We start from the raw sequence: 144179 nt of genomic DNA on the forward strand, positions 1-144179 counted from the left end.
AGTTTGAATATGTGCCGTGCTCTTTAGGGAGTTCGGCCTCCGTCCATTCTGCGACGAAGTCAGCCAAAACTTGCGACTTGATAGCTCACCGTGGCCTATAAGTTATGTTGAACGGGAGGAGCTCGATGGCCCATTTTGCAATCCGGCCCGTTGCGTCACGGTTGTTTATAATATCGTTGAGTGGTACTTCCGATGCTACTGTGATTGAACACTCTTGAAAGTAGTGTCGTAGCTTCCGGGATGCCATGAATACCGCATATGCAATCTTTTGATAATGTGGGTACCGTGATTTGCATGGGGTGAGGACAGTGGACACATAGTAAACCGGCTTTTGAAGGGGGAATTTGTGTCCGTCCGTTTCCCGCTCGACGACGAGTACTGCGCTGACAACTTGATGGGTTGCTGCAATGTACAATAGCATTGGTTCGCCGATGTTTGGCGCGACCAGGACAGGGTTTGTTGCCAATATGGCTTTTATTTCCTCGAGTCCGGCCGTGGCGGCATCCGTCCACTCGAAGTGTTCGGTGCGCCGAAGGAGGCGATAGAGGGGTAGCGCCTTTTCTCCCAAACGGGAGATAAAGTGGCTTAGAGCCGCCACGCATCCAGTTAATTTTTGTATTTGTTTGAGGTCCTTTGGGATATCCAATTGTGACAAAGCTCGGATCTTGGCTGGATTTTCTTCGATTCCTCTACCGGATACAATGAAGCCCAAGAGCTTTCCGGCTGGAACGCCGAAAACGCATTTTTCCGGATTTAGCTTGATGTCATATGCTCGGAGGTTGTCAAATGTAAGCCTCAAGTCGTCTACTAGAGATTTGACATGTCTTGTTTTTACGACCACATCATCCACGTATGCCTCTACTGTTTTGCCGATCTGGTTTGCCAGACATGTCTAAATCATGCGCTGATATGTTGCACCGGCGTTTTTGAGCCTGAAAGGCATTGTGTTGAAGCAGAATGGGCCGTATGGGGTGATGAATGCCGTTGCGGCTTGGTCTGACTCGGTCATCTTGGTTTGATGGTAACCGGAGTATGCGTCGAGGAAGCACAACGAATCGTGTCCTGCAGTGGCGTCGATAATTTGATCGATGTGGGGGAGGGGGAAGGGATCCTTTGGGCAAGCCTTGTTAAGGTCTTTGAAGTCAACGCACAGGCGCCAGGATTTGTCCTTCTTTGGTACCATCACCAAGTTTGCTAGCCAGTCCGGATGTTTTATATCTCTGATGAATCTGGCCTCCAATAGTTTGGCTAGCTCCTCTCCCATTGCCTGTCTCTTGGGCCCAGAGAAATGCCGAAGGGCTTGTTTGATAGGTTTGAATCCTTTTAGGATATTTAAGCTGTGTTCGGCCAGCCTGCGTGGGATTCCTGGCATGTCTGAAGGGTGCCAGGAAAAAATGTCCCAGTTCTCCCATAGGAATTCTCGTAGTGCGGCGTCTACATCGGGGTTTAATCGTGCCCCGATGGAAGCTGTTTTATTGGGGTCCGTTGGATGGACCTGGAATTTGACTATTTCATCTGCTGGTTTAAAGGAGGTGGACTTGGATCTTTTGTCGAGTATCACATCGTCCCTGTTTACTGTGGAGCGCAGCGTAGTCAGTTCCTCAACCGCCAGGGCTTCGTACAGTGCCTCAAGGGCTAATGCGGCTGTCTTGTTTTCGGCGCGGAGTGCTATGTCCGGATCACTAGCGAGAGTGATGATTTTGTTCAGCCCGGGCATCTTGAGCTTCATGTACCCGTAATGGGGTATTGCTTGGAAGATTGTAAACGCTTCCCGCCCCAGCAGAGCGTGGTATCCGCTACTGAACGGGGCCAATTGGAATGTGACCTCTTCGGACCTATAATTATCCAGCGTGCCAAACACCACATCTAGTGTGATTTTTCCTGCACAGCGCGCTTCCCGACTGGGGATTATTCCTCTAAAGGTTGTGCTGCTTCGCTCAATGCGGTTCCAGTCTATTTCCATTTTTTGAAGGGTTTCCTCATAAATGAGGTTCAATCCGCTGCCTCCGTCCATGAGTACCTTGGTGAGGCGAAAGCCGTCCACTATAGGACTGAGTACCAATGCGGCTGGTGCTCGAGCTGTTCGGAATTTAGGTTCATCACTGGCATTAAAAGTAATAGCCATGTCACTCCATGGTTTTATTGTTGCTACTTGATAGACTTCGGCGAGGCTGCGGAGTGTTCTTTTTCGCATATTATTTGATGCGAAAGTCTCGAAGACTGTTAAGACTGTAATGGAGTCCCTGAGGTGGCTTTCTGCGGCCTCCGGAATTAGGAGATTTTCGCCCCTTTTGGCCACCTGCCAGAGTATCCAACATGCTCTAAGGCTATGAGTTGGTGTGGCGTCCTCTGTACTATGAATTTTACAGGGTCCATTAAGCCATCCCTCCAGTACGGTTCCATGCCCTGTAGAGGGTTTTGGTTTTTTGGTTTTTAACCCGGGTGTCTGATGATGATGCACCCTTTTATTTCGGACGAGGTTTCTATTCAGGGCCGGATTGTCCCAAAATTTAGTTTCGGTTTTCTGGGCGCTTTCCATCGCACAGTACTTTTGTACTATGGACGCCAAGTCAGCGAAGCGTGTAAGATCACGACGACCTGTGGCGTTGAGGATTCCCTTGTCCGTGCAATTATTGCAAAGGATTGAGATTGCGTCTTCCTCGCGGCAGTCCTTTATCCTGTTCATAACCAGGAGGAACCTTGCCCAGTAATGATGTACTGTTTCTTCAGGCTTTTGCCTAATTTGGGATAGATCGCTTATGTTCGGGTGGGTGGGTGGAATTAAATCCGGAACTTCACCCAATCTAAGACTCAGAGGCCAAGGAGTTTCCGAACTCTGAATTTTGGATTCTTGGATGTTGTCCAGTGAATCTAGCCCGTTGCCTGATTCTAAGTTCAGGTCTTGAGTTACATCCTCCCCTCCGCGGGTATCCGGCTTGGAGGGATCGGGAATACGGACGTAGCTAGTCCTTAAGATAGATGAAGAGTCGCCGCACTGTGCCTCTGAAGGAAATATGCCCTAGAGGCAATAATAAAGTTATTATTTATTTCCTTATTTCATGATAAATGTTTATTATTCATGCTAGAATTGTATTAACCGGAAACATAATACATGTGTGAATACATAGACAAACAGAGTGTCACTAGTATGCCTCTACTTGACTAGCTCGTTAATCAAAGATGGTTATGTTTCCTAACCATGAACAAAGTGTTGTTATTTGATTAACAAGGTCACATCATTAGTTGAATGATCTGATTGACATGACCCATTCCATTAGCTTAGCACCCGATCGTTTAGTATGTTGCTATTGCTTTCTTCATGACTTATACATGTTCCTATGACTATGAGATTATGCAACTCCCGTTTACCGGAGGAACACTTTGTGTGCTACCAAACGTCACAACGTAACTGGGTGATTATAAAGGAGCTCTACAGGTGTCTCCAAAGGTAGATGTTGGGTTGGCGTATTTCGAGATTAGGATTTGTCACTCCGATTGTCGGAGAGGTATCTCTGGGCCCTCTCGGTAATGCACATCACATAAGCCTTGCAAGCATTGCAGCCAATGAGTTAGTTGCGAGATGATGTATTACGGAACGAGTAAAGAGACTTGCCGGTAACGAGATTGAACTAGGTATTGGATACCGACGATCGAATCTCGGGCAAGTAACATACCGATGACAAAGGGAACAACGTATGTTGTTATGCGGTCTGACCGATAAAGATCTTCGTAGAATATGTAGGAGCCAATATGGGCATCCAGGTCCCGCTATTGGTTATTGACCGGAGACGTGTCTCGGTCATGTCTACATTGTTCTCGAACCGTAGGGTCCGCACGCTTAACGTTACGATGACAGTTATTATGAGTTTATGCATTTTGATGTACCGAAGTTAGTTCGGAGTCCCGGATGTGATCACGTACATGACGAGGAGTCTCGAAATGGTCGAGACATAAAGATTGATATATTGGAAGCCTATGTTTGGATATCGGAAGTGTTCCGGGTGAAATCGGTATTTTACCGGAGTACCGGGAGGTTACCGGAACCCCCCAGGAGCTGTATGGGCCTTAGTGGGCTTTAGTGGAAAGGAGAAGGGCCAGCCGAAGATGGGCCGCGCGCCTCCCCCCTCCCCTAGTCCTATTAGGACTAGGAGAGGTGGCCGACCCCCCTCTCTCTCTTTCCGCCTCAGCGAATCCTATTCCAACTAGGATTGGGGGGAGGAATCCTACACCCAGAGGGAGTAGGAATCCCTTGGCGCGCCCTCCTTGGCCGGCCGCCCCCTCCCCCTTGGCTCCTTTATATACGGAGGCAAGGGGGCACCCTAGGACACACAAGTTGATCATTGAGATCGTTCCTTAGCCGTGTGTGGTGCCCCCTGCCACCATATTCCACCTCGATCATATTGTAGCGGTGCTTAGGCGAAGCCCTGCAACGGTAGAACATCAAGATCGTCACCACGCCGTCGTGCTGACAGAACTCCTCCCCGACGCTTTGCTGGATCGGAGCCCGGGGATCGTCATCGAGCTGTACGTGTGCTAAGAACTCGGAGGTGCCGGAGTAACGGTGCTTGGATCGGTCGGATCGGGAAGACGTACGACTACTTCCTCTACGTTGTGTCAACGCTTCCGCAGTCGGTCTGCGTGGGTACATAGACAACACTTTCCCCTCTCATTGCTGTGCATCACCATGATCTTGCGTGTGCGTAGGAATTTTTTTGAAATTACTACGTTCCCCAACAGTGGTATCAGAGCCTAGGTTTTATGGTTTGATGTTATATGCACGAGTAGAACACAAGTGAGTTGTGGGCGATATAAGTCATACTGCCTACCAGCATGTCATACTTTGGTTCGGCGGTATTGTTGGATGAAGCGGCCCGGACTGACATTACGCGTACGCTTACGCGAGACCGGTTTCCCCGACGTGCTTTGCACATAGGTGACTTGCGGGTGACAGTTTCTCCAACTTTAGTTGAACCGAGTGTGGCTACGCCCGGTCCTTGCGAAGGTTAAAACAGAGTCAAATTGACAAACTATCGTTGTGGTTTTGATGCGTAGGTAAGATTGGTTCTTGCTTAAGCCCGTAGCAGCCACGTAAAACTTGCAACAACAAAGTAGAGGACGTCTAACTTGTTTTTGCAGGGCATGTTGTGATGTGATATGGTCAAGACATGATGCTAAATTGTATGAGATGATCATGTTTTGTAACCGAGTTATCGGCAACCGGCAGGAGCCATATGGTTGTCGATTTATTGTATGCAATGCAATCGCGATGTAATGCTTTACTTTATCACTAAGCGGTAGCGATAGTCGTGGAAGCATAAGATTGGCGAGACGACAACGATGCTACAATGGAGATCAAGGTGTCGCGCCGGTGACGATGGTGATCATGACAGGTGCTTCGGAGATGGAGATCACAGGCACAAGATGATGATGGCCATATCATATCACTTATATTGATTGCATGTGATGTTTATCTTTTTATGCTTCTTATCTTGCTTTGATTGACGGTAGCATTATAAGATGATCTCTCACTAAATTATCAAGAAGTGTTCTCCCTGAGTATGCACCGTTGCCAAAGTTTGTCGTGCCCAGACACCACGTGATGATCGGGTGTGATAAGCTCTACGTCCATCTACAACGGGTGCAAGCCAGTTTTGCACAAGCAGAATACTCAGGTTAAACTTGACGAGCCTAGCATATGCAGATATGGCCTCGGAACACGGAGACCGAAAGGTCGAGCGTGAATCATATAGTAGATATGATCAACATAACGATGTTCACCATTGAAAACTACTCCATCTCACATGATGATTGGTTATGGTTTAGTTGATTTGGATCACATGATCACTTAGAGGATTAGAGGGATGTCTATCTAAGTGGGAGTTCTTAAGTAATTTGATTAATTGAACTTAAATTTATCATGAACTTAGTCCTGGTAGTATTTTGCAAATTATGTTGTAGATCAATAGCTCGCGTTGTTGCTTCCCTGTGTTTATTTTGACATGTTCCTAGAGAAAATTGTTTTGAAAGATGTTAGTAGCAATGATGCGGATTGGATCCGTGATCTGAGGTTTATCCTCATTGTTGCACAGAAGAATTATGTCCTTGATGCACCGCTAGGTGACGGACCTATTGCAGGAGCAGATGCAGATGTTATGAACGTTTGGATAGCTCAATATGATGACTACTTGATAGTTTAGTGCACCATGCTTAATGGCTTGGAATCGGGACTTCAAAGACGTTTTTGAACGTCATGGAACATATGAGATGTTCCAGGAGTTGAAGTTAATATTTCAAGCAAATACCCGAGTTGAGAGATATGAAGTCTCCAACAAGTTCTATAGCTAAAAGATGGAGGAGAATCGCTCAACTTGTGAGCATGTGCCGAGATTGTCTGAGTACTACAATCGCTTGAATCAAGTGGGAGTTAATCTTCCAGATAAGATAGTGATTGACAGAATTCTCTAGTCACCATCACCAAGTTAGTAGAACTTCGTGATGAACTATAATATGCAAGGGATAACGGAAACAACTCCCAAGCTCTTCGTGATGCTGAAATCAACGAATGTAGAAATCAAGAAAAACATCAAGTGTTGATGGTTGATAAGACCACTAGTTTCAAGAAAAGGGCAAAGGGAAGAAGGGGAACTTCAAGAAGAACGGCAAGCAAGTTGCTGCTCAAGTGAAGAAGTCCAAGTCTGATCCTAAGCCTGAGACTAAGTGCTTTTACTGCAAAGGGACTGGTCACTGGAAGTGGAACTGCCCCAAGTATTTGGCGGATAAGAAGGATGGCAAGGTAAGCAAAGGTATATTGGATATACTGTTATTGATGTGTACTTTACTAGTGTTTATAGAAACCCCTCGGCATTTGATACTGGTTCAGTTGCTAAGATTAGTAACTCGAAACAGGAGTTGCAGAATAAACAGAGACTAGTTAAGGGTGAAGTGACGATGTGTGTTGGAAGTGGTTCCAAGATTGATATGATCATCATCGCACACTCCCTATACTTTCGGGATTAGTGTTGAACCTGAATAAGTGTTATTTGGTGTTTGCGTTGAGCATGAATATGATTTGATCATGTTTATTGTAATACGGTTATTCATTTAAGTAAGACAATAAATTGTTGTTCTGTTTACATGAATAAAACCTTATATGGTTACACACCCAATGAAAACAGTTCGTTGGATCTCGATCGTAGTGATACACATAATCATAATATTGAAACCAAAAGATGCAAAGTTAATAATGATAGTGCAACTTATTTGTGGCACTGCCGTTTAGGTCATATTGGTGTAAAGCGCATGAAGAAACTCCATGATGATGGGATTTTGGAATCACTTGATTATGAATCACTTGATGCTTGCGAACCATGCCTCATGGGCAAGATGACTAAGACTCCGTTCTCCGGAGCAAGCAACTGACTTATTGGAAATAATACATACTGATGTATGCGGTCCGATGAGTGTTAAGGCTCACGGCAAGTATCGTTATTTTCTGAACTTCACAGATGATTTGAGCAGATATGGTTAGATCTACTTGATGAGACATAAGTCTGAAACATTTGAAAAGTTCAAAGAATTTCAGAGTGAAGTGGAAAATCATCGTGATAAGAAAATAAAGTTTCTACGATCTGATCGCGGAGACAAATATTTGAGTTACGAGTTTGGTCTTCAATTAAAACAATGTGGAATAGTTTCACAAACTCATGCCACCTAGAACACCACAGCATAATGGTGTGTCTGAATGTCATAACCGTACTTTATTAGATATGGTGCGATCTATGATGTCTCTTACCGATCTACCACTATCGTTTTGGGGATATGCATTAGAGACAGCTGCATTCACGTAAAATAGGGCACCATCTAAGTCCGTTGAGACGACACCGTGTGAACTATGGTTTGGCAAGAAACCTAAGCTGTCGTTTCTTAAAGTTTGGGGTTGTGATGCTTATATGAAAAAGTTTCATCCTAATAAGCTCAAACCCAAATCGGAGAAATATGTCTTCATAGGATATCCAAAGGAGACTGTTGGGTACACCTTCTATCACAAATCCGAAGGCAAGACTTTTGTTGCTAAATTCGGAGTTTTTCTAGAGAAGGAGTTTCTCTCGAAAGAAGTGAGTGGGAGGAAAGTAGAAAACTTGATAAGGTAATTGTACCTTCTCCCTTATTGGAAAGTAGTTCATCACAAAATCTGTTCTTGTGACTACTACACCAATTAGTGAGGAAGCTAATGATGATGATCATGTAACTTCAGATCAAGTTACTACCGAATCTCATAGGTAAACCAGAGTGAGATCCGCACCAGAGTGGTACGGTAATCCTGTTCTGGAGGTCATGTTACTTGACCATGATGAACCTACGAACTATGAGGAAGCGATGATGAGCCCAGATTCCGCGAAATGGTTTGAGGCCATGAAATCTGAGATATGATCCATGTATGAGAACAAAGTTTGGACTTTGATTGACTTGCCCGATGATCGGCAAGCAATTGAGAATAAATGGATCTTCAAGAGGAAGACGGACGCTGATAGTAGTATTACTATCTACAAAGCTAGAATTGTCGCAAAAGGTTTTCGACAAGTTCAAGGTGTTGACTACGATGAGAGCTTCTCACTCGTATCTATGCTTGAGTCTGTCCGAATCATGTTAGTAATTGCCGCATTTTATGAAATCTGGCAAATGGATAAACAAAACTGCATTCCTTAATGGATTTATTAAAGAAGAGTTGTATATGATGCAACTAGAAGGTTTTCTCAATCCGAAAGGTGCTAACAAAATGTGCAAGCTCCAGCGATCCATCTATGGACTGGTGCAAGCATCTCGGAGTTGGAATATACGCTTTGATGAGTTGATCAAAGCATATAGTTTTATACAGACTTGCGGTGAAGCCTGTATTTACAAGAAAGTGAGTGGGAGCACTACAGCATATCTGATAAGTATATTTGAATGACATATTGTTGATCAGAAATAATGTAGAATTATTCTGTAAAGCATAAAAGGAGTGTTTGAAAGGAGTTTTTCAAAGAAAGACTTCGGTGAAGCTGCTTACATATTGAGCTCCAAGATCTATAGAAATAGATCAAGACGCTTGATAAGTTTTTTCAATGAGTACATACCTTGACAAGATTTTGAAGTAGTTCAAAATGGAGCAGTAAAAGAAAGAGTTCTTGCCTGTATTACAAGGTGTGAAGTTGAGTAAGACTCAAAGCCCGACCACGGTAGAAGATAGAAAGAGAATGAAAGTCATTCCCTATGCCTTGGCCATAGGTTCTATAAAGTATGTCATGCTGTATACCAGATCTATTGTATACCCTGCACTGATTTGGCAAGGGAGTATAATAGTGATCTAGGAGTAGATCACTGGACAGCGGTCAGAATTATCCTTAGTGAAATAAGGATATGTTTCTCGATTATGGACGTGACAAAAAGGTTCGTCGTAAAGGGTTACGTCGATGCAAGTTTTTGACACTAATCCAGATGATTCTAAGTCTCAATCTGGATACATATTGAAAGTGGGAGCAATTAGCTAGAGTAGCTCCGTGCAGAGCATTGTAGACATAGAATTTTGCAAAATACATACAGATCTGAATTTGGCAGGCCCGTTGACTAAATTTCTCTCACAAGCAAAACATGATCACTCTTTGGGTGTTAATCACATAGCGATGTGAACTAGATTATTGAATCTAGTAAACCCTTTGGGTGTTAGTCACATGGAGATGTGAACCAATCACATAAAGATGTGAACTATTGGTGTTAATCACATAGCGATGTGAACTAGATTATTGACTCTAGTGCAAGTGGGAGACTGAAGGAAATATGCCCTAGAGGCAATAATAAAGTTATTATTTATTTCCTTATTTCATGATAAATGTTTATTATTCATGCTAGAATTGTATTAACCGGAAACATAATACATGTGTGAATACATAGACAAACAGAGTGTCACTAGTATGCCTCTACTTGACTAGCTCGTTAATCAAAGATGGTTATGTTTCCTAACCATGAACAAAGTGTTGTTATTTGATTAACAAGGTCACATCATTAGTTGAATGATCTGATTGACATGACCCATTCCATTAGCTTAGCACCCGATCGTTTAGTATGTTGCTATTGCTTTCTTCATGACTTATACATGTTCCTATGACTATGAGATTATGCAACTCCCGTTTACCGGAGGAACACTTTGTGTGCTACCAAACGTCACAACGTAACTGGGTGATTATAAAGGAGCTCTACAGGTGTCTCCAAAGGTAGATGTTGGGTTGGCGTATTTCGAGATTAGGATTTGTCACTCCGATTGTCGGAGAGGTATCTCTGGGCCCTCTCGGTAATGCACATCACATAAGCCTTGCAAGCATTGCAGCCAATGAGTTAGTTGCGAGATGATGTATTACGGAACGAGTAAAGAGACTTGCCGGTAATGAGATTGAACTAGGTATTTGATACCGACCATCGAATCTCGGGCAAGTAACATACCGATGACAAAGGGAACAACGTATGTTGTTATGCGGTCTGACCGATAAAGATCTTCGTAGAATATGTAGGAGCCAATATGGGCATCCAGGTCCCGCTATTGGTTATTGACCGGAGACGTGTCTTGGTCATGTCTACATTGTTCTCGAACCGTAGGGTCCGCACGCTTAAAGTTACGATGACAGTTATTATGAGTTTATGCATTTTGATGTACCGAAGTTAGTTCGGAGTCCCGGATGTGGTCACGGCCATGACGAGGAGTCTCGAAATGGTCGAGACATAAATATTGATATATTCAAAGCCTATGTTTGGATATCGGAAGTGTTCCGGGTGAAATCGGTATTTTACCGGAGTACCGGGAGGTTACCGGACCCCCCCGGGAGCTGTATGGGCCTTAGTGGGCTTTAGTGGAAAGGAGAAGGGCCAGCCGAAGATGGGCCGCGCGCCTCCCCCCTCCCCTAGTCCTATTAGGACTAGGAGAGGTGGCCGGCCCCCCCTCTCTCTTTCCCCCTCAGCGAATCGTATTCCAACTAGGATTGGGGGGAGGAATCCTACTCCCAGAGGGAGTAGGAATCCCTTGGCGCGCCCTCCTTGGCCGGCCGCCCCCTCCCCCTTGGCTCCTTTATATACAGAGGCAAGGGGGCACCCTAGGACACACAAGTTGATCATTGAGATCGTTCCTTAGCCGTGTGCGGTGCCCCTGCCACCATATTCCACCTCGATCATATTGTAGCGGTGCTTAGGCGAAGCCCTGCAACGGTAGAACATCAAGATCGTCACCACGCCGTCGTGTTGACAGAACTCCTCCCCGACGCTTTGCTGGATCGGAGCCCGGGGATCGTCATCGAGCTGTACGTGTGCTAAGAACTCGGAGGTGCCGGAGTAACGGTGCTTGGATCGGTCGGATCGGGAAGACGTATGACTACTTCCTCTACGTTGTGTCAACGCTTCCGCAGTCGGTCTGCGTGGGTACGTAGACAACACTTTCCCCTCTCGTTGCTGTGCATCACCATGATCTTGCGTGTGCGTAGGAATTTTTTTGAAATTACTACGTTCCCCAACAGCCTCTACCACGGCAACGTGATGGGTGACTTGGGGAGAATTAATTTCTCTTAGATCGGGTTTAAGCCCAACCTGGTCATAATCTGTAGTGACCCCCAAGGCGGCGATGCGATCCAAGAGCTCGTTTATGGAAGAGAGCTCCATTGGATCTACCTGCTCGACGGGCTCCGAGTTGACGTGAAGATTGCTTTTGATGACCCGAGAGGTCACCGTCGGCGCAACGGCCGAACAGGCGGTCATGAGAAAACCACCTAGCCGGAGAGTTTGGCCGACAGCCAAGGCTCCCTTAGTAACGGCGCCGTCTTTAAAGACGGGAAGAGGCATCCTTCCTGATTGTGACGGCACAGAGGAACTCTCAATGAAAGCACCAATGTCAGTGTCAAAACCGGAGGATCTCGGGTAGGGGGTCCCGAACTGTGCGTCTAGGCGGATGGTAAGAGGAGACAAGGGACACAATGTTTTACCTAGGTTTGGGCCCTCTTGATGGAGGTAAACCCTACGTCCTGCTCGATTAGTATTGATGATATAGGTAGTACAAGAGTAGATCTACCACGAGATCAAGGAGGCTAAACCCTAGAAGCTAGCCTATGGTATGATTGTTGTATGATGAAGTTGTCCTACGGACTAAAATCCTCCGGTTTATATAGACACCGGGGAGGATTAGGTTTACACAAAGTCGGTTACAATGGTAGGAGATCTTGAATATCCGCATCGCCAAGCTTGCCTTCCACGCCAAGGAAAGTCCCATCCGGACACGGGACGAAGTCTTGAATCTTGTATCTTCATAGTCCTGGAGTCCGGCTGAAGGTATAGTCCGGCTACCCGAACACCCCCTAATCCAGGACTCCCTCAATGAGATATACAGAAAAATGTCCGAATTACTGACGGGCATATCTTGTGTATTATCTATGATTTTCCCATTGTGGAAATTTATTAGCGACGGAGGGTTGACCATCACATCAATGCCTACGTGATGATCCGAGGGGGTCATTATTTTCGTTTGTGTATTTTCGTACACATGTGAAAATTATCTTGAAGGTTGCAAGGAGGAACAAGGGGACAAACTGTTGATCAAGCATCGCCGTGAAAGATCGGGCCATCTACATGCGCGAATTAGCATCTCGCTTGTTCGTGCTTTATCAAGCGGTATTCAGAGCAAAGGTTAGTCACGGCGATTCAGTTTCCAATATCGTCTGTGGAGGCGAGCATCAACATGCTGAGAAAAACATATTGATGAAGGAGGAAGGCATCGGCGAGGTCGTTCTTTTTCACTCTCGTTGTGTTGTGAAAGAGAGGTGTGTCAATTTCACGATCGATGAAGGTTCTGCGGTCAACATGATGAGCATCGAGGTGGTGAAAAAGTTGGGGCTGAATATGGCGCCTCTTGAAAGACCGTACACACTGAAGTGGTTAAAAGGTGAAATCAAAATTACGCATCAGATTTTGCTAATTTTTTATTTGGGAAAATACTGTTGTGTGGAATTTTTTTATGTTTGTCGTGTGTCCATGGTGCCATGCCATCTGCTACTTGGGAATCCATGGTGCAAACGTGTTGGGGCTGTTCGGAATTGCGAGAAAAATAGTTACTCGCTATCACGGAAGGGCTAACAAATCTATTTTGTTCCCATGCCAACGGATGTGTTTAGGGCAGATTGGAAAAATCGTTTGCTAAAAAGAGAAGAACAACAGGAAGAAAGAAAGGAAGAAGTTGATGCACCGATAGAGGGGCTGAATCTTTTGGTGAAGAAGGTAAAAAATGACGGTGGTGCAAAGGGACAGTGGTGGAGTGTTTTTAAGACACAATGCAAGATCAAGGACCGTGCATGCAAAATGATAGTTGATGGTGGCAATTTTACCAATGCCATTAGCAAAGATCTTGTGCAAGAATTGGGTTTGTCTATGTGGCGACACCCGCAACCGCACCATGTGGAGTGGCTATACAACTCCGGAAAAATTAAAGATCACACATAAGGTACGTGTGAAGTTTGTAGTTGGAGATTATTTTGATAAGGTGGATTGTGATGTTGGGTCGATGGACGTGTGTCAGTTGCTATTGGGAAGACCATTACAGTTTGATCATGATGCAGTTCATGCAGGAGGATCTAACACATACATGTTTATGCATCGCGGAAGGAAGCACGTGCTAAAACCAATGGCAGATAGTGCAATCACAACAGAGATGCAAATTCTAGAGAGGAAGGTTGTACAAAAATTAGACTCGAAACCGAGGACGGATTCATATAAAGGAAGGGAGGATGATACGACCATGAAACCATTGATTGTTGATGTTATTGATGATGATCCAGTTAAGGAGTCAAACCATGAAAAGGCTGTGAAAAATAATGCCATGCATAAGGCTCGATTTCATGAGGGAAATGATGGTCATATGCGCCAATTATGTGGACTGAGAATCAGTTATGTAATGAACGGACCAAAGAACAGTTATATGACACGTTTATTGAATTCAAGTAAGATTGGCACGTGGGTTCATGGTCCTGTACACCTGACGACATATAGAGGTGTGCGATCAAGTTCAAGCAAAGAAGTGATACAAGGAAAGTCAGGCACACATGAGATAGCAAGAAATCAAGGTAGATTTCAAAACAAAAGGAAAAGGAAATTGCATGGGCCGGATTACAAGAAAATACTGCAGATCAAGGAGGAGCCAGCGCTAGCTTCAGTAGATCCCAATTTTCGCACGCCTCCGTTTCAACTTATAATAGGAAGAATCCTAATGAATATTTGTTAGTAGTCCTACTTTGTTTGTTAGCTAATAACTATCATGGTACGTGAGCCGTTTTATTTTTCTAGTTAGGATCCTTTTATTAGTTACCATTAGCACATGACGTGAGAGAATAGGAGTGCGCCATATAAAAAGGCAGAGGCTTCGGCCATGTACGGAACAATTTTGAGTTTTATTTCGAGTGTGAGATATACAGAAAAATATCTGAGTTACCAACGGCCATATTTTATGTATTATCTGGGATTTTTTCATCGTGAAAAATTTACTAGTGACGGAGGGTTGATCATCACATCAACGCCTGCGTGCTGATCCGATGGGGTTATTATTTTCATTTGTGTATTTTCGTACACAGGTGAAAATTATCTTGAAGGTTGCAAGGAGAAACAAGGGGACGAACTGTTGATCAAGCATCGCCGAAAGATCGGGCCATCTACATGCGCGAATTAGCATCTCGCTTGTTCGTGCTTCATCAAGAAATAATGGCAAAGAAAATCGCATGAAAGGCGAAGACACTGATATGAAGGGATCATTGGACGCCATCATGAATGCAAGAAAAGACATGTCTGATGTACCGCCTGATGACCACAAGTATAGGGGATCTATCGTATTCCTTTTGATAAGTAAGAGTGTCGAACCCAACAAGGAGCAGAAGGAAATGACAAGCGGTTTTCAGCAAGGTATTCTCTGCAAAGCACTGAAATTATCGGTAACAGATAGTTGTGTGATAAGATAATTCGTAACAGATAACAAGTAATAAAAGTAAACAAGGTGCCCCAATCCATTTTGTAGCAAAGGGCAAGCCTGGACGAACTCTTATATAAAGCAAAGCGCTCCCGAGGACACATGGGAATTGTTGTCAAGTTAGTTTTCATCATGCTCATATGATTCGTGTTCGTTACTTTGATAATTTGATATGTGGGTGGACTGGTGCTTGGGTGTTGCCCTTCCTTGGAAAAGCCTCCCACTTATGATTAACCCCTCTTGCAAGCATCCGCAACTACGAAAAAAGAACTAAGGTAAATCTAACCATAGCATGAAACATATGGATCCAAATCAGCCCCTTAGGAAGCAACACATAAACTATGGTTTAAACTTCTGTCACTCTAGCAACCCATCATCTACTTATTACTTCCCAATGCTTTCCCCTAGGCCCAAATAATGGTGAACTGTCATGTAGTCGACGTTCACATAACACCACTAGAGGAGAGACAATATACATCTCATCAAAATATCGAACGAATACCAAATTCACATGATTACTTATAACAAGACTTCTCCCATGTCCTCAGGAACAAACGTAACTACTCACAGAGCATATTCATGATCAAGATCAGAGGAGTATTGATTATTGTTAAGGATATGGAAATATAATCTTCCACCGAATAAACCAACTAGCATCAACTACAAGGAGTAATCAACACTACTAGCAACCCACAAGTACCAATCTGAGGTTTTGAGATAAAGATAGGATACAAGAAATGAACTAGGGTTTGAGAGGAGATGGTGCTGGTGAAGATGTTGATGGAGATTGACCCCCTCTTAATGAGAGGATCGTTGGTGATGACGATGGCTTTGATTTCCCCCTCCCGGAGGGATGTTTCCCCGGCAAAACAACTCCGTCAGAGCCCTAAATTGGTTCTGCCAAGGTTTCGCCTCGAGACAACGGCACTTTGTCCCGAAAGCTTCGTCTTGATTTTTTCCAGGTCAAAACACACCATATAGCAGAAGATGGGCGTCGGAGGCCTACCTGAGGGCCCACAAGGACGGGGGGGGGGGGGGGGGGGGGCGATAGGGCGCGCCCTCCACCCTCGTGGCTGGCTGGTGGCCCCCCTCTGGTACTTTCTTCGCTCAATATTTTTTATATATTCCAAAAATATTCTCCGTGAAGTTTCAGGATATTTGGAGTTGTGCAGAATAGGTCTCTAATATTTGCTCCTTTTTCAGTCCAGAATTCTAGCTTCCGACATTCCCCCTCTTAATGTAAACCTTATAAAATAAATAAGAGAGAAAAGGCATAAGTATTGTGATATAATGTGTAATAATTGCCAATAATGCAATAAATATCAATATAAAAGCATGATGCAAAATGGACGCATCACCACCCCGGACACATGCATCGGTTACTGGTCGTTACTCCTGTCGGGATTTAGACTAGCCTCAAAGATCAACACTAATCTTTCCTACACACTTTGTCCTCACTCATGCACACATGGGACCAACTTCCCAGTCGGGCACCCATCCTGAAATTGCTCCAAGTTGAGCACGCTTAACTTTGGAGTTATTTTTGAATGAGCTCCCCAAAAGAAGGAATTTCATTATTGATATGAGTAGTCTATCATCCTGCTATCTCTTGAGCACTGCGTTGGTTTTCCCTTGAAGAGGAAAGGGTGATGCAGTAAAGCAGCGTGAATATTTCCCTCAGTTTTTGAGTACTAAGGTATCAATCCAGTAGGAGACCACGCGTGAGTCACCTCGTACCTACACACACAAATAAGAACCTCGCAACCAACACGATAAAGGGGTTGTCAATCCCTTCACAGCCACTTGCAAGAGTGAGATCTGATAGAGATGATAATAATAAGATAAATATTTTTGGTATTTTTATGATATAGATTGAAAGTAAAGATTGCAAAATAAAGTAGATGGGAAACTTGTACGATGGAGAATAGACCCCCGGGCCATAGGTTTCACTAGTGACTTCTCTCAAGATAGCATAAGTATTACGGTGGGTGAACAAATTACCGTCGCGCAATTGATAGAAAAGCGAATAATTATGAGAATATCTAGGCATGATCATATATATAGGCATCACGTTCGTGACAAGTAGACCGAAACGATTCTGCATCTACTACTATTACTCCACACATCGACCGCTATCCAGCATGCATCTAGAGTATTAAGTTCATAAGAACAGAGTAACACCTTAAATAAGATGACATGATGTAGAGGGATAAACTCATGCAATATGATGTAAACCCCATCTTTTTATCCTCGATGACAACAATACAATACGTGTCGTTTCCCTTTCTGTCATCGGGATCGAGCACCGCAAGATTGAACCCAAAGCTAAGCACTTCTCCCATTGCAAGAAAGATCAATCTAGTAGGCCAAACCAAACTGACAATTCGAAGAGACTTGCAAAGATAAACCAATCATACATAAAAGAATTCAGAGAAGATTCAAATATTGTTCATAGATAAACTTGATAATAAACCCACAATTCATCGGATCTCGACAAATATACCGCAAAAGAAGATTACATCGAATAGATCTCCAAGAGAATCGAGGAGAACTTTGTATTGAGATCCAAAGAGAGAGAAGAAGCCATCTAGCTACTAGCTATGGACCCGAAGGTCTGAAGTAAACTACTCACATATCATCGGAGGGGCCATGGAGTTGATGTTGAGGCCCTCCGTGATCAATGCCCCCTCTGGCGGAGCTCCGGAAAAGGCCCCAAGATGGGATCTCTTGGGTACAAAAGGTTGCAGCGGTGGAAATAGGGTTTCATGGTGCTCCTGGATGTTTGCGGGGTACGTAGATATATATAGGAGGAAGAAGTAGGTCGGTGGAGCAATGAGGGCCCACGAGGGTGGAGGGCGCACCCCCTGCCTCGTGGACTCCTCGATTGTTTCTTGACGTCCACTCCAAGTCTCCTAGATCATGTTTGTTTAAAAAATAACGCTCCCGAAGGTTTCATTCCGTTTGGACTCCATTTGATATTCCTTTTCGGCGAAACACTAAAATAGGCAAAAAACAACAATTTGGGCTGGGCCTCCGGTTAATAGGTTAGTCCCAAAAATAATATAAAAGTGTAAAATAAGCCCATTAACATCCAAAATAGATAATATAATAGCATGGAACAATCAAAAATTATAGATACATTGGAGACGTATCAAGCATCCCCAAGCTTAATTCCTGCTTATCCTCGAGTAGGTAAATGATAAAAAACAGAATTTTTGATGTGGAATGCTTCCCAACATATTTATCAATGTATTTTTTCTTTATTGTGGCATGGATGTTCAGATTCAAAAGATTAAAGATAAAAGTCTAGTATTGACATAGAAATAATAATACTTCAAGCATACTAACTAAGCAATCATGTCTTCTCAAAATAACATGGCCAAAGAAAGTTATCCCTACAAAATCATATAGTCTGGCTATGCTCTATCTTCACCACACAAAATATTTAAATCATGCACAACCCCGATGACAAGCCAAGCACTTGTTTCATACTTTTGATGTTCTCAAACTTTTTCAATCTTCACGCAATATATGAGCGTGAGCCATGGATATAGCACTATGGTGGAATAGAATGGTGGTTGTGGAGAAGAAAAAAAGGAGAAGATAGTCTCACATCAACTAGGCATCTCAACGGGCTATGGGGATGCCCATTAATATATATCAATGTGAGTGAGTAGGGATTGCCATGCAACGGATGCACTAGAGCTATAAGTGTATGAAAGCTCAACAAAAAACTAAGTGGGTGTGCATCCAACTTGCTTGATCATGAATACCTAGGGCAATTTGAGGAAGCCCATCATTGGAATGTACAAGCCAAGTTCTATAATGTAAAATTCCCACTAGTTTATGAAAGTGACAACATAGGAGACTCTCTATCATGAAGATCATGGTGCTACTTTGAAGCACAAGTGTGGAAAACGGATAGTAACATTGTCCCTTCTCTCTTTTTCTCTCATTTTTTTATTTGGGCCTTCCTTTTTCTTTTGGCCTCTTTTCTTTTTTTTTATCTTTTTTTTATTTTTCGTCGTCTCATCCCGACTTGTGGGGAAATCATAGTATCCATCATCCTTTCCTCACTGGGACAATGCTCTAATAATGATGATCATCACACTTATTTTTACTTACAACTCAAGAATTACAACTCAATACTTAGAACAAAATATGACTCTATGTGAATGCCTCCGGCGGTGTACCGGGATATGGAATGAATCAAGAGTGACATGTATGAAAGAATTATGAATGGTGGCTTTGTCACAAATACAATGTCAACTACATGATCATGCAAAGCAATATGACAATGATGAAGCGTGTCATAACAATGGAACGGTGGAAAGTTGCATGGCCATATATCTCGAAATGGCTATGGAAATTCCATAATAGGTAGGTATGGTGGCTCTTTTGAGGAAGGTAGATGGTGGGTTTATGGTACCGGTGAAAGTTGTGCGGTACTAGAGAGGCTAGCAATGGTGGAAGGGTGAGGGTGCGTATAATCCATGGACTCAACATTAGTCATAAAGAACTCACATACTTATTGCAAAAATCTATTAGTTATCGAAACAAAGTACTACGCGCATGCTCCTAGGGGGATAGATTGGTAGGAAAAGGCCATCGCTCGTCCCCGACCGCCACTCATAAGGAAGGCAATCCATAAATAAATCATGCTCCGACTTCATCACATAATGGTTCACCATACGTGCATGCTACGGGAATCACAAACTTCAACACAAGTATTTCTCAAATTCACAACTACTCAACTAGCATGACTCTAATATCACCATATCCATATCTCAAAACAATCATCAAGTATCAAATTTCTCTTAGTATTTAATGCACTTATATGAAAGTTTTTATAATGCCTAAAAGAAAATTGCCATGTTGTTCTAAAGGACTCTCAAAATAATATAAGTGAAGCATGAGAGATAAATTATTTCTATAAAATAGAACCACCGCCGTGCTCTAAAAGATATAAGTGAAGCACTAGAGCAAAAACTATATAGCTCAAAAGATATAAGTGAAGCACATAGAGTATTCTAATAAATTACAATTCATGTGTGTCTCTCTCAAAAGGTGTGTACAGGAAGGATGATTGTGGAAAACTAAAAACAAAGACTCAAATCATATAAGACGCTCCAAGCGAAACACATATCATGTGGCGAATAAAAATATAGCTCCAACTAAAGTTACCGATGAATGAAGACAAAAGAGGGGATGCCTTCCGGGGCATCCCCAAGCTTAGGCTTTTTGGTGTCCTTGGATTTACCTTGGGGTGCCATGGGAATCCCCAAGCTTAGGCTCTTACCACTCCTTGTTCCATAATCCATCAAATCTTTACCCAAAACTTGAAAACTTCACAACACAAAACTTAAAAGAAAATCTCCGTGAGCTCCGTTAGCGAAAGAAAACAAAACACCACTCAAGGTACTGTAATGAACTCATTCTTTATTTATATTGGTGTTAATACTACTGTATTCCAACTTCTCTATGGTTTATAAACTCTATTGCTAGCCATAGATTCATCAAAATAAGCAAACAACACACGAAAAACAGAATCTGTCAAAAACAGAACAATCTGTAGTAATCTGTAACTAACGCAAACTTTTGGGACCCCAAAAATTCTAAAATAAATTTCTGGACGTGATTAATTTATGTATTAATCATCTGCAAAAAAATTAACTAAATATCACTCTCCAATAAAAAATGGCAGCAATTCTCGTGAGCGCTAAAGTTTCCGTTTTTTACAGCAAGATCAAAAAGACTTTCCCCAAATCTTCCCAACGGTTCTACTTGGCACAAACACTAATTAAACACAAAAAACACAACCAAAACAGAGGCTAGATAAATTATTTATTACTAAACAGGAGCAAAAGGCAAGGAATAAAAATAAAATTGGGTTGCCTCCCAACAAGCGCTATCGTTTAACACCCCTAGCTAGGCATAAAAGCAAAGATAGATCTAGATATTGCCATCTTTGGTAGGCAATCCATAAGTGGCTCTCATAATAGATTCATATGGTAATTTAATTTTCTTTCTAGGGAAGTGTTCCATACCTTTCCTTAACGGAAATTGGAACCTAATATTCCCTTCCTTCATATCAATAATTGCACCAATCGTTCTAAGGAAAGGTCTGCCAAGAATAATAGGACATGAAGGATTGCAATCTATATCAAGAACAGTGAAATCTATGGGCAGATAATTCCTATCTGCAACAATAAGAACATCATAAAATTTTCCCATAGGTTTCTTAATAGTGGAATCCGCAATGTGCAAGTTTAAAGAACAATCATCAAATTCACGGAAACCTAGCAAATCACACAAAGTTTTTGGGATCGGGAAACACTAGCACCCAAATCACAAAAGCATAGCATTCATGATCTTTAATTTTAATTTTAATTGTAGGTTCCCACTCATCATAAAGTTTTCTAGGGATAGAAACTTCCAACTCAAGTTTTTCTTCATAAGATTGCATCAAAGCATCAATGATATGTTTAGTAAAAGCTTTATTTTGACTATAAGCATGAGGAGAATTTAGCACGGATTGCAACAAGGGAATACAATCTATCAAAGAGCAATTATCATAATTAAATTCCTTGAAATCCAAGATAGTGGGTTCATTGCTATTTAAAGTTTTAACCTCTTCAATCCCACTTTTAACAATTTTTGCATCAAGATCTAAAAACTCTGAATCATTGGGACGCCTCCTAACTAAAGTTGACTCATCTCCAGTCCCATCATTATCAAGATTGATATTGCAAAACAAGGATTTAATAGGGGACACATCAATCACTTTTAGATCTTCATCCTTATTATCATGAAAAATAGAAGAACACGCTTTCACAAAGCAATCTTTCTTAGCACGCATCCTAGCAGTTCTTTCTTTGCACTCATCAATGGAAATTCTCATGGCTTTGAGAGACTCATTGATATCATGCTTAGGTGGAATAGATCTATGTTTTCAAAGAATCAACATCAAGAGAAATTCTATCCACGTTCCTAGCCAACTCATCAATCTTAAGCAATTTTTCTTCAATCAAAGCATTGACACTCTTTTGCGAGCTAATAAATTATTTAATACTAGATTCAAAATCAGAGGGCATCTATTATAATTTTCATAAGAATTGTTGTAGGAATTACCATAATTATTAGAGGAATTACTAGAAAACGGCCTAGAATTAAAATTACATCTATACGCGTTGTTACCAAAATTGTTCCTACCAACAAAATTCACATCCATAGATTCATTATTATTCTCAATCAAGGTAGACAAAGGCATATCCTTAGGATCAGTAGGAGCACTCTTATTAGCAAACAATTTCATAAGTTCATCCATCTTTCCACTCAAAACATTAATCTCTTTGATTGCATGCACATTTTTACTAGTAGATCTTTCAGTGTGCCATTGATAATAATCAACCATAATATTATCTAGGAGTTTAGTAGCCTCTCCTAAACTGATTTCCATAAAAGTGTCTCCCGCGTCTGAATCTAAAAGATTTCTAGAAGCAAAACTCAATCCGGCATAAATTTTTTGTGTAATCATCCATAAATTTAATCCATGTGTAGGTCAATTACGTATCATTAATTTCATCCTCTCCCAAGCTTGTGCAACATGTTCATGATCAAGTTGCTTAAAATTCATAATATTGTTTCTAAGAGAGATGATCTTAGCGGGAGGAAAATACTTAGAGATAAAAGCATCTTTGCACTTATTCCATGAATCAATACTATTTTTAGGCAAAGACGTAAACCAAGCTTTAGCACGATCTCTAAGCAAAAATGGAAATAGCTTTAGTTTAACAATATCATTACCCACATCTTTCTTCTTTTGCATATCACACAAATCAACAAAGTTGTTTAGATGGGTAGTGGCATCTTCACTAGGAAGGCCAGAAAACAGATCTTTCATGTCAAGATTCAGCAAAGAAGTATTAATTTCACAAGATTCAGCATCAGTAAGAGGAGCAATCAGAGTGCTAATAAAATCATTATTGTTGGTATTGGCAAAGTCACACAATTTAGTATTATCTTGAGCCATCGTGACAAGCAAGCAATCCAACACACAAGCAAACAAGAAACAAGCAAAAGAGACAAATTGAAAAAGAGAAGGGGAACGAAAAAAGAGGATGAATAAAACGGCAAGGGTGAAGTGGGGGAGAGGAAAACGAGAGGCAAATAGCAAATATGTAATGCGAAGGATAAGAGTTGTGATGGCTACTTGGTATGTCTTGACTTGGCGTAGATCTCCTCGGCAACGGCGCTAGAAATCCTTCTTGCTACCTCTTGAGCAGTATGTTGGTTTTCCCTTGAAGAGGAAAGGGTGATGCAGTAAAGCAGCGTGAGTATTTCCCTTAGTTTTTGAGAACCAAGGTATCAATCCAGTAGGAGACCACACGTGAGTCACCTCGTACCTACACACACAAATAAGAACCTCGCAACCAACACGATAAAGGGGTTGTCAATCCCTTCACGGCCACTTGCAAGAGTGAGATCTGATAGAGATGATAATAATAAGATATTTTTTTTGGTATTTTTATGATATAGATTGAAAGTAAAGATTGCAAAATAAATTAGATGGGAAACTTGTATGATGGAGAATAGACCCGGGGGCCATAGGTTTCACTAGTGGCTTCTCTCAAGATAGCATAAGTATTACGGTGGGTGAACAAATTACTCTTGAGCAATTGATAAAAAAGCGAATAATTATGAGAATATCTAGGCATGATCATGTATATAGGCATCATGTCCGTGACAAGTAGACCGAAACGATTCTGCATCTACCACTATTACTCCACACATCAACCGCTATCCAGCATGCAGCTAGAGTATTAAGTTCATAAGAACAGAGTAACGCCTTAAACAAGATGACATGATGTAGAGGGATAAACTCATGCAATATGATGTAAACCCCATCTTTTTATCCTCGATGGCAACAATACAATACGTGTCATTTCCCTTTCTGTCACTGGGATCGAGCACCGCAAGATTGAACCCAAAGCTAAGCACTTCTCCCATTGCAAGAAAGATCAATCTAGTAGGCCAAACCAAACTGATAATCCAAAGAGACTTGCAAAGATAAACCAATCGTGCATAAAAGAATTCAGAGAAGATTCAAATATTGTTCATAGATAAACTTGATCATAAACCCACAATTCATCAGATCTCGACAAACACACCGCAAAAGAAGATTACATCGAATAGACCTCCAAGAGAATTGAGGATAACTTTGTATTGAGATCCAAAGAGAGAGAAGAAGCCATCTAGCTACTAGCTATGGACCCGAAGGTCTGAAGTAAATTACTGACACATCATCGGAGGGGCCATGCAGTTGATGTAGAGGCCCTCCGTGATCAATGCCCCCTCCGGCAGAGCTCCGGAAAAGGCCCCAAGATGGGATCTCTTGGGTACAGAAGGTTGTGGCGGTGGAAATAGGGTTTCGTGGTGCTCCTGGATGTTTGCGGGGTATGTAGATACATATATATATAGGAGGAAGAAGTAGGTCGGTGGAGCAACGAGGGCCCACGAGGGTGGAGGGCGCGCCCAGGAGGGTGGGCGCCCCCCTGCCTCGTGGCCTCCTCGATTGTTTCTTGACATCCACTCCAAGTCTCCTGGATCACGTTTGTTCCAAAAATAACGCTCCCGAAGGTTTCATTCCATTTGGACTCCGTTTGATATTCATTTTCGGTGAAACATTAAAATAGGGGAAAAACAACAATTTGGTATGGGCCTCCGGTTAATAGGTTAGTCCCAAAAATAATATAGACGTGTAAAAATAAGCCCATTAACATCCAAAATAGATAATATAATAGCATGGAATAATCAAAAATTATAGATACGTTGGAGACGTATCACATCCTTATTAGGCCAGGCTATCACATACACCCCCACTCAAAGGAACCGACATCCTCGTCGGCCCACAAGAATGTTCCCTCTTGGCACATGTCTTTGTGTCCAGTCCGACATATGTGTCATGTCGTGTGCCACGATGGGCCACAAACATCATGCACAACATGACCGCACACCTGAGTCGCAAACATCTGTGTATCCGCGAGGGTCGGCTTTGATACCAACTTGTAACGCCCCAGACACACCAACTGGTTATTGGTTGTTACTCCTGACAAGATCTAGACTAGCCCCATAGATCAACACTAGTCTTTCCTACGCATGTTGTCCTCACTCATGCGCACCTAGGATCAACTTCCCAGCCGGTCACCCATTCTGAAAGTGCTTCAAGTTGAGCACACATAACTTTGGAGTCTTTCCGAATGGGCTCCAGGAGAAGAAGGAATTCCTTATTTTTATGAGTAGTCTATCATTCCCATCAAGTCAGGCTATCACCTCCAAAGAAAGAAAATTTATGAAGATAAAAGAAATGGAGGAGAGGACGATGGTCGGGCAGCAAACGGCAACAACCAAGGAGAGGTTGGCGACGACCGAGGAGTTGAAGATTGTGGCCGAGGATAGGAAAGTGGCGGAGGAGGAGAGGAAGGTGGCCATGGAAGAAAGAGTCCAAGCAATGGAACAAGAGCAGAAGTTAATGTTCATGGATGCATGTGGTCTTGATGATAAGCAAAAAAGCACACATTAATATTTGTCACTACCAAGTGTTGGATATTAGTTCAATGGCTGTTGGGGATATAACTATTAGGTATGACCCGCCCAGGAGGGGCCGGGTCATCCCTATGAAAATTCATCACAATGAAGGCCAAGATCATATGGCGGTTCATAGATAGGACTAGTAGAGGGCCCAGACCCGAAGGCGGCTTAAGGCCCATAGATATAAACTGCCATGTATGTAAACTTCTATTGTAAGGTATATAAGAAAGGTCACCGAGCCGGATACGTTGTGTAAACCGGCCGGGACTCTGTAGCCCGCAGGACGTCAACCCGTGTATATAAGGGGATGACCTAGTGGCGGCTTAGGACAAGAGACAACAAATCGAGAGCCGTGTCAAGCGTATCCGCCCCCCGCTCATTGAAACCCTAGCAATACCACATACAACTAGACTAGGCTTTTACCTTCATCGTAAGGGGCCGAACCAGTATAAACTCCTCGTGTCCTTTGTCCTGATTAACCCCTTTAAGCTAACCTCATCGTGATGGCTCCACGACTAAGTCCTCACACTAGGACATCTGCCGTGACAATTCCACGACAGTTGGCACCCACCGTGAGGCTATCGCACGATGGTTTCGAGTTCTTAAAGGGCAACTTTGAAGGGATCAAGGGATACGCAGTGGGCCAGATGACCAAGAGTCGTCGCGGCAAGCTCTACATCGACAACGCAGGCTGGGGCCCCGAGGCCGGCTCAATTGAGTACGGGTACCGGGTCCCCTTCGGCGGAATCCACATCTTCATCAGCAAGATCAGCGAACCGGGCCCTGAGCCGGACATCTGCACTAACATCGTTGAGACGGCTTAGCATGCGAGACCCGCCCGGGTTCGGCCTGCCATGAATCGTGCCTTCGTGGGATTTATCCATGGAGTGGAGTCTGAGGACAGACCAACATCTGGTGATGAGACCGTCGTCTACTCTGATGGCGAGTCATCCACCGGTGAGATAGTGTCATTGTATCAACTGCCAGACGACCGGATTGGGGGCTGTTCCGGTGGCGACAGTATTCCGGACCCCTGTGGGTCGCCGAGTCGGGTTGCAATCTTCATGGCCGGTACACAGCCCGCGCAACATTCATAAACAGTAGTAGAGTTGATTCCCAGTTCAGCAACGACAGCGGCTGCCGGGGCAGGAGGCCCTAAGCACCCGCCGACTCAAGCTTTAACTGACTTGCTGGACAAATTGGTAGCACTGTTAACAATAGTGGTTAACCCACTGGATCAAGATCAGCATAATGCGGCAATCACAAAGCTGCGTGATGAGATAGCGCATGCCAAGGAGGAGCTAAATGCAGAAAACGCCAAGATGGCCGAGGAGCGGACCGCTTTGGATGCTCAGGCCCAGCGGATTCAGTCACAATCTTTTCGGCTCATGTTAGATCACAACGCTTCCAATGAAGTCATGAGGAGGAGGCATCAGACTCGTCTGCCTTCGGTTTATGAGGCAAGGAATCTCTTTAACACCCCAGGAGCAGGAACTAGTAAACCGGCAGCAAACTGGGTCAAAGCACCTGGGACTGGTACGCCGGTTCAGCAGCGCACAATGGACCCGCCTCGTCAGAACACCAACCTGCCGCAGCATGTACCGACGCCACCAGGTCATTATTCTAACCCTTTGGATAACATGATCGCTGCGGCGTCACGATTGGCGGCGATCCCGGTTGATGGTGAGTTGCCGACGACGGTTGAGACACGGAGGGCCAGAGAGCTTCTCCAGATGGCATTAAGCCAGCAGCAGGTTTATTCTTACAGTCGTGATAGGATTGATTCCACCCCTCGCCCGAGCCGAAGTTACAACAGACATCTTGATGAGCCGACGGTGTCAAGCAGTGGACGGAACCATAACCCGCCGCGCGGGCATAACCCGGCGGGCGGTGGTGCTGATGCTCAGAATGTGGTGGATCAAGGAAGAGCCCGTCGAGAGGCCGAGTTAGCGGCACAGTATGCGGCCCGTCAACCCACTCCGGTTCGTCCAACTACTTTCGTGGAGCCAGGTGTGACCTTTAGAAATTTGGGCGTGATGTGCTTAGTGCCAGATCTGCGTAATGAGTGCCTACCCAAGGATTTCAAAGGTCCTCACAAAGTGCCTAATTATATAGCCGATTTAAGTCCTGAGGCATCGATTGAGAGTTATGAGATGGCTATGGAGTTGCTGGATGTCAGCGAGGTGGCATGTGCTAAATATTCCCCCCTGATGTTAGAAGGGATGGCCCGCACCTGGTTGAAGGGGCTCCCTGCCAATTCCATCGGGTCATGGGCCGAGTTAAAGGCCCGGTTCATTCAGAACTTCAAGGATACATGTAAACAACCCATGTCAATTATGGATTTGGCCTCCTGTGTTCAAGAGGAAGGTGAGTCAACAACCCATTGGGTGCACCGGGTCTCAACAATCTTGCACTCGTCGGATCGCATCAATGCCGACTCAGCGATGTTAATGTTGAACAATTGTCGTTTCATGCCTTTGAAGCAGAAGCTAGGGCGGCTCAAGCGCCACTACAATGACATGGGGACGCTCATGGCGGCTCTCATTAAGTATGTTGACTCTGATAGTACCAAGGACCCCGAGTCTGATGATGACAAGCCGGGGAAGGGAAGGAAGAGCAGCAACGCCAAGGGGCAATAGTATAACCCGGGAGGCAATGGTAAGCGCAAGGCTGGCAATAGTTTTGACTTTGTGGCTAAGACCAATGCACAGAATAATGGTCAGCATCGCAAGGGTAAACCGCCTCCACGAGCCGGAGGATCCGGCATAAATCTGGAACATATGTTAAACCAGTCCTGCCCAAAACATGGTATGAAAGAAAGACCGTCTGGGCACCTATGGAAGGATTGTCACATTATGAAGGAGTACAAGAATTCCAATCTTTTTCATGACAGCCATGGGCCAGGTGGCGGTTCTGGGCCCGGCTCTCATGGTCCGGGTTATGGCGGTGGCGGTTCTAACTCTGGATTCTAAGGAAACCAAGGTAATTACAACAACCAGGGTGGTTACAACCAGCAGAGTAATCAGGGGGGTCAGCAGCAGCAACAGTCTGGTTATTATAGCAACCCAAAGCAGTTGAATAGTGGGCAATACCATGTGTTCACCACTAGCTTATGTAAGCGTGACTAGAAGCTTCATAAGAGACCAGTCAATGACGTTGAGCCGACAGTTCCTCGTTATCAACGTTGGTCTGAGCAGCCCATCGTGTGGAATCAGGAAGATCACCCGCCCCGGGTTGATAATCCGGGTCATTTAGCTTTGGTGGTCGCACCTCAGGTCGGAGGATATAAATTTACCAAAGTACTCATGGACGGAGGGAGCAACATCAATATCCTTTATTATGAAACTTTCTGCCGCATGGGGTTAACTGATAAAAATCTTAAGCCGTCAAACACTGTTTTCCATGGCGTGGTGCCTGGTAAGTCGGCATATCCAGTTGGTAAGATATCCCTGGAAGTTGTTTTTGGAGACGATCATGACTCTAGGTCAGAAACGTTGACCTTTGAAGTGGTCAAGATCCACAACCTCTATCACGCTCTATTTGGACGGCCGGCTTATGCCAAATTTATGGCACGGTCTTGTTATGTGTATCTGCATCTCAAGATGCCGGGTCACAAGGGAACCATCATGGTGCATGGGAGCCGCAGGATAGCCCTGGAATGTGAAGAAGGAGATGCGGCTTATTCTGAGTCGGTTTGTGCAACGGAGGAGTTAAAATTTTACAAAGACATTGTTGATCCGGCAGATATGACGTCTTTGAAAAATCCAACCACATCGCATGATCCGGTTCTCAAGTTTAAGTCAACAGACGATACCAAGATGGTTGATTTTGTTCCTGGCGACTCATCCAAGCAGTTCAGCATCAACGCTAATCTGGATCCGAAATAGGAAAGCACACTCATCGAGTTCATCCGTGAGAACCGTGACATCTTCACATGGAAGCCCTCAGACATGCCGGGTGTACCAGAGAACTCGCTGAGCACACTCTTAATATTGACCCAAAGTTTAAGCCGGTCAAGCAGTTTCTTCACCGTTTTAATGAGGAGAGACGGAAGGCCATCGGAGAAGAAGTAGCCCGGCTCTTGGCAGTTAGGTTTATCATTGAAGTTTTCCATCTTGAGTGGTTGGCTAACCCGGTGCTGGTACTTAAGAAGAACGGCACTTGGCGTATGTGTGTGGATTACACGGATTTAAACAAGGCTTGTCTGACTGATCCTTTTGCTCTCCCTCGTATTGATCAGATTATTGATGCTACGGCGGGTTGTGAGCGTTTGAGTTTTTTGGATGCTTATTCTGGTTATCATCAGATCAAGATGGCAGTTAAGGACCAGGAGAAGACAACTTTCATAACTCCCTTTGGAGCCTTCTGCTATGTGTCTATGCCTTTTGGGCTCAAGAGTGCCCAGGCGAATTATCAGAGATGTGTGCAAAATTGCCTTCGTAACCAAATTGGGCGTAATGTTCATGCTTATGTGGATGATATTGTGGTGAAATCCAGAGAGAAGGAGACATTGATAGATGATTTGAAGGAAACCTTTGATAATCTCCAGGTTTACAGGATGATGCTTAATCCGGTCAAGTGTGTCTTTGGTGTGCCGGCAGGCAAACTCTTGAGTTTTTTGGTGTCCAACAGAGGCATTGAAGCTAATCCGGGGAAGGTCAAAGCCATCACTTCACTGGCTAAGCCAGCGTGTATCAATGATATGCAACGCCTGGTGGGTCGTATTGCAGCGTTGAGCCGGTTCATAAGCTGGTTGGGAGAGAAGGCTATCCCTCTGTATCAGATGATGAAAAAGACAGATAACTTCGTCTAGAGTGATGCTGCTAATACAACGTTTGAGGATTTAAAGAAGCATCTGGTTGAGCCGCCCGTGCTTGCTGCCCCTATTGATAAGGATCCTTTGTTGTTATATGTGGCTACTAATAGCCGGGCTGTCAGTGTTGCCATTGTGTTAGAAAGAAAGGAGGAAGGCAAGGAGTACCCGGTTCAAAGGCCATTTTACTATATCAATGAGGTTCTTATTGAGTCCAAGTAGAGATATCCGCACTGGCAGAAGCTTGTATATGGGGTGTTCTTGGCCAGCCGAAAGCTTAAACATTATTTTCTGGGTCATCCCATCACTGTGGTTAGTTCTGCTCCTTTGGGAGATATCATCCAAAACAGAGAAGCAACTGGCCGGGTTGCTAAGTGGGCTATTGAGCTTGGACCTCACGGGTTAAAATATGTGCCTCGCACGGCCATCAAGTCTCAGGCGCTGGTGGACTTCATCAATGATTGGACAGAGCTGCAGATGCCCGAGGAAAAGCCAGATAACACATATTGGACTATTCACTTTGATGGGTCCAGGCAATTGGAGGGCTCAGGGGCTGGAGTTATTCTTGCTTCCCCTCAAGGTGATAAATTCTGTTATGTTCTCCGTTTGATGTTTCCTTGTACTAACAATGCAGTTGAGTATGAGGCCTTACTTCACGGTCTTCGGATGGCTAAGGAAATGAATTTAAGCCGGGTTAGGTGCTTCGGTGACTCAGACTTGGTGGCTCAGCAAGTCTCTGGTACTTGGGATTCTAAGGATCCGCTCATGGCGGCTTATCAGTGAGAGGTGGACGTTATTGCTGGTCACTTTAAAGATTATCAAGTTGAGCACGTGGATCGGAGGAAAAATGAAGCGGCGGACGCTTTAAGCCGGTTGGGTTCTCAACGTAAACCAGTGCCGCCTAATATTTTTCTTGACGTTTTGCATAACCCGTTCGTCAAGTTGCCTACAGAGGAGGATTTGGATATTCCTGACCCGGAGGCTCAGTTGGTGGCGGCTCTTCATGTAATCCCAGATTGGACAGTACCTTACTTGGCTTACATGACCCGGGGCGAGTTACATGAGGATGAAATCTTAGCCAGGCAGATAACCGGGCGGTCTAAGTCAATGACAATTGTTAATGGAGAGCTACATCATCACAGTGTCACAGGGGCGTTTCAATGTTGTGTTTCTCTAGAAGAGGGCTATGAGATCTTACGAGAAATTCATGAAGGAGATTGTGGTCATCATGCCGGTTCAAAATCCCTCGTGACCAAAGCTTTCCGTCATGGGTTTTATTGGTTAACAGCTCATGCTGATGCAGAGGACCTCGTCAGCAGGTGTGACGGATGTCAGAAATTTGCACGACGAGCCCATGTGCTGGCTCAAGAATTGAGGATGATTCCAATTACTTGGCCGTTTGTAGTTTGGGGGCTTGATATGGTTGGACCTTTCAAAAGATCCAAGGACAAGAAGACCCACCTTTTGGTGGCGGTTGATAAGTTCACTAAATGGGTAGAGGCAGAGCCGGTCAGTAAGTGTGATGCAACAATGACGGTTCAATTCATGAAAAAGGTGATCTTCCGTTTTGACTTTCCACACAACATCATAACAGACAATGGCACTAATCTATCTAAAGGTTCTATGGAAGAATTTTGTCAACGTGAGCACATCCGGCTTGATGTGTCGTCAATGGCTCACCCTCAATCTAATGGTCAGGCGGAGAGAGCCAATCAAGAAATCTTGAAAGGCATCAAGCCCCGGCTTATGGTTCCCCTGCAAAGAATGCCGGGTTGTTGGGTAGAGGAGCTGCCTTCCGTGTTATGGAGCATCAATACCACCCCAAACAGATCTACGGGATACACACCTTTCTTCATGGTTTATGGAGCAGAGGCAGTTCTCCCTAGTGACATCCATCATGACTCGCCTCGTGTGGCGGCTTATGTTGAAGCTGACAATGAAAGAGCACGTCAAGAAGCACTTGACCTATTGGATGAGGAGCGGGACATCGCAGCGGCTCGTTCGGCGATTTACCAGCAAGATCTGCGCCGTTATCACAGCCGCTGGGTTAAAACCAGAACTTTTCAAGAAGGTGACCTGGTGCTTCGGCTTATCCAGGATCAGACGGATATGCACAGGTTATCCCCACCTTGGGAAGGACCTTTTGTGGTCAGCAAGAATCTGAACAACGGGTCATATTACCTTATCGATGTTCGAGACCATAAGGACTCACGGACGTCGGAGGAGGAGACCCGTCGGCCGTGGAACATAGCTCATCTTCGGCCTTACTACACTTAAGCCAGTGGCTCTTCCAATGTACAGATTTTGACAATATATATTATGATCAATATAATAAAGCCGGCATCCCTGTTAAAGCAGGGCCTCTATCGTTGTTTCTCTTTTAAATAATGAGTTCTTTGGTCACATGGGGGCTTCTGCTTTATACAGCAAAGTTATTATTACCCTTTGATCCGGCTTATAGGCCACACATAAAAAAACTTGGGGGCTTCCTGTTCAAACATAGGTGTATTCATCAAAGAGAACATAGCATTACTACCCAGGTTAAAGGGACCAAAGAGAGTCTGTTGCAAAAGCACAACTCAAACATAGGTACCCATTGAGCACAACTCAAAATATTGCTTGGGGGCGCTTTTGTTATAAAGAACAAAGAGTTCATAACCTTGTAATAGGTTATAAAAGCCAGGCTTGGAAGCCAGGTGTATTCACCTAAAACCCCGGGTTATCCTGCCTGTATGCCAGATGCTTCTCCATCAGGTAATCCTGATTGACCCTCGAACTCTTAACAGTCAATCTTTTAAACAAGACCCTGAACTCGTTAAGGTTAAAATGCCGGTTTGTCATGAGAGGGCACGGTTAACGGAAAGCAAGGAGAAGCTCAGGCTGATACAGCCGCCTTCCTTGAAACTTGGATAAATTGGCCTGTGATGCACGATACTACTCTGACCTTGCGTACTCCTGATAAGTCTATCTTCAAATAAGAACTGAACTTATCTAGGGTTGAAATGTCGATTGGGCAATCTGAGAGCCGGCTCACGGAAAGCGCGTACCTTCCAGTGGCTAATGCTAGTTTCATTGAAGAAGATATTTTTGCTTGGTGGCCTATGAAAGCCTTGGATTTTCTGTTGTTTGTTGCTTTGCACGTATTTTTGAGATTTTTTCTTTTGTGACATGGTAATATATGGTGGAAAACCAATAAGGCTTATAATGCCTTCTGAGTCATATATGACATTAAACCGGTGTTTATTGACTCGGTCTGGTTTTGGCTATAAGTCGCCAATATGAAATAAAAATCATATCCAGTGTTTATTGACCCGTCCCGGCTTTGTTAATAAGCCGGCAATATCTAATAATTACCAGTGCTCGGAGCTTAGGGCTATCACCCTTACCGCACTGGCTTGATAAACCAACAAGTGTGATTAAGCATCACAGGTATGATATATTTTTAATCATATATGATTATTACTTCGACCGGCCTTGGTTATCAATCATGATAAGTTCATGTTGGGGCAGTATAACCCGTCCAGCGGTAAACCGCCGGGACACTTTTTATCTGTTGTATGAAGGAACAAATTCAAGATTGATAATATCATCAGGCATATATAGCATATATCTTCGCATGACGGATAAAGAAGTATCATAAATAGCGCAATATGCACGATGGCATAGCAGAACAAGAAGTTTGAAGCTAGCCTATTACAAGGCGTTTGGAGCCCAAAAGGATAACTGTTTTTTCAATCTCACATATAGCAGATGATAAACCGACCCCGGTTCATGAATCTTGACCCGGCTGAATTGAAGATTGCGGCTCATCCCTTGCCGGTTCGTCCTCCTCCTCCATCGTCTGGAAGTTGGGTTGGACCAGTCAAAGCCATGAAGGGCGACAAATTCAGCCTCGTCATCAATCAGACCGGCCGGATTGATATCAGGGGTGAAAGTGTGCTTACGGATCGGCGGGATTAAGTCCATCACTTTATATGACGGAGTTGCCATCTTCTGATTATCTGTGTCATAACCCGACTGATACTTGGTAAGGTTCGTCTCTTCGGCAATGATTGTAGCATGAGGGTGAATTTCCTTGACACAAGCAGCAAAGTCTTCTTGGTCGAAAGGAGTTCCATCTTCTTTGAGGCTGGGATATCCACTGGCTACGTCCGCCGGGTCTAATTCCGGTACCCAGGCTTTCGCACGGCTTAAAGTTGTTACAGCTCCAGCTCTAGCACAAGATCGCTTGATTTCTTGGAACCGAGCGGGCAAGATGGACAACTTCTTCAAGACATCACTTAATAGAGTCGGCCCTTGATTCACGGGGGAGATAGTGGCAAGAGTTCGCTGAGCTTCGGTGTACAATTGTTCAACCAGTTTGTAAACCGCCTTGAGCTTTACCATGGTATGTCGGCTCAGGTTGCTGCTCCTGGGACCTGTAAAGTTTACACAATTGGTTAAGTGGCGTCTTACATTCTGATGACAAATAGTTACTTTGAGTAAGTAACAAGATGACTTACCGAAGATTGCAGAAACATCTAAGACACACGGTTTTTTAAACTGGCGAGTTCAGTGGTGACCTCTTCCAGAGCCGCCTCATCTTTCTCCGCATGCTGCATCAAGGCAGTCTTCTCATTGGCCCAAGCCTCTTTCTCCGCATTGAAGCCGGTTTTCAGTTTCTCTACCTCAGGCACACTCAAATGGAATTTAGATCCAGCCTTTTTTGTCTCAATCTCCTGAGCCGCCAGCCGAGTCTTGGCCTCAAACAATTGAGTTTCTAGTTCTGTGGTTGCAGCCTGCATACATCATGAGTTTGTTCAGTATCATGGCGGATTACAAAATACAAGTCCCAAAGTGCTTTGCAAGCAACAACACTTGGCACTTGGGGGCTAATGTCTATCCGTGAAATTTTTCAAAGGAACTGGTTCTTTCCAAAAAGTCCCAAGTGCTTTGCACGCAATAACACTTGGCACTTGGGGGCTAATGCATATTGCTTGTTTTCTTATTAAAGATGAGCCGGGTGTGATAGTTCTAGCCGACTCATGAAGGATATGCAGTTAAATTTTGGTCTTCTACATAATGACTAGTAGGACCGGCTCATTCCTACTGATTAAACCGGCCCTTGGGGACTACACATGCAAATTGAAATACTATAAGCATCCGATTTAGTTGCAAACTGGACTTGGAGGGAGTCTAAGACAGAGGCTTCTAAGTATTCTAAGTCTACAGATCATTCAATCTTATCATAATCAGAAGACTTGGAGGCTGGCAGGGTATATAACTTATATAGTGGGAGAACGTACCTCATATTATTTGTGCATCTTTTTGACTATCTCAATTTCTGAATCACGACTGGAGTGCACTTGACTGAGATAACCAGATAGCACTTCGCTAATACTCAGGTGAGCATAGTGGGAGACGTCAAACCTCACCTTCTGCCTTTCCATAACTTCTTGTTTGGCAGAGTGTCTTGCCAGAACAGTTGGGTTCCCCGGTTCAACGAATCTGGTACCAGTGATTAAAACGTCATCACCGTGCTTCTCCGGCGGGTTAGCTGAGCTTGACGGCTCAATACTTGATGGGTCAATAGCAGTTTCATCCGCAGATGGCTCAGGTAAATCCGGTTGAATGTTGAAAGAAGGGTCCTCTGGCTGTTCAGCATGTTCTGGCACAAAGGTTGACTGCTCCGGTTCTTTAGGATGTTTTGGTACGAGGGTTGGCTGCTCCGGTTCAGCGGTTTTCGGATCCTCAGCTGTCATTGTCACCTTTGCTTTTTTGGGCTTTGCTTGACCGCCAAAAAGGATTTAGACAAGTTAGTACAATGATAAAGGTATAAAGGTACAGAAGAAAGTCATTTATTATTACCCAGGGACAGTCTTGAAAGCCGGCAGTTGAGTTTGCGATGAGTCGCCAGATGAGGAATGGGGAAATCTCCTGCAAGGATGAAGTTAAAAGTGAGTAAGTAGTGAAAGTAACTCGCTGGTAAAAAAAAGAGTTAAGGTTAAAAGAACCTCATTTTGCCGTTTCCGAGGAGTGTTTGGTAAACCAGAGGTTAAATCTTCATCTCCTTCGGTCCGGGTCTTGCGGCGGCTCTCATGTTGCTGTCGTTTCAAAAGAAAATGAGGATCTAAATAAGCCAAGGGGTGTGAAAACCTTACTTTTTGGGTTACCCACCGAAGTTTCTGCCTTGGTAAAGGTTCTGAGTCGGAGGAAATAATAGTTACCTCTTCTTCGATTGCCTGGCTGGGCCCCGTGTCATCCTGGCAGTCAGTGTCAATAAGGTTGTTAAAAATAGGCCAAGAGAGTCAAGGGCTACCTCCGACTTAGAGGTATCGTCCAACTTAAGTAATTCAGAGGCAGTGGGTTTCTTCTTAGACTTCCCGATGGTCTTTTTGGCGGCTCTCGCAGCAGCCCTAGCCTTTTTGGCGGCCTCATGGTCATATTTGGCCTTCCAGAAGTCAGATTTAGCCTGTGGAAGAATAGCATGTTCAAGTTCATGCAATAATTAACTGCTGAGGAAAAAGAAGTCAAAAGATTTACCTCTGGCGCCGGGTTAAGCTTGTAGAAAGGGTTCAAACCCACTAGGCTGCAGTCTTCATATTTGCTATTGACAAGTGTGGTTGTTATCTCAACGATGGCCTCTTTAGTCAAACGCAAAGAGCTATGACGTAAAGGATCATCAGTTCCTCTGGTGTATGAACACATCAAGCCAGGTCAGCGGCTTAAAGGTATGATCCGCCATGCGACCCAGCAGCGGATCAAGTCAATTCCGGTCAAGCCATTTCCTAACAAGGCTTGAACTTTTCTGATCTTGGGGACAAGCTCCTTGCGTTCGACAGGGGTGAGTATATCAGGAAGTGGGTGTTTTGCGTCAAGATGATCAGCACAATAACCCGGCATCGGATTTTCATCAGACGGTGAGATGTATTTACAGTAGAACCATGTTTGATTCCAGTCCTTGGGATGGCTTGGCAGGACTACTTGAGGGAAGATGGCATCTCGTCTACGTTGAATTGAAATCTCGCCAAGTTCCAAGCTGGGACCGTTGGTGTATTCATTCTGGCGGTTCAGGTAGAAGTATTCTCTGAAAAGTTCGACAGTTGGTTCTTCCTGAAGGTATACTTCACAAAAAACTTGGAAGTTACAGATATTTGATATGGAATTGGGTCCAATATCTTGCGAATTGAGTTTGAAAAAGTTTAGAACATCCCTGAAGAATTTTGAGTTGGGCGGTGAGAAGCCCCGGGTCATGTGATCAGTAAAGACAATGATTTCACCATCTTTTGGCTGAGGTCTTTCTTCAGCAGGATCAGGAGCACGATAATGCATGACATTTTTCTTTGGTAAAAATCCGACAGTGACAAAATCTTTTAAAGTGCTTTCGGTGACTGTGGAAGGAACCCAGTTGCAAGTTGTGTTAGGGAATGTAGTAATTTCAAAAAAATTCCTACGCACACGCAGGATCATGGTGATGCATAGCAATGAGAGGGGAGAGTGTTGTCTACGTACCCTTGTAGACCGTTCGCGGAAGCGTTATATCAATGCAGTTGATGTAGTCGTACGTCTTCACGATCCGACCGATCCAAGTACCGAAAGCACGGCACCTCTGAGTTCTACACATGTTCGACTCGGTGACGTCCTCGCCTTCTCAATCCAGCAAGAGGGGTGAAGTAGTAGATGAGTTCTGGCAGGACGACGGCGTGGTGACAGTGTTGGTGAATAACAATCTCCGCAGGGCTTCGTCTAAGCACTACGAAAACTATGACAGAGGATAAACTAGAGGGGACGGGGTAGCCGGCACACGGCTTGGTGTTTCTTGATGTGTCTTGGGTGCTAGCCCTACCCCTCTATTTATATGTTGAGCCTTGGGGTCGAAACTTGGAGTAAAAGCCTCCATAAAGTCGGTTTCAACCAAAAGGCAAGAGTCCTTCTTGGACTCCAGGGCCAGACACCAGGGTTCCCGGCGTCTGGACCCAGACGCTGGGGACCCTGGCGTCTGGCCCCTGGACTCCGCAAAACTTCCTTTAGCGCTTTCCAAAAACCTTGTGGGCTTTCCCTTTTGGCTCAAATAAAGTGTTCTCGTACCCAAACATTTCGAGAAACATCCAGAACCCCTTCCGGTGAATTTCGGAACCCTTCCGGAGTCCAAACACTATTATCCCATATATCAATCTTTATCTCCAGACCATTCCGGAGTTCCTCGTCATGTCCGTGATCTTATCCGAAACTCCGAACAACATTAAGTCACCAACATACATAACTCATAGTACTATATCGTCAACGAACGTTAAGCGTGCGGACCCTACGGGTTCGAGAACTATGTAGACATGACCGAGACACCTCTCTGGTCAATAACCAATAGCGCGACCTGGATGCCCATATTGGCTCCTACATATTCTACGAAGATATTTATCGGCCAGACCGCATAACAACATACGTTGTTCCCTTTGTCATCGGTATGTTACTTGCCCGAGATTCGATTGTCGGTATATCAATACCTAGTTCAATCTCATTACTGGCAAGTCTCTTTACTCGTTCTGTAATACATCATCCCGCAACTAACTCATTAGTTGCAATGCTTGCAAGGCTTATAGTGATGTGCATTACCGAGTGGGCCCAGAGATACCTCTCCGACAATCGGAGTGACAAATCCTAATCTCGAAATACGCCAACCCAACAAGTACCTTCGGAGACACCTGTAGAGGACCTTTATAATCACCCAGTTACGTTGTGACGTTTGGTGGCACACAAAGTGTTCCTCCGGTAAACGGGAGTTGCATAATCTCATAGTCATAGGAACATGTATAAGTCATGAAGAAAGCAATAGCAACAAATTAATGATCAAGTGCTAAGCTAACGGAATGGGTCAAGTCAATCACATCATTCTCCTAATGATGTGATCCCGTTAATCAAATGACAACTCATGTCTATGGTTAGGAAACTTAACCATCTTTGATCAACGAGCTAGTCAAGTAGAGGCATACTAGTGACACTCTGTTTGTCTATGTATTCACACATGTATTATGTTTCCGGTTAATACAATTCTAGCATGAATAATAAACATTTATCATGAAATAAGGAAATAAATAATAACTTTATTATTGCCTCTAGGGCATATTTCCTTCAGTCTCCCACTTGCACTAGAGTCAATAATCTAGATCACATCGCCAAGTGATTTAACATCAATAGTTCACATCACCATGTGATTAACACCCATAGTTCACATCGTCATGTGACCAACACCCAAAGGGTTTACTAGAGTCAATAATCTAGTTCACATCGCGATGTGATTAACACCCAAAGAGTACTAAGGTGTGATCTTGTTTTGCTTGTGAGAGAAGTTTAGTCAACGGGTCTACAACATTCAGATCCGTATGTATTTTGCAAATTTCTATGTCAACAATGCTCTGCATGGAGCTACTCTAGCTAATTGCTCCCACTTTCAATATGTATCTAGATTGAGACTTAGAGTCATCTGGATCAGTGTCAAAATTTGCATCGATGTAACCTTTTACGACGAACCTTTTTGTCACTTCCATAATCGAGAAACATATCATTATTTCACTAAGGATAATTTTGACCGCTGCCTAGTGATCTACTCCTAGATCACTATTGTACTCCCTTGCCAAAATTAGTGTAGGGTATACAATAGATCTGGTACACAACATGGCATATTTTATAGAACCTATGACCAAGGCATAGGGAATGACTTTCATTCTCTTTCTATCTTCTGCCGTGGTCGGGCTTTGAGTCTTACTCAGTTTCACACCTTGTAACACAGGCAAGAACTCTTTCTTTGACTGTTCCATTTTGAACTACTTCAAAATCTTGTCAAGGTATGTACTCATTGAAAAACTTATCAAGCGTCTTGATCTATCTCTATAGATCTTGATGCTCAATATGTAAGCAGCTTCACCGAGGTCTTTCTTTGAAAAACTCCTTTCAAACATTCCTTTTTGCTTTGCAGAATAATTCTACATTATCTCCGATCAACAATATGTCATTCACATATACTTATCAGAAATGTTGTAGTGCTCCCACTCACTTTCTTGTAAATACAGGCTTCACCGCAAGTCTGTATAAAACTATATGCTTTGATCAACTTATCAAAGCGTATATTCCAACTCCGAGATGGTTGTACCAGTCCATAGATGGATTGCCGGAGCTTGCATATTTTGTTAGCACCTTTAGGATTGACAAAACCTTCTGGTTGCATCATATACAACTCTTCTTTAGTAAATCCATTAAGGAATGTAGTTTTGTTTATCCATTTGCCAGATTTCATAAAATGTGGCAATTGCTAACATGATTCAGATAGACTTAAGCATAGATACGAGTGAGAAACTCTCATCGTAGTCAACACCTTGAACTTGTCGAAAACCTTTTTGCGACAATTCTAGCTTTGTAGATAGTAACACTACTATCAGCGTCTGTCTTCCTCTTGAAGATCCATTTAATCTCAATGGCTCTCTGATCATTGGGCAAGTCAAAGTCCATATTTGTTCTCATACATGGATCTCATCTTAGATTTCATGGCCTCAAGCTATTTCGTGGAATCTGGGCTCATCATCGCTTCCTCATAGTTCGTAGGTTCGTCATGGTCAAGTAACATGACCTCCAGAACAGGATTACCGTACCACTCTGGTTCGGATCTCACTCTGGTTTACCTACGAGGTTCGGTAGTAACTTGCTCTGAAGTTACATGATCATCATTAGCTTCCTCACTAATTGGCGTAGTAGTCACAGGAACAGATTTCTGTGATGAACTACTTTCCAATAAGGGAGCAGGTACAGTTACCTCATCACGTTCTACTTTCCTCCCACTCACTTCTTTCGAGAGAAACTCCTTCTCTAGAAAGGATCCATTCTCAGCAATGAATATCTTGCCTTTGGATCTGTGATAGAAGGTGTACCCAACATTTTCTTTTGGGTATCCTATGAAGACGCACTTCTCCGATTTGGGTCTGAGCTTATCAGGTTGAAACTTTTTCACATAAGCATTGCAACCTCAAACTTTAAGAAACGACAGCTTAGGTTTCTTGCCAAACCATAGTTCATACGGTGTCGTCTCAACAGATTTAGATGGTGCCCTATTTAACGTGAATGTAGCTGTCTCTAATGCATAACCCCAAAACGGTAGTGGTAAATCGGTAAGAGACATCATAGATCACACCATATCTAATAAAGTATGGTTACGATGTTTGGACACACCATTACACTATGGTGTTCCAGGTGGCGTGAGTAGTGAAACTATTTCACATTGTTTTAACTGAAGGCCAAACTTGTAACTCAAATATTTTACTTCTGCGATCATATCGTAGAAAGTTTTATTTTTGTTACGATGATTCTCCACTTCACTCTGAAATTCTTTGAACTTTTCAAATGTTTCAGATTTGTGTTTCATCAAGTAGATATACTCATATCTGCTCAAATCATCTGTGAAGATCAGAAAATAATGATACCTGCCGCGAGCCTCAATATTCATCGGACCACATACAATAGTATGTATGATTTCCGGCAAATCTGTTGCTCGCTCCATTGTTCCGGAGAACGGAGTCTTAGTCATCTTGCCCATGAGGCATGGTTCGTAAGCATCAACTGATTCATAATCAAGTGATTCCAAAAGCCCATCAACATGGATTTTCTTCATGCGCTTTACACCAATATGACCTAAACGGTAGTGCCACAAAAAAGTTGCACTATCATAATTAACTTTGCATCTTTTGGCTTCAATATTATGAAAATGTGTATCACCACGTCGAGATCCAACAAACCATTTTCATTGGGTGTATGACCACAGGAGGTTTTATTCATGTAAACAGAACAACAATTATTCTCTAACTTACATGAATAACCGTATTGCAATAAACATGATCCAATCATATTCATGCTCAACACAAACACTAAATAACACTTATTTAGGTTCAACACTAATCCTGAAAGTATAGGGAGTGTACGATGATGATCATATCAATCTTGGAACCACTTCCAACACACATCGCCACTTCACCCTTAACTAGTCTCTGTTCATTCTGCAAATCCCGTTTCGAGTTACTACTCTTAGCAACTGAACTAGTATCAAATACTGAGGGGTTGCTATAAACACTAGTAAAGTACACACCAATAACATGTATATCAAATATACCTTTGTTCACATTGCCATCCTTCTTATCCGCCAAATACTTGGGGCAGTTCCGCTTCCAGTGACCAGTCCCTTTGCAGTAGAAGCACTTAGTCTCAGGCTTAGGTCCATACTTGGGCTTCTTCACTTGAGCATCAACTTGCTTGCCGTTCTTCTTGAAGTTCCCCTTCTTCCCTTTACCCTTTTCTTGAAACTAGTGGTCTTGTCAACCATCAACACTTGATGCTTTTCTTGATTTCTACCTTTGTCGATTTTAGCATGACGAAGAGCTTGGGAATCGTTTCCGTTATCCCTCGCATATTATAGTTCATCACGAAGTTCTAGTAACTTGGTGATAGACTAGAGAATTCTGTCAATCACTATCTTATCTGGAAGATTAACTCCCACTTGATTCAAGTGATTGTAGTACCCAGACAATCTGAGCACATGCTCACTGGTTGAGCTATTCTCCTCCATCTTGTAGCTATAGAACTTGTTGGAGACTTCATATCTCTCAACTCGGGTATTTGCTTGAAATATTAACTTCAACTCCTGGAACATCTCATATGGACCATGACGTTCAAAACGTCTTTGAAGTCCCGATTCTAAGCCGTTTAAGCATGGTGCACTAAACTATCAAGTAGTCATCATATTAAGCTAGCCAAACGTTCATAACATCTGCATCCGCTCCTGCAATAGGTTTGTCACCTAGCGGTGCATCAAGGACATAATTCTTCTGTGCAGCAATGAGGATAAACCTCATATCACGGATCCAATCCGCATCATTGCTACTAACATCTTTCAACTTAGTTTTCTCTAGGAACATATCAAAAATAAAACAGGGGAGCTAAACGCGAGCTATTGATCTACAACATAGATATGCTAATACTACCAGGACTAAGTTCATGATAAATTTAAGTTCAACTAATCATATTACTTAAGAACTCCCACTTAGATAGACATCCCTCTAATCCTCTAAGTGATCACGTGATCCATATCTACTAAACCATGCCCGATCATCACGTGAGATGGAGTAGTGTCAATGGTGAACATCACTATGTTGATCATATCTACTATATGATTCACGCTCGACCTTTCGGTCTCAGTGTTCAGAGGCCATATCTGTTATATGCTAGGCTCGTCAAGTTTAACCTGAGTATTCCGCGTGTGCAACTATTTTGCACCCGTTGTATTTGAACGTAGAGCCTATCACACCCGATCATCACGTGGTGTCTCAGCACGAAGAACTTTCGCAACGGTGCATACTTAGGGAGAACACTTGTACCTTGATAATTAGTGAGAGATCATCTTATAAAGCTATCGTCGAACTAAGCAAAATAAGATGTATATAAGATAAACATCACATGCAATCAAAATATGCGACATGATATGGCCATCATCATCTTGTGCCTTTGATCTCCATCTCCTAAGCATCGTCATGATTTCCATCGTTACCGGCATGACACCATGATCTCCATCATCTTGATCTATATCAATGTGTCGTCACATGGTCGTCTCGCCAACTATTTCTCTTGCAACTATTGCCATCACATAGCAATAAAGTAAAGCAATTATTTGGCGCTTGCATCTTATGCAATAAAGAGACAACCATAAGGCTTCTGCCAGTTGCCGATAACTTCAACAAAACATGATCATCTTATACAACAACTTATATCTCATCACGTCTTGACCATATCACATCACAACATGCCCTGCAAAAACAAGTTAGACGTCCTCTACTTTGTTGTTGCGAGTTTTACATGGCTGCTACGGGCTGAGCAAGAACCGTTCTTACCTACGCATCAAAACCACAATGATAGTTTGTCAAGTTAGTGTTGTTTTAACCTTCTCAAGGACCGGGCGTAGCCACACTCGGTTCAACTAAAGTTGGAGAAACTGACACCCGCTAGTCACCTATGTGCATAGCACGGCGGTAAAACCAATCTCGTGTAAGCGTACGCGTAATGTCAGTCCGGGCCGCTTCATCCAACAATACCGCCGAACCAAAGTGTGACATGCTGGTAAGCAGTATGACTTGTATCGCCCACAAGTCACTTGTGTTCTACTCACGCATATGACATCTACGCATAAAACCAGGCTCGGATGCCACTGTCAGGGAACGTAGTAATTTCAAAAAAATTCCTACGCACACGCAGGATCATGGTGATGCATAGCAACGAGAGGGGAGAGTGTTGTCTACGTACCCTCGTAGACCGTTCGTGGAAGCGTTATATCAACGCGGTTGATGTAGTCGTACGTCTTCACGATCCGACCGATCCAAGTACCGAAAGCACGACACCTCCGAGTTCTACACATGTTCGGCTCGGTGACGTCCTCTCCTTCTCGATCCAGCAAGAGGGGCGAAGTAGTAGATGAGTTCCGGCAGGACGACGGCGTGGTGACGGTGTTGGTGAATAACAATCTCCGCAGGGCTTCGCCTAAGCACTACGAAAACTATGACGGAGGATAAACTAGAGGGGATGGGGTAGCCGGCACACGGCTTGGTGTTTCTTGATGTGTCTTGGGTGCTAGCCCTACCCCTCTATTTATTTGTTGAGCCTTGGGGCCGAAACTTGGAGTAAAAGCCTCCACAAAGTCGGTTTCAACCAAAAGGCAAGAGTCCTTCTCGGACTCCAGGGCCAGACGCCAGGGTTCCCGGCGTCTGGACCCAGACGCCGGGGACCCTGGCGTCTGGCCCCTGGACTCCGCAAAACTTCCTTTAGCGCTTTCCAAAAACCTTGTGGGCTTTCCCTTTTGGCTCAAATAAAGTGTTCTCGTACCCAAACATTTCGAGAAACATCCAGAACCCCTTCCGGTGAATTTCGGAACCCTTCCGGAGTCCAAACACTATTATCCCATATATCAATCTTTATCTCCGGACCATTCCGGAGTTCCTCGTCATGTCCGTGATCTTATCCGGAACTCCGAACAACATTCAATCACCAACATACATAACTCATAGTACTATATCGTCAACGAATGTTAAGCGTGCGGACCCTACGGGTTCGAGAACTATGTAGACATGACCGAGACACCTCTCTGGTCAATAACCAATAGCGTGACCTGGATGCCCATATTGGCTCCTACATATTCTACGAAGATCTTTATCGGCCAGACCGCATAATAACATACGTTGTTCCCTTTGTCATCGGTATTTTACTTGCCCGAGATTCGATTGTCGGTATATCAATACCTAGTTCAATCTCATTACTGGCAAGTCTCTTTACTCGTTCTGTAATACATCATCCCGCAACTAACTCATTAGTTGCAATGCTTGCAAGGCTTATAGTGATGTGCATTACCAAGTGGGCCTAGAGATACCTCTCTGACAATCGGTGTGACAAATCCTAATCTCGAAATACGCCAACCCAACAAGTACCTTCGGAGACACCTGTAGAGGACCTTTATAATCACCCAGTTACGTTGTGACGTTTGGTGGCACACAAAGTGTTCCTCCGGTAAACGGGAGTTGCATAATCTCATAGTCATAGGAACATGTATAAGTCATGAAGAAAGCAATAGCAACAAACTAAACGATCAAGTGCTAAGCTAACGGAATGGGTCAAGTCAATCACATCATTCTCCTAATGATGTGATCTCATTAATCAAATGACAACTCATGTCTATGGTTAGGAAACTTAACCATCTTTGATCAGCGAGCTAGTCAAGTAGAGGCATACTAGTGACACTCTGTTTGTCTATGTATTCACACATGTATTATGTTTCCGGTTAATACAATTCTAGCATGAATAATAAACATTTATCATGAAATAAGGAAATAAATAATAACTTTATTATTGCCTCTAGGGAATATTTTCTTCAAGTTGTCATCGTCTTTGGTGGCATGGTGAAAGGGCAATCTAAAAGGAAATAATTTGCCAGCTCAAGATTAGTTGGTGGGATTGCAAGTTCACAATTATAGTACATGCTTATAAATGGCGGCTTAAGCAAGGGCTAATGATATATGAAATAAAGATAAGCCGACAGAGTAAGCCACCATGACGAAAGATATTCAAGAGTTGCCGAAAGCAAAATTTGCTAAGTATTGGGACAAACAGATTCCGCAGATAGAGGTTAAAATTTGGATCTACCACTGTTCAGAAAAAAGTAAATAAATTCATGACAGTGGAAAAGCTCAGGTGCCCTAAAAGAGATCTGTTGCGGTGGGGATATATATATATATGTATTAAAACAAGTGCTAAAACTACTACCGCGCAAGTTTCCTATGGTTTTTAGATCTAACCTATGGATCTAAATAAAGAGAAGGAAGGACAACGACGAACACTGATGAACACTGACGAACACTGACAAACCCTAATGATGGATCCATGATGAGGGACAGAAGGATCACTGATGCTGTTAGGACAGTGGAGTGGCGCCGCAGTTTTCTGGTCCACTCAGGGTGACGCAGCGGCTGGAGTTGAGGTCGAGGACGGAGGTCGACGGTGGCGAGGTTCGTACGGGCGACACGTTGCAAGGAAGAAGAAAGGAGAAGGAGAAGAATGGAAAGAGGGCCCTATGGTCCTATTTATAAGGAGACAGAGAATCAGGAAGGCGCAAAAAATGAGGAGGCCAAATGATGGTTATCCAGCTAATTGGACGCCTCGATATTCAGAAAGGCATTAAGATAAAGATCCGTTAAGATGACGTCGTGGAGGGTTTCTGAAATTGTTGGAGATGATGTCATGGCGGGTTATAAGGTTTTCACAATAGACGTGGAAGGATTTTTCTAAGTGTTGAAGATTGACGTGAACAAGTTCAAATCAACCTGGGACCTAATGTTGGGGATATAACTATTAGGTATGACCCGCCTAGGAGGGGCCGGGTCATCCCTATGAAGATTCATCACAATGAAGCCAAGATCATATGGCGGTTCATAGATAGGCTTAGTAGAGGGCCCAGACCCTAAGGCGGCTTAAGGCCCATAGATATAAATCGCCATGTATGTAAACTTCTATTGTAAGGTATATAAGAAAGGTCACCGAGCTGGATATGTTGTATAAACAGGCTGGGACTCTATAGCCCGCAGGATGTCAACCCATGTATATAAGGAGACGACCTAGTGGCGGCTTAGGACAAGAGACAACAAATCGAGAGCCGGGTCAAGCGTATTCGCCCCCCGCTCATCAAAACCCTAGCAATACCACATACAACTGGACTAGGTTTTTACCTTCATCGTAAGGGGTCGAACCAGTATAAACTCCTCATGTCCTTTGTCCTGATTAACCCCTTTAAGCTAACCTCATCGCGATGGCTCCACGACTAAGTCCTCACACTAGGACATCTGCTTTAACAATTCCATGACAATGGTCGTGGCGGGAGGATTCATGGGAGGAGGCCTAGGTGACATGGTGATACGTCCATTTTGCATCATGTTTTCTTGATGTTATTTTAATGTTTTATCCATAATAATGCTTTTTGGAGTAATTCTAATGCCTTTTCTCTCATAATTTGCATGGAACAAACCAAGAGGGAGAATTCTGGCAGTTGGGAATCTGGACCTGGAAAAGCTACATCAGGCCACCTATTCTGCACAACTCCAAATGAGCTGAAACTTTACGGAGATTTTTTATGGATTATTTGAGAAATACTGGGGCCAATAAACACCAAAGGGGGGCCACCAGGTGGGCACAACCCACCTGGGCGCACCAGGCCCTCCAGGCGCGCCCAGCTGGGTTGTGGCCTCCTCGTCCCACCTCTGGTGCCCATCTTCTGCTATATAAGTCATTTTAACCTAGAAAAATAAGAGGAGGACTTTCGGGGTGAAGCGCCATTGCTTCGAGCCGGAACTTGGGCAGGAGCACTTTTGCCCTCCGGCGGAGCGATTCCGCCGGGGGAACTTCCCTCCCGGAGGGGAAATCATCGTCATCATCATCACCAACAACTCTCCCATCTTGGGGAGGGCAATCTCCATCAACATCTTCATCAGCACCATCTCCTCTCAAACCCTAGTTCATCTCTTGTGTTCAATCTTGTTACCGGAACTATAGATTGGTACTTGTGGGTGACTAGCAGTGTTGATTACATCTTGTAGTTGATTACTATATGGTTTATTTGGTGGAAGATTATATGTTCAGATCCATTATTCTATTTAATACTCCTCTGATCATGAACATGTTTATCATTTTTTGTAGTTACTTTTGTTCTTGAGGTCACGGGAGAAATCATGTTGCAAGTAATCATGTGAACTTGATATGTTTTTGATATTTTGATAGTATGTATGTTGTTATTCCCTTAGTGGTGTCATGTGAACATCAACTACATGACACTTCACCATATTTGGGCCTAAGGGAATGCATTTTGGAGTAGCAATTAGATGGTGGGTTGCGAGAGTGACAGAAGCTTAAACCCCAGTTTATGCGCTATTTCGTAAGGGACCGATTGGATCCAAAAGTTTAAAGCTATGGTTAGAATTTATTCTTAATACTTTTCTCGTAGTTGCGGATGCTTACGGGAGGCTTAATCATAAGTAGAAGGTTTTTTCAAGTAAGAACATCACCTAAGCACTGGTCCACCCACATATCAAATTATCAAAGTTGCGAACACAAATCAAACCAACATGATGAAAGTGACTAGATGATATTCCCGTGTACCCTCAAGAACGCTATGCTTATCATAAGAGACCGCTTTGGCCTGTCCTTTGCCTCAAAAGGATTGGTCTACCTTGCTGCACTTTTTTTACTATTATCGCTACTTGCTTGTTAAAAATTATCTTGCTATCAAACTACTCGCTACTTACAATTTCAGCACTTGCAGACAATACCTTACCGGAAACTACTTATCATTTGCTTATGCTCCTCGTTGGGTTCGACACTCTTACTTATCGAAAAGAGCTACAATTGATCCCCTATACTTGTGGGTCATCAAGGGTATTTTCTGGCACCGTTGCCGGGGAGTGAAGCACCTTTGGTAAGGAAACATTTATATGGTGTGCTGAAGTTTATTGTCACTTGTTACTCTGGAAAACAATCCTTTGAGGACTTTGTTCGGGGTATCTTCACCTCGTCCAGAACCAAAATTAGCTACCCCCTCAACTTATTGCACCTACTGAAAATATTGAATATGAAATTCCTTCGGGTATGATAGAACAAATGCTAGCTAATCCTTATGTAGGAGATGGAACTGAACATCCTGTTATGCACTTGATATATGTCGAACAAATTTGGATTGTTTAAGCTTGCAGGTTTACCCGAAGATGAAGTTATGAGAAAGATTTTCCCTTTATCTTTGAAGGGAAAAGCATTGGCATGGTATAGGATATGTGATGATATTGGATCATGGAATTGGAATAGTTTGAAATTGGAGTTCCACCAAAAAAATTCAAGAATAAGACTATTGAATTCCGGTGGGATATTTTGGAAAGAATTAAACGCAACTCTGAAGATTGGAACTCGACGAAGGTAAAGAGTCAGGTATTAAACTTAAGTATGATTGTGTTAAATCTTTTATGGACACTGATTGTTTTCAAAAGTTTAGCACTAAATATGGACTTGACTCTAAGATAGTAGCCTCCTTTTGTGAATCATTTGCTACTCATGTTGAACTCCCTAAGGAGAAGTGGTTTAAATATCACCCACCTATTAAAGAAGAAATTAAAGAACCAGTACCAGTTAAGGAGGAAACTATACTTTATAATGTTGATCCAGTTGTTCCTTCTGCTTATATTGAGAAACCACCTTTCCCTGTTAGGATTAAGGAACATGCTAAAGTTTCAACTGTGGTCAACAAAAGCTATATTAGAACACCTAAACCTGATGAACAAATTAAAGTTGAACCTAGTATTGCTATGGTTAAAGATCTCCTGGAAGAAGATATGGATGGGCATGTTATTTACTTCCGTGAAGAAGCTGCTAAAATTGCCAAACCAGATAAAAGAGATAAACATATACCTATTGTTGGCATGCCTGTTATTTCAGTTAAAATAGGAGATCACTGTTATCATGGTTTATGTGACATGGGTGCTGGTGTGAGTGCTATTCCTTACACTTTATATGAAGAAATCATGAAAGACATGGCACCTACTAAGATAGAAGAAATAGATGTTACTATTAAACTTGCCAATAGAGACACCATATCACCAATTGGGATTATTAGAGATGTTGAAGTCTTGTGTGGGAAAATTAAATACCCTACTGATTTTCTTGTTCTTGGTTCCCCACAAGATTACTTTTGTCCCATTATCTTTGGTAGACCTTTCTTGAATACAGTTAATGCTAAGATAGATTCTAAGAAACAAACTGTTGGTGTTAGCGTTGGTGATGGGTCTCATGAGTTTAATTTTTCCAAGTTTAGTAGAAATCATCATGAAAAAGAATTGCCTAGTAAGGATGAATTAATTGATCTTGCTTCTATTGGTGTTCCACCTACTGATCCTTTAGAACCATATTTGCTAGACCATGAAAATGATTTACATATGCATGAAAGAAATGAAATAGATAAGGTTTTCTTTGAACAACGTCCTCTGCTTAAACACAATTTTCCTATTGAAACTGTGGGAGGTCCTCCTCCACCTAAAGGTGATCCTATGTTTGAATTAAAACAATTTCCTGACACTTTGAAATATGCTTATCTCGATGAAAAGAAGATATATCGTGTTATTATTAGTGCTAACCTTTCAGAACATGAAGAAGAAAGATTATGGAAAGTTCTAAGGAAGCACCGGGATGCTATTGGATATACTCTTGATGATTTAAAGGGCATTATTCCCACTTTATGTCAGCACAAAATTAATATGGAACCTGATGCTAAACCCGTTGTTGATCACCAACGTCGGTTGAATCCAAAAATGAAGGAAGTGGTAAGAATAGAAATGTTAAAACTTCTGGAAGCAGGTATAATCTATCCTATAGATGATAGTAGATGGGTAAGTCCTGTTCATTGTGTCCCTAAGAAAAGAGGTATTACTGTTGTTCCTAATGATAAAAATGAACTTATTCCACAAAGAATTGATACAGGTTATAGAATGGTAATTGATTATAGAAAATTAAACAAAGCAACTAGAAAATATCATTACCCCTTGCCTTTTTATTGATCAAATGCTTGAAATATTATCTAAGCACACACACTTTTGCTTCCTAGATGGATACTCTGGCTTTTCACAAATACCTGTCTCTCAACCTAATCAAGAAATGACTACTTTTACTTGTCCTTTGGAACTTATGCTTATAGACGTATGCCTTTTGGTTTATGTAACGCACCTGGTACCTTACAAACATGTATGACCGCTATATTCTTTGACTTTTGTGAAAAGATTGTTGAGGTTTTCATGGATGACTTTTCTGTTTATGGGAAGTCTTTTGATGATTGTTTAAGCAATCTTGAATTTGTTTTGCAGAGATGTGAACAAACAAACCTTGTCTTAAATTGAGAGAAGTGCCACTTTATGGTTAACGAAGGCATTGTCTCGGGTCATAAAATTTCTGAAAGAGGTATTGAAGTGGACCAAGCTAAGGTTGATGCAATTAAGAAAATGCCATGTCCTAAGGACATCAAAGGTATTCGTAGTTTCCTAGGTCATGCTGGTTTCTATAGGAGATTTATCAAAGACTTGTCTAAAATTTCTAGGCCTCTCACTAATCTTTTGCAAAAGGATATTCCTTTTGTTTTTGATGATGATTGTTTAGAAGCCTTTGAAACACTCAAGAAAGCCTTAATATTTGCACATACTATTCAACCACCCGATTGGAACTTGCCTTTTGAAATTATCTGTGATGCTAGTGATTATGCTGTTGGTGCTTGATACGTCTCCAACATATCTATATTTTTTGATTATTCCATGCTATTATATTACCTATTTTGGATGTTTAATGGGCTTTAATATGCTCTTTTATATTATTTTTGGGACTAACCTATTAACTGGAGGCCCAGTTCCAGTTTCTGTTTTTTTGCCTATTTTAGTGTTTCGCAGAAAAGGAATATCAAACGGAATCCAAACGGAACGAAACCTTCGCGAGGATCTTTCTTGGAACAAACGCAATCTAGGAGACTTGGAGTGGAATTTAGAGACGCAACGAGGCGGCCACGAGGTAGGAGGGCGCGCCCCCACCCTCGTGGGCCCCTCCTAGCTCCACCGATGTACTTCTTTCGCCCATACATACTCTTATACCCTAAAAACATCCAGGGGAGCCATGAAACCACTTTTCCATCGCCGTAACCTTCTGTACCCGTGAGATCCCATCTGGGGCCTTTTCCGGTGATCTATCGTAGGGGGATTCGATCACGAAGGGCTTCTACATCAACACCATAGCCTCTTCGATGATGTGTGAGTAGTTTACCATAGACCTTCGGGTCCATAGTTATTAGCTAGATGGCCTCTTCTCTCTCTTTGGTTCTCAATACAAAGTTCTCCTCGATGTTCTTGGAGATCTATTCGATGTAATATTCTTTTGCGGTGTGTTTGCCGAGATCCGATGAATTGTGGATTTATGATCAAGTTTATCTATGAACAATATTTGGTTCTTCTCTGACTTCTTTTATGCATGATTTGATATCTTTGCAAGTCTCTTCGAATTATCGGTTTAGTTTGGCCTACTAGATTGATCTTTCTTGCAATGGGAGAAGTGCTTAGCTTTGGGTTCAATCTTGCGGTGTTCTTTCCCAGTGACAGTAGGGGCAGCAAGGCACATATTGTATAGTTGCAATCGAGGATAAAAAGATGGGATTTATATCATATTTCTTGAGTTTATCCCTCTACAACATGTCATCTTGCCTAAAGCATTACTTTGTTCTTCACTTCTTAGCTTTCAATTTGCCTCTGACCATCAAATTAAATGTGAATAACCCGTCCTCCTCTCTTTGAAACAAGGGGCGCTTCCGGTTCTGTGCGTGCTTCAAACAATTTTGTCTTTGTTTTAAGTATATTTATTACCTTGTTTATAGATACATTATGTAAATTGATCAACTTTAAATAGAAAAAATAAAGTAAAGAGTAAATAAGAAAACAAAATATTCTGTCTCATAGTTCTGAAATAGAGTTCTTTACTTGCTCCTACGGAACCAAGGTCGAAAGGATTGAAAAAGTTAGTCATTCACAACCACTGATGAGGGATTCCTCGAAAAGTTAAGGATTAGTAGTTCTTTTTCGAAATCATGAACTTAATACTCTAGATGCATGCTGGATAGCGGTCGATGTGTGGAGTAATAGTAGTAGATGTAGAATTGTTTTGGTCTACTTAACACGGACATGATGCCTATATTTCATAATCATGCCTAGATATTCTCATAACTATGCGCTTTTCTATCAATTGCTCGGTAGTAATTTGTTCACCCATCGTAATACATGCTATCATGAGAGAAGCCACTAGTGAAACCTATGGCCCCCGGGTATATTCCTTATTATATTGCATCTCTTTTATTATCGCATCTCGTTTACTATTTTGCAATCTTTACTTTTCAATCTATACAACAAAAATACCAAAAATATTTATCTTATTATTTTTATCAGATCTCACTTTTGCAAGCGGTCGTGAAGGGATTGACAAACCTTTATCGTGTTGGTTGCAAGGTTCTTGATTGTTTGTGCAGGTACTAGGCGACTTGCGTGTAATCTCCTACTGGATTGATACCTTGGTTCTCAAAAACTGAGGGAAATACTTACACTACTTTGCTGCATCACCCTTTCCTCTTCAAGGGAAAACCAACGCATGCTCAAGAGGTAGCAAGAAGGATTTCTGGCGCCATTGTCGGGGAGATCTACGGTCAAGTGAAGACATACCAAGTACCCATCACAAACTCTTCTCCCTCACATTACATTATTTGCCATTTGCCTCTCGTTTTCCTCTCCCCCACTTCACCTTTGTCATTTTATTCGCCCCTTTTCTGTTCGCCTCTTTTTGCTCGTCTCTTGTGTGTTTGTGTGTTAGATCATTTGTTTCATCTTCATGGCGAGCCCTTCATCTCTTCCTTTGTCTCCCGATTTTGAAGTTCTTCACTTCAAACAAAGACAATGAGAAAACTTAAAAGATGCTTGGTATAGGATGATAGAGTCCTATCGTAATTGCACTATAGAGGGAGATTTCGAGATTTTACTTCGCAATTTTTATGTTGGGCTAACCATGTCCCATAGACAACTCTTGGATTTTGCCGCTAAAGGGAGTTTTATTGAAATTGATCCCAGTATTGCGTATGAGATTATAGAGGGAATAGTAGGAGTACTACCCCCACAAAAGGGACTCCCTCATACTCAATAAGGAACCCAAGTTTTTGAGAAAATATGCGAAGTAACTAAATTTTTGCAAAAATCTCTTGAACCTCTTAAAAATGTTAGTGGGAACCTTCACCACATGAATATGTTGATCACTCTTTGCAATAAGCGGTTGGATGCTCTAGATTTAAAGATCTCTGAGTATGAAGGGAAACATAAGGAACCTCCTGGATCTGAGCATAACCCTATTAAAAAGATAAATACCAAAGATGACAATACTTAGATCTATTCTTGCTTTTATGCCTTGCTAGGGGCGCTAAACGATAGCTATCGGTGTCAAAACCGGTGGATCTCGGGTAGGGGGTCCTGAACTGTGCGTCTAGGCGGATGGTAACAGGAGACAAGGGACACGATGTTTTTACCCAGGTTCGGGCCCTCTCGATGGAGGTAAAACCCTACTCCTGCTTGATTAATATTGATGATATGGGTAGTACAAGAGTAGATCTACCACGAGATCAAGGAGGCTAAACCCTAGAAGCTAGCCTATGGTATGATTGTTCTTCGTCCTACGGACTAAAACCCTCCGATTTATATAGACACCGGAGAGGGCTAGGGTTATACAGAGTCGGTTACAATGGTAGGAGATCTACATATCCGTATCGCCAAGCTTGCCTTCCACACCAAGGAAAGTCCCTTCCGGACACGGGACGAAGTCTTCAATATTGTATCTTCATAGTCCAGGAGTCCGGCCGAAGGTATAGTCCGGCTATCCGGACACCCCCTAATCCAGGACTTCCTCAGTAGCCCCTGAACCAGGCTTTAATGACGACGAGTCCGACGCGCAGATTGTCTTCGGCATTGCAAGGCGGGTTCCTCCTCCAAGTACTTCATAGAAGATTTTGAACACAAAGGTAGTGTCCGGCTCTGCAAAATAAGTTTCCACATATTGCCATAGAGAGAATAATTTACACAAATCTAATCTGCTGACGTATTCCGTAGCGTGACATCACACCACGACCAAGTCTTTATTCGAATCGTTTTACTGTCCCACCTCAGCGCGTTTAGCGAGGCGCTTTCCTTGGCACGTCTTGTCAAAGCAGAGATCGTGTCCCCTTATTCCGGGATTCTCATCAATACGGGCGTGGGTAACCCAGTCGTACCCATTGGTATGTTTTCTTGATCAAAGGCGAGTCCCAAACGGTCATGGGGAGGGCCCTTAGTATTCAACCTCTTATAAAGAGACCAAGGCCTTACTCCTTTCTTTCAATCTCAAACGAGTTCGCCCTTCGCCTCAAGTTCCAACACCCAAGGCTCCAGATTTCAGGCGCTTCGGACCTTCGACAATGTCTGGTTCCGACCTTCGAGGCTGATGGATGCCCTCCTCCGTCACGGAGGAGGACGTGTTGAAGTTGAGAGAGGCCAGGTTCTTGACCGACGAAATCTGGCATAGGCTGCCTGCTCAAGGGCAGGTCATTCCCACTCCCAAGCCTGGTGAGATTGTGGTGTTCATGTCTCACTTCCTTCGGGGGCTTGGCTTCCCGACGGATCCCTTCGTGAGGGGGCTCATGTTTTATTATGGGCTGGAATTTCACGACTTAGCTCCGGAGTCCATCCTCCATATTTCCTCATTCATCGTCGTGTGTGAAGCCTTCCTCCGTATTACTCCTCACTTCGGACTATGGCTCAAGACCTTCAAAGTAGAGCCGAAGATGATCGAGGGATGGCACGCGAAGTGCGGAGGTGCTTTTATAAGCAAGAATGCTGGTGCTCCATGGCCCGAGGGCTCTTTTCAAGAGGAGTCCAGCTTATGGCAACGAGAGTGGTTTTACATCACCGTTCCCAGGGGCACCAAGTGGGTGGCGCCACTTGCCTTTCGCTCGGGTCCCCCACCATAGCTAGTGTCATGGGTCAATAAAGGACTGGACTGGGGGCCATCCAAGGACGCGCCCTTGTTGCAGGGCCGCATTCGAGATCTCTTAGAAAGAGACATTAGCCTGGTCGTGGTGATGCAGGTCATGTTGATCCGCTGAGCCTTGCCCAGCAAACGTCGCCCCCTTCGCCTGTGGGAGTTCAATCCGGAGGGACCACGAGCTCTCCAGCATTTCATGGGTGCAACACCCGTGGAGATGTACAAATTGTTCTTCGGAACACAAGCAATGTGTCCGGACTTGACCGAGGACGCATGCCTGAGCTGCAATCGCCCGAATACTCAAGTAAGTAGCCTTGTGCCCGGACTCGCTATCCGTATATTTATCATAAAATTGCCCCTAAAAGAGTTGTCCTTTAAACAAGAGTGGATAGCGAAAGCAAAGCTAATCAGGTGTCCGGCCCCCCTCCCCGAGACCACGCCGAATCCCGTGCTAGTCAGGATGTTGGAGGTTGTGCCTTCGGAGGAAAGCGAGGGAGGGGACAAGGAAGCTACAGCCTCCTCGAAGAAGGTTGTACGGAAGGGAGGAATCGAAAATTCCTCTCCTCAGGGGAAGAAGAGGACCGCCTCTGACGACCCGAAGACCATGGCCTCAAAGCGGGGGAAGAAATCTTCGTCAGAGGATCCTGCGCCGGGGGATACTTTGGCCGAATTATGCCCTCAAGGGGATCAGCCCTCCACCAAGCCATAAGTAGAGAGGAGTTTTTCTTTTTAAGAAATGAGAGAAATCCTTGCGTTATGAGAAGAGTAATCGAAAATTTACCTTGTAGCTCGGACCTTAGCCCTTCTCAGTAGAGCTCGTCTTTGGGGGGATCTTCTTCCGAAGATGATGGAGAGCGGAACGCCTCCCCCTGCCGTACCGCCTTGCGAGGCGGGCGACCCTGAGGTATCGTTGCGGAGGGTTTCTCCGAATCCGGCAGGGCCGGAAGGTAGTCATATGGCCCCCCAAAGCCCTCCGCGTCCGGCCTTCGAAAAGGGCCATCGGACGAGTCCGGCACCGTCTGGTGCGCGGTCGGAGGAGCTGAAGGATCTGCTAGGGTGAGCATCTATCTCAGAGGAGCACAGTGCATTGATGGGTACGGTGATTGAGAGGATTTCATCCGCGGAGAGTGGATTGCACGAGGCCGTCAGGAGTTTACTGATAGGTTTTGAGGTACGTGAAATAATGTACCCTTTTTGGACATTTGCGCATAAATAAGATGCGCCCTGTGTAGATAGTAGCCCCTGAGACTCTGTGCGTTGTCAAAAGTGACGGCGCGCAGAGGATCATAATCCCAGGTCTAATATGTCGCCTTCATACGTAGGTGGCGAAGTGTCGGGTGGCCAGCCGGACTAATGAATTTGCCGAGCTAAAGCGGCAACTTGACGTGGCAGATGCTGACATCGCGCTTGTCAACAAGCGGCTTGACGAGGCACAAGGTATGTAATTACTCCGGCGGCACCTGGTAAGAGGAGCTTTATGCCAGTATCTTACAATGTGTGCGCTTGATGCAGATGGTGCTGCTGCCATGGAGAATCTTTGGGCGGAACTTGCCCGAGCCAAGGAGCAAGCCAAGAAAAGTGATGCGGCTGCCAGAAAGGCAATTGAAGAGCTGAAAGCCGAACAGGCTGCTCACTGCCGAAGCAAGAAGGAAATGGCTGAGATGGCTGTGAAGCTGAAGAGCGCTGCTGACCGTTGCAAGCTTCTTGAAAAAGAAGATCGAGCGGAACAGACGGACCTGGAGAAGGCCGTTGCTGATGCCAAGGATGCTCGCTCTACGATGAGAGCTATGAAGGAGGAGCTGTGTCAGGCCGGAGAGATCGCGGCTAGAAAGCCCTTTATGTTGCGGAGGAAGTTCTGTGATCCTAAACATGCTCCGTTAGACCGGCTGTGGAGTACGGTGGACACCTATCTGGATTTGGCAGCGAGTGCCGCAGATGCGGTCGAACACTTCCGAGATCAAGAAGATCGCGAAGTGGAAAAGCTCTTTTGGTCGCAGTTCCACAATCCGGAGCGTCCACTGTCATTAGCCGATCGTTTGGCCGAATGGGCCGAGCTAAATAGGTTCTCCGGACTCGCCATGAAGTATGTCATGAGTCATCTGTGGCCAGAGAGGCCAGAGCCGAAAAGTTATTTCAACTTGGTGCAGCAGTTCCTTGGTGCGGCGCCGCATATCAATGCGATGAAGAGGTCAGCGTGCATAGAGGGTGCGCGGATGGCTCTTGCCCGTGTCAATACATACTGGGCGGAAATGGAGGCCACCGCTGTTGCATCCCCAGACTCGGATGGAAGCCGAGTACCTGCCGAGCACTATTTTCAGGAAGTTCTGCAAGGCGCTCGTTTAATAGAGACGCAGTGCTCGAAGGATACTATATTCGAATAGCATATATTATTGTAAAACAATATTTTGATAAATTGTAGAAGCTTTTTATATGTGTGCCTGCAAGTATTATAATACCTCCTGTGCGACCGTTTAACATATATGTATATATAATCTGAAAGATGGCAGTCGTCGGCTTCAGCCCCCACGCACATAATGCGGGGGTGTTCGCAGAAGGCGCATTTTCACACTTGATCCAATGTCTTGGTCCTACAAAGGAGGTGATAGCGCAGCGAACTAGGCAATCGGACTATGATGCTTTATCACTTTCACTTAGCCATAGGAGTTTGACAGTGAGCCCACTTATATAGCCCCTGGTGGCGCCTGCGCTCGCCTGAACTCAGGGCGCGTATGTGCCTGGCCGGGAAGCGGCCCTTCGTTAATGCGGAGGAATCCTAAAGATTCCGGTAAGTCATCGAGTGGTTGACCAGTCTCACGCTATATCATGATCGTCAGTTTTCGGCTTTCTCTACTGAGGTGCTCGCCTGGCCGAACCGGGGCACAATCGCAATAGTTCTCCTGGTGCCGCCTTAGCCGATAGAGTGGAACGTAAGGTAGCAAAACACAGGAGCCGGGCAAACCCAACATTTGACCAAAGACATGATTCGGAGCTGATGCATATAAGGCCAAACTCGCGACGCCGAACACTCCCTAAGGTATTCGGTCTTTATGAGGGCAGGCGAGATAACGCCCTTAGTAATAAGCCCCTAGTGTCCAGGTACGTGCAAAACTCTGACGTGGCCACATGCCAAAACGCCAGCCTCCTCCTTGGTTATACCAAGAAACCGGGGGATGTGTATCAACAAGAGACAGTAAAAAAGGTTTACGTAGGGTCTTAATCTGAAAAGAATCCTTGGAACGGGTCCCTGTTGCACGTCTGCGCATGTGTCTCCGTTGTGCCGTATCCTGGACGGGCGTAGCATGGTGTTTATCTGTAAAAGAGAGGAACTTAGTTGAAGGAAGATCGTGCTGAACATGAGTTATACTAAATAAACAAAGTATAAATCGAAATGGGTAAAATTGAGCTTTATTGTCTCTTGTTTTATATGCGCGGAGCCCCTAGTACAGGGGTATACGACTATTAAGCCTTTATCAATTGTATGTTTATGCCGGACTCGTCTAGCCGTGTCCTTGGTCTTGACGACCTGTTTAGGTGCTTTGGCTAGTGAAGCCGCTTTATTGTGGGGCTGTCAAGGCAGCCGCACTGTCTTCTGCGCGGGAGGAACACTCAATGTTTTCCCTTTAATGAGATGATGCCTCGTGGACCGGGCATCTTAAGCGTAAGAGATGCATAATGCGGTATTGCGTTAAAGCAGGCGAAAGCTTCGCGTCCCAGCAGTGCTTGATAGCTACTTGAGAATGGGGCGATGTGGAAAGTTAGCTGTTCGCGACGGAAGTTATCGGGGGAGCCGAACATAACTTCTAGCCGGAGAGAACCCATGCAACGGGCATCCGGGCCTGGCGTTACCCCTTGAAAGGAGGTTTTGCTATGGTGAATTTTTGTTGGGTCTATCCCCATGTTGCGGATTGTGTCCTGGTATAACAGGTTTAGACCACTGCCGCCGTCCATCAGGACATTTGTAAAGTGGAGTCCACCGATTATTGGGTCTAATACCAAGGCAATCCAGCCTGCGTTTCGGATACTTCTAGAGTAATCCTGATGGTCGAAGGTGATCGGTTTTAACAACCATTGGCGAGACTCCTTTGGGATAGGCCGTATGGCGCGTATCTCTATTGGCGCCATTCTGTTCGTCACGTGAAGTAAGTTTACTGTTTTGACTTCTTGTGGGAAATCCTTTTGTTTCCTTGTGCTCTGCTTGTGGGGTTCGTCGTCGTCCTTACTTGGTGTGTCGATCCCCTTGTGTTTGGCATTGAGTTTTCCGGATTGCTTGAAAACCCAACAATCTCTATGGGTATGGTTCGCAGGCTTCCCGGGAGTACTGTGTATTTGACATATCTTGTCCAAGATTTTGTTTAAGTTGGATAGCTCGTCCCTGTTGTCCTTGAGGGGCAGCTTTCTCTAATTCTGCCGCGAGCTTTTGAATCCGGCGTTGACCGCCGTGCTCTTTGGGCTGTTTCCCTTATTCTGGCACTGGTCCTTGCCGTGTTGGGGTTTTCCGTTTCCATCCCTAACTTCGGATGTACTTGGGTCGCTGGTGCTACATCTTGCCAACCAGCTGTCCTCTCCTGCGCAAAAGCGGGTCATGAGGCTTGTTAATGCGGCCATTGTTCTTGGCTTTTCTTGGCCGAGGTGTCTGGCAAGCCATTCGTCTTGAACGTTATGCTTAAAAGATGCTAGGGCTTCGTCGTCCGGACAGTCGACTATCTGATTCTTTTTAGTAAGAAATCTGTTCCAGAATTTCTGGGCTGACTCTCCGGGCTGTTGAGTTATGTGACTGAGATCGCCTGCATCCGGAGGGCGGACATAGGTCCCTTGAAAATTTGCCCGGAAAGCATCCTCAAGCTCTTCCCAACTTCCAATGGTGTTTTCGGGAAGGCTTTTGAGCCAATGTGGGGCTGGCCCTTTAAGCTTGAGGGGTAAGTATTTTATGGCGTGGAGGTCATCTCCTCTGGCCATGTGTATGTGGAGGATATAATCCTTGATCCAGACCCTAGGGTCTGTTGTTTCGTCGTACGCCTCTATGTTTACGGGCTTGAATCCCGCTGGGAATTCATGGTCCAGCACCTCATCGGTGAAACATAGGGGGTCTGCGGCACCCCTGTATTTGGGTGTGCCATAATGTTCGGATATTTGTTGTGTTGCATTGCTTACTAGAGCTTGCTTTCTTGGCCCGTAGATAGATCTGGCTGGGCCGTCTTTTTGATGCGGATCCTTTGGTGGATCGCGTGCCGGCTTGTGTGCGGCGTCGCTTGCCGCTCCATGCTGGCCATGCGGTCGTCTATCCGACCGGGTGGCTTTCCTTTTTTTGACTGCGGGGGCTCTAAGGCCCCCTCGTCAAATTCAGGCAGTAGCTTTCGCTTTGGATAGCTTTTTGTGCGGCGACTATCGCCATATTTGTCTGCGGTGTTGCGTACTTTGCTCCATCTGGTTCTGAGTGCATCTTCCGCGGTTTTGAGCTTCCGCTTCTGCTTTTTCAGGCTACGCGCAGTGGCGACGAGCCTTTTGTGGAGGTTCTTCTACTCCATGAGCCTATCCGGCGTAAGGTCGTCCGGACTGTTGTTTTCGCCGGGGACGGGGTGTTCGGTTTGTTTATCCAAGTTGCCCTGTTCGGACGGTTGCTCGAAGGCATGTTCGTCATCCGCCGGCTCATCCTGCTCTATGGCTGGTTCTGTATGGCTGCTGTCTCTGCTGAGGCGGGGCTTGGAGCGGTGCTTACGTCGCCGCTTTGATTGCTTTTCGAGTGAACGATCCCTCGTTGCATCCCTGTGTTCCTCGTCGTCGCTTCCTTTGGGTGTGTCCACCATGTATACATCATGAGATGAGGTGGCTGTCCGGTGCCTTATATGCATTGGTTCATGCTCATCTCCTACATCATCGTCCATACCGTCGATGTCTTCGGAGTCGAAGTCGAGCACGTCGTTTAAATTATCGACAGTGGCTACGAAGTGGGTGGTGGGTGGGCATCGAATTTCTTCGTCATCCACATCCCAATCCTGCCGGTCATAGTCCGGCCAGGACTCTCCTGACAAAGAGAGAGACCTGAGTGAATTCAGAATGTCGCCGAAGGGCGAGTGCTGAAAGATGTCTGCGGCGGTGAACTCCATGATCGGCGCCCAATCGGATTCGATCGGTAGGGGCGCGGAGGGCTCGGAGTCCGGAGAGGAGTCTGGCATCTTGGAGTCACGGGTTTCGCAGAGGACAAGGCTGGTGTTCGGCTTGATCGCCATAGAGATTGCAGCCCCCGAGGCAGTGTCTAACCACCCATCCTCGATTGGTGTGGTCGGCTCCGGGCCAAGGGTCAGAGCGGACACAGGTGCGGCCTCCAGGGCACTGTTCGGCGGCAGAGCTAGATCATGCCCACGGGGACAGTGCGGCGCGCTCGGCTGCGGCTCAGATCCGTCGAAGATCAAGTCTCCGCGGTCGTCCGCTGTGTAGTTTAAACTTACAAATCTGACCTGACGACCAGGGGCGTAGCTTTCGATCTTCTCCAGATGGCCAAGCGAATTGGCCCGCAGTGCAAAGCCCCCATATATGAAGATCTGTCCGGGGAGAAAAGTCTCACCCTGGATCGCACCGTCGTTGATGATCGGAGGAGCCATCGGGCCTAAAAGTGACGACACATAGGAACTCTCAATGAAAGCACCAATGTCGGTGTCAAAACCGGCGGATCTCGGGTAGGGGGTCCCGAACTGTGCGTCTAGGCGGATGGTAACAGGAGACAAGGGACACAATGTTTTTACCCAGGTTCGGGCCCTCTCGATGGAGGTAAAACCCTACTCCTGCTTGATTAATATTGATGATATGGGTAGTACAAGAGTAGATCTACCACTAGATCGAGGACGCTAAACCCTAGAAGCTAGCCTATGGTATGATTGTTCTTCATCCTATGGACTAAAACTCTCCGGTTTATATAGACACCGGAGAGGGCTAGGGTTACACAAAGTCGGTTACAATGGTAGGAGATCTACATATCCGTATCGCCAAGCTTGCCTTCCACGCCAAGGAAAGTCCCTTCCGGACATGGGACGAAGTCTTCAATTTTGTATCTTCATAGCCCAGGAGTCCGGCCGAAGGTATAGTCCGGCTATCCGGACACCCCCTAATCCAGGACTCCCTCGATAGCGCTTGTTGGGAGGCAACCCAATTTTATTTTTGTTCCTTGCTTTCTGTTCCTGTTTAGTAATAAATAAATCATCTACCCTCTGTTATGATTTTGTTTTTTATGTTTTGATTAGTGTTTGTGCCAAGTAAATCCTTTAGGACCTTCTTGGGTGATTGTTGCTTGATCTTGCTGGAAAAAAACAGAAAGTATGCGTTCAAGAGAATAATTTTCATTTTTTTACCAGAAAGCGATAAAATACTAATTCCAACTGCAGTAGATCAATATACAAATTACTTAGGCCGTCCTAATTTTTTCAGAATTTTTGGAGTTACATAAGTATTTGAACTATCCAGATTGCTACAGACTATTCTGTTTTTGACAGATTCTGTTTTTCGCGTGTTTTTTGCTTATTTTGATGAATCTATGGCTAGTATCTGGGGGTATGAACCATAGAGAAGTTGGAATATAGTAGGTTTAACACCAATATAAATAAATAATTAGTTCATTACAGTACCTTTAAATGGTGGTTTGTTTTCTTATACTAACGGAGCTCATGAGATTTTCTGTTGAGTCTTGTGTTGTGAAGTTTTCAAGTTTTTGGGTAAAGATTTGGTGGATTTTGGAACAAGGAGTGACAAGAGCCTAAGCTTGGGGATGCCCAAGGCACCCCAAAGTAAAATTCAAGGACAACCGAAAGCCTAAGCTTGGGGATGCCCCAGAAGGCATCCCCTCTTTCGTCTTCGTCTATCGATAACTTTACTTGAGGCTATATTTTTATTCACCACGTGATATGTGTTTTTCTTGGAGCATCTTGTATGATTTGAGTCTTTTATTTTTAGTTTAACACAATCATCCTTGCTGTACACACCTTTTGGGAGAGACACACATGAGTCGGAAATTATTAGAATACTCTATGTGCTTCACTTATATCTTTTGAGCTATACAATTATGCTCTAGTGCTTCACTTATATCTTTTTAGAGCACAGTGGTGGTTTTATTTTATAGAAATTATTGATCTCTCATGCTCCACTTATATTAGTTTGAGAGTCTTTTAGAACAGCATGGTAGAAGCTATTCCAACCAGTAGTGTTGATCACAACACCTCTATTGAAATGCTTAAGGAAGTTATTTTCCCAAGGTTTGGAGTCCCTAGATATTTAATGACTGATGGTGGTTCACACTTTATTCATGGTGCTTTCCTTAAGATGCTTTCTAAGTGTGATGTTAACCATAGAATTGCATCACACTATCATCCTCAGTCTAGTGGTCAAGTTGAACCTAGCAATAGAGAAATAAAATTAATTTTGCAAAAGACTGTTAATAGGTCTAGGAAGAATTGGTCTAATAAATTAGATGATGCACTTTGGTCTTATAGAACAACATATAAAAAATCCTATGCGTATGTCTCCTTATAAAATGGTTTATGGAAAAGCTTGTCATTTGCCTCTTGAGTTAGAACATAGAGCATATTGGGCAGTTAAAGAACTCAACTATGATTTCAAACTTTCTGGTGAAAAGAGGTTATTTGATATAAGCTCCTTAGATGAATGGAGAACCCAAGCATATGAAAATGCAAAGTTATTCAAAGAAAAAGTTAAAAGATGGCATGACAAAAGAATTCAAAATCATGAGTTTAAAGTTGGATAAAATATGTTCTTTTGTACAACTCTTGTTTTAGATTTTTTGCAGGAAAGCTCCTCTCAAAATGGGAAGGCCCATACATCATCGAGGAGGTTTACCGGTCTGGAGCCATCAAAATAAATAACTCCAAAGGTACTAACCCGAAGGTTGTCAATGGGCAATGAATAAATCATTATATCTCAGGTACACCTATCAATGTTGAAAGTAATATTATCCAAACTTTGACACCGAAAGAACACATAAAAGAGTCCTTCCGGAACACTCCAGAATCGTGAAAATAAAGAGGTACGTGATACGGTAAGTAAACAGACTCCGAAAAATCCGCAATTTTTTTACTAGTTTTGGAATATTTTAAAATTTTAGAAATAAAGAAACTTCCAGGAAGCGTCCCCTGGTGGGCACAAGACAACAGTGCCCACTTGGGACACCTTCCGTACTCCGTATTTCTTCCATATGCTTGTCCTCCAAGATAAAAAATCTATATATACTTCCCGAACCTGTTGATCACCGTATGGGGAAGAAATCCTCTATTCTCTTTCCTTGCAGTTTCTGGTCAGATTTATCAAACCAGACATCATGTCTTCTTGCTCCTCCAACAACATGGAAGAAGATGCTTGGCTGATGAAGATCGAGATGAAGCAGGAGGATCCTACGAACGCCCTCAAGGGAGACAAGGGCAAGAAAGCTACCTTGGATCCGCTCCCGGTGGCAGCACGAGAGCTGCTGGCCGAGGAGGAGGAAGTGGATATCATTAAACCCTACCTTCCACATCTTACTCTCGCTGAGATTGAGGCTTTTCGCGTCATTGAAATAGTTCTGCATCAAGAGCATATCATCCATCTCTAGAGCGTCTTACTCGCAAAAATATTCTGCATCAAGAGCATATCATCCATCTCCAGAGCGCCATCCGACGGCTGGAGAACCTCTTGATCCTTAAGGATAGGATCGCTTCATCACCACCATCATCTTCTTCACCACCAAAAGAGAATTGAGTATCGGGTATGGGCACTCCCCTTGGCTTCTGCCAAGCTTGGGGGAGGTGCCCCGGTATCATATCATCCCACTATCTTTTTGCTTTTACTTATTTTAGTTTGATCATTTGCTTTTAGATGAAATAAAGTTTAGTTCGATCCTTTGTTCTTTGAGAGTTTGCTTAGTGATCTATCCTTGTAATCGTTGAAGGACATATGCCCTAGAGGCAATAATAAATTTGTTATTTATATTTCCTTATATCATGATAAATGTTTATTATTCATGCTAGAATTGTATTAACCGGAAACTTAGTACATGTGTGAATAAATAGACAAAGTGTCACTAGTATGCCTCTACTTGACTAGCTTGTTGAATCAAAGATGGTTAAGTTTCCTAGCCATGGACATGAGTTTTCATTTGATTAACGGGATCACATCATTAGAGAATGATGTGATTGACTTGACCCATTCTGTTAGCTTAGCATTTGATCGTTTAGTATATTGCTATTGCTTTCTTCATGACTTATACATGTTCCTATGACTATGAGATTATGCAACTCCCGAATACCGGAGGAACACTTTGTGTGCTACCAAACATCACAACGTAACTGGGTGATTATAAAGGTGCTCTACAGGTGTCTCCGATGGTGTTTGTTGAGTTGGCATAGATCGAGATTAGTATTTGTCACTCTGATTGTCGGAGAGGTATCTTTGGGCCCTCTCGGTAATGCTCATCACTATAAGCCTTGCAAGCAATGTGACTAATGAGTTAGTTGCGGGATGAAGTATTACGGAACGAGTAAGGAGACTTACCGGTAACGAGATTGAACTAGGTATGATGATACCGACAATCGAATCTCGGGCAAGTAACATACCGATGACAAAGGGAACAACGTATATAGTTATGCGGTTTGACCGATAAAGATATTCATAGAATATGTGGGAGCCAATATGAACATCCAGGTTCCGCTATTGATTATTGACCGGAGACGTGTCTCGGTCATGTCTACATAGTTCTCGAACCCGTAGGGTCCGCACGCTTAACGCTCGGTGACGATCGGTATTATGAGTTTATGTGTTTTGATGTACCGAAGGTAGTTCGGAGTCTCAGATGTGATCACGGACATGACGAGGAGTCTCGAAATGGTCGAGACATAAAGATTGATATATTGGTGACTATATTCAGACACCGGATGAGTTCCGGGGGTCAACGAATAATTATCGGAGTGCCGAGGGGTTATTGGAACCCCCGGGGGGACTAATGGGCCAACATGGGCCTTAGTGGAGAGAGGGAGGGCCGGACAAGGCAGGGCCACGCGCCCCTCCCCCTCTAGTCCTAATTGGACCAGGGAAGGGGGGCGACACCCCCTTTCCTTCTCTTCTCTCATTCTCCTTCCTTCCCCCTTCCTCCTCCTAGTAGGACTAGGAAAGGGGAGTCCTACTCCTACTAGGAGGAGGACTCCTCCCCTCCTTGGCATGCCTCCAAGGGTGAAAGTGCAACTATCCCTAGGTGGTTTTGGTAATTCCTAACAACATATAGCTCATTGAGCTAATGCTATTTCAAGATTAATATCTCAGGAAAGCTCAATGATTGGCATGGCATGGATGAGAAAAGTGGACCCCTCAAAATGCTAAGGACAAAGGATTGGCTCAAGCTCAAAACTCAAGACTCTACATTTTCTATTTTAGTGATCCAAGATCACATTGAGTCTATAAGAAAAGCCAATACTATCAAGGAGGTATGAGGTGTTGCTTAATGAGGTTCTTGCTCAAAATGCTTAGTGATATGCTCCAAAACCCTCAACTACTTTCTCACATCCACATATGACCTAAACCAAAAGTCAAACTTGGCCCCACCGATTTTTCCTATCCGGCGCCACAGAGTTTCAAATGTCTTAGCCACTGCCACAACCCCTAGGCAAATCGGTCTCACCGATAGGGATCTCGGTCTCACCGAGATGGGGTTGTAATCTCTCGGTTTCCCTTCGTAACATATCGGTCTCACCGAGATGAGCGATCAGTCCCACCGAGATTGCAATGTAAACTCTCTGTTTTCCCTTCGTAACATTTCGGTCTCACCGAAATGAGCGATCGGTCTCAACGAGTTTACATGACCAACTCTCTGGTTAGCTTATTACCAAAATCGGTCATACCGAGTTTGTGTGGTCGGTCTCACTGAGATTACGTTATGCCCTAACCCTAATCATATCGGTCCTACCGAGTTGCATGTCGGTCCCATCGAAAACCCTAACGGTCACTAGCTTTGCTAAATCGGTCAGACCGAGTTTAACCATTCGGTCCCATCGAGTTTGGGAAGTTATGTGTAACGGTTAGATTTTGTGTGGAGGCTATAAATACCCCCCACCTCCTCTTCGTTCGTGGAGAGAGCCATCAGAACAAACCTACACTTCCAACCTATATTTTCTGAGAGAGAACCACCTACACTTGTGTTGAGACCAAGATATTCCATTCCTACCATATGAATCTTGATCTCTAGCCTTCCCCAAGTTGCTTTCCACTCAAATCTTCTTTCCACCAAATCCAAATCCTGTGAGAGAGAGTTGAGTGTTGGGGAGACTATCATTTGAAGCACAAGAGCAAGGAGTTCATCATCAACACACCATTTGTTACTTCTTGGAGAGTGGTGTCTCCTAGATTGGCTGGGTGTCACTTGGGAGCCTCCGACAAGATTTTGGAGTTGAACCAAGGAGTTTGTAAGGGCAAGGAGATCGCCTACTTCGTGAAGATATACCGCTAGTGAGGCAAGTCCTTCGTGGGCGATAGCATGGTGGGATAGACAAGGTTGCTTCTTCGTGAACCCTTCATGGGTGGAGCCCTCCGTGGATTCGCGCAACCGTTACCCTTCGTGGGTTAAAGTCTCCATCAACGTGGATGTACGATAGCACCACCTATCGGAACCACGACAAAAACATCCGTGTCTCAAATTGCCTTTGAATCCTCCAAACCCTTCCCTTTACATTCTTGCAAGTTACATGCTTTACTTTCTGCTGCTCATATACTATATGCATGCTTGCTTGAATTGTGTTAAGATTGCTTGACTTGTCCAAAGTTGCTAAAATCTGCCAAGAACTAAAATTTGGAAAAGGCTAGATTTTTATTTGGTCAAGTAGTCTAATCACCCCCTCTAGACATACTTTCGATCCTACAAGTGGTATCAGAGCTTTGGTCTCCATTTGCTTTGATTTTCATAGCTTTTGGAAGTCATAGCCTTGGTTTCACAACCTAGGAGAGTATGGCGTCTAGCGAGGGAAATTACCACCGTAGAGGTCCTTACTTTGATGGCACTAATTTTGCTAGTTGGAAGCATAAGATGAAAATGCATATTCTTGGACATAATCCCGCCATTTGGGCTATTATGTGTGTTGGCTTGCAAGGTGAATTCTTTGATGGGAGAGAACCGAACCGTGAAGCTACCGCAGAAGAGTTGAAGATGCTACAATACAATGCTCAAGCTTGTGATATCCTCTTCAACGGATTGTGCCCCGAAGAATTCAACAAAATCAGCCGTCTTGAGAATGCAAAGGAAATTTGGGATACTTTGATTGATATGCACGAAGGTACCGACTCCGTCAAGGAATCCAAGTTGGATGTGCTTCAAAGTCAACTTGACAAGTTCAAAATGAAGGATGGTGAAGGTGTCACTGAAATGTAATCTAGGCTTGCTCTTATCACAAATGAGATTGCCAACTTAGGAAGTGAAGAGATGACCGACAAATTCATCATCAAGAAGATCCTAAGAGCCTTGGATGGAAAATATGATACCGTATGCACATTGATCCGAATGATGCCAAATTACAAAGATCTCAAGCCAACGGAAGTCATTGGAAGAATTGTTGCTCATGAGATGTCACTCAAGGATAAGGAGGAGCTCCATAACAAGTGAAGTGGTGCTTACAAAGCCTCATGTGAAGCTCCCACATCATCAAGTGAGAAACAAACCTTCAATGAAGAATTGAGCCTAATGGTGAAGAACTTCAACAAGTTCTACAAAAGTAGAAGCAAAGAGAGAAGTTCCAAGTCAAGGTCCTACAATGACAAATGATCTTCTAGTCGAGAGCGAAACTGCTACAATTGTGAAAAACCTAGACACTATTCCAATGAGTGTACGACACCCTACAAGAGAAGAGAAGATTCACCAAAATGAAGAAGTAGAAGAGAAGAATCACTGTCAAGAGAGAGAAGGAGCAGAGATGATCGTTATGAACAAAGAACAGCCCGGAGAAGCAAAGATTCGGAAAGGAAGGACAAGTCATCAAGGAGCTACACAAAACAAAGACATCAAGCTCATGTTGGTGAATGGGTATCCGGCTCCGACTCCGACAATGACTCCGAGAGAAGCTATCACTCCGACTCCGAATATACTCAAGATGAAGGTGTTGCCGGTCTAGCACTTGTGTCCACCAACTCCTACGACATATTTGATTCACCAAATGAAGGAATTGGAAGGTGCTTCATGGCTAAAGGCCCAAAGGTATCACACTCCGAGTATGTTGATTTCAATAGTAATGAAGATCACTTGTTAGGCGATGATGATTTACTTGTTGACAACTCTAGTGATGAATACTATGATGAAACATCAATTAATCATGCTAATCAAGATGAAACGAATGACAATGATAAGGAGAAGATTGAGTCTCTAACTAAAGAACTAAACACTCTTAAGTTAGCTCATTGTAACATCCCAAATTTTCAATTTGGAATGTTATACACTAGATCATCATGCATATCATATTTTCTTGCATTTTGGTCGATCCTAGAAATTTCACGCAACTCAAGGACCCTCGGAGAGAGTTGGAGATTTCGTTATTTTCATATTTGAGTTTTCTCAAATTTTGAAAAGAGGATCATTTGATTTATTTATTTTATCTTCAATTATTTTTCCGGTGTCAAAATTTATGAGACAGGGAATAATATGACTTTCCCAAATTTAGGAAAAATGAAGATTTAATAAATAGATCAATTTTGTTTGCCGGTGTTTGTTTGCATTTTATTTGGATAAGGAAAATGCGTGTTTTCAAAAATTGCATTCTAGGCCCGGAGAAAAGTTCATTTTGTTCGGCTCATTTTTAGGAGTCGGGGAAAATTTACTTTAGTATTTTTGGAGCTAGTTTAGATTTTCTTTTCTGTGTTTTTCTGCGCGCGAAACCGTTTTTTTTAAAAGGAGCAGCGCCCCGCCCGGGCCAAGGCCCAGCCGGCCGGCCAGCCCCAGCCGCGCGCCGCGCGCGCCAGGCGCAGGAAGCCGCCGCCGCTGCCCTTTTGGAGTCCAAGTAGGACTTTAGTCCTACTCCGTTTCCTCTTTTTTTTCCTAGTCTATTTATTGTCCCCTACCCCAAGTCTCCCTCCCCTCCCCAATATAAATACCCCCACACCCCCCTCCAACACATCAAATCAACCCCAAGCCCTCTCCTCCCAAGCTGCAGCCACCGCCGCCTCCCGCCCCGAGCCGCCCGCCAGCCCCGCCGCCGCGCCACCCCACACCCGCGCCGCCGCCCTTGTGCATCGCCGCTGCCGCCCTACGCCACGCCGCCGGAGCCCCTCGCCGGAGGTTGCCCCGCGTCTCTTTTCCTCGGATCCTTTTCTTCTAATCGTTCCGATTCTTTTCTTCTCTTCCGATTCGTTTTCTTTCCGGTTCTTTTCTAAACCGTTCCGGTTTCTAGATCGGTTTTTCGTTTCGGTCTTTTTCTCCGAAAACCCTAGATCGGTTTTCGTTCTTCTTTCGGACCGTTCGTCTCAACGAACGTGATCACCGATTTTCCCGGTTAACGAACGTCCGTTCGTTTAATCGTTCTACTTTTTCTTTTCGTCGGATTTATTCCGCGATCGTGATCTCAGATCCGATCTTCGTTTTAGTCTTTCTTCCCGCTCGTTTATCGGAATCAGGTGATTCAAGCGCCTAGAGTTTCGTTGCGAAACCACCGTTCCGTCTAATCAACTTAAACAAGTTTTTGCCTCGGTAAAATTTGACCTAGTTTCAACTTGCTAGAACCGAGTTGTTTTCTTCCGCCGTTTGTTTTTCCGTCGTCTGTTTGGTTCTTTCTTTCTTTGCAACCGGAGTTCTTAAGTTGAACTTTCTGGTTCGTTTTCCTGTTCGAGTTTTACCTGTGCATTAGATGAGTACTTATTGTATGCTTGTTGTTTGTCTGTGATAGATCACCCGGATTGCGCCGCTTGTTACTTCGAAACCCTAGGTCTCGCGGATCATCAGCAAGGCAAGTAACACTTTGATCATACCTTTTCTACAACCCATGTTTTATTGCATTAGATCAATCCTCTCACATTGCATGATTAGGATCTAATTAAATTGTGGGATGGGAAGTAGATGAGGTAGTACCTATTACCTGTATTATTATGAAACCTTTGGGAGTTACTTCTACGTTTTCTTACTATTCCATGCTATGCTAGTAGACGTGGATTGGGTGAGTGATATCCATGATAGATGTGAGTTGATAATTTTAATGGTTTATCTAAGGTGGCAACTTAAACACACATCTGGGTGGATTGAGGCACCTGATGTCTATCAGGACTTGCCTGTTTTATTTTGGACCGCCACCCAGGCTCAAAGGGATCATAAGATCTTTCATGCTAGAAACTTCCGTGTGCAGCCACATGCTACTATGGGCTCTGGCGTAGTTGACTAAGTTGTGCGAACTCTTACGGGGTGGACTAGCAGATGTAGGGGTTGTAGGTGGTACGGTCTACCCCACAAGTAAGGTGCTAGCGCTTCTGAAAGACTATGTCTCGGTCATCCGTTTCTCAAACACCATGTAGTGCGAGAAAACAAACGGAGGCGATCGAGTCATGTGGGAAAAGTGCGCAAACCTCTGCAGAGTGTACAAACTAATCATGATTAGCCGTGTCCCCGGTTATGGACAACTTGAGTATCTAGTACTTGAATATCATGTGAATCTCAACATGTTACTTCTAATTAATGTTGTTGGGTTTTAATTATTTTAATTGGGATTGAGAATGCTGTCAACCATTCTCAATGTTTCACAACCACCATGATAGTTAAATAAATTTATTCCTTTGCAGTAGGGAAAAACTGGCTTTACGCAAAACTGTAACCATAGAGCTTTCCACCAGCCATATATGCATATAGTATAGCTGTTTCATTCCATTATTCTCTATGTGTTACATTGCCAGCATATTCCATGTGCTGACCCGTTTTCGGGCTGCAACTTCTCATGTTGCAGACTTTTCAGACGACGAGTAAGGTGCTTTTAGGTCGTGGCCCTATACTCAGTGATGCCGTTGGAGTTGATGGACCCATTTACCTTCCAAGTCTTCTGCTGTTAACGTCACTAGATGGCCTTAAGCCATATTTATTGTAATAAGTTCTCTTTTGAGACAACGATGTAATAAGTGTGTGATTGCCACTCTGCTATAAATCCTTCGATGTACTGTGTGGTGTCAGCATTACTGATCCAGGGATGACACCTGAGCACAGAGCACTTGATCCATTCAGATCGGGTCGCTACAAAGAATGGTATCAGAGCACACGCTGACTGTAGGACACGACCACTAAGTTAAAGCCATAGAACACCGCTCTCTTCTCATTTTCTAACTCCTCATCTTTTCTACTCTTTTAGGATGACGAACGCGAAGATTAAGTACGCCCAACCGGCTGAAGGCACACCTTTTGGATTTCACTTGAAGGAAGTCACCAAGTACCTGAACATTGGATTACCAAGCTTCACGGGAACCTTCAACGCCACTCTGCCTGAAGAGGAGCGCTGGAAGATTCAAGCTCACGTTCCGGGAAGGACATTCGCGCCAACCACGAAGCCCATAGATAGTGTTTTCAATGCACCAACCTGGAGTCTGGGAAGGAGCATGGCAGCTCATATCACCATAGGACGCATTGGAGAAGTTTATCAAGAAGACCTCAAGGACACTATCTACCAGATTTGCGGACGCCGAGACGAACAATGGGAGTTAGTCAGCACCAACAAGGATAGATCCATTGCATCTTTCATCCAGGAGTTAAACCAGCACATTCGACGCCACAAGAACCAGATGTGCAATGATATGATAGAGTTGAAGAATGCAAAGGCAAGGATCATCGAGCTAGAAGGAGAACTGAAGTCTACACGCAAGGACTACATGGACGAGATAGTAGCTCTAGCAAGACACAATGGCGAACTTAAGCAGGAGATTGAAGAACTCAAGAGGAAGTTAGCTTCCCAGGAGGAAGACGAGTACGTCGCATGTCCGGACAACTACATCATCATTGACGACACCGATTCGGATCCAAGTGAACCCGACTTTGAAGACGAAGCTGGAGCAGATATCATGGAGTCTTCCATCGGTTCAAATTTCTAGATGACCACCAGATAGTAGTAGTATTCCCCCATGTAAACACAATAGTTCGAGCATTTTTGCGATAGTTAGACCGTTTGTAAGCCCTTGTTTGATTGAATGAAGTGATTTTGTGTGCTTTTGCTCATGAGCATTGGGGTAGTGTTTTCCCTTTAGACCTCACTCTATTCTTAATTCTCATCTCTTCTAAACCCTCAGATGCCTCCGAGACGTGACAATGGATTCCCACCGGAGCTCACTCAATTGATCCAGCAGCAGAATCAATTGATGCAGATGTTAGTCCAGAACCAGCAAAACAACAACGAGAACCCACCACCACCACCACCTGTTGACCACTTAGCTCGTTTCCTTAGGCTAAATCCGCCGGTGTTTTCCAGTAGCACCGAGCCGATAGTAGCAGACGATTGGCTCCGCAATATAGGAAGGGAGTTGACCACTGCAGGATGCACAGATGGTGAGAAAGTGAAGTTTGCCGCACATCAGCTTGACGGACCCGCGGCAGCATGGTGGGAGAATTTCACAGCCACTTACCCAGTTGACACTGTCACATGGGATCAGTTTCAGCAAGATTTCCGCACTGCCCATGTTTCAGCAGGAGCTATGGCCCTGAAGAAGCGTGAGTTTCACAACTTACGCCAAGGAGGAAGGACAGTTGGCCAGTACATTGACGATTTCAGCAAGTTAGCACGTTACGCCCCAGATGACGTTGCTACGGATGCAGCTAAGCAGGAGAAGTTTCTGGAAGGACTGAATGATGAGCTAAGCATGAAGTTGATGGTAGCGAGTTTCAACAACTACCAGGAGTTGGTAGATCGTGCCATCATGATTGAAGGGAAGCAGCAGCAAATTGAGAACCGTAAGAGGAAGTATGGATAGGGGAAGTATAACTCTGGAGCCCAGCAGAAGCCCCGTTTTACCCCTAAACCGGGATTTCAGTTTCAGCATACCCATGGAGGAGGTAGCTCGCACAACCATAATGGCCACAAGAATGGTAATGGGTATGGAGGAAACATCGATTGCGCCAGTAAGACAATTTTGCTTACCACACCAGAAGGAAGAAGGATCAAGTATGTATCCCGGCATAGGCCAAACAGGACACAAGTAAATTGCCTAACAGGAGTTGTGCAAGAGGAAGTACCAGTGGTGAAGGATTTTCCTGATGTATTTCCTGAGGAATTGCCAGGCATGCCACCGGATAGAGACATTGAGTTTTTGATTGAGTTATTGCCAGGTACAGGCCCAATATCGAAGCGACCGTACCGGATGCCAGCAAAGGATTTGGTGGAAATTAAGAATCAGATTAAGGAGTTATTGGATAAAGGTTATATTCGCCCAAGTTCTTCGCCTTGGGGATCACCCGTACTTCTAGTGGAAAAGAAGGATGGATCATTAAGGATGGTTGTAGATTATCGAGGATTGAATGAAGTAACCATCAAGAATAAGTACCCACTGCCAATGATCAACGATCTGTTTGATCGGTTGCTAGGAGATAAAGTGTTTTCCAAGATCGATTTGCAATCAGGGTACCATCAATTGAAGATTCGAGAGCAGGACATACCTAAGACAACATTCACCACAAGATATGGACTGTATGAGTATACCGTTATGTCATTTGGATTGACTAACACACCTGCCTATTTTATGAACCTGATGAATAAAGTGTTTATGGAGTTTTTGGATAAGTTCGTCGTAGTGTTCATTGATGACATCCTGGTTTATTCAAAGAATGAAGAGGAGCATAAGGAACATTTGCGTTTGGTTTTGGAGAAACTAAGGGAACATCAGTTGTACGCCAAATTCAGCAAATGTGAGTTTTGGTTGAAGGAAGTTGGATTCCTCGGACACGTTATATCCGGAGAAGGTATAGCAGTTGGCCCCACAAAAGTTGAGACCGTAACCGAATGGGAAGCACCAACAACAGTTGGAGAGATCCGGAGTTTTCTTGGACTCGCAGGATACTACCGGAGATACATTGAGAACTTTTCAAAGATTGCAAAGCCTATGACTGAATTGTTGAAGAAGGATACCAAGTTCAAATGGACTGAGGAGTGTGAGGCTAGTTTCCAGGAGTTGAAGAAACGCTTGGTTACCTCACCAGTGTTGATTTTGCCAGATCAGACCAAGGATTATGAGGTGTATTGCGACGCTTCACGTCGAGGAATTGGAGCAGTGCTTATGCAGGAAGGAAGAGTTGTTTCGTATGCTTCACGACAACTGAAGCCTCATGAGTTAAATTATGCCACGCATGATTTAGAGTTAGCAGCCGTAGTGCATGCATTGAAAACGTGGAGACATTTCCTCATTGGAAATCATTGTGAGGTGTACACGGATCACAAGAGTTTGAAGTACATTTTCACTCAGAAGGAGTTGAACCTCAGACAGAGGAGATGGTTGGAGCTCATCAAGGATTATGACATGAGATTGCATTACCATCCCGGAAAAGCTAATGTAGTAGCTGATGCAATAAGCTGCAAGAGCCATGTCAATAGGTTAATGACGGGAGAAATACCCAAGGAGTTAGCAGAAAACCTTCGTGAGCTATGTTTGGAAATAGTTCCGAGAGGCTATGTAGCAGCATTGGAGATTCAGTCAACATTGATGGATAAAATCAGAGAAGCTCAGAAATCTGACAAGGAGATTGCTTCTATAAAAGAGAGAATGAGCAAAGGAAAAGCAAAGGGATTTTGTGAGGATGAGCATGATACCTTATGGTTTAAGGACCGTGTTTATGTGCCCAATGACCCGGAGATCAGGAAGTTGATTTTGCACGAGGCACATGAATCACCGTATTCGATTCACCCAGGGAATACCAAGATGTATTTGGATTTGAAGGAAACATTCTGGTGGACCGGAATGAAGAAGGATATTGCAGCATATGTAGCAGTTTGTGACGTATGTCAGAGAGTAAAGGCAGAGCATCAGAAGCCAGCAGGATTGCTACAACCATTGCCGATACCCGAATGGAAGTGGGATAAGATAGGCATGGATTTTATCACAGGACTACCCAGGACGAAAGCAGGCTATGATTCGATATGGGTAGTAGTTGATCGTTTGACAAAGGTAGCACATTTTAACCTAGTTAAGACCACTTACACCAGTGCTAAGTTGGCAAAGATATACATGACTAGGATCATTTGTTTGCATGGAGTTCCGAGGAGTATCGTATCGGATAGAGGAACCCAATTTACCTCAAAGTTTTGGAATCAGTTGCATGAAACTTTAGGAACCAGACTAGAGTTCAGCACAGCTTTTCATCCGCAGACAGATGGACAGACCGAGAGAGTCAATCAGATTTTGGAAGATATGCTGAGAGCTTGTGCACTAGATTATGGATCTAGTTGGGACGATAACTTGCCGTATGCGGAGTTTTCTTATAATAATAGTTACCAAACCAGTTTGAAGATGGCACCTTTCGAAGCTTTATACGGAAGGAGGTGCAGGACACCGTTGTCATGGGACGAAGTTGGAGACCGTCAATTCTTTGGACCAGATTTGATTAAGGAGTCTGAACGGAAAGTTAAGTTGATTCGTGATAGGCTCAAGGTAGCCCAGTCCAGGCAGAATAGCTACGCAGATTCTAAACGCAAGGAGACAGTTTACGAAGTCGGAGACAGAGTTTATCTTTGAGTATCCCCACTTCGAGGAGTTAAGCGCTTTGGAGTTAAGGGAAAGTTAGCACCGCGTTTCGTTGGACCGTATAAGATCTTGCAACGTATGGGAGAAGTCGCTTATAAGTTGGAATTACCAGAGGGACTGTCAGGAGTTCATGATGTATTCCATGTTTCTCAGCTGAAGAAATGTCACGCCGAGATGGCAGAAGTACCGCTAAGAGATACCGTGCCACTCGAAGCGATTCAGTTGAAGGATGACCTAACATATGAGGAGAAGCCAGTCAAGATTCTCGATTATGCCAGCAGAGTTACCCGCAGCAAGGTTATCAAGTTTTGCAAAGTTCAGTGGAACCACCACTCAGAGGATGAAGCCACCTGTGAAAGAGAAGAAGATTTGCTCAAGGACCACCCTCACCTATTTTCTAGCCAACCCGAATCTTGAGGGCGAGATTCATCTTAAGGGGGGTAGGTTTGTAACATCCCAAATTTTCAATTTGGAATGTTATACACTAGATCATCATGCATATCATATTTTCTTGCATTTTGGTTGATCCTAGAAGTTTAACGCAACTCAAGGACCCTCGGAGAGAGTTGGAGATTTCGTTATTTTCATATTTGAGTTTTCTCAAATTTTGAAAAGAGGATCATTTGATTTATTTATTTTATCTTCAATTATTTTTCCGGTGTCAAAATTTATGAGAGAGGGAATAATATGACTTCCCCAAATTTAGGAAAAATGAAGATTTAATAAATAGATCAATTTTGTTTGCCGGTGTTTGTTTGCATTTTATTTGGATAGGGAAAAATGCGTGTTTTCAAAAATTGCATTCTAGGCCCGGAGAAAAGTTCATTTTGTTCGGCTCATTTTTAGGAGTCGGGGAAAATTTACTTTAGTATTTTTGGAGCTCGTTTAGATTTTCTTTTCTGTGTTTTTCTGCGCGCGAAACCGTTTTAAAAAAAAAGGAGCAGCGCCCCGCCCGGGCCAAGGCCCAGCCGGCCGGCCAGCCCCAGCCGCGCGCCGCGCGCGCCAGGCGCAGGAAGCCGCCGCCGCTACCCTTTTGGAGTCCAAGTAGGACTTTAGTCCTACTCCGTTTCCTCTTTTTTCTTTCCTAGTCTATTTCTTGTCCCCTACCCCAAGTCTCCCTCCCCTCCCCAATATAAATACCCCCACACCCCCCCTCCAACACATCAAATCAACCCCAAGCCCTCTCCTCCCAAGCCGCAGCCACCGCCGCCTCCCGCCCCGAGCCGCGCGCCAGCGCCGCCGCGCCACCCCACACCCGCGCCGCCGCCCTTGTGCATCGCCGCTGCCGCCCTACGCCACGCCGCCGGAGCCCCTCACCGGAGACCTCGCCGGAGGTTGCCCCGCGTCTCTTTTCCTCGGATCGTTTTCTTCTAATCGTTCCGATTCTTTTCTTCTCTTCCGATTCGTTTTCTTTCCGATTCTTTTCTAAACCGTTCCGGTTTCTAGATCGGTTTTTTGTTTCGGTCTTTTTCTCCGAAAACCCTAGATCGGTTTTCGTTCTTCTTTCGGACCGTTCGTCTCAACGAACGTGATCACCGATTTTCCCGGTTACCGAACGTCCGTTCGTTTAATCGTTCTTCTTTTTCTTTTCGTCGGATTTATTCCGCGATCGTGATCTCAGATCCGATCTTCGTTTTAGTCTTTCTTCCCGCTCGTTTATCGGAATCAGGTGATTCAAGCGCCTGGAGTTTCGTTGCGAAACCACCGTTCCGTCTAATCAACTTAAACAAGTTTTTGCCCCGGTAAAATTTGACCTAGTTTCAACTTGCTAGAACCGAGTTGTTTTCTTCCGCCATTTGTTTTTCCGTCGTCTGTTCGGTTCTTTCTTTCTGTGCAACCGGAGTTCTTAAGTTGAACTTTCTGGTTTGTTTTCCTGTTCGAGTTTTACCTGTGCATTAGATGAGTACTTATTGTATGCTTGTTGTTTGTCTGTGATAGATCACCCGGATTGCGCCGCTTGTTACTTCGAAACCCTAGGTCTCGCGGATCATCAGCAAGGCAAGTAACACTTTGATCATACCTTTTCTGCAACCCATGTTTTATTGCATTAGATCAATCCTCTCACATTGCATGATTAGGATCTAATTAAATTGTGGGATGGGAAGTAGATGAGGTAGTACCTATTACCTGTATTATTATGAAACCTTTGGGAGTTACTTCTATGTTTGCTTATTATGCCATGCTATGCTAGTAGACGTGGATTGGGTGAGTGATATCCATGACAGATGTGAGTTGATAATTTTAATGGTTTATCTAAGGTGGCAACTTAAACACACATCTGGGTGGATTGAGGCACCTGATGTCTATCAGGACTTGCCTGTTTTATTTTGGACCGCCACCCAGGCTCAAAGGGATCATAAGATCTTTCATGCTAGAAACTTCCGTGTGCAGCCACATGCTACTATGGGCTCTGGCATATTTGACTAAGTTGTGCGAACTCTTACGGGGTGGACTAGCAGATGTAGGGGTTGTAGGTGGTACGGTCTACCCCACAAGTAAGGTGCTAGCGCTTCTACAAGACTATGTCTCGGTCATCCGTTTCTCAAACACCATGTAGTGCGAGAAAACAAACGGAGGCGATCGAGTCATGTGGGAAAAGTGCGCAAACCTCTGCAGAGTGTACAAACTAATCATGATTAGCCGTGTCCTCGGTTATGGACAACTTGAGTATCTAGTACTTGAATATCATGTGAATCTCAACATGTTACTTCTAATTAATGTTGTTGGGTTTTAATTATTTTTAATTGGGATTGAGAATGCTGTCAACCATTCTCAATGTTTCACAACCACCATGATAGTTAAATAAATTTATTCCTTTGCAGTAGGGAAAAACTGGCTTTACGCAAAACTGTAACCATAGAGCTTTCCACCAGCCATATATGCATATAGTATAGCTGTTTCATTCCATTATTCTCTATGTGTTACATTGCCAGCATATTCCATGTGCTGACCCGTTTTTGGGCTGCAACTTCTCATGTTGCAGACTTTTCAGACGACGAGTAAGGTGCTTTTAGGTCGTGGCCCTATACTCAGTGATGCCGTTGGAGTTGATGGACCCATTTACCTTCCAAGTCTTCCGCTGTTAACGTCACTAGATGGCCTTAAGCCATATTTATTGTAATAAGTTCTCTTTTGAGACAACGATGTAATAAGTGTGTGATTGCCACTCTGCTATAAATCCTTCGATGACACCTGAGCACAGAGCACTTGATCCATTCGGATCGGGTCGCTACACTCATGAAACTATCTTAGGAGATCATCGAGAACTTTTAAGGACTCATGGGAAATTACGTTTTGGGAAGCTCAATCTTGAGCAAGAGCATGCGTTCTTAAAGGCAATCAATGATGATCTTCGCAAGAAAAATTCTTCTTACATTGCCAAGCATTTACTCTTATCCACTTACATGCCTCAAGTCAAGTCTAGTAACAAGAACAAGAAGGATTCTTCCTCTAGTAGTAACAATAATCATGCTAAATCCAATGTTGTTGCTTCTAGTAGTTCTCTTGATTCCACTAATGATTCTCTTAGCCAAGTTACACTTGAGCAAGAAAATAGCTTATTGAAGGGAATCATAGAGAAAGGTGTTTACAAGAGCCTTGTTGGGAGTAAGCAATTCGAGGAAATTGTACGCAAGCAAGGAAGGCACCGGAAGAACCAAGGTATTGGTTTTGAACGTAAGTTCAATGCCAATGGAGTTGAGTGGGAAGACGATCAATACCCCAAGACGAAGTTTGTTCCTCAACAAGAGAAGTATGATCCTACGTCTTTCAAAGGGACACAAGCTCAAGACGATCTTCCACCACAAGACCACAAGGAAAAAGGCAAGGACAAGCTTCAAGAGGAAATTGATGCATTTGAAGAAGCTCCTAAGGCCTTGGTCAAGTGGGTTCCCAAGACTACTTCAAGTTCCACTTCATCAAGTACAACTACAACTCCGAGGATTCCCATCAAGATGGTGTGGATCCCGAAGAAGAAGAACTAGAGAGTTCTTGAGGGTGACTCCGCCAACATACTTCACTCTTATCATTTTGGCAAGAACAAGTGCAATCAACTTCCACATCTTGCACTAGTTCAAGGAGTCACAAACCCTCTTGTTGGTAAGACAAGGGACAAGGTAACCTAATGCTTTCATGGTCATTATCTTGTGTGTGCATCACTCTATGTCTATGGATATCCCTGTTTGTTCCTTGTGGGACTAACCCGTGTAGGTATTGAAAGTGCAACTCACTCCAAAGGATATCTCCGAATGATCTACATTAACTTAGAGCACCCACATCTTCAACACCAACATGAAGTCATCATCAACAAAACCCAAGGTTAGTTCATCCCTCTTAGGGGGGATCTCACATCTAGGGGGAGCTTTACTCTAAAAATTGAGCTAAAGCAACTCTAATAGTGTGAGCACAACAACACTTTATGTAAAAGTGGTAACCCCACTTGTGCTTAAATGATGAGTATGACCTATGATCAAATGTTCTCATTTGACTCCTAAGTCAATATACTCATATATAGATGACCTAGTCATCGCCAATTGCTTGATAGATGCTAGAATTGTTTGTGCATGCTTTGCCACATATTTCGTTTGTCATTTTATTGTGTGAGCATGTTGGTTGCATAATTTACTCATTCGAGGACATCCACTTGTTATTTTGATTGATTGGTTTCTTTTTATTTTGCCAAGTGGATGGACAAGAATGCCTAAGAACCTTCTCTAGCTATCTATGCTTTTCTCGTCTCAAACTCTATTCATGTTGCATCACAAAGTTTGATCAAGTTAGATCCGATCCACTCTGTGTGAGGAGCAATCGGAGTCCCCGATTCGTCATAGACTTAAAAATCCATAACTTCTTTGTGCGTTTCGGTCTGACCAATTCATCCATTTCGGTCATACCGAGATCACTAAGTCGATCTAGGTTTTCAATCTCGGTGCAACCGATTTGAACTTTTCGTTCACACCGAGTTTCAGTAACTGCTTGCAGTTGTGAATCTCGGTGCCACCGAGTTGTTCCACTCGGTCACACCAACAGAGTCAGGCTATATATATCCGCGGCCCAAATTTTGGAAAACTTTCCGAACCTCTTTGCCCACGCTTAGCCTGCTCTGCCTCCCTGGGTCTCCGAATCATCCTCCTCGTCGCCAGCCGCCTCCTGTCGCTGGTCTCCACCGCCGTTAATGGGATCGTCTCCGCCGTTGCCACCGTAGCAAGTTCATCGCCGAACTAGGGTATGGACTTGATCTTCATGCTGTTCTCACTCCGATTCCCCAGCACATTGCTTTGCCATGTATCTTTCCACGATTGAGATCATTCTATCCATCGAAAACACTCCATAGTTTAGTCGTGAATTGAAAATTTAGGGTTAGGTTTCCGCCGAAACCATCTCGGACCGACCGAGTTGATGAAATCGGTTCCACCGATTTGGCTAAGGCCATTGCACATGTGATTCTCGGTCTGACCGAGAATTGCAAATCGGTGTGACCGAGTTCAGCACTTTGTGAAACCCTAGCAGTCTCGGTGCCACCGAACTGTGACTCGGTCTAACCGAGTTCACTAGTTTAGGTTCCAAAAGCTGCTTCGGTATCACCGAGTTTGCAAATCGGTAGATTCGAAATGCTTTCTGTGGAAAACTAAAACTAAGTTTTTGATTCATTCTTTTGCAAAAACCTCTGTAGTTTGTGATGCTCATCCACTCTACCTCATCTATTATCTATTCACAGGGTCTGCTGTCAGTGTTTGCATCATGTCAGATCAGAGTGACAGTCAGAACAAGTCAGAGGAACAGGTTCACTTGAGTGAGGGCACTAGTCCCTCTAGCAGCTCAGATGATGGCATCAGGAGCACACCAAGCAATCTGCCAAAGGCTGCCACCAGGGCTAGCAAGAAAATAACCTCAGATTCAGAGGATGAGGAGGAAGAAGCCACCTCAAAGAGGAAAGTCCTGAAAAAGGAATATGGCACAGCTGCTGCCATTAAGCCAGGGATGAAGCAAAAGGTTCATGCCAAGAGAGCTCCAATGTCAAAAGCCAGAACATCCACTCAAGAGACTTTGGGATCTGCACCCAAAGAGCAGGTTGTGGCAGAAAAGAAAAGAAAGGAAAGGGTCAAGAACACCACTGCCAGAGTGCTTGGGAGATCTTCAATAATGAAAGACTCTGAAGAAGAGGAAGAGGAAGAGGACGCAGCACCAGAACCCAAAGCTCAGATCTTATGGGAGATGCCATAAGATCAGGGGCTGCTCCATCTAAGCCCAAAGGAACTCTTAAGCCAGCTGCTCCAAAACCCAAAACTGCACCCAAAAGGAGCACCAGGAATATCCCAGCAGCAGAGAAGAACAAGGCCCCAGTGCCTGAAGCTGCAACTGAAGAAGATGATTCCGTCGTGTTAAAGAAGTTGAAGCCAAAAAATTCCATATCACAATGATGCTCATCCAGTAGCTGAAAACATGAAGATAAGGAAGGATTTTGGTCTAAGGCTATGGAGAGAGTCCGATCCATATGCCACTAGGAGAAGGACTGCTGTGGACTACAGGTTCCATACAAAGGAACAACAAGACTTCTATGAGACTATCCTACTTGACAAGAAGCCCATGGTGTGTGACATGAGATGGGTTGATTGGACATTCATTGAGGAGAATGAGGATCACTTCCCTGGTGTATATGACAGCTTCAAGGCTTGTGGAGTTGATGAGTTTGTGGCTCAGAAGCTCACAAAATGGAATGATGAGCTCATCATGTAGTTCTACTCCACAGCTCACTTCTATTCAAATGGAAGGATTGTCTGGATGTCTGAAGGTACTAGGTACCAGTCAACAGTTGCAGAATGGGCTAAGTTGATCAATGCCCCAGAAGAGAGTGAAGATGACTTGGATGTCTATGCCAAGAAGAAGAAGGATCACAACACGATGGCACACATGTACAAGGAGATCCCAGATGCTGCTCTTGAGACACACAAGTTTGGATCAGTACATTACCTTCTGTCAGGCTTGCCAACAATCAACTGGATCCTCATGCACACTCTCTTGCCAAAGTCAGGTGATCACAAGATGATCAGAGGCCATGCAATTAACTTGCTTCACATCTTTGATGTCCCACAGAAGTTCAAAGTCATGAGCCTAATTGTGGAAACCATAAAGAGGACAGCTACAGATCAGAAGAGGAGTTGTGGATATGCCCCACAGGTCCAGGAGCTGATTAACTCCAAGATGGGCACTGGCACATATCTACTGGACAAGGAGCACCTGCCCATCTACCCAGACTTTGAGGACAACACTGTGGTGAAGGATGAAAGTGAACCATCTTCTGTGCACGCACAAGCCAAGAAGGAGAAGGCAAGGGCTGAAAAGGCTGCAAAGATGCCAACCACTGAAGAGGCATCTCAGTATCTTCTGAAGAGCACGCATGAACAACTTGGCTACTTGATTGCCTCCACTTTGAGGATTGAGAAGGGATTGGCTACCCTGACTCAAAACCAGGAGAGCTTGGAGAGGATCGTGGAGCAGAAGTTCTATGACCTAGATGTGAAGGTCACTGAGATCCAGTCAGTCATTGAGCAACTTCAGGATGAAGTGCAGGAGAAGAAGGGCAAGACAACCACTTATGCTTTTGCTAGAGTGCCCAGAGGTCAGAGGTCTGCTGTAGTGCCTGTTCCAGACACCAGAGCAACTTCATCTGCACCAGCTACAGCTTTAGTGCCACCAGCTCCAGCACCTACTACACCCGCTCCATCTACATCAACTGATGCCTTCGTCCTTGGAGTTCTGTCTACACCACCACCTGAAGACCAAGCCTGAGAGTCGATTTAGCACTATGCATTTTTATGAACTTTTTGGTAACTTGTTGCCAAAGGGGGAGAAAATGTATAGATCATAGGCTTCGAGAGAGAGCGTTGCTTTTTATTCTCTCTTTTTTCGTTTGGTGGTTAAACTCCATTTATTTTCTTGGTTGAGATACTTTATGCCTTTGTGATACTTGGATGATCATGTGTTTGATCATATGCTACCTTAATGCTTGTTGGATGACATTATCCTTTTTATCTGATCACTCAGTTTGCTTGGTGATGAGTGCATGTATTTTAATTATTACCATTTTGAGCGCTCCACCAAGATGTATGTGACATGGAAGAGTAACCCATGATCCTAACTCTTTGTGCATTTGCAGTCCAAAGCAAATCTTAAACTATGCACAAACTTAGGGGGAGCTCTTGCTTTTCACACACTTCTCAAAGCGACAATGTTTTTCACTCTTATTATCATTTGTCGAAGCTTTGATCTATATGTTGCCATCAATTACCAAAAAGGGGGAGATTGTAAGTGCAACTATCCCTAGGTGGTTTTGGTAATTCCTAACAACATATAGCTCATTGAGCTAATGCTATTTCAAGATTAATATCTTAGGAAAGCTAAATGATTGGCATGGCATGGATGAGAAAAGTGGACCCCTCAAAATGCTAAGGACAAAGGATTGGCTCAAGCTCAAAGCTCAAGACTATACATTTTCTATTTTAGGCATCCAAGATCACATTGAGTCTATAGGAAAAGCCAATACTATCAAGGAGGGATGAGGTGTTGCTTAATGAGGTTCTTGCTCAAAATGCTTAGTGATATGCTCCAAAACCCTCAACTACTTTCTCACATCCACATATGACCTAAACCAAAAGTCAAACTCGGCTCCACCGATTTTTCCTATCCGGCGCCACCGAGTTTCAAATGTCTTAGCCACTGCCACAAACCCTAGGCAAATCGGTCTCACCGATAGGGATCTCGGTCTCACCGAGATGGGGCTGTAATCTCTCTGTTTCCCTTCGTAACATTTCGGTCTCACCGAGATTGCAATGTAAACTCTCTGTTTTCCCTTCGTAATGTTTTGGTCTCACCGAAATGAGCGATCGGTATCACCGAGTTTACCTGACCAACTCTCTGGTTAGCTTATTACCAAAATCAGTCTCACCGAGTTTGTGTAATCGGTCTCACCGAGATTACGTTATGCCCTAACCCTAATCATATCGGTCCTACCGAGTTGCATGTCGGTCCCATCGAAAACCCTAACGGTCACTAGCTTTGCTGAATCGGTCAGACCGAGTTTAACCATTCGGTCCCACCGAGTTTGGGAAGTTATGTGTAACGGTTAGATTTTGTGTGGAGGCTATAAATACCCCTCCACCTCCTCTTCATTCGTGGAGAGAGCCATCAGAACAAACCTACACTTCCAACCTATATTTTCTGAGAGAGAACCACCTACACTTGTGTTGAGACCAAGATATTCCATTCCTACCATATGAATCTTGATCTCTAGCCTTCCCCAAGTTGCTTTCCACTCAAATCTTATTTCCACCAAATCCAAATCCTATGAGAGAGAGTTGAGTGTTGGGGAGACTATCATTTGAAGCACAAGAGCAAGGAGTTCATCATCAACACACCATTTGTTACTTCTTGGAGAGTGGTGTCTCCTAGATTGGCTAGGTGTCACTTGGGAGCCTCCGACAAGATTGTGGAGTTGAACCAAGGAGTTTTTAAGGGCAAGGAGATTGCCTACTTCGTGAAGATCTACCGCTAGTGATGCAAGTCCTTCATGGGCGATGGCCATGGTGGGATAGACAAGGTTGCTTCTTCATGGACGCATCGTGGGTGGAGCCCTCCGTGCACTCGCGCAACCATTACCCTTCATGGGTTGAAGTCTCCATCAACGTGGATGTACGATAGCACCACCTATCGGAACCACGACAAAAACATCCGTGTCTCAAATTGCGTTTGAATCCTCCAAACCCTTCCCTTTACATTCTTGCAAGTTACATGCTTTACTTTCCGCTGCTCATATACTCTATGCATGCTTGCTTGAATTGTGTTAAGATTGCTTAACTTGTCCAAAGTTGCTAAAATCTACCAAGAACTAAAATTGGGAAAAGGCTAGATTTTTATTTGGTCAAGTAGTCTAATCACCCCCCCTCTAGACATGCTTTCGATCCTACAAAGGTCCGGCCGGCCTCCCCCTTGCTCCTTTATATGCGGGGGCAGGGGGCACCCCACAGACACACACATTGATCATTGATCCCTTAGCCGTGTGCGGTGCCCTCCTCCACCATAATCCACCTTGGTCATATCATCATAGTGCTTAGGGGAAGCCCTACGATGGTAGCTTCATCATCACTGTCATCACGCCGTCGTGCTGACAAAGCACTCCCTCGACACTCAGCTAGATCGAGAGTTCGTGGGACATCACCGAGCCGAACGTGTGCAGATCGCGAAGGTGCCATACTTTCGGTACTAGGATCGGTCGGATCGTGAAGACGTATGACTACATCAACCGCGTTGTCATAACGCTTCTGCTTACGGTCTACGAGGCTACGTGGACAACAATCTTCCCCTCTTGTTGCTATGCATCACCATGATAGATCTTCCGGTGTGTAGGAATTTTTTTGAAATTACTGCGTTCCCCAATAGTGGTATCCGAGACAGGTCTATGCGTAGATGTTATATGCACGAGTAGAACACTAAGGAGTTGTGGGCGTGGGTATTTTCATATTGCTTGTTGTCACTAGTTGATTCTTGATTCAGCGGCATTGTTGGATGAAGCGGCTCAGACCGACATTACGCGTATGCTTACGCGAGACTGGTTCTACCGATGTGCTTCGCACACAGGTGGCTAGTGGGTGTCTGTTTCTCCAACTTTAGTTGAATCGAATTCAATGAATAGGGTTCTTTCTGAAGATCAAAAAGCAATCACTATACCGCGTTGTGGTTTTTGATGCGTAGGTAAGAACGTTTTTTGCTCAGCCCATAGCAGCCACGTAAAACTTGCAACAACAAAGTAGAGGACGTCTAACTTGTTTTTGCAGGGCATGTTGTGATGTGATATGGCCAAGACGTGATGAGATATAAATTGTTGTATGAGATGATCATGTTTTGTTAAAGTTATCGGCAACTGGAAGAAGCCTTATGGTTGTCTCTTTATTGCACAAGATGCAAGCGCCATATAATTGCTTTACTTTATCGCTATGCGATAGCAATAGCTGCAAAAGCAATAGTTGGCGAGACAACCGTATGAAGACACATTGATAGAGATCAAGATGATGGAGATCATGGTGTCATGCCGGTGACGATGGAGATCATGACAGTACTTTGGAGATGGAGATCAAAGACACAAGATGATAATGGCCATATCATGTCACATATTTTGATTGCATGTGATGTTTATCTTTTATGCATCCTATTTTGCTTAGTACGATGGTAGCATTATAAGATGAACCCTCACTAAATTTCAAGGTACAAGTGTTCTCCCTGAGTATGCACCGTTGCGACAGTTCGTCGTGCCGATACACCACGTGATGATCGGGTGTGATAAGCTCTACGTTCACATACAACGGGTGCAAGCCAGTTTTGCACACGCAGAATACTCAGGTTAAACTTGACGAGCCTAGCATATGCAGATATGGCCTCGGAACACTGAGACCGAAAGGTCGAGCGTGAATCATATTGTATATATGATCAACATAGTGATGTTCACCATTGAAAACTACTCCATCTCACGTGATGATCGGACATGGTTTAGTTGATATGGATCACGTGATCACTTAGATGATTAGAGGGATGTAACACCCACGATGCGGCTATATCTTCCACGTGTCGGAGCACGACTTAGAGGCATAACCGCATAGTAGGCATGTCGCAAGAGGGGTAATCTTTACACATCCCATGTACTGAATAAGAAAGGGATAAAGAGTTGGCTTAAAATCGCCACTTCACACAATACATAAATATAGCATTACATCATCCAGAATACAATCAAGGTCCGACTACGGAACCAAAATAAAAGAAGACCACCCCTAATGCTTAGATCCCCGATCGTCCCGACTGGGCTCCACTACTGATCAACTGGAAACGAAACAACACAACGAACACGATCTTCATCGAGCCCCTCCTTGAGCTCGGTTGCGTCATCTGCACAGTATCATCGGCACCTGCAAACTGGTTTTGGAAGTAATCTGTGAGTCATGGGGACTCAGCAATCTCACACCCTCGCGATCAAGACTATTTAAGCTTACGGGTAGGAAAAGGTAGTGAGGTGGAGCTGCAACAAGCACTAGCATATATGGTGGCTAACTTACGCAAATGAGAGCGAGAAGAGAAGCAAAGCACGGTTGTGAACTAGAAGTGATCAAGAAGTGATCCTGAAACTACTTACGTTCAAGCATAACTCCAACGTCGTGTTCACTTCCCGGACTCCGCCGGAAAGAGACCATCATGGCTACACACGCGGTTGATGCATTTTAATTAAGTTAAGTGTCAAATTCTCTACAACCAGACATTAACAAATTCCCATCTGCCCATAACCGCGGGCATGACTTTCGAAAGTTCAAAACCCTGCAGGGGTGTCCCAACTTAGCCCATCACAAGCTCTCACGGTCAACGAAGGATATTCCTTCTAGCGGGAAGACCCGATCAGCCTCGGGATCCCGGTTACAAGACATTTCGACAATGGTAAAACAAGACCAGCAAAGCCACCCGATGTGCTGACAAATCCCGATAGGAGTTGCACGTATCTCGTTCTCAGGGCAACACCGGATGAGACTAGCTACGAGTAAAACCAACCCTCAAGTTTTCCCGAGGTGGCCCCGCACGCAGCTCAGTTCGGACCAACACTCAGAGGAGCACTGGCCCGGGGGGAGGGTGGTTTAAAATAAGATGACCCTTGAGTCTGTAGAACCCAAGGGAAGGTATATGGTGGTAGGTAGGCAAATGGTAAAACCAAGGTCGGGCCTTGCTGGAGGAGTTTTATTCAAAGCGAACTGTCAAGGGGTTCCCATAACACCCAACCGCATAAGGAACACAAAATCAAGGAACATAACACCGGTATGACGGAAACTAGGGTGGCAAGAGTGGAACAAAACACCAGGCATAAGGCCGAGCCTTCCACCCTTTACCAAGTATATAGATGCATTAATTAAATAAGAGATATTGTGATATCCCAACAAAATATCCATGTTCCAAACATGGAACAAGATCCAATCTTCACCTACAACTAGCAACGCTATAAGAGGGGTTGAGCAAAGCGGTAACATAGCCAAACAACGGTTTGCTAGGACAAGGTGGATTAGAGGCTTGACATGGCAATATGGGAGGCATGATATAGCAAGTGGTAGGTATCGCAGCAAAGCAAAAGAGCGAGCTACTAGCAAGCAAATATAGAAGTGATTTCGAGGGTATGGTCATCTTGCCTGCAAAGTTCTCGGAGTAGACGAAAGCTTGATCCTCGTAAGCGTACTCAATGGGTACCTCGAACACGAACTCGTCTCCCGGCTCTACCCAAGGCAAGAACACCAACAAAGGAAACAACAATCAACCACGGTGCAATGCGCAAGCAACATGATGCAAAACATGGCATGCCATGCGGGGTGTGATATGCAATGCATATGCGTGCTTCGGAAGGGAAAGATTGGGCCAGGCCTCAACTTGACAAACCAAGAGCGCCGCTCGAAAGATGAGTTGATTTCGGTCGGAATCGATATAAAGATCACCGGAAACGGATGCACGGTTTGCAAATGGCAAGCAAAACAAGAATGGCACAACTCTGCGATTAACAACACGATGCCATCTAGAATGCAACAAGAAACTAAGCTACTGCACTCCAAAATAGCAACAAAGAACATAGCAGTGATCTACTCAAGATGCTTGACAAAATATGAACACTGAGCTACGGCTAAAACACACAATAGCAGGTTCAAACAAGCATGGCAAAAGTGCAAAAGATAACAGCATCACAGACTTAGTGAAAACAACATGTCAGGATTTAACATCAGGAAGCAATGTTTAGAGTAAGATAAAAACGTGCTACAGGATCAGATCATGGCAAAGCAAGGCATGGCAGGACTCTACTCAAAGCATATAACAAAAGACCCTTACTGACCATGAGTCAAAAAGGATCAGAAGATATGATGGCACCCATGTAAACATAGCAAGTTTCGTTAACAGATTTAGACTTAGCAAAAAACTGGACATGGCATAAACAGAATTATGAAGGCATGTTTGCGAGCTCGATGCACTCAACACAAGGCATTGCATGACAAACTAAGCATACTACCAGAAATAAGACATGATCAAGAAGATAAACATGGCAAGAACAATCTCATAGCATGCATGGATCAACTACAACAACCTTGGAAAAATTGATTAACATGTAAACAATCTGCCAGGAACATTTTATAGAAAAAGTAGAGCAAGATTGAGTCATGCTAGGTTACTCCATAAATGCAAACAGGGACATGGATGGATAGAGCATAACAATATCTCAAAATCATCCTTACTGAACATACTCAAAAGAGGCATGGATCACTCTGTAGCAACATGAATACATGGCATTAAAATAACAGCAGGGAAAAGACTTAGTGGAATTCTAAGTCTCTGAAATCAGCAACATCACGAGAGCTACTTTGCATGCTTGTGCTAGTCACCACATTGATCACAAGAATACATGGCATACACCCCTGTAAAGATGGCATGGCATAGCCCAAAACACATGTAGGGCTCAAGCTCATATGCAGCACACAATAATCATGGCAAAAATGACAAATGCTCATAAACTGATAAGATATAGCACCTAACATTATGAAGCACTCTTGCAACAGTCATTAGGGCATCAAGATGGACTCAAACAAGCATGGCACAATGGAACAAAATGAAGAGGGCATCCTGATGAACATTTCGATATATCATGCATGCAAAATGGAGCTACGGTGACAGAGTTATGGCATGATGAAGTATGCATGAAAATTACACAGATCTGGGACTTAGTCGTTTTCAGGAAAAACAAGACCAAGCGTCAAATAATAAAATAACGCATGGGCGGGATTTAGAGGATGGCTCACCACACGGGCTTCGGCCCAGGAAGGAAGGAGGGAGCTGGGCCGGATCTGGGCCTCGGTGAGGTCGGGGCTTGCGAGGCCCACGCGGAGGGTCGACAAGGCCGTCGTCATCTCCCCTGATCCCGATCGGGACCGGGGAGACCGGGGCGGCGGCGCCCGATGGCGATGTCGGTGAGGGACGGCGGGGACCGGCCAGATCCAGGCGCGGGGAGCTGATCCCGGCGATGGCGAGGTCAGGCGGCGATGGGGGAACTTCGGGCGGCGGCGGTTCCTGCGGGGTGTGGCGAGGCGGCGGCGACAGGGAAGGCGAGGTCGCGGCTCCGGCGATGCTGAGAGGCGGCGGCGCGATGAGGCTCGCCGGCGGGAGGAGCGAGTGGCCCTCGGGAGGCGCAAGGAGACGCCGGGAGCGGGAGATGCCCAGGCGGCGACTTGCGCTGGTTCGGGCCCGACAGGCCAAATCTGGGCCTACGGGCCCGGCGGCTGCGGGGGAGCCGGCGAGGCGACATGGCGCCCGCGGAGTGGAGGGAAGCGGCGGCAGGGTGACGTGGAGGCCCCTGGTTGGCCGGAGCGAGGTGGCCGGCTGGACATGTCCGGCGAGGGTGGACATGTCCGGCGGCGCGGTGGAGAAGGGCTAGGGTTTGTACTGCGCGAAATTTCGGGGAGGCACACGTATAAATAGGTAGAGGGAGCTAGGAGACTCCAAATGATGTGTAGTTTTCGGCCACGCGATCGTGATCGAACGACCAAGAGGATGGAGGGGGTTTGGATGGGTTTTGGTCCACTTTGGAGGGGTGTTGGGCTGCAACACACACGAGGCCTTAACGGTTCCTCGGTTAACCGTTGGAGTATCAAACAAACTCCAAATGGCACGAAACTTGACAGGCGGTCTACCAGTGGTATACCAAGGCCGCTTGGAAAATCTCGATCCAATCCGAGAACGTTTAACACCTGCACATGAAAAGAGACGAAAGGGGACGCCGGAGGACATAGGAGTGCCAGATTGCAAAACGGACAACGGGGAAAATGCTCGGATGCATGAGACGAACATGTATGCAAATGCGATGCACATGATGACATGATATGAAATTCATGACACGCAAACAAATGACAAGGCAACAACAGCGAATAACTGGTAGACACCTGTCGCAACGGTCTCGGGGTGTTACAAGGGATGTCTATCTAAGTGGGAGTTCTTAAGTAATATGATTAATTGAACTTTAATTTATCATGAACTTAGTCCTGGTGGTATTTGCATAACTATGTTATAGATCAATAGCTTGCGATGTAGCTCCCCGTTTATTTTTGATATGTTCCTAGAGAAAAACTATGTTGAAAGATGATAGTAGCAATGATCTGGACTGGGTCCGTGATCTGAGGATTATCCTCATTGCTACATAGAAGAATTATGTCCTTGATGCACCGCTAGGTGACGGACCTATTGCAGGAGCATATGCAGACGTTATGAATGTTTGGCAAAGCTCGGTATGATGACTACTTGATAGTTTAGTGCGCCATGCTTTACGGCTTAGAACCAGGACTTCAAAAACGTTTTGAACGCCATAAAGCATATAAGATGCTCCAAGAGTTGAAATTAGTATTTTAGACTCATGCCCGTGTCGAGAGGTATGAGACCTCTGACAATATTTTGCCTACAAGGTGGAGGAGAATAGCTCAACCAGTGAGAATGTGCTCAGATTGTTTGGGTACTACAATTGCTTGAATCAAGTGGGAGTTAATCTTCGAGATAAAATAGTGATTGACAGAGTTCTCTAGTCACTATCGCCAAGTTACTGGAACTTCATGATGAACTATAATATGCAAGGGATGACGAAAGTAATTCCCAAGCTCTTCGCGATGCTGAAATCGGTGAAGACAGAAATCAAGAAAAGCATCAAGTGTTGATGGTTGACAAGGCCACTAGTTTCAAGTAAAAGGGCAAGGGAAAGAAAGGGAACTTCAAGAAGAATGGCAAGCAAGTTTCCACTCCCATGAAGAAGCCCAAAGCTAGATCCAAGCCTGAAAGTGAGTGCTTATACTGCAAAGGAAACGGTCACTAGAAGTGGAACTGCCCTAGATACTTGGCGGATAAGAAGGATGGCATACTGAAGAAAGATATATTGGATATACATGTTATTGATGTGTACTTTACTAGTGTTTATAGCAACCCCTCGGTATTTGATACTGGTTCAGTTGCTAAGAGTAGTAACTCAAAATGGGGGTTGCAAAATCAACAGAGACTAGTTAAGGGCGAGGTGATGATGTGTGTTGGAAGTGATTCCAAGGTTGATAAGATCACCATCGCACACTCCCTTTACCTTCGGGATTAGTGTTGAACCTAAAATAAATGTTATTTGGTGTTTGCGTTGAGCATGAATATGATTGGATCATGTTTATTGCAATATGGTTATTCATTTAAGTCAAAGAATAATTGTTGTTCTATTTACATGAATAAAACCTTCTATGGTCATACACTCAATATAAATGTTTTATTGAATCTTGATGATAGTGATACACATATTCATAATATTGAAGCCAAAAGATGCAAAATTAATAATGATAGTGCAACTTATTTGTGGCACTGCCGTTTAGGTCATATTGGTGCAAAGCGCATAAAGAAACTCCATGCTGATGGGCTTTTGGAATCACTTGATTATGAATCACTTGATGCTTGCGAACCATGCCTCATGGGCAAGATGACTGAGACTACATTCTCCGGAACAATGGAGCGAGCAACTGACTTATTGGAAATAATACATACTGATGTATGCGGTCCGATGAGTGTTGAGGCTCGCGGCGGGTATCGTTATTTTCTAACCTTCACAGATGATTTGAGAAGATATGGTTAGATCTACTTGATGAAACGTAAGTCTGAAACATTTGAAAAGTTCAAAGAATTTCAGAGTGAAGTGGAAAATCATTGTAACAAGAAAACATAAGTTTCTACGATCTGATCACGGAGATGAATATTTGAGTTACGAGTTTGGTCTTCAACTAAAACAATGTGGAATAGTTTCACAAATTCATGCCACCTGGAACACCACAGCATAATGGTGTGTCCGAACGTCATAACCATACTTTATTGGATATAGTGCAATCTATGATGTCTCTTACCGATTTACCACTATCGCTTTGGGGTTATGCATTAGAGATAGCTACATTCACGTTAAATAGGGCACCGTCTAATCCGTTGAGACGACACTGTATGAACTATGGTTTGTCTAGAAACCTAAGCTGTTGTTTCTTAAAATTTGGGGTTGTGATGCTTATGTGAAAAAGTTTCAGCCTGATAAGCTCAAACCCAAATCGAAAAAGTGCGTCTTCATAGGATACCCAAAAGAAACTATTGTGTACACCTTCTATCATAGATCCGAAAGGCAAAATCTTCATTGCTAAGAGTGGATCTGAGGGAGTCCTGGATTAGGGGGTGTCCGGATGGCCAGACTATACCTTCAGCCGGACTCCTGGACTATTAAGATACAAGATTGAAGACTTCGTCCCGTGTCCGGAAGGGACTTTCCTTGGCGTGGAAGGCAAGCTTGGCGATACAAATATGTAGATCTCCTACCATTGTAACCGACTTTGTGTAACCCTAACCCTCTCCGGTGTCTATATAAAGCGAAGGGTTTTAGTCCATAGGACAACATACAGAACAATCATACCATAGGTTAGCTTCTAGGGTTTAGCCTCTCCGATCTCGTGGTAGATCTACTCTTGTACCACCCATATCATCAATATTAATCAAGCAGGACGTAGGGTTTTACCTCCATCAAGAGGGCCCGAACCTGGGTAAAACTTCGTGTCCCTTGCCTCCTGTTACCATCCGGCCTAGACGCACAGTTCGGGACCCCCTACGCTAAGTGAGAGTGTTCACGCATTATAGTATGATTTCCTTATTCGTTGTGCTGAGCGCCTCCCTCGAAGGACCCAAACATGGGAAAAAGAGCGCTCAGGTTTATCCCCGAACACCCCAGCACTAGCGGCACGGGGGCAGAAGCCGACGACTCGCCATTTCTCAGAATTGATAAATAGCCGCACAGAAGGTAATATTTTAAATTCCAAAAGCATTGCTTAGCGCATATGAACAAGTTTTCAGCGCACAGGACAAAACGGGCGAGTTTTACTCAAAAATTACATCCCTGGAACATTCATCCGCCACAAGGCGGGTACCCTTCAGAACATCCGTATAATAATTCTCGGGCTTGCGATGCTCTTTCCCTGGCGGTGGCCCATCCTTCACAAGCTTCTCAGCATCCAGCTTGCCCCAATGCACCTTAGCACGGGCAAGGGCCCTACGGGCACCTTCAATGCAGACGGAGCGCTTGATGACTTCGAGCCTTGGACAGGCCCCCACCAGCCGATGCACCAGCCCGAAATAGCTCCCAGGCAGAGCCTCTCCAGGCCACAGCCGAACTATGAGGCCCTTCATGGCCTGTTCGGCCGCCTTGTGGTGCTCGACCAGTTGCTTCAGCTGGTCGCTCAGGGGCACGGGGTGTCCGGCCTTAGCATACTGAGACCAGAACACCTTCTCTGTCGAGCTGCCCTCCTCGGCTCGATAGAATGCGGCGACATCGAACACGCTACGGGGAAGATCTGCGAATGCTCTTGGAGAGCTTCGGATTCGGGTAAGTAACAAGTAACTCACGTTTATGTGTTTGCTTTGCATAAAGAATGCCTTACCCGCCGCTATCTTTTTCACCGCATCCAACTCCTGGAGGGTCTTCTGGGATTCGGCCTTGGCAGACTTGGCATTTTTAATAGCCACCGCGAGCTCGGACGCTCGCGTCTTTGAGTCAAGCTCCAAACTCTTATGTTTTTTCATGAGAACCTGGAGCTCTTGCCACACCTTGCCAACCTGGGCCTCATACTTCTCCCGCTCGGTGCGCTCTGTGGCCACCCTCTTCTCGGCCTCGAGCAGCGCTTACTTAAGGGTCGCCACCTCAGACATGGCCCCTACAATAGCCACGATAATCCTGTCATTTTTTGCAATTGCACCTTTTTTATGTATATTTAAATAAGGTATTTCTTACCTTCCTTGTCCTCGAGCTGCTTCTTAGCACGCCCGAGCTCTTGCTCGGACTGCTCGAGGTTCTGCTTTAGCGTGTCCACTTCCGCAGTCAGTGCGGCGGACGCCAGCAGAGAAGCCTGCATACGCATATTGACTCCTTTTTGTTAGACTCCTGTGAATTTTATTTGATCCTCTATTCGGCTTTTCTTCCCGAACGCCAAACAGAGCATCAGGGGCTACTGTCTATGCGGTAATATTATTTACACATTCTTTACTTACCTCAAAGCCTGTTAAAAGGCTAGCACAAGCTTCAGTCAGTCCGCTCTTGGCGGACTGAACCTTCTGGACCACCGCACTCATAATGGTGCAATGCTCCTCGTTGATGGAGGTGCCTTTGAGCACCTCCAACAGATTGTCCGGTGCCTCCGGTTAGACGGGGGTCACCGACACGGTGGGCTTGCTCCTCTTGGAAGGAGGTCGCCCGCCGGACTCTGGAACCTTTGAAGGTTCCGGAGCGGTGTCCGGCCTAGAGCCGGACTTGGAGCCCTGGGGGGTTTTATCCCCTTTACTCCTGGAGTCCGGGAGGTTGCCTTGCGGCGCCTCCAGGACCACCTCCTCCTGGCTTGGAACCTGTTGGGACAACACTTCAGCGTCGTCCGTAGGGCGGGGGCGAGGAAGCCGTCGGAAGCGAATTCACATCCGACGAGTCCAGTGAACCGCTCGACGACGCATCGAGCCAGTCTTTGGGTGGGCTGCATAATCATATTGGACATAAGGGAAAGCTGTGCAATAAAGGAATACTATGAATTACTCTGGTATCCGGATACTTACGATTTCGCCAGGGGCTTGGCCCTGAGCGGCCACTCCTCTCCGCCGTCATCGGTGTCGGTGGAGTAGTCCGGGGGAAGGGTTTTCCCCTTCTTGGACCCTTCGGCCTCCCCAGTGAGGGCAGCCTTCCTTTTCTTCTCTCCCCCCGCTGGAGGGGGAGAGGTCTCTTCTTCCTCCTCCTCGTCTTCACGGGAGGAATGCGCCTTGGAGCCGTCGGATGATGAACCCGACACCTCCTGGCGTCGGGCACTTTTCGAGTCCCCTTGGCCTTCTTCGTGGCCTTCTTCTCTGGCACCACATGGGGTGCCGGAACCAGCAGCTTCGCCAAGCGGGCATCGGCTGGGTCTTCGGGCAAAGGTGCCGGACAGTTGATCTGTCCGGACTTCGCCTGCCAAACCTGTCAAAGGTAAGGGAGCTTAGATCCTGCATAGAGTTAAACTATGAAAAACTAATACCCTGTAAAAGGTACAAACAACTTACCGCGCTAGCGTGACGCTGCGCGCTGAATCCGCGATCCTCGGTAGCGGATGCGGGAGCCTCGGCGCCCTTCAAAAGCACCTTCCAGGCATCTTCGTACGTCATGTCGAAGAGCCTACTCAGAGTTCGGTGCTGCGCCGGGTTGAACTCCCACAGATTGAAGGCCCGCTATTGACACAGGAGGATCCGGCGGATGAGCATAACCTGGACTACGTTAACAAGCCTAAGCTGCTTGTCCACCAGGGTTTGGATGCATGTTTGCAGTCCAGTCACCTCTCCTTTGCTGCCCCACGACAGGCCCATCTCTTTCCAGGACGTGAGCCGCGTTGGGGGTCCAGACCGGAACTAGGGGGCTGCGACCCACTCAGGGTCGCGCAGCTCGGTGATGTAAAACCACCCCGATTGCCACCCCTTCAGGCTCTCCACAAAGGAGCCCTCGAGCCATAAGACATTGGGCATCTTGCCCACCATGGCGCCTCCGCACTCCGCCTGGTTGCCACGCACCACCTTCGACTTGACATTGAAAGTCTTGAGCCATAGGCCGAAATGGGGGCGGATGCAGAGGAAAGCCTCGCACACGACGATAAACGCCGAGATGTTGATGATGAAGTTCGGGGGCAGATCATCGAAATCCAGGCCGTAGTAGAACATGAGTCCCCGGACGAATGGGTGGATAGGAAAGCCCAGTCCACGGAGGAAGTGGGGAAGGAACACTACCCTCTCATGTGGCCTTGGGGTGGGGAGGAGCTGCCCCTCTTCGGGAAGCCGGTACGCGATGTCGTTAGACAAGTATCCGACCTTCCTCAGTTTTTTGATGTGTCCCTCCGTGACGGAGGAGACCATCCACTTGCCTCCCGCTCCGGACATGGCTGGAGAAGGTTGAGGTGGGAAGTGCGGACTTGGGCGCTGGAGCTCGAGTGCGCGAAAATGGATAGACAAAGGAGGAAGAAGGCGTAGGTGAAAAGGTGGATCCTTATCCCCTTATATGGGTGGACGCAACTACGTGTCCCCACCAGCCTGGTAAAAGTCGCTTATCTCGAAGCGCCGTAATCAATGGCGCAGTTGGGTTACCCATGCCTGTATTAATGAGAATCCCAGAATAAGGGGACACGATCTCTACTTCGACGAGACGTGCCAAGGAAACCGCCTCGCATGACACGCTGAGGTGGGACAATAAAACGAATAAGGCTTGGCCGTGGTGCGATGTCACACTACGGAATACGTAAGCAGATTAGATTTGTGTAAATATTATTCTCTCTATGGCAATATGTGGAAACTTATTTTGCAGAGCCGGACATTATCTTTGTGTTCAAAATCTTCTATGAAGTACTTGGAGGAGGAACCCGCCTTGCAATGCCAAAGACAATCTGCGCGCCGGACTCATCGTCATTGAAGCCTGGTTCAGGGGCTACTGGGGGAGTCCTGGATTAGGGGGTGTCCGGATGGCCGGACTATACCTTCAGCCGGACTCCTGGACTATGAAGATACAAGATTGAAGACTTCGTCCCGTGTCCGGAAGGGACTTTCCTTCGCGTGGAAGGCAAGCTTGGCGATACGGATATGTAGATCTCCTACCATTGTAACCGACTTTGTGTAACCCTAACCCTCTCCGGTGTCTATATAAACCGGAGGGTTTTAGTCTGTAGGACAACATAAAGAACAATCATACCATAGGTTAGCTTCTAGGGTTTAGCCTCTCCGATCTCGTGGTAGATCTACTCTTGTACCACCCATATCATCAATATTAATCAAGCAGGACGTAGGGTTTTACCTCCATCAAGAGGGCCCGAACCTGGGTAAAACTTTGTGTCCCTTGCCTCCTGTTACCATCCGGCCTAGACGCACAGTTCGGGACCCCCTACCCGAGATCCACCGGTTTTGACACCGACAGGATCCTTTCTAGAGAAGAAGTTTCTCTCGAAAGAAGTGAGTGGGAGGAATGTAGAACTTGATGAGGTAATTGTACCTTCTCCCGAATTGGAAAGTAGTTCATCACAGAAATCAGTTCTAGTGATTTCTACCCCAATTAGTGAGGAAGCTAATGATGATGATCATGAAACTTCAGATCAAGTTACTACCGAACCTCGTAGGACAACCAGAGTATGGTCCGCACCAGAGTGGTATGGTAATCCTTTCTAGAAGTCATGTTACTAGACCATGACGAACCTACAAACTATGAGGAAGAGATGATGAGCCCAGATTCCGCGAAATGGCTTGAAGCCATGAAATCTGAGATGAGATCCATGTATTAGAACAAAGTATGGACTTTGATTGACTTGCTCGTTGATCGGTGAGCCATTAAGAATAAATGGATTTCCAAGAGGAAGACGGACACTGATAGTAGTGTTACTATCTACAAAGCTCGTATTGTCGCAAAATGTCTGTCCGAATGAGATTTTGTCATTCGTAGCGATGCTTAAGTCTGTCCGAATCATGTTAGAAATTGCCACATTTTATGAAATCTGGCAAATGAATGTCACAACTGCATTCCTTAATGGATTTCTTAAAGAAGAGTTGTATATGATACAACAAGAAAGTTTTGTCAATCCTAAAGGTGCTAACAAAGTGTGCAAGCTCCAGCGATCCATCTATGGACTGGTGCAAGCATCTCGGAGTTGGAATATACGCTTTGATGAGTTGATCAAAGCATATAGTTTTATACAGACTTTTGGAGAATCCAGTATTTACAAGAAAGTGAGTGGGAGCTCTATAGCATTTCTGATAATATATGTGGATGGCATATTGTTGATCGGAAATGATACTGAATTTCTGGATAGCATAAAAGGATACTTGAATAAGAATTTTTCATAGAAAGACCTTGGTAAAGATGCTTACATATTGGGCATCAAGATCTATAGAGATAGATCAAGAAGCTTGACAAAATTTTGAATGAGTACATACCTTGACAAGTTTTTGAAGTCGTTCAAAATGAAACAGTCAAAGAAGGAGTTCTTGACTGTGTTGCAAGGTGTGAAGTTGAGTAAAGACTCAAAACCCGACCACGGCAGAAAATAGAAATAGAATGAAAAGGTCATTCCCTATGCCTCAGTCATAGGTTCTATAAAGTATGTTATGCTATGTACCAGACCTGTTGTATATCTTAGCATGATTTTGTCAAGGGAGTACAATAGTGATCTAGGAGTAGATCACTGTACAGCGGCCAAAATTATCCTTAGAGGACTAAGGAAATATTTCTCGGTTATGGAGATGACAAAAGAGTTCGCCGTAAAGAGTTACGTCGATGCAAGCTTTTGACACCGATCTAGATGACTATAAGTCCCAATATAGATACATATTGAAAGTGGGAGCAATTAGCTAGAGTAGCTCCGTGCAGAGTATTGTAGACATATAATGTAGCGACCTGACCCGAATGGATCACGTCTACTGTGCTACGGTGTCATCCCTGGATCAGTAATGCTGACACCACACAGTACATCAAGGTTTTATAGCAGAGTTGCAATCACACACTTATTACATCGATGGCTGAAAAAGAACTTATTACAATAAATATGGTTGAAGGCCATCTAATATCGACAACAGCGGAAGACTCGGAAGATAAATGGGTCCATCAACTCCAGCGGCATCACTGATATAGGGCCACGACCTAAACACCTCAATCGTCGTCTGAAAAGTCTGCAACATTAACGTTGCAGCCCGAAAACGGGTCAGCACATGGAATATGCTGGCAAAGTAACACATAGAGAGTAATGGAATGAAACAGCTATACTATATGCATATATGGCTGGTGGAAAGCTCTATGGTTACAGTTTGCGTAAAGCCAGTTTTTCCCTACTGCAAAGGAATAAATTTATTTAACTATCATGGTGGTTGTGAAACATTGAGAATGGTTGACAGCATTCTCAATCCCAATTAAAAATAATTAAAACCCCATAACATTAATTAGAGGTAACATGTTGAGATTCACTCGATATTCAAGTACTAGATACTCAAGTTGTCCATAACCGGGGACACGGCTAATCATGATTAGTTTGTAAACTCTGCAGAGGTTTGCGCACTTTTCCCCACAAGACTCGATCGCCTCCGTTTGGTTTCTCGCACTACATGGTGTTTGAGAAGACGGATGACCGAGACATAGTCTTTCAGAAGCGCTAGCACCTTACATGTGGGGTAGACCGGTACACCTACATCCCCTACATCTGCTAGTCCAACCCATAAGAGTTCGCACTACTTAGTCAACTATGCCAGAGCCCATAATGGCTTGTGGCTGCACACGGAAGTTTCTAGCATGAAAGATCTTATGATCCCTTTGAGCCTGGGTGGCGGTCCAAAAAAAACAGGCAAGTCCTGATAGACATCAGGTGCCTCAATCCACCCAGATGTGTGTTTAAGTTGCCACCTTAAATAAACCATTAAAATTATCATCTCACATCTGTCATGGATATCACTCACCCAATCCACGTCTACTAGCATAGCATGGCATAATAAGCAAACATAGAAGTAACTCCCAAAGGTTTCATAATAATACAGGTAATAGGTACTACCTCATCTACTTCCCATCCCACAATTTAATTAGATCCTACTCATGCAGTGTGAGAGGATTGATCTAATGCAATAAAACATGGGTTGTAGAAAAGGTATGATCAAAGTGTTACTTGCCTTGCTGATGATCCGCGAGTCCTAGGGTTTCGAAGTAACAAGCGGCGCAATCCGGGTAATCTATCGCAGAAAAACAACAAGCATACAATAAGTACTCATCTAATGCACAGGTAAAACTCGAACAAGAGATCGAACCAAGTAGTTCAACTTAAGAACTCCGGTTGCAAAGAAAGAACGAAAAACAAACGGCGGAAGAAAACAACTCGGTTCTAGCAAGTTGAATCTAGGTCAAAATTTTACTGTAGCAAAAGCTTGTTCAAGTTGATTAGACGGCACGGCGGTTTCGAGACGAAACTCCAGGCGCTTGAATCACCTGATTCCAATAAACGAGCGAAAAGAAAGACTAGAAAGAAGATCGGATCTGAGATCGCGATCGGGGAATAAATCCGACGAAAACAAAAGAAGAACGGTTAAACGAACGGACGTCGTTAACCTAGAAGAATCCGGTGATCACATTCGTTAGGACGAACGGTCCAAAGGCAACTAAATCGGAGAAGAAAACGAATCCGATCTAGGGTTTCGGAGAAGAAAACCGATCGAAAAACCGATCTAGAAAACCGGAACGGTTTAGAGAAGAAAAGAATCGGAACGATTAGAAGAAAACGATCCGAGAAAAAGAATAGATGTAGCGCGGGGCTACCTCGGCGAGGTCTCCGGTGAGGGGCTCCGGCAGCGTCGGCGTAGGGCGGCGGCGTGGGCAAGGTGCGGCGGCGGCGCGGGTGTGGGGCGGCGGCGGTAAGGTGCGGCGGCGGCGCGGGGTGTGGGGCGGCGGCGGCAAGGTGCGGCGGCGGCGCGGGGTGTGGGGCGGCGGCGGCAAGGTGCGGCGGCGGCGCGGGGTGTGGGGCGGCGGCGGCAAGGTGCGGCGGCGGCGCGGGGTGTGGGGCGGCGGCGCGGCGCGGGTGTGGTGGAGCTCTAGGCTTTGGGTTTGATGATTTAGAGGGGGGGTGCTTGGGTATTTATATGGGTGAGGGGAGACAAAACTTGGGGTAGGGGGCAAGAATTAGACTAGGAATAGGAAAAGATCTAGAAATAGAAAAGGAATATACGAAAGTAGGACAAAAGTCCTACTAGGATTTGGTTTAGAGCAAGAGGCGAGGCGGCGGCCTCCTGCGCCAGAGCTAGGCGCGCGCGGCTCCCTGGGGCGGTGGCCTTGGCCGTAGCCTTGGCCGGCTGGGCCTTTGGCCCAAGGCGCTGGACTTTGATTTTTTTTAACTGGTTCTCGCGCAGAAAAAAAAAACAAAAAGAGATCTAAACGAACTCCGAAAAATCTAAAGTAAATTTTCCCCGACTCCTAAAAATGAGCCGAACAAAATGAACTTTTCTCCGAACCTAAAATGCAATTTTCGAAAACGCGCATTTTTCCCTATCCAAATAAACTGCAAATAAACACCGGAAAACAAACTTTGATGTATTTATTAAATCTTCATTTTTTTCCTAAATTTGGGAAAGTCATATTATTCCCTCTCTCATATATTTTGACACCGGAAAAATTATTGAAGATAAAATAAATAAATCAAATGATTCTATTTTCAAAATTCGAGAAAACTCTCAAATATGAAAATAACGAAATCTCCAACTCTCTCCGAGGGTCCTTGAGTTGCGTGAAATTTCTAGGATCAACCAAAATGCAAGAAAAATATGATATGCATGATGATCTAGTGTATAACATTCCAAATTGAAAATTTGGGATGTTACAAACCTACCCCCCTTAAGATGAATCTCGCCCTCGAGATTCGGGTTGGCTAGAAAATAGGTGAGGGTGGTCCTTGAGCAAATCTTCTTCTCTCTCCCAGGTGGCTTCATCCTCTGAGTGGTGGTTCCACTGAACTTTGCAAAACTTGATAACCTTGCTGCGAGTAACTCTACTGGCAAACTCGAGAATCTTGACTGGCTTCTCCTCATATGTTAAATCGTCCTTCAACTGAATCGCTTCAAGCGGTACGGTATCTCTTAGCGGTATCTCTGCCATCTCGGCATGACATTTCTTCAGCTGAGAAACATGGAATACATCATGAACTCCTGACAGTCCTTCTGGTAATTCCAACTTATAAGCGACTTCTCCCATACGTTTCAAGATCTTAAATGGTCCAACGAAACACGGTGCTAACTTTCCCTTAACTCCAAAGCGCTTAACTCCTCGAAGTGGGGATACTCGGAGATAAACTCTGTCTCCGGTTTCGTAAACTATCTCCTTGCGTTTTGCTTCTGCGTAGCTCTTCTGCCTGGACTGGGCTACCTTGAGCCTATCGCGAATCAACTTAACTTTCCGTTCAGACTCCTTAATCAAATCTGGTCCAAAGAATTTTCGGTCTCCAACTTCGTAACTGTTGTCATGGAACGAAACTGGTATCTGATACGATACTCCTCGGGACTCCATGCAAACAAATGATTCTAGTCATGTATATCTTTGCCAACTTAACACTGGTGTAAGTGGTCTTAACTGGAATGAAATGTGCTACCTTCGTCAAATGATCAACTACTACCCATATCGAGTCATATCCTGCTTTCGTCCTGGGTAGTCCTGTGATAAAATCCATGCCTATCTTATCCCACTTCCATTCGGGTATCGGCAATGGTTGTAACAATCCTGCTGGCTTCTGATGCTCTGCCTTTACTCTCTGACATACATCACAAACTGCTACATGTGCTGCAATATCCTTCTTCATTCCGGTCCACCAGAATGTTTCCTTTAAATCCAAATACATCTTGGTATTCCCTGGGTGAATCGAATATGGTGAATCATGTGCCTCTTGCAAAATCAACTTCCTGATCTCCGGGTCATTGGGCACATAAACATGGTCCTCAAACCATAAGGTATCGTGCTCATCCTCACGAAATCCATTTGCTTTTCCTTTGCTAAGTTTCTCCTTTATAGCAGCAATCTCCTTGTCAGATTTCTGAGCTTCTCTGATTTTATCCATCAATGTTGACTGAATCTCCAATGCTGCTACATAGCCTCTCGGAACTATTTCCAAACATAGCTCACGAAGGTTTTCTGCTAATTCCTTTGGTATTTTCCCCGTCACTAGGGTATTGACATGGCTCTTACGGCTCAATGCGTCAGCTACTACATTAGCCTTTCCAGGATGGTAATGCAATCTCATGTCATAATCCTTGATGAGCTCCAACCATCTCCTTTGTCGGAGGTTCAACTCCTTCTGAGTGAAAATGTACTTCAAACTCTTGTGATCCGTGTACACCTCACAATGATTTCCAATGAGGAAATGTCTCCACGTTTTCAACGCATGCACTACGGCTGCTAACTCCAAATCATGCTTGGCATAATTCAACTCATGAGGCTTCAGTTGTCATGAGGCATACGAAACAACTCTCCCTTCCTGCATAAGCACTGCTCCAAGTCCTCGACGTGACGCGTCGCAATACACCTCATAATCCTTGGTCTGATCTGGCAAAATCAATACCGGTGAGGTAACCAATCGTTTCTTCAACTCCTGGAAACTAGCCTCACACTCCTCAGTCCATTTGAACTTAGTATCCTTCTTCAACAATTCAGTCATAGGCTTCGCAATCTTTGAAAAGTTCTCAATGAATCTCCGGTAGTATCCTGCGAGTCCAAGAAAACTCCGGATCTCTCCAACTGTTGTTGGTGCTTCCCATTCGGTTACGGTCTCAACCTTTGTGGGGTCAACTGCTATACCTTCTCCAGATATAACGTGTCCGAGGAATCCAACTTCCTTCAACCAAAACTCACATTTGCTGAATTTGGCGTATAACTGATGTTCCCTTAGTTTCTCCAAAACCAAACGCAAATGTTCCTTATGCTCCTCTTCATTCTTCGAATAAACTAGGATGTCATCAGTGAACACTACGACAAACTTATCCAAGAACTCCATAAACACTTTGTTCATCAGGTTCATAAAATAGGCAGTTGCGTTAGTCAATCCAAATGACATAACGGTATACTCATACAGTCCATATCTTGTGGTGAATGCTGTCTTAGGTATGTCCTGCTCTCGAATCTTTAACTGATGGTACCCTGATCGCAAATCGATCTTGGAAAACACTTTAGCTCCTTGCAACCGATCAAACAGATCGTTGATCATTGGCAGTGGGTACTTGTTCTTGATGGTTACTTCATTCAATCCACGATAATCAACAACCATCCTTAATGATCCATCCTTCTTTTCCACTAGAAGTACGGGTGATCCCCAAGGCAAAGAACTTGGGCGAATGTAACCTTTATCCAATAACTCCTTAATCTGATTCTTAATTTCCACCAAATCCTTTGCTGGCATCCGGTACGGTCGCTTCAATATTGGGCATGTACCTGGCAATAACTCAATCAAAAACTCAATGTCTCTATCCGGTGGCATGCCTGGTAATTCCTCAGGAAATACATCAGGAAAATCCTTTACCACTGGTACTTCCTCCTGCACAACTCCTGTTAGGCAATTTACTTGTGTCCTGTTTGGCACATGCCGGGATACATACTTGATCCTTCTTCCTTCTGGTGTGGTAAGCAATATTGTCTTACTGGCGCAATCGATGTTTCCTCCATACATCGACAGCCAATCCATACCAAGAATCACATCCAATCCTTGGGATTCCAGAATAATTAAATCCGTTGGGAATACATGCCTTCCTATACTCAATGGTACTTGGAAACATCCTTGTCTGGCCATGTATTCTGCTCCTGGCGAGCTTACTAGCATAGGTGTTTTAAGAATCCTAGTGGGCAGGCTATACTTTTCCACAAATCCCCTTGATATGTATGAATGCGATGCACCATTATCAAAAAGAACGAGTGCAGTAAATGACTTAACCAAAAACTTACCTATTACTGCATCGGGCTGATCTTCAATCTCCTCCACATTAACGTGGTTCACCAGTCCCCTATTGAAAGGGTTCGACTTCTTCCCAGAGCTTCCATTGCCATTTCCATTCTGGCCTTCGGGACATTCATTGGCATAATGCCCGGTCTTCGAACACTTGAAACAGGTGACTTGACTCAGGTCTCACTTGGTTGGGGTCGATGGGGTGGTCCGGTTCTGGCCGTTGCTTCCTCCATTCCCATTACCATTCTTGTGGCCATTATGATTGTGCGAACTACCTCCTCCATGGGTATGCTGAAACTGAAATCCCGGTTTAGGGGTAAAACGGGGCTTCTGCTGGGCTCCAGAGTTATACTTCCCCTATCCATACTTCCTCTTACGGTTCTCAATCTGCTGTTGCTTCCCTTCTATCATGATGGCACGATCTACCAACTCCTGGTAGTTGTTGAAATTCGCTACCATCAACTGCATGCTTAGCTCATCATTTAGTCCTTCCAGAACTTCTCCTGCTTAGCTGCATCCGTAGCAACGTCATCTGGGGCATAACGTGCTAACTTGCTGAAGTCGTCAACGTACTGACCAACTGTCCTTCCTCCTTGGCGTAAGTTGCGAAACTCACGCTTCTTTATGGCCATAGCTCCTGCTGAAACATGGGCAGTGCGGAAGGCTTGCTGAAACTAATCCCATGTGACAGTGTCAACTGGGTAAGTGGCTGTGAAATTCTCCCACCATGCTGCCGCGGGTCCGTCAAGCTGGTGTGCGGCAAACTTCACTTTCTCACCATCCGTGCATCCTGCAGTGGTCAACTCCCTTCCTATCTTATGGAGCCAGTCGTCTGCTACTATTGGCTCGGTGCTACTGGAAAACACCGGTGGATTCAGCCTAAGGAAACGGGCTAAGTGGTCAACAGGTGGTGGTGGTGGTGGGTTGTTGTTGTTGTTCTGCTGGTTCTGGACTAACATCTGCATCAATTGATTCTGCTGCTGGATCAACTGAGTGAGCTCCGGTGGAAATCCATTGTCACGTCTCGGAGGAATCTGAGGGTTTAGAAAAGACGAGACTTAAGAATAGAGGGGTCTAAAGGGAAAACACTACCCATATGCACATGAGCAAATGCACACAAAATCACTTCAATCAATCAAACAAGTGCTTAAAAACTATCGCAAAAGTGCTCGACTATATTGTGTTTACATGGGGGAATACTACTACTATCTGGTGGTCATCTAGAAATTTGAACCGGTGGAAGACTCCATGATATCTGCTCCAGCTTCGTCTTCAAAGTCGGGTTCACTTGGATCCGAATCGGTGTCGTCGATGATGATGTAGTTGTCCGGACATGCGACGTACTCGTCTTCTTCCTTGGTTGCTAACTTCCTCTCGAGTTCTTCAATCTCCTGCTTCAGATCGCCATTGTGTCTTGCTAGAGCTACGATCTCGTCCATGTAGTCCTTGCGTGTAGACTTCAGTTCTCCTTCTAGCTCGATGATCCTTGCCTTCGCATTCTTCAACTCTATCATATCATTGCACATCTGGTTCTCGTGGCGTCGTATGTGCTGGTTTAACTCCTGGATGAAAGATGCAATGGATCTATCCTTCTTGGTGCTGACTAACTCCCATTGTTCATCTCGGCGTCCGCAAATCTGGTAGATAGTGTCCTTGAGGTCTTCTTGATAAACTTCTCCAATGCGTCCTATGGTGATATGAGCGGCCATGCTCCTTCCCAGACTCCAGGTTGGTGCATTGAAAACACTATCTATGGGTTTCGTGATTGGCACGAATGTTCTTCCCGGAACGTGAGCTTGAATCTTCCAGCGCTCCTCTTCAGGCAGAGTGGCGTTGAAGGTTCCCGTGAAGCTTGGTAACCCAATGTTCAGGTACTTGGTGACTTCCTTCAGGTGCAATCCAAAAGGTGTGCCTTCATCTGGTTGAGCGTACTTAATCTTCGCGTGCGTCATCCTAATAGAGTAGAAAAGATGAGGAGTTAGAAAATGAGAAGAGAAGGGTGATCTATGGCTTTAACTTAGTGGTCGTGTCCTACAGTCAGCGTGTGCTCTGATACCATCTCTGTAGCAACCTGACCCGAATGGATCACGTCTACTGTGCTACGGTGTCATCCCTGGATCAGTAATGCTGACACCACACAGTACATCGAGGTTTTATAGCAGAGTTGCAATCACACACTTATTACATCGATGGCTGAAAAAGAACTTATTACAATAAATATGGTTGAAGGCCATCTAATATCGACAACAGCGGAAGACTCGGAAGATAAATGGGTCCATCAACTCCAGCGGCATCACTGATATAGGGCCACGACCTAAACACCTCAATCGTCGTCTGAAAAGTCTGCAACATTAACGTTGCAGCCCGAAAACGGGTCAGCACATGGAATTTGCTGGCAAAGTAACACATAGAGAGTAATGGAATGAAACAGCTATACTATATGCATATATGGCTGGTGGAAAGCTCTATGGTTATAGTTTGCGTAAAGCCAGTTTTTCCCTACTGCAAAGGAATAAATTTATTTAACTATCATGGTGGTTGTGAAACATTGAGAATGGTTGACAGCATTCTCAATCCCAATTAAAAATAATTAAAACCCCATAACATTAATTAGAGGTAACATGTTGAGATTCACTCGATATTCAAGTACTAGATACTCAAGTTGTCCATAACCGGGGACACGGCTAATCATGATTAGTTTGTAAACTCTGCAGAGGTTTGCGCACTTTTCCCCACAAGACTCGATCGCCTCCGTTTGGTTTCTCGCACTACATGGTGTTTGAGAAGACGGATGACTGAGACATAGTCTTTCAGAAGCGCTAGCACCTTACATGTGGGGTAGACCGGTACACCTACATCCCCTACATCTGCTAGTCCACCCCGTAAGAGTTCGCACTACTTAGTCAACTATGCCAGAGCCCATAATGGCTTGTGGCTGCACACGGAAGTTTCTAGCATGAAAGATCTTATGATCCCTTTGAGCCTGGGTGGCGGTCCAAAAAAAACAGGCAAGTCCTGATAGACATCAGGTGGCTCAATCCACCCAGATGTGTGTTTAAGTTGCCACCTTAAATAAACCATTAAAATTATCATCTCACATCTGTCATGGATATCACTCACCCAATCCACGTCTACTAGCATAGCATGGCATAATAAGCAAACGTAGAAGTAACTCCCAAAGGTTTCATAATAATACAGGTAACAGGTACTACCTCATCTACTTCCCATCCCACAATTTAATTAGATCCTAATCATGCAGTATGAGAGGATTGAGCTAATGCAATAAAACATGGGTTGTAGAAAAGGTATGATCAAAGTATTACTTGCCTTGCTGATGATCCGTGAGTCCTAGGGTTTCGAAGTAACAAGCGGCGCAGTCCGGGTAATCTATCGCAGACAAACAACAAGCATACAATAAGTACTCATCTCATGCACAGGTAAAACTCAAACAAGAGATCGAACCAAGTAGTTCAACTTAAGAACTCCGGTTGCAAAGAAAGAACGAAAAACAAACGGCGGAAGAAAACAACTCGGTTCTAGCAAGTTGAATCTAGGTCAAAATTTTACTGTAGCAAAAGCTTGTTCAAGTTGATTAGACGGCACGGCGGTTTCGAGATGAAACTCCAGGCGCTTGAATCACCTGATTCCGATAAACGAGCGAAAAGAAAGACTAGAAAGAAGATCGGATCTGAGATCGCGATCGCGGAATAAATCCGACGAAAAGAAAAGAAGAACGGTTAAACGAACGGACGTCGTTAACCTAGAAGAATCCGGTGATCACGTTCGTTAGGACGAACGGTCCAAAGGCAACTAAATCGGAGAAGAAAACGAATCCGATCTAGGGTTTCGGAGAAGAAAACCGATCTAGAAAACCGGAACGGTTTAGAGAAGAAAAGAATCGGAACGATTAGAAGAAAACGATCCGAGAAAAAGAATAGATGTAGCGCGGGGCTACCTCGGCGAGGTCTCCTGTGAGGGGCTCCGGCGGCGTCGGCGTAGGGCGGCGGCGTGGGCAAGGTGCGGCGGCGGCGCGGGTGTGGGGCGGCGGCGCTAAGGTGCGGCGGCGGCGTGGGGTGTGGGGCGGCGGCGGCAAGGTGCGGCGGCGGCGCGGGGTGTGGGGCGGCGGCGGCAAGGTGCGGCGGTGGCGCGGGGTGTGGGGCGGCGACGCGGCGCGGGTGTGGTGGAGCTCTAGGCTTTGGGTTTGATGATTTAGAGGGGGGGTGCTTGGGTATTTATATGGGTGAGGGGAGACAAAACTTGGGGTAGGGGGCAAGAATTAGACTAGGAATAGGAAAAGATCTAGAAATAGAAAAGGAATATACGGAAGTAGGACAAAAGTCCTACTAGGATTTGGTTTAGAGCAAGAGGCGAGGCGGCGGCCTCCTACGCCAGCGCTAGGCGCGCGCGGCTCCCTGGGGCGGTGGCCTTGGCCGTAGCCTTGGCCGGCTGGGCCTTTGGCCCAAGGCGCTGGACTTTGATTTTTTTTTTAACCGGTTCTCGTGCAGAAAAAAAAAGAGATCTAAACGAACTCCGAAAAATCTAAAGTAAATTTTCCCCGACTCCTAAAAATGAGCCGAACAAAATGAAATTTTCTCCGGACCTAAAATGCAATTTTCGAAAACACGCATTTTTCCCTATCCAAATAAACTGCAAATAAACACCGGAAAACAAACTTTGATCTATTTATTAAATCTTTATTTTTTTCCTAAATTTGGGAAAGTCATATTATTCCCTCTCTCATATATTTTGACACCGGAAAAATTATTGAAGATAAAATAAATAAATCAAATGATCCTATTTTCAAAATTCGAGAAAACTCTCAAATATGAAAATAACGAAATCTCCAACTCTCTCCGAGGGTCCTTGAGTTGCGTGAAATTTCTAGGATCAACCAAAATGCAAGAAAAATATGATATGCATGATGATCTAGTGTATAACATTCCAAATTGAAAATTTGGGATGTTACATATAAATTTGCAAAATACATACGGATCTGAATGTTGCAGACCCGTAGACTAAACTTCTCTCACAAGCAAAACATGATCACTCTTTGGGTGTTAATCACGTAGCGATGTGAACTAGATTATTGACTCTAGTAAACCCTTTGGGTATTAGTCACATGGAGATGTGAACTAATCACATAAAGATGTGAACTATTGGTGTTAAATCACATGACGACGTGAACTAGATTATTGACTCTAGTGCAAGTGGGAGACTCAAGGAAATATGCCCTAGAGCAATAATAAAGTTGTTATTTATATTTCCTTATATCATGATAAATGTTTATTATTCATGCTAGAATTGCATTAACCGGAAACTAAGTACATGTGTGAATACATAGACAAACAGAGTGTCACTAGTATGCCTCTACTTGACTAGCTCGTTGAATCAAAGATGGTTAAGTTTCCTAGCCATGGACATGAGTTGTCATTTGATTAACGGGATCACATCATTAGAGAATGATGTAATTGACTTGACCCATTCCGTTAGCTTTGCATTTGATCATTTAGTATATTGCTATTGCTTTCTTCATGACTTATACATGTCCCATGACTATGAGATTATGCAACTCCCGAATACCGGAGGAACACTCTGTGTGCTACCAAACGTCACAACGTAACTTGGTGATTATAAAGGTGCTCTACAGGTGTCTCCGATGGTGTTTTTTGAGTTGGCATAGATCGAGATTAGGATTTGTCACTCCGATTGTCGGAGAGGTATCTCTAGGCCCTCTCGGTAATGCTCATCACTATAAGCCTTGCAAGCAATGTGACTAATGAGTTAGTTGCGGGATGAAATATTATGGAACGAGTAAAGAGACTTACCGGTAAAGATATTGAACTATGTATGATGATACCGATGATTGAATCTCAGGCAAGTAACATACCGATGACAAAGGGAACAACGTATATCGTTATGCGGTTTGACCGATAAAGATCTTTGTAGAATATGTAGGAGCCAATATGAACATCCAGGTTCCGCTATTGGTTATTGACCGGAGACGTGTCTCGGTCATGTCTACATAGTTCTCGAACCCGTAGGGTCCACACGCTTAACGTTTGGTGACGATCGGTATTATGAGTTTATGTGTTTTGATGTACCGAAGAAAGTTCGGAGTCCCAGATGTGATCACAGACATGACGAAGAGTCTTGAAATTGTCGAGACATAAATATTGATATATTGGATTACTATATTCGGACACTGGATGAGTTCCGGGGGTCACCGGATAATTATTGGAATGCTAGGGGGTTATTGGAACCCCCGGGGGGACTAATGGGCCGACATGGGCCTTAGTGGAGATAGAGGGCCGGGCAAGGCAGGGCCGCGTGCCCCTCCCCCTCTAGTCTGAATTGGACTAGGGAAGGGGGCGGCGCCCCCCTTTCCTTCTCTTCTCTCCCTCTCCTTCTTTCCCCCCTTCCTCCTCCTAGTAGGACTATGAAAGGGGAGTCCTACTCCTACTAGGAGGAGGAATCCTCCCCTCCTTGGCGCGCCTCCAAGGGCCGGCCGACCTCCCCCTTGCTCCTTTATATACGGGGGCAGGGGGCACCCCTTATACACACAAGTTGATCATTGATCCCTTAGCCGTGTGCGGTGCCCCCTCCACCATAATCCACCTCGGTCATATCATCGTAGTGCTTAGGCGAAACCCTACGACGGTAGCTTCATCATCACTGTCATCACGCTGTCGTGCTGACGAATCTCTCCCTCGACACTCAGCTGGATCGAGAGTTCGTGGGACGTCACCGAGCCGAACGTGTGCAGATCGTGGAGGTGCCGTACTTTCGGTACTAGGATCGGTCGGATGGTGAAGACGTACGACTACATCAACCGCGTTGTCATAACGCTTCCTCTTACGGTCTACGAGGGTACATGGACAACACTCTTCCCCTCTTGTTGATTTGCATCACCATGATAGATCTTTCGTTTGCGTAGGAATTTTTTTGAAACTACTACGTTCCCCAACAATCATGTGCAAGTTATATAATTAAGTTAGTTTGAGTTTTTGCTTTATTTACTTTCATGTTGTAAATAAAGGAAAGAAATAATAAAGAAATAAAAAGAGGAAGTAAATAAATGAAGAAAGGAATTAAATCAATAAGATTATATACTAATCCTATGGTAGGTGATGGCACCACATAAGGAAAAGTATAAGTAGAAAATTTTATTAGAGATTGACAAACATAGCATTAGTCAATGATGCAACTCATGAAAGAATTAACAAGGGAAGAGAAGATTCACATATAGATATACTATCCTAGAAATCTTTTGTGATTGTGAGTCCTCATCAAAATATTATATGCCAAAATTGTTGACGTTGAACAAGGAAGACAACTTAATGGTTAATGTTTGTTTATATATACATAGAAGTCATATTGTCATATATCTTTAACATGTGATGCTTGCGCCCTATCTTTGCCAGCCAAAAATTCCGTACTAAGTAGAGATACTACTTGTACATCCAAAAACCCTTAAACCCAAATCTTTTTCAAGTGTCCACCATACCTACCTAGGGATTGAGAAAGATCCCTCAAGTAAGTTGTCATCGGTGCAAAAGGGCAATAAAAATTGCTTCTAAAAGTGTGAGATCATTTAGTGTAAGAGAAAATTGAGCATTGTACGAACTTGGATGACAAAGAATAAAAGCAACATACTGCATAATAAAGGTTGTCATCTTAAGGGTCAATACAGCATGACGTTCTATTGCACTAAGGGATTGAGCATACAAACAAATAAGCGCATGGCAACCTCTGCTTCCCTGTGCGAAGGGCCTATCTTTTACTTTTATGCAAAGAGTCAAAGTTTCTCTCTCTATTCCTTTTATTTTTATCTTTTGGCAAGCATCATATGGTGAGGAAAGATCTAGGCACATATGTCCACTTGGATATAGATAGCATGAGTTATTATTGTTGACATCACCCTTGAGGTGAGTATGTTGGGAGGCAAAACTATAAGCCCCTATCTTTCTATGCGTCCGGTTGAAACGTTTTGTTCATGGGTACGAGATGGGTGTTAGCAATCATAGAAGACTATATGATGGTTGAGTATGTGGACTTGCCTAAAGGCTCCGATATGTGACCCTTCCTGAAAAGACGATGAATTGTAGTTGCAAAGTTGACTGAGAACATAGTTTGTTGGTTTCTAATAGAGTTTTTGCTTTATACTTCGATTGTGTGATAAACTATTACTTATTCATGGGAAGTATATGACAAAAGTTATATGATAAAAGTCCTATGTTTAATTTTGTTGATGTTATAATAATCAACATGATGCTTCTATGTCCGTATTTTGTTTTTATCGACACCTCTCTCTCTCAAAGATGTGGACATGTTTTTCGATTTCGGCTTTCGCTTGAGGACAAGCGAGGTCTAAGCTTGGGGGAGTTGATACGTCCATTTTGCATCATGTTATCTTACTGTTATTTATAATGTTTTTATCCATAATAATGCTTTTTGGAGTAATTCTAATGCCTTTTCTCTCATAATTTGCAAGGAACACACCAAGAGGGAGAATTCTGGCAGCTGGAAATCTGGACCTGGAAAAGCTACGTCAGACCACCTATTCTGCACAACTCCAAATGAGCTGAAACTTTACGGAGATTTTTATGGATTATTTGAGAAATAATGGAGCCAATAAACACCAGAGGGGGCCACCAGGTGGGTACAACCCACCTGGGCGCGCCAGGCCCCCCAGGCGCGCCCAGGTGGGTTGTGGCCTCCTTGGCCCACCTCCGGTGCCCATCTTCTGGTAAATAAGTCATTTTAACCTAGAAAAAATAAGAGGAGGACTTTCGGGACGAAGCGCCGCCACTTCGAGGCGAAACTTGGGCAGGAGCACTTTTGCCCTCCGGTGGAGTGATTCCGCCGGGGCAACTTCCCTCCCGGAGGGGGAAATCGTCGTCATCATAATCACCAACAACTCTCCCATATTGGGGAGGTCAATATCCATCAACATCTTCAACAGCACCATCTCCTCTCAAACCCTAGTTCATCTCTTGTGTTCAATCTTGTTACCGGAACTATAGATTGGTACTTGTGGGTGACTAGTAGTGTTGATTACATCTTGTAGTTGATTACTATATGGTTTATTTGGTGGAAGATTATATGTTCAGATCCATTATGCTATTTAATACTCCTCTGATCATGAAAATGTTTATCATTTGTGAGTAGTTACCTTTGTTCTTGAGGTCACGGGAGAAATCATGTTGCAAGTAATCATGTGAACTTGATGTGTGTTTCATATTTTGATAGTATGTATGTTGTTATTCCCTTAGTGGTGTCATGTGAACGTCGACTACATGACACTTCACCATATTTGGGCCTAAGGGAATGCATTGTGGAGTAGCAATTAGATGGTGGGTTGCGAGAGTGATAGAAGCTTAAACCCCAGTTTATGCGCTATTTCGTAAGGGATCGATTGGATCCAAAAGTTTAATGATATGGTTAGAATTTATTCTTAATACTTTTCTCGTAGTTGCGGATGCTTGCGGGAGGGTTAATCATAAGTAGGAGGTTTGTTCAAGTAAGAACAACACCTAAGCACCGGTCCACCCACATATCAAATTATCAAAGTAGCGAACACAAATCAAACCAAAATGATGAAAGTGACTAGATGAAATTCCCGTGTACCCTCAAGAACGATATGCTTATCATAAGAGACCGTTTTGGCCTGTCCTTTGCCTCAAAAGGATTGGTCTACCTTGCTGCACTTTTGTTACTATTATCCTTACTTGCTCGTCACAAATTATCTTGCTATCAAACTACTCGCTACTTACAATTTCAGCATTTGCAGACAATACCTTACCGGAAAGTACTTGTCATTTCCTTCTGCTCCTCATTGGGTTCAACACTATTACTTATCGAAAAGAGCTACAATTGATCCCCTATACTTGTGGTTCATCACATGGGTGACGGCATGGGAGGAGGCATGGGTTCCATGGGTGATTCCATTGGAAGAGGCATGGGGGGATTCACGGGTGGAATGGGAGGAGACATGTGTGCCATGGGTGGTACCAAGGGAATAAGCATGGGAGGGGGCATGGGTGCCAATGGTGATAATGAAGAGGCATCAAACCGTGAAGATCATGCAACTCCACCTAATTCAATGGAGGCAATGAAATTTGAGTGGCTATGCATTGTTCTATGATTGTGGTGTGTTTTTATGAACTATGCTTTCATTTGTGTATGTGTTGCACTATGCTATGCTCTGAATTTGAATATGATGTGTGCATTTAAAGAAAATTAAAATTTTGTTGATATGTGTGTGGTGATCTTGCGAAGTTTAAATTGTATCCATAACTTATGTTTTGTTTCAATATGCATGCAATTATGGAATTGGGAAACATAGCTGGTGCCCTATTTTACATCATCTACTATGACATAATTTTTTTTTGGTGTCATATTTTACATCATTGGTTGAGGCAAGAAAATGGTGCCCTATTATACATCATCTGTTGGAGATGTTCTTATACCGGAATTGTTTGCCTACTGAGCATTTTCTATCCAACCGACTAGTAATATCGACGAAAGGGCGAATCAAACAACAACCATGTTCCCCACACTTCTATTCAATTTGCATTGATCCTCTAGTTTTCTTCCCTTATTGATCGCGTTTGCTTGCACCAACCTCTGGACTTCAGTGTGAGAATATTGAAGGAAATATGCCCTAGAGGCAATAATAAAGTTGTTATTTATATTTCCTTATATCATGATAAATGTTTATTATTCATGCTAGAATTGTATTAACCGAAAACTTAGTACATGTGTGAATACATAGACAAACAGAGTGTCACTAGTATGCCTCTACTTAACTAGCTCATTAATCAAAGATGGTTAAGTTTCCTAGCCATGGACAAGAGTTGTCATTTGATGAATGGGGTCACATCATTAGAGAATGATGTGATTGACTTGACCCATCTGTTAGCTTAACACTATGATCGTTTAGTTTGTTGCTATTGCTTTCTTCATAACTTATACAAGTTCCTATGACTATGCGATTATGCAACTCCTGAATACCGGAGGAACAATTAGTGTGCTATCAAATGTCACAATGTAACTGGGTGATTATAAATGTGCTCTACAGGTGTCTCTGATGGTGTTTGTTGAGTTGGCATAGACCGAGATTAGGATTTGTCACTCCAATTGTCGAAGAGGTATCTCTGGGTCCTCTCGGTAATGCACAGCACTATAAGCCTTGCAAGCAGTGTGACTAATGAGTTAGTTACGAGATGATGCATTATGGAACGAGTAAAGAGACTTGCCGGTAACGAGATTGAACTAGGTATGATGATACCAATGATCGAATCTCGGGCAAGTAACATACTGATGACAAAGGGAACAACGTATGTTGTTATGCGGTTTGACCGATAAAGATCTTCATAGAATATGTAGGAACCAATATGAGCATCCAGGTTCCGCTATTGGTTATTGATCGGAGATGAGTCTCGTTCATGTCTACATAGTTATTGAACCCATAGGGTCCGCACGCTTAACGTTCGACGACGATCGGTATTATGAGTTTATGTGTTTTGATATACCGAAGGTAGTTCGGAGTCCCGAATGTGACCATGGACATGACGAGGAGTCTCTAAATGGTCGATACATAAAGATTGATATATTGGAAGGCTATGTTTGGACACCAGAATGGTTTCGGATAAGTTCGGGCAATTACCGGAGTACCGGGGGTTACCGGAACCCCCCGGGGAGTCAATGGGCCTTAGTGGGCCATAGTGGGAGAGAGGAGGAGGCGGCCAAGTGGGGGCGCCCCCACCAAGCCCAATCTGAATTGGGGAGGGGGTCGGCCCCCCTTTCCTTCTCTCCTTCTCCCTCTTCCTTCTTCTCCTACTCCAACTAGGGAAAGGGGGGAAACCTACTCCTACTAGGAGTAGGAATCCCCCTTGGGGAGTGCCATAGAGAGGGTCGGCCCTCCCCTCCTCCACTCCTTTATATACGGGGGAGGGGGCACCCCATAGACACACAAGTTGATAGTTGTCTTAGCCGTGTGCGGTGCCCCCCTCCACAGATTTCCACCTTGGTCATATCGTTGTAGTGCTTAGGCGAAGCCCTGCGTCGGTAACTTCATCATCACCGTCATCACGCTGTCGTGCTGATGAAACTCTCCCTTGACCTCAACTAGATCAAGAGTACGAGGGACGTCACCGAGCTGAATGTGTGCAGATCACGGAGGTGTCGTGCGTTCGGTACTTGATCGGTTGGATCGCAAAGACGTTCGACTACATCAACCGCGTTACTTAACGCTTCCGCTTTCGGTCTACGAGGGTACGTAGACATACTCTCCCCTCTCGTTGCTATGCATCTCCTAGATAGATCTTGCGTGATCATAGGATTTTTTTGAAATACTGTGTTCCCCATTAAATATGTTATGAGAGAATATTTATATGGTGGTAGAAGGCTAAAAGCCATGGTCTACTATGGTGGAAGTATTATGTAAAATATTCCATTCGTCTATAATTTTTTATAACCGTTTTTATAATTTATAGATAGAATTTTCATTATGTTTAAGAAATTGGTTTGTGTTGTTGTTATAGAAACAACTTTCGATAAGGGGCATTCTTAGCAGTGTGGTTAGAGAAATTTTTAGTAGGGATTTGTATGATGTCCTTATAGCGAAAGTCTCCATACACCGACTAGGTGACATGATATTTTTTAAATGAAGCTCAAACTCCTGGTGGGAGTGCGACCTACATCCTACATGAGAGACGCTGAGAGAAGTGCTCGGCACACGGAACATCGAGAAGTTTGCCATTTTTGCAGTCCCACAACTCCGGATAGTTCGGGCCTTATAAGGTCCCTCAGGTTCCAAAACCCGATCGGACCTCCTTAAACCTTAGTTTTAAGGAGGAGGGAGTGACTCTCGTCTTGAGTTTATTCAAGTAGAGTGAATGAGAGTGCATGCCTGTTGGGCTATTTATAGTCTAGGAGTCCTTCACAAATGACCAAGGCTACCCTCAATCGGGAAAGGTGGAGAGTTTCATTGGTAAAAGATGGTCGATAGGTCTATCAAGGCTTGTTAAAGGTGTGGGTGTCCAGGGCTCATGATGACCCACCCTTTGTCATTCATTCATGAATGGACCTTGGTTGATTGGGCCTTCTCATGGCTTGAGATTCTTTGCCTTTATTTTGTACTTGGTCTTTTACGTATCCCTCTTCCTTTGACTTGTTGACCATTGCTACCTCTTGAGCTTGCGTTGGTTTTTCCCTTGAAGAGGAAAGGGTGATGCAGCAATGTAGCGTAAGTATTTCCCTCAGTTTTGAGAACCAAGGTATCAATCCAGTAGGAGACAACGCGCAAGCCACCGAATACCTGCACAAACAAACACCAACCTTGCACCCGACGCGATAAAGGGGTTGCCAATCCCTTCACGGTTATTTGTAACGTGAGATTTGATAGAGATGGATAAACGGTAAAGTAATATTTTTGGTATTTTTGGTTTATGGAACGGAAAGTAAAATATTGCAAAAGAAAGTAAATAGGAAACTAGAATTCTAGATAAGAAACTTATATGATGGAAAATAGACCCAAGGGCCATAGGTTTCACTAGAGGCTTCTCTCAAGATAGAATATATTACGGTGGGTGAACAAATTACTGCCGAGCAATTGATAGAAAAGCGCAAAGTTATGACGATATCTAAGGCAATGATCATGAATATAGGCATCACGTCTGTGTCAAGTAGACCAAAACGATACTGCATCTACTACTATTACTCCACACATCGACCGCTATACAACATGCATCTAGAGCATTAAGTTCATAAAGAACGGAGTAACACCTTAAGTAAGATGACATGATATAATGGGATTAACTCAAGCAATATGATGAAAACCCCATCTTGTTATCCTCGATGGCAACAATACAATACGTGCCTTGCTGCCCCTACTGTCACTGGGAAAGGACACCGCAAGATTAAAACCAAAGCGAAGCACTTCTCCTATTGCAAGAAAAACCAATCTAGTTGGCCAAACCAAATCGATAGTTCGAAGAGACTTGAAAAGATATCAAATCATGCATAAAAGAATTCAGAGGAGATTCAAACAATATTCATAGATAAGCTAATCATAAATCCACAATTCATCGGATCTTGGCAAACACACCGCAAAAGAGTATTACATCAAATAGATCTCGAAGAACATCGAGGATAACTTTGTATTGAGAATCAAAGAGAGATAAGAAGCCATATAGCTACTAGCTATGGACCCGTAGGTCTGTGGTAAACTACTCACGCTTCATCGGAGAGGCAATGGTGTTGATGTAGAAGCCCTCCATGATCGAATCCCCCTCTGGCAGGATGCGTAAAAGGCCCCAAAATGGGATCTCACGGGTACAGAAGATTGGGGCGGGGGACAAGTGGTTTCGTGGCTCCCCTAGAAGTTTTTGGGGTATATGTATATATATAGGAGGAAGATCTAGGTCAGGGGGTCACCGAGGGGCCCACAAGGTTGGGGGCGCGCCCTACCCCCTGGGCGTGCCCTTCACCCTTGTGGCCTCCTCGTGGATCTTCTGACTTGCACTCCAAGTCTCCTGGGTGTCTTCTGGTCCAAGAAAAATCATCACGAAAGTTTTATTCCATTTGGACTCCGTTTGGTATTCCTTTTCTGCGAAACTCTAAAACAAGGAAAAAACAGAAACTGGCACTGGGCTCTAGGTTAATAGGTTAGTCCCAAAAATCATATAAAATAGCATATTAATGCATATAAAACATCCAAAACAGATAATGTAATAGCATGGAACAATAAAAATTATAGATACGTTGGCGACGTATCAACCATGGTGTCTTTCCTGAACTTTTTTACTTTCAAGGGCTGCTTGGACATTAGTTGACCATGGTCGCTTGCCTATACTTTAGTTGACCATTTTTTACTTGTCTTCATTGGACACATAGGACCAGGTACCCACAACAGGAGCCCCCTTGATCTGTAGTCACAAAGATCGTCGCTTGTGATGTCAGGAAACTGTTGAACCTTGCAATCTTCTCCTGAATTATAGGCCTTGTTGGGGCACTTACATCTTTGCATGAGATGAAAGACCCTGATGAGCTTTTGTGTTGCTTGTCGATGATGGCTAGGTCAAGGCATCCACTGGAGAAGGGAGGGAAAAAACTTTGCCACTTGCAAGCCCCCTTGATCTCCGGAGCATCCTCCCCTATTGATTCGAACATCACTACGTGTTTGATACTCCTTGATTTTCCTGATAACCAACCTTGAGTTCACCCTACCCTTAGGGTGAGAATCCAACTTTCGGGAGTCCATGAATGGGTGTTGTAGATGAAGAGAGACTCATTTCTTAAGGTGGTGAAATATTCGAGGCAAACACCACAAAAAAGGGAGAATGAGGAGTCTCGGGGTACTTAGATGGCTCCTCCCATTTTCCTAGAACAAATCCCCTATTTTTGTCAGTATTTATTGGGCTTCTAATGGTCTCCTGAGAGCGGAGGATAAGAGAAAGGATGCGGAAGAGGAAGAAAAGAGTCTCTAGAAAAATGCCCATAATTCTCTCAACATCCTGGTATTTCCTTTTATTTTTTGGACTCTTCCCATATTTTTCTATCTTTTGGGTTTTTTTCTAGTATAAAATACCCTTTTCCTAAATTTTCTGGTAATTTCCTGATATTATGCGGGAGGTGTTTATGAGGCAACCACATCTTTATGAACATTTAGCCCATCCAGACTATGTGTACCAGCCTGATAAAGCTTTATATGGTTTGAAACAAACCATGAGCTTGGTATTATCGGTTATCTTCAAAATTGTAGGGACTTGGCTTTACTCCCTCCAAAGGTGATACCCTTTACACCTTTATCACAAACATGACATCACACTCTTTATTCTTGTTTGTGTTGATGATATCATTATCACTAGCACCTCGGTATGCATTGTTGAAGCATTGATCAAAGATCTGCATGGTGACTTTGATCTCAATGATTGGGACACCTTCATTACTTTCTCGGCATCGAGGATAGATATGGTTCCCATGGTGTTGTTTTCTCTTAAGAAAAAAAGTTTTGAATGTGTTGAAGTGTGTGGTTATTGGGATCTGTAAACCTATTATCACGCCACTTTCCACCTCCGAAAGGCTAACCTTGACAACAGGAGATCCTCTTGAAGGAAATGATGCCACTAAATACTAGAGTATAATGTGCACTTTACGCCTTTACATTATGTGAATTTTTTTTTGAGAATCACCGGGGGAGGAGTCCCTCCACCTGAATATATTACTCAAAGTGGCCATTATGTTAGGAGAGTGATCCAGCTTATAAGGGAAACCGGATCGAAAACCTAAACAAGTTTACCCGTTTATAAGGGAAACCGGGCCAAAAAACGTACAACAAGGTTACAAGGAGAAGAGAAGAACAAGACACCCAACTAGGGCGGGACCTAGCTGTTGGGGAACGTAGCAGAATTTTAAAATTTCCTACGCATCACCAAGATCAATCTATGGAGTCATCTAGCAACGAGGGAAAGGGGAGTGCATCTACATAACCTTGTAGATCGCGAGCGGAAGCGTTCAAGAGAACGGGGTTGATGGAGACGTACTCGTTGTGATCCAAATCACCGATGACCAAGTGCCGAACGGACGGCACCTCCGCGTTCAACACACGTACGGTTGGGAAGATGTCTCCTCCTTCTTGATCCAGCAAGGGGAAGGAGAGGTTCATGGAGATCCAACAGCACGACGGCGTGGTGGTGGAAGCAGCGGTGATCTCGGCAGGGCTTCGCCAAGCTCCAACGAGAGAGAGAGAGAGAGAGAGCGAGGTTACGAGGGGAGAGGGAGGGGCCAGGGACTTGGTGTGGCTGCCTCCCTCCCCCCCACTATATATAGGGCCCCTAGGGGGGCGCCGGCCCTAGGAGATGGGATCTCCAAGGGGGGGCGGCGGCCAAGGGGGACTTGCCCCCCAAGCCAAGTGGGGCGCCCCCCACCCCTAGGGTTTCCAACCCTAGGCGCAGGGGGAGGCCCATGGGGGCGCACCAGACCACCAGGGGCTGGTTCCCCTCCCACTTCAGCCCATGGGGCCCTCCGGGATAGGTGGCCCCACCCGGTGGACCCCTGGGACCCTTCCGGTGGTCCCGGTACAATACCGATTACCCCCGAAACCTTCCCGATGGCCGAAACTGGACTTCCTATATATAAATCTTCACCTCCTGACCATTCCGGAACTCCTCGTGATGTCCAGGATATCATCCGCGACTCCGAAAAACTTTCGGGTTACCGCATAATAATATCTCTACAACCCTAGCGTCAACGAACCTTAAGTGTGTAGACCCTACGGGTTCGGGAGACATGCAAACATGACCGAGACGACTCTCCGGTCAATAACCAACAACGGGATCTGGATACCTATGTTGGCTCCCACATGTTCCACGATGATCTCATCGGATGAACCACGATGTCAAGGATTCAATCAATCCCGTATCCAATTCCCTTTGTCATTCGGTACGTTACTTGCCCGAGATTCGATCCTTGGTATCCCAATACCTTGTTCAATCTTGTTATCGGCAAGTCACTTTACTCGTTCCGTAACACATCATCCCGTGACCAACTATTTAGTCACACTGAGCTCATTATGATGATGCATTACCGAGTGGGCCCAGAGATACCTCTTCGTCATACGGAGTGACAAATCCCAGTCTCGATTCATGCCAACCCAACAGACACTTTCGGAGATACCTGTAGTGTACCTTTATAGACACCCAGCTACGTTGTGACATTTGGCACACCCAAAGCACTCCTACGGTATCCGGGAGTTGCACAATCTCATGGTCTAAGGAAATGATACTTGACACTTAGAAAAGCTCTAGCAAACGAACTACACGATCTTGTGCTATGCTTAGGATTGGGTCTTGTCCATCACATCATTCTCCTAATGATGTGATCCCGTTATCAATGACATCCAATCTCCATAGTCAGGAAACTGTAACCATCTATTGATCAACGAGCTAGTCAACTAGAGGCTTACTAGGGACATGTTGTGGTCTATATATTCACACATGTATTACGATTTCCGGATAACACAATTATAGCATGAACAATAGACAATTATCATGGACAAGGAAATATAATAATAAACATTTTATTATTGCCTCAAGGGCATATTTCCAACAGTCTCCCACTTGCACTAGAGTCAATAATCTAGTTACATTGTGATGAATCAAACACCCATAGAGTTCTGGTGTTGATCATGTTTTGCTCGAGGGAGAGGTTTAGTCAACGGATCTGCGACATTCAGGTCCGTATGCACTTTACAAATATCTATGTCTCCATTTTGAACATTTTCACGAATGGAGTTGAAGCGACGCTTGATATGCCTGGTACACATCATGGCATACATAATAGAACCTATGGCTGAGGCATAGGGGATGACACTCATCTTTTCTCTATCTTCTACCGAGGTCGGGCATTGAGTCGTGCTCAATCTCACACCTTGCAACACAGGCAAGAACCCCTTCTTGGACTGATCCATATTGAACTTCTTCAATATCTTGTCAAGGTACGTACTCTGTGAAAGACCAATGAGGCGTCTCGATCTATCTCTATAGATCTTGATGCCTAATATGTAAGCAGCTTCTCCAAGATCCTTTATTGAAAAACACTTGTTCAAGTAGGCCTTTATGCTTTTCAAGTAGGCCTTTATTGAAAAACACTTGTTCGAGCGTTGGAGCTTGCACACCTTGTCAGCATTCTTAGGATCGACAAAACCTTCCGGCTGCATCATATACAATTCTTCCTTAAGGAAACCATTAAGGAATGCCGTTTTGACGTCCATTTGCCATATCTCATAATCATAGAATGTGGTGATTGCTAACATGATTCGGACGGACTTCAGCTTCGCTATGGGTGAGAAATTCTCATCGTAGTCAACCCCTTGAACTTGTCGATAACCCTTAGCGACAAGTCAAGCTTTATAGATGGTCACATTACCATCCGCGTCTGTCTTCTTCTTAAAGATCCATTTATTTTCTATGGCTCGCCGATCATCGGGCAAGTCAGTCAAAGTCCATACTTCGTTTTCATACATGGATCCTATCTCGGATTTCATGTCTTCCAGCCATTTGTCGGAGTCTGGGCCCGCCATCGCTTCTTCATAGTTCTGTAACGCCCCGAGACCGATGTGCCAGGTGTCTTCTAGTTATTCGCTGTTGTTGCCTTGTCATTGCTTGCGTGTCATGAATTCCATATCATGTCATCATGTGCATTTCATTTGCATACATGTTCGTCTCATGCATCCGAGCATTTTCCCTGTTGTCCGTTTTGCAATTCGGCGCTCCTATGTCACCCGGTGTCCCTTTCTACCTTTTTTCGTGTGCGGGTGTTAAACGTTTTCGGATTGGACCGAGACTTGTCATGCGACCTTGGTTTACTACCAGTAGACCACCTGTCAAGTTTCGTGCCATTTGGACTTCGTTTGATACTCCAATGGTTAACCGAGGGACCGAGAAGGCCTCGTGTGTGTTGCAGCCCAATACCCTTCCAAAGTGGCCCAAAATCCACCTAAACCCCCTCCATTTTCTCGGTCGTTCGATCATGATTGCGTGGCCGAAAACCGCACCTCATTTGGACTCTCCTAGCACCCTCTACCTATATATATGTCATCTCCCCCAAAATCTCGCGGATAAAACCCTAAAAATCCCCCTCTCACCCGCCGGACATGTCCGTCCCGGACCAGACAAGATCCCGCCGCCGCGCCCAGCCACTCCCAGGCCGCCACCTGGCCTCAGCCGCCGCCTCCACCGCGCCGGGCCCTGCGGGCCCAGGTCCAGCCCGCCTGACCCGCGCCGCCGCCGCCCCGCTCCCGTTCGCCACCGCGGCGCCCGAGGATCCCCGCCGCCACGCTCCCTCGATCCGCCGCCGCGCGCTGTGCCTCGCTCGCCGGCCGCCCCGCTCGTTCGCCGCCGGCCGCTGCGCCGCCGCCGCATCCTTCGCCGCCGGCGTGCCACCGCGGCACCGTCGCCGGCCTCCCCCGTCCTCTCCCTCCTCCGCGGATTCGTCGAGGATCCGGCCACTGCGGCCTCCATTCTCGGTGATTTCTGGCCGCTCGCTGCTACAGTACCTCGGAGGAACCCTAGATCTGAGGTTGAACTCGGTTGACTTTCTCCCCATCTCTCATTATTTTTTTGCAATCTTCATCAGCTCATAACTCTGCATCCGTAGCTCCATTTTGCGCGTGTAGCATATCAAAATGTTCGCCTCGACGAGTACATCATTTCATCTCATTGCATCATTTTAATTTGAGCTCATCTTGATGCCCGAAATGCTGTTGGAAGAGGGCTATGTGATGAATATGTCAGATCTGTTTCAGCAAATAGTTATTTGTCATTTTTGCCATGTTTAATGTGTGCTTGCTATGATCCTGAGCTCTACATGTGTTTTGTAATATGCCATGCCATCTTTACACAGGTGCTTTCCATGTATTTTTGTCATATTTGTGGTGACTAGCACAAGCATGCAAAGTAGCTTACTCGATGATGCTGATTTCAGGGACTCAGAATTTCACTAAGTCCTTATCCTGATTTTGTTCTTATGCCATATGTTCATGTTGTTTCCTAGTGATCCGTGCCTCTTTTGAGGATGATCAGTAAGGATGTTTTGGTAACATTGTGGTTCTCTATCCATCCATGTCTTTGTTTGCATTTATGGAGCACCCTAGCTTGAGTAAACCGAGCTCTACTTTTGCTATAAAATGTTCCTGGCAGATTGTTAACTTATTTAGCGATTTTGCCGAGGATGTTGCTATTGATCCGTGCATGCTATGTTGTTGTTATTGCCATGTCTAGCTTTTATGACATGTCTTCTTGATGGGTGTATGCTTAGTTTGTCATGACATGCTCTGTAGTGAGTGCATCGAGCTCGTAAACATGCCTACTCGTTAATCTGTTTTGCATGCTCATGTTTTTCTCTAAGTCTGAATCTATTTATGGTTTTGCTATGTTCACATGCTTGCAATTGTATTTTCTGATCCCTTTTGACTCAAGGTCACTAAGGGACTTTTGTTAAGTGATTTGAGTAGCTTCATGCCATGCCTTGCTTTGCCATGTTAAGTTCCTGTAGCATGTAGTTTTCATGCTCTAAAGTGTGCTTCCTGATGATAAATTCTAGACTTGTGTTAATTTCACTAAGTCTGAAACCGGTTATCATTTGCACTTTTGCCATGCTTGTTTGAACCTGTTAATGGATGAATTACCCATAGCTCAGTGTTCATTTTTTGTCAAGAATCATGAGTGGATCCTTGCCATGTACTTTGTTGCCATGTTTGAGTGCCGTAGCATATTTTACTTGATGCATTTAGATGGCTACTTGCTGATTATCGCAGATCGGTGCCATATTTGTTTTGTTTGTCATTTCCAAACCATGCATCCGATTCCGGTGATCTTTATATCAATTTCAACCAAAATCACCTCACCTTTCCAGTGGCACTCTTGGATTTCCAAGTTGAGGCCAGGTTCAATCATTCCTTGTCAAATCATGCATATGCATCACATATCGCATCCCGCATATCATACCATGTTCGTGTGTTGGTTGTTTACTATGGTGTGTGCTTCTTTCCGGTGTTGCTTCTTCGGGTTGGTTCCGATAACGTCGCGTTTGTGAGGACCCGTTCGACTATGTCCGTTTGCCTTCTTCGTGGACTCGTTCTTCTTCCTTGCGGGATTTCAGGAAAGATGACCATACCCTATCTTTGCTTGCTAATTGCTCGCTCTTTTGCTATGCCTATGTTGCGATACCTACCACTTGCTTATCATGCCTCCCACGTTGTTGAACCAAGCCTCTAACCCACCTTGTCCTAGCAAACCGTTGTTTGGCTATGTTACCGCTTTGCTCAGCCCCTCTTATATCGTTGCTAGTTGCAGGTGAAGATTGGAGCTTGTTCCATGTTTGGAACATGGATATTTTGTTGGGATATCACAATATCTCTTATTTAATTAATGCATCTATATACTTGGTAAAGGGTGGAAGGCTCGGCCTTATGCCTAGTGTTTTGTTCCACTCTTGCCGCCCTAGTTTCCGTCATATCGGTGTTATGTTCCCGGATTTTGCGTTCCTTACGCGGTTGGTTATAATGGGAACCCCTTGACAGTTCGCCTTGAATAAAACTCCTCCAGCAATGCCCAACATTGGTTTTACCATTCGCCACCCAGCCTCTTTTTCCCTTGGGAGTCGCGCTCCCGAGGGTCATCTTTATTTTAACCCCCCCCCCCCGGCCAGTGCTCCTCTGAGTGTTGGTCCGAAATGGGTAGCCTGCAGGGCCACCTCGGGGCAACTCGAGGGTTGGTTTTTACTCGTAACTTGACCTATCTGAGTGTGCCCTGAGAACGATATATGTGCAGCTCCTATCGGGATTTGTCGGCACATTCGGGCGGTGTTGCTGGACTTGTTTTACCATTGTCAAGGATGTCTTGTAACCGGGATTCCGAGCCTGATCGGGTCTTCCCGCTAGAAGGAATATCCTTCGTTGACCGTGAGAGCTTGTGATGGGCTAAGTTGGGGGGATTTGAACTTCCGAAAGTCGTGCCCGCGGTTATGGGCAGATGGGAATTTGTTAATGTTTGGTTGTAGAAAACCTGAAGTTGACCTTAATTAAAATACATCAACCGCGTGTGTAACCGTGATGGTCTCTTCTCGGCGGGGTCCAGGAAGTGAACACGATGTTGGAGTTATGTTTGACGTAGGTTGTTCTAGGATCACTTCTTGATCATAGTTGTTCAACCGTGCTTTTTCCTTCTCTTCTCGCTCTCTTTTGCGAATAGGTTAGCCACCATATATGCTAGTCGCTTGCTGCAGCTCCACATCCTACCTTGCCTTACCTATAAGCTTAAGTAGTCTTGATCGCGAGGGTGTGAGATTGCTGAGTCCCCGTGACTCACAGATACTTCCAAAACCAGTTTGCAGGTGCCGCTGAACCGTGCAGATGACGCAACCAAGCTCAAGGAGGAGCTCGATGAAGACCTTGTCATTTGTGTTGTTTCGTTCCAGTTGATCAGTAGTGGAGCCCAGTTGGGGTCGATCGGGGATCTGTGTAGCTTTTGGGGTAGTCTTCTTTTATTTTGGTTCCATAGTCGGACCTTGATTGTATCTGGATGATGTAATGCTTTATTCATGTATTGTGTGAAGTGACAATTGTAAGCCAACTATGTATCTCTTTCCCTTATGTATTACATGAGTTGTGTGAAGATTACCTCACTTGCGACATTGCTTTCAATGCGGTTATGCCTCTAAGTCGTGCTTCGATGCGTGGGAGATATAGCCGCATCGAGGGCGTTACAAGTTGGTAATCAGAGCCATCCCCGACCTTAGGAGCCCCTGTTTGATCGAATCGTTGGCGTTATTGAGTCTAGAAAAATGTTTTGAGTCATTTAGGAATTATATATATCGGAGAGTTAGGACTTCTTTTTACTCCTCAGTCCCTTCGTCGCTCTGGTGAGGCATCCTGACGTAGAGTTTTGACTCTTCTCTTCTCAAATTTCACTAAAGAAATTTAGGATCACGCGGGTATCTTGGAATCGTTCTGATGGTTTTGTGACAAGAACATTGTTCTTGGTGCCTCCTAACATTTAGGGGTTGTGGCAGTGTCCCGGGGAGTTGACTCCGAGGTGTTGTCGTCACAATTTTATCGTTGCAGTTCTGGAATACCTGAGTTTAGTTTCGCCGACATCGAAAATCTCTTTTATGTAGTTGTTGGTGAGATAACCTCGACGCCACCCAGTACTGGGGCGGGAGTTCGGGAGTATTGCCATAACTCGTATAACGGATGCTTTTCGAAGGTTGAGGTAAACGATTTCCGAAGGTTTCTTGATTATGTGTTGAAGGATGGATACAGCTGGATGTAGGATTTGTTAGTTTGGGTGAGATATTATGCTTCCTCTGTATCCCCAACACCTGATTGCATAACCGGAAAATTTCGTGAGTTTATAAGTGGGAATTCAAGTAGCTCTTAGGATATCTTTCCGACAGATGTATGATATGAAATTGGGGTTCGACGTCTAGTGGTCCGCCTATCCACGGTTGGTTTTACAGTGGTCTCATTGTGTCTTAAAGAGTCCTTGGCTATGCTGACTCGGGGACGCTTCATATGTCATGTGCACTGCCTTGTACATGATGGTGCTGTGCGATCGAGCCCGCGTAGGCCCCACCACGAAAACTTCGGACGAAATCTCTAACATATGTTTGTTCCGGCTTATTTTGCAAGCCAATCCTTTGTTTTGTTTTGAGTTGTGGTATTCGAGTTGCTTCAAAGTCAAATGTTGATTCCATACCTTTCCTAAGCGGTGTTCTCATGTACCTATGTGAATACCAATCCTTCATGATCATTGAGATTGTCATGTCAATCCGTTTCAACCGGCGTGTTTCTCTTCAAGTGGATCCAATCTTTTTCAACATCCGCAAGATTCAATCTAAGCTCTCAATGTTGTTTGTTTCATCCATCCCAAGTTGCCTTTGTTTTCCCACCCTCCCACCCTTGTTTCTTCAAGGACTCGGATTTCTTAATCAAGTATCCTTTTATTCATGTGAAGTCTCTCCATTCTTTTCCTTCATGTTCTTATCCGGCGATTCTCGTGAAGATTCTAATGGAGCTTCAAGCTCATCATTCTCGGTTTTCTTTCTTCTCCGGTGGATTCAATTCAAGCTTTGGTGTTGATCATATCCTTTTTCATCGTTTCAAATACCTTCTCATGCCGGAGCACCTCATATTCATTCACTTCTCGCTATTTAATTGTTCCGGAGTGCTCAAGATATCTTGAAGATTCGTGTTGTCCACTCTGCATTCATTCAAGATCTTTCGAGATTGTTATCTCATTTAAGTCATTTAATTCAACTAGTGCAACCTCTCTTTTAAATCATTTCAACGGTGTTTCTTTTCAGTGGGCCCTAACCCACAGGTCTTTTCCCAGGATCTTACCTGACTCTTCTTATCTTCCCGGGGCTACTCTCAAATTCTTTGCAAAGTTTGACATAAGAATGAACCATCATCAGTCAAATGTCTTTCCCAAGATCTTTCAAACTCTTCTCATTATTGGCTCAACCTCTTCGCTTTCATTCTCCGGGAGTGCCTCAACAATTCTTGATGGATCTTCTCATCGTCATTATCAACATTGGAAGACCGAAGAAGATTTTCTCTGCAATCTTATCCATTTCCATCAAAGATTCATGGTTCTAGCTTGACGCCATCCTCTCTTTATTGTTTTCGATTATCAGAATTCTTTTCACCTATCCGGAGTAATTCAGAGTATTTTCATTTTGATTCTCCGGAGCCCATCATCTCATAATTATTCATTCTCAGCTTTCAGTTATCATTCTCCAATCTTACCGGTGCATCGTTCAAATATCCTCTAATCAGCTCATGATCTCGTCATTCTCATGGATCTAAATTCTCTCAAGCATCATCATTCGTTCTCTAATTCTTCCCGGTGTTTCTTTATCTTTTCTTCAATCATTTTCAATTCTTACGGTGGTTCGTGCAAGAGTTGTCGTCATTCGTTATCATATCAATTCATTCGTGCTTTCCAAATTCTACCGGTGGATCGTTGAAGACGTTCTCAAGTTGAGCTATATCTATCTTCATCCTTGCTACGAGAATAAGTAGTATGCCAATTCTGTTGCTTGTCATCAATTTAATTGATGAGGGATACGTATAATGTAATTCTTACTCTTGTTTCTTCCAAGGGATTAATTCTTTATTCCGGAGGCTCATCAAATTCTTGTTTCCATTTGTTCATCTTTCTTTTTCCCAGAGTTTCAAGTTCTCTCAATTATCTCGTCACGGAGATCCATCTAAAAATCATTACAAGTTTTCACCTTGCGTTTTCAACTTCTCCTTCCTTCACTTTGATCATCCTTTTGTTACCGGAGTTCTTCATGGAGGTTGTATATGGTGGTTCAGCAAGGATTTAATTCCTTCTCGAAGTGATCTTCGATATTCTTTTCAAAGGAGCTCAAGTTTTCTTCATCTTGCAATCCGGAGTGCAATTGTTTCTGTTTTTATCTTTTGAGGTGGTATTATATCATTCTTGATAATTTGGAGTTCATGGTTCATGATTCACATGTTGTTAAGAATGAGATAGTTAAACCCATTAATCTTTTCAAGCATGAGCTCTTCTCAATCCATCAATCGTTTTGTTAGAGTTATCTTGGGTTATATTTTACCCAAATCCTCTCCTAAGGATTGTTGCTATTTATGGTGCTCATAAATGACCCAAGTTTTTCATTTATCCTCCTGGTGAAATAAGCTTTCTCGTCTCCCTGTTCATATCAATCCAATCTATTGTTTTCCGTTAGTGGCAGAATTTCACCTCATAATTTTGAGATATTCTCCATAAGCCCACTACAAGCTTATTCTTTTCGTTGTTTGTTTTCCAACAATTATGTTCGACCCTTCTCCTAAAGATGCCTATTCAAGCTCTTTTGTGGTAGAAGTTGGCATTTTCTTCTCCATTCTCCTATTGCAATTATCTATCTTCTATTCTTTTGTTCCGGAGGCATTGTGATGTTGCTCTTTTCAACCCATCATCTCAGTTTGTCTAGACCATATTCTTTCCTTTGCTAATCCTTTTTCAACCGGAGTGTCGTGTTTTCATCAAATATCTTCTCATCTTACCAAGTTCTTATTCAATTCCTTTTCTTTTCAATCGGAGTGCTGCCCGAAGTTGTTCTCCCTTGTTCCTCTTTTAAAACGGAGTGTTTTCAACTTCGTCATCTCCGTTGTATGCTTTTCTCGAAATGGCTTAACATTTTCAAGGTTCTTTGGTTTCACTCATTGGTCAAAGAAGCAACTTAGTTTTACCTCTTCTCCTTCTCTTCCGTTGACCTCCCGGTGCCATTCTAGATCTCGGGACGAGATCCTCTCGTAGTGGTGGAGTGTTGTAACGCCCCGAGACCGATGTGCCAGGTGTCTTCCAGTTATTCGCTGTTGTTGCCTTGTCATTGCTTGCGTGTCATGCATTCCATATCATGTCATTATGTGCATTTCATTTGCATACATGTTCGTCTCATGCATCCGAGCATTTTCCCCGTTGTCTGTTTTGCAATCCGGTGCTCCTATGTCACCCGGTGTCCCTTTCTACCTTTTTTCATGTGCGGGTGTTAAACGTTTTCGGATTGGACCGAGACTTGTCATGCGGCCTTGGTTTACTACCGGTAGACCACCTGTCAAGTTTCGTGCCATTTGGACTTCGTTTGATACTCCAACGGTTAACCGAGGGACCGAGAAGGCCTCGTGTGTGTTGCAGCCCAATACCCTTCCAAAGTGGCCCAAAACCCACCTAAACCCCCTCCATTATCTCGGTCGTTCGATCACGATCGCGTGGCCGAAAACCGCACCTCATTTGGACTCTCCTAGCTCCCTCTACCTATATATATATATGTCATCTCCCCCAAAATCTGACGGATAAAACCCTAAAAATCCCCCTCTCGCCCGCCGGACATGTCCGTCCCGGACCAGACAAGATCCCGCCACCGCGCCCAGCCACTCCCAGGCCGCCACCTGGCCTCAGCCGCCGCCTCCACCGCGCCGGGCCCTGCGGGCCCAGATCCGGCCCGCCTGACCCGTGCCGCCGCCACCCTGCTCCCGTTCGCCACCGCAGCAACCGAGGATCCCCGCCGCCACGCTCGCTCGATCCGCCGCCGCGCGCTGTGCCTCGCTCGCCGGCCGACCTGCTCGCTCGCCGCCGGCCGCCGCCTTGCCTCGCGCTTCGCCGCGCCGCCGCCGCATCCTTCGCCACCGGCGTGCCACCGCGGCACCGTCGCCGGCCTCCTCCGTCCTCTCCCTCCTCCGCGGATTCCGGCGAGGATCCGGCAACCGCGGCCTCCATTCTCGGCGATTTCCGGCCGCTCGCTGCTACAGTACCTCGGAGGAACCCTAGATCTGAGGTCGAACTCGGTTGACTTTCTCCCCATCTCTCATTATTTTTTTGCAATCTTCATCAGCTCATAACTCTGCATCCGTAGCTCCGTTTTGCGCGTGTAGCATATCAAAATGTTCGTCTCGACGAGTACATCATTTCATCTCATTGCATAATTTTAATTCGAGCTCATCTTGATTCCCGAAATGCTGTTGGAAGAGGGCTATGTGATGAATATGTCAGATCTGTTTCAGCAAATAGCTATTTGTCATTTTTGCCATGTTTAATGTGTGCTTGCTATGATCCTGAGCTCTACATGTGTTTTGTAATATGCCATGCCATCTTTACATAGGTGTTTGCCATGTATTTTTGTGATATCTGTGGTGACTAGCACAAGCATGCAAAGTAGCTTACTCGATGATGCTGATTTCAGGGACTTAGAATTTCACTAAGTCCTTATCCTGATTTTGTTGTTATGCCATATGCTCATGTTGTTTCCTAGTGATTCGTGCCTCTTTTGAGGATGATCAGTAAGGATGTTTTGCTAACATTGTGGTGCTCTATCCATCCATGTCTTCGTTTGCATTTACGGAGCACCCTAGCTTGAGTCAACCGAGCTCTACTTTTGCTATAAAATGTTCCTGGCAGATTGTTAACTTGTTTAGCGATTTTGCCGAGGATGTTGCTGTTGATCCGTGCATGCTATGTTGTTGTTCTTGCCATGTCTAGCTTTTATGACATGTCTTCTTGATGGGTGTGTGCTTATTTTGTCATGCCATGCTCTGTAGTGAGTGCATCGAACTCGTAAACATGCCTACTCGTTAATCTGTTTTGCATGCTCATGTTTTTCTCTAAGTCTGAATCTGTTTATGGTTTTGCTATGTTCACATGCTTGCAATTGTATTTTCTGATCCCTTTTGACTCAAGGTCACTAAGGGACTTTTGTTAAGTGCTTTGAGTAGCTTCATTCCATGCCTTGCTTTTCCATGTTAAGTTCCTGTAGCATGTAGTTTTCATGCTCTAAAGTGTGCTTCCTGATGATAAATTCCAGACTTGTGTTAATTTCACTAAGTCTGAAACCGGTTATCATTTGCACTTTTGCCATGCTTGTTTAAACCTGTTAATGGATGAATTAGCCATAGCTTAGTGTTCATCTTTTGTCAAGCATCATGAGTGGATCCCTGCCATGTACTTTGTTGCCATGTTTGAGTGCCGTAGCATTTTTTACTTGATGCATTTAGATGGCTACTTGCTGATTATCGCAGACCGGTGCCATATTTGTTTTGTTTGTCATTTCCAAACCATGCATCCGATTCCGGTGATCTTTATATCGATTTCAACCGAAATCACCTCACCTTTCTAGTGCACTCTTGGATTTCCAATTTGAGGCCAGGTTCAATCATTCCTTGTCAAATCATGCATATGCATCACATACCGCATCCCGCATATCATACCATGTTCGTGTGTTGGTTGTTTACTATGGTGTGTGCTTCTTTCCGGTGTTGCTTCTTCGGGTTGATTCCGATAACGTCGCGTTTGTGAGGAACCATTCGACTACGTCCGTTTGCCTTCTTCGTGGACTCGTTCTTCTTCCTTGTGGGATTTCAGGCAAGATGACCATACCCTCGAAATCACTTCTATCTTTGCTTGCTAGTTGCTCGCTCTTTTGCTATGCCTATGCTGCGATACCTACCACTTTCTTACCATGCCTCCCACATTGTTGAACCAAGCCTCTAACCCACCTTGTCCTAGCAAACCGTTGTTTGGCTATGTTACCGCTTTGCTCAGCCCCTCTTATAGTGTTGCTAGTTGCAGGTGAAGATTGGAGCTTGTTCCATGTTTGGAACATGGATATTTTGTTGGGATATCACAATATCTCTTATTTAATTAATGCATCTATATACTTGGTAAAGGGTGGAAGGCTCGGCCTTATGCCTGGTGTTTTGTTCCACTCTTGCCGCCCTAGTTTCCGTCATATTGGTGTTATGTTCCTGGATTTTGCGTTCCTTACGCGGTTGGGTTATAATGGGAACCCCTTGACAGTTCGCCTTGAATAAAACTCCTCCAGCAATGCCCAACATTGGTTTTACCATTCGCCACCCAGCCTCTTTTTCCCTTGGGAGTCGCGCTCCCGAGGGTCATCTTTATTTTAACCCCCCTGGGCCAGTGCTCCGCTGAGTGTTGGTCCGAAATGGGCAGCCTGCGGGGCCACCTCGGGGCAACTCGACGGTTGGTTTTTACTCGTAGCTTGACCTATCTGAGTGTGCCCTGAGAACGAGATATGTGCAGCTCCTATCAGGATTTGACGGCACATTCGGGCGGTGTTGCTGGACTTGTTTTACCATTGTCGAGGATGTCTTGTAACCGGGATTCCGAGCCTGACCGGGTCTTCCCGCTAGAAGGAATATCCTTCGTTGACCGTGAGAGCTTGTGATGGGCTAAGTTGGGACACCCCTGCGGGGATTTGAACTTTTGAAAGCCGTGCCCGCGGTTATGGGCAGATGGGAATTTGTTAATGTCCGGTTGTAGAAAACCTGAAGTTGACCTTAATTAAAATACATCAACCGCGTGTGTAAACGTGATGGTCTCTTCTCGGCGGGGTCCGGGAAGTGAACACGGTGTTGAGTTATGTTTGACGTAGGTTGTTCTAGGATCACTTCTTGATCATAGTTGTTCGACCGTGCTTTTGCCTTCTCTTCTGGCTCTCTTTTGCGAATAGGTTAGCCACCATATATGCTAGTCGCTTGCTGCAGCTCCACATCCTACCTTGCCTTACCTATAAGCTTAAATAGTCTTGATCACGAGGGTGTGAGATTGCTGAGTCCCCGTGACTCACAGATACTTCCAAAACCAGTTTGCAGGTGCCGCTGAACCGTGCAGATGACGCAACCAAGCTCAAGGAGGAGCTCGATGAAGACCTTGTCCTTTGTGATGTTTCGTTCCAGTTGATCAGTAGTGGAGCCCAGTTGGGGTCGATCGGGGATCTGTGTAGCTTTTTGGGTAGTCTTCTTTTATTTTGGTTCCGTAGTCGGACCTTGATTGTATCTGGATGATGTAATGCTTTATTCATGTATTGTGTGAAGTGGCAATTGTAAGCCAACTATGTATCTCTTTCCCTTATGTATTACATGGGTTGTGTGAAGATTACCTCACTTGCGACATTGCTTTCAATGTGGTTATGCCTCTAAGTCGTGCTTCGACACGTGGGAGATATAGCCGCATCGAGGGCGTTACAAGTTCGAAGGTTCACCATTGTCTAACAACATGATTTCCAGGACAGGGTTGCCGTACCACTCTGGTGTGGAACGTGTCCTTGTGGACCTACGAAGTTCAGTAGCAACTTGATCTGAAGTTTCGTGATCATCATCATTAACTTCCTCTCTAGTCGGTGCAGGCACCTCAGGAACATTTTCTTGAGCTGCGCCACTCTCCGGTTCAAGAGGCAATACTTCATCAAGTTCCACTTTCCTCCCACTTACTTCTTTCGAGAGAAACTCTTTCTCTAGAAAGGATCCATTCTTGGCAACAAAGATCTTGCCTTCAGATCTGAGGTAGAAGGTATACCCAATAGTTTCTTTAGGGTATCCTATGAAGACGCATTTTTCCAATTTGGATTCGAGCTTTTCAGGTTGAAGTTTCTTCACATAAGCATCGCATCCCCAAACTTTTAGAAACGACAGCTTAAGTTTCTTCCCAAACCATAATTCATACGGTGTCATCTCAACGGATTTCGACGGAGCCCTATTTAAAGTGAATGTGGCAGTCTCTAAAGCATAGCCCCAAAATGACAGCGGTAGATCGGTAAGAGACATCATAGATCGCACCATATCCAATAGAGTGCGATTACGATGTTCGGACACACCATTATGCTGAGGTGTTCCAGGCGGCGTGAGTTGTGAAACTATTCCACATTTCCTTAAGTGCGTGCCAAATTCGTGACTCAAGTATTCTCCCCCACGATCTGATCGCAAGAACTTGATTTTCCTGTCACGTTGATTCCCAACCTCACTCTGAAATTCCTTGAACTTTTCAAAGGTCTCAGACTTGTGTTTCATTAAGTAGACATACCCATATCTACTCAAGTCATCAGTGAGGGTGAGAACATAACTATAGCCACCGCGAGCCTCAACACTCATTGGACCACACACATCAGTATGTATGATTTCCAACAAGTTGGTTGCTTGCTCCATTGTTCCGGAGAACGGAGTCTTGGTCATTTTTCCCATGAGGCATGGTTCGCACGTGTAAAATGATTCATAATCAAGAGACTCCAAAAGTCGAAAAGTCCATCTGCATGGAGTTTCTTCATGCGTTTGACACCAATGTGACCAAGGCGGCAGTGCCACAAGTATGTGGGACTATCATTATGAACCTTACATCTTTTGGTATTCACACTATGAATATATGTAACATTACGTTCGAGATTAAACAAGAATAAACCATTGACCAGCGGGGCATGACCATAAAACATATCTCTCATATAAATAGAACAACCATTATTCTCGGATTTAAATGAGTAGCCATCTCGTATTAAACGAGATCCTGATACAATGTTCATGCTCAAAGCTGGCACTGATGAAGCTATGTACCTAGGGTAGGGTCACGGACCTGTCCTAACTGCCCTACCCAAGGACATCTCTAGAAGAAATCACCTTTCAATCGACTTGGAGGTGTTCCACTCGACAGACTCGAAGACACTCGACCAACAAGCAATCACTCGACCAAGATCCAACCACTCGACGGCCAGGAGACCAAAGTCACTCTGCACGCTAACGGTCGGTCATTAAGTAGCTTTTATGGTCGTCATAGCACTTTATTAGGGACGTTACCAGTAACACTCGACCTTAATGTATTTAAAACCCTGCATAACTGAGGGCCGGAGGGGTCTGGCAAACTCCATATAAGCCACCCCCTCCTCAGTGTAAAGGGTTCGGACCCCTGTAATTCATACACACATAATCCAGTCGACCGCCTCCGGGCTCCGAGACGTAGGGCTATTACTTCCTCCGAGGAGGGCCTGAACTCGTAAACCTCGTGTGCTTACAACTACTCCATAGCTAAGATCTTGCCTCTCCATACCTACCCCCCTACATTACTGTCAGACTTACAACCATGACAGTTGGCGCCCACCGTGGGCCGGTGTTTTAGCGATTTGTTGGAGCAGTTGCAATCTTTTTCGATCCAAATCATCATGGTTTCTGGCGGAGTTTTGGTGGAGGGCCGCGAGATCCGTCTCGGCGCGCTCACGTTCATCGCCGACGACTCTGCTTGGCTTCAGGAGGCTCCGCTTGACGTGGACGCACTCCCTGTCCGCGGGGCAACGCACTTTCGCGTGTGCGTCCGCGGCGTCCTCTTGCGGCAACCGTCGACCCATTATCGGTCGGCTCCTGTGTTGTCCTCCCTCCCTGTTTCCCGCCGGCACAAGCGCTCCGGTCGGTCGAGACTTCAGCGGTGGGTGAGACACGCGGTGGCACGCCAGTCGGCCACCCCTCAAGTCGCGGCGATCAAGCCCGACGAATCCCTCTACAGCCTGTTCGACCTGTCGACTGGCTCCGCAGAGACCGCATCCGAGTGCGACAGCAGTGATCCGGCGGCGGAGGTTCTGATGGTCGATGGACCGCCCAGTCCTCCCGGTTTTCCCCGCACCGACGGAGGCGCAGGTGGAGGTGACCCGTCGCGTCCCCATGAGGAATATCTCCCCGAGCCTCTCACGTCGCTGCAGAGAGAAGAACTTCATTGCCGGAACATGGATGCACTACACACTCCTATCGTTGGAGAAACCCCCGAGGCTCGTGCCTTGGAGGACGCGCGCCTGGTAAACTTGGCTGAGCGCACTCGAGTGGAGAATCTCCAGCGAGCACTCGACGAGCGTGCGCGACAACGGGTTCCAGAATCCAGTCGACGTCAGCTCTTTCTGCCCCCGCAGGTATATCAAACTCCGATTCAGAATTTAGTAGTTGCAGCCCGTATAGCAGAGTCGATTCAGCCTTCCCAGTCAGAGGCTGGCAGAGGCTTGATGCAGATCAGAGCATTACTCCGGGCAGCAGGAGACCAGAATTCCGCTGTTTCTCAGTCGCGGAACAGGATTCATAGCAGATCCATTACTGCAGACACAGTCCAGTCGGCTCATAGCCCAAGATCGCCCCCGAGGCGTGAGGGACGTGGGGACCGGCGTGATCAGTACGGGAACCATAAACAGTATGATCGCCGATTCGATCGTGATGATCGACGTCGAGTGCCCACCCCTCCCCTAAGGAGTGGATCGTATGTGCCTCGACAGCAGGATGACAGGCGCCCTCATAGTGTTGGGCGAAGGATTCCAGTCGACCCCAGGGAACCAGGCTTTGATGCGAGATCCATTCTCGTTCAAGGTTTGGTCGACAGGAACAGAGCTCACCAAGAAGGTCACGACAGAGATGCACCTACTAGCAGCAGAGTACATGTTTCGGGGCCAGAGTGCTTTAGTAGAGCCATCAGGGCCGCTGTGATTCCTCCCAACTTCAGGTTGGCGACTGGAGTAAGTAAGTTCACTGGTGAGTCCAAGCCCGATACTTGGCTCAAAGACTACCGAGTGGCTGTCCAGATTGGCGGTGGCAATGATGAAGTGGCCATGAAGCACCTGCCTCTCATGTTGGAGGGCTCGGCCAGAGCGTGGCTGAATCAGTTAGCACCCAGTAGCATTTACACTTGGGAAGATCTTGCCCGAGTGTTTGTCACCACATTTGAAGGAACATGCAAGTGACCGGCGGGGCTGACGGAACTGCGGTCTTGCGTGCAGAAGCCGAATGAAACTTTGAGGGATTACATCCAGAGATGGATCACGTTACATCACACGGTAGAGAATGTACCTGATCACCAAGCAGTATGTGCCTTTAAAGAAGGCGTCAAGTACAGAGAACTGAATCTGAAATTCGGTCGAACCGGAGACATGTCTCTGAATTGGATGATGGAGATTGCCACCAAGTACGCTAATGGTGAAGATGAGGATCGACTCCGGAGTGGCAAGCACAAGTCAGTCGCCCAAGAAACCGGAGGAGGAAATTCCAATCGGAAACAGAAGCAGAAAGCCGAGCCAGCTGCTCCTGGGGAAGCCTTGGCTGTGACTCAAGGAAAGTTTAAGGGGAAACCCAAAGGGCCTCGGAACCCCAAGAAAGTTAAAGACCAAGACGGAAATGATGTGTTGGATTTTCCATGTCACATCCACACCAAGAAAGATGAAGAGGGTAAGTTCATTTACCCGAAACATACCACTCGACAGTGTCGGCTCTTGATCCAGCAGTTCTAGGGCAACAGCCCAAAGATAAGGAAAAGGAGTCGGACAAAGTTGAGGACAAGGAAGATAGTGATGATGGATACCCCTAGGTCAATTCCACCTTGATGATTTTTGTTGATGTTGAAAGCAAAAGTCGACTGAAAGTTATCAACCGTGAGGTGAATATGGTTGCTCCGGCGACACCCAGTTATCTGAAGTGGTCTCAGACTGCCATCATGTTCGA

At 44.7% G+C, this 144179-nt stretch overlaps 1 pseudogene; it reads left to right on the plus strand.

Moving 5' to 3' along the window:
• Positions 1–13049: 13049 nt before the first annotated feature.
• LOC147974583 (uncharacterized) lies at positions 13050–14725 on the plus strand (annotated as a pseudogene).
• Positions 14726–144179: the final 129454 nt, after the last annotated feature.

Source organism: Triticum urartu, chromosome 4A, assembly GCF_056163025.1.
Source record: "Triticum urartu cultivar PI428250 chromosome 4A, HENAU_Tu73, whole genome shotgun sequence".
NCBI classification, from domain to species: domain Eukaryota; kingdom Viridiplantae; phylum Streptophyta; class Magnoliopsida; order Poales; family Poaceae; genus Triticum; species Triticum urartu.